The 112,087-nt window shown below is 41.1% G+C and overlaps 4 protein-coding genes and 1 pseudogene across 4 annotated transcripts; 3 read left to right on the top strand and 2 right to left on the bottom strand.

Annotated features, from left to right (window-relative positions):
* The first annotated feature begins 294 nt into the window (after positions 1-294).
* On the top strand, positions 295-12,873 carry LOC139445622 (uncharacterized). The gene is made up of 4 exons (XM_071226791.1): positions 295-321; positions 9,027-9,096; positions 9,641-11,983; positions 12,056-12,873. Exons 1-4 carry the CDS (start codon positions 295-297, stop codon positions 12,871-12,873), a joined length of 3,258 nt encoding a protein of 1,085 aa, XP_071082892.1.
* A 2,424-nt stretch (positions 12,874-15,297) lies between these two features.
* Positions 15,298-36,446, bottom strand: LOC139444789 (enolase-phosphatase E1-like). Its single transcript, XM_071225742.1, has 11 exons — positions 36,325-36,446; positions 33,992-34,153; positions 33,410-33,535; positions 31,799-31,936; positions 31,469-31,597; positions 30,381-30,509; positions 27,781-29,744; positions 26,587-26,760; positions 25,788-25,937; positions 25,553-25,656; positions 15,298-22,516 (listed from the first exon to the last, which is right to left on the bottom strand). Exons 1-11 carry the CDS (start codon positions 36,345-36,347, stop codon positions 22,439-22,441), a joined length of 3,177 nt encoding a protein of 1,058 aa, XP_071081843.1. The 5' UTR covers positions 36,348-36,446; the 3' UTR covers positions 15,298-22,438.
* Positions 36,447-36,708: 262 nt separating this feature from the next.
* LOC139445823 (protein NEDD1-like) lies at positions 36,709-59,550 on the top strand. Its single transcript, XM_071227050.1, has 15 exons — positions 36,709-36,784; positions 38,974-39,159; positions 41,519-41,613; positions 44,559-44,675; positions 44,924-45,064; positions 45,211-45,440; positions 47,075-47,276; positions 48,185-48,281; positions 48,622-48,708; positions 49,736-49,837; positions 51,146-51,273; positions 52,310-52,424; positions 53,839-54,161; positions 55,184-55,348; positions 56,600-59,550. Exons 2-15 carry the CDS (start codon positions 39,033-39,035, stop codon positions 56,702-56,704), a joined length of 2,034 nt encoding a protein of 677 aa, XP_071083151.1. The 5' UTR covers positions 36,709-36,784; positions 38,974-39,032; the 3' UTR covers positions 56,705-59,550.
* A 4,127-nt stretch (positions 59,551-63,677) lies between these two features.
* Positions 63,678-68,352, bottom strand: LOC139446351 (uncharacterized). The gene is made up of 2 exons (XM_071227690.1): positions 68,341-68,352; positions 63,678-67,574 (listed from the first exon to the last, which is right to left on the bottom strand). The coding sequence occupies exons 1-2, from the start codon at positions 68,350-68,352 to the stop codon at positions 64,353-64,355; spliced, it is 3,234 nt and encodes a 1,077-aa protein (XP_071083791.1). The 3' UTR covers positions 63,678-64,352.
* A 21,744-nt stretch (positions 68,353-90,096) lies between these two features.
* Positions 90,097-91,566, top strand: LOC139445255 (uncharacterized; annotated as a pseudogene).
* The last annotated feature ends 20,521 nt before the right edge of the window (positions 91,567-112,087 follow it).

Genomic DNA, 112,087 nt, shown 5'->3' with positions numbered 1-112,087 from the left:
CGGTTTTACCTCCACATACAAAGTTTTAATTACCCTCCCTGCCATTTCTCATCATGACACATTGCCTGATGACATCTTAATGGAGACGCCCGTTATGGTTCGCCAACACGACTGGTGACTCGAAATTAATAAATGCTGAAATATCAGACAAGTGATCCGAACTTCTTGCTGTATCAAGTCTTAAAACTGGGGAATCTATTGATGTTATGTTTTCCTGTGTGTTCTGGCTATTCTGCAGCGAACTGATAGGCTGATTGCGGATAACGGAAGTCACGTGATGCTATCTTTCCGCCCATGCGCCGTGGAAAGCGTCATCACAAAGTAAGTTTTCATGTCTGTGTTTGTCAGTGATATTAAACAGTATATTTGTTGAAAGTAACGTCAGAATACAAGGATAAAGGTATTGGGTAGATATTAAAAGTTGATAATTAAAAATTATGTTGAGAAAGTAGTCAAGACGTTTCTCTCGGATTAAAGAATACAGGCCTACTCACGTCTAAAACATGTATTGATACATTTTCAGCATATTCACGAATAGCGAAACGAGTAACCATAGAATGTGAAGTGCAAGTATTTTTCTCTTGAGCGCCAGGACCCTAACACCGTTGTGTTAGGTGGGTGTTGTCGCCTGCTTTCATCCATCTGTCATGACGAGTTTACTTGACAGTGGTAGACATCTCGTAACACCGTCTCGTGGCTGGCTACTCCGGTTTCGTCTCCACCTAATTTCTCATTGGTCAATTTCACAAATAACATTATTGGGGCCAAGATAAGACAATCGATCATGATCCTTGGTTTGTGAGACCCGTGGCCGTCGGTTTCACTTGTTCTGTAAATATCGATGGCCTGCGTCACATGCGGATGTTTCCCGACATTAAAACGTCGCTATATAAGTGCAATAATCTTGGACGCGACGTTAAACCCAATTTCACCTCACCTCACCCGACATTAAATAAGCTGACACGCCATTATATATGCGAAATGCTATTTAAAGCCTCGCTAAACCAATCTCAGTGATGCACTCACCCATACAGAAATATATCGAACGTCTATCATCCTCGACTATCCAGAGTATTATATCTACATTCCATCATGACAAATATCCTGCATCCATTCAACTAATCTAAGGATTCAACTCGCTAAAGAGTGTAATTTGATTGGTCCATGGCAGAAATCGGGCCATGGTATTTAATTGTAATTGAACGAAGCGGTCGCGGTTTACTTGCAATTGGATTTCTTGTGAAATTGGCAGATTATGTATACTCTACAAATAAAAGAATCGCATAGTTGGTAACAATATTTTCAAAAAATTGTGGATGGGAGCTGTGGCATAAAAATGTTCTTGTTTACTGATAAAGTGTCAGTGAGCGATTTTGTTTTATTTGATAGTCAATTTAGGATTGCCATCCTAATTCGCTTTCTCAGTGAAGTGAAAAACAGTTTTTACGTGCAAGGCATGGCATTTGTGACATTTTTATTTGGCAAGTTTATGACACATGTCGTTTTCACAAATCACTTAGTTAACGAGACGAATTTTCTAAAATCGAATTGCCAAGACACAATAATAATGCGAGAAATAACGGTTCTGGGAGACTTTTAGCTTTGGATTCACAGTGGCAAGGTCAGGGTCGCTACATGAGCGTCCTTCACCTTCGAAACAGGACATTCACTGCAACGTACACCAGATTTTCCCGGTGCAATTCCCATAGTTCACCGGCAGTCCATAACTGTTTACGTGCGATCATGGAGGCTCGTAAGCGTCATATTACCACAACGTAAGTCAGCAGCCGTCGATTAAATCTTCAGTGGTTTCCCCAACGTTGGCATAGTGTTGGTGTAGTTACCCCGTTTCCTTTTTAAGGGCGTGTATTGGCGACGGAATGATCGTTGTACCGGATCTACAAGAAGTCGACAAATTCAGTGAAGAAGTGTTATGATGCGGGGACCCCTTTCTTATGGATGAAAAACATTTTTCACATCCAGGGCAACTTACCAGGTGTGCGTTATCATGACGAGATCTTAAGTCCGTATGCTTCCCAGGTTGTGCAAGCACCAGGCGCAATTTTTCAGCATCCACAGAATCTGCAGGAATTACGCAAAGGAAGAATGGGCTTCAATTCCACAAGGTCTCGTCCTCAGGGCCCTTGTTCCATTGGCAGGATGTGTAGAGTAGTCATTCCAGCCCAGAGCAGACACACGCGGTACTTGGCTTTAAGACTGCCTTGTTTGAGATAATGACCGAACCGCCACATGCGATTACGTTTCCGTTAACGTTTGATGAAATCAAACTCACATCTGTCCCGCGTATAGCTTATATCTGTGTGTGTGTGTGTGTGTGTGTGTGTGTGTGTGTGTGTGTGTGTGTGTGTGTGTGTGTACAATCACTCATTTCCAATGGAGATGCATTACTTTATTGATCTTGTCACGTTTTCTTCTGAATCTAACTTTTCATTTATTCTTTTCTCAAATAGCGTTCAAGAAAAGTGGGGGAAGGGGTTTCGATTTGTGTTAGAGATAGGATACCCGTTAAGATCCGGCTTAGAATTTGTCTTCACCAAACCAGGCTCGCTGACTTGGTTAATGCATGTCATTGTATCCCAATTGCTCAAATTATGCTCAATATACCACCATTGATGCTGAGATCAGTCAGATCATTTCAAATTGATGTGCATCAGTTTAACCTTATTGTGAATTTTGTTCTCAGTGCCATACTGATGCATCATTGCAAATTGATGTGAATCAGTTTTAGACTTTCCTCCCACATTAGCTGACACAATGTGAGATAACAGAAATACTGTTACTGTTACCCATCTCATACACTTGAGGTTGCTTATTGTAACATGAACATCATTAAAACCAGGATGAAAACATCCCCTCCCATTAATTAAAGTGACTTTTTGACTACTTGCTAATTCATTCTGAGACAGTTTTCAACCCCTTGAAGATCCGGTTAGAATTTCTCTTCAGCAACCCATACTTGTCGTAAGAGGTAACTAACGGGATCGGGTTTTCAGACCCGCTCACTTGGTTGATGCATGCCATCATATTCTAATTGCATAGATCAATGCTCATTATGCCAATCACTGGATTGTCTGGTCCATACTCAAAAATTTACAGACCGCTGTGATATAGTTATCCGACTATACAACAAACAAACAAATGTTAGAGACAGGATATATATTTAGGCCGCTGCTTCAAAACGCGCAATTTGTCGAAAGGGTACAGATAATTCAAGCTCCGGACAACCGACATCAAGCGATCAGTTTATCCTTTCTGATGAAACCTAAAGAGAAAATAATTCTTTGCAATCTCTAACATTGAAATTAGGGGTGACTATTATTTGTCTGGAAATCACTATTACGATAATAATTGATACTGAAAGAAACTATTGCCATAACTATTGATATTGCAAGCAACTATTGCGATAAATATCGATAGTTTTCAGTGTATCATTTTAGATGGATTTTAGAGTTGAATTCAACCTTGGAACTGAAGTTTCCATTGAATGTGATAACCATAACAACGAATAAAAAGTAAAGTTTGAGATATGACTGATTTGTATTTTCTTTACCCTAATATTTTAAGAAAAAGAAACTTCCATATTTCCATGTGTAAATTACTACCACTCATGATCAAAAGAAAAACAAATTTGAACAGCATTGCATCTATTTCATTGAAACTGTAAAACTATGGTAAATACAATCGAAACTATCGATATTCCTAACTGAAATCGATACTATTGTTCGGAAACTGATTTAACAATTGATTTATTGACTTTTAGTGCTTACCAATAGCAATATATCGATATTTCGATTTATCGTGACACCCCTGATTGAAATATGGTTGACAAACTACACAAATGTTTCTGTTCCATTGTACGGGAAACCTTGCTATGCACCAGTGCACCAAACACACATGCACGCATGTATTCTGTTGTTTCGATACATACATGTACACGTTCTTTGGAAATTGCATTCTGCAAATTATTCTTTGTATAACTAAACTATGTTACATAAATGCATACAGGTGCAACAGAACAAACAAGATTCTGAAACATGATCATGAAATGGTTGGGTGAAAATCAAATTTGCTTTTTTGACCATTCTGTCTCGTATGTATGAATCTGAAACATACGCTTGTCTTGAATGTCATTGGTTGAAGAAATTAATCATCCAATAAAAACAGTTTTTCATTATAAGAAGATATGTGACACTTGAGTTACAGATGTAATAGATTAAGTAGAGGTAGTGTTGGAATGTGTCAGGGCCACTTAGAATATGACATGATATGTTTACAGTGCTTTTCACTACTGCTGTACTATGCTATGCTGTGCTGTGCTGTGCTGTGCTGTGCTGTGCTGTTCTGTTCTGTGCTGTGCTGTTCTGTGCTGTTGCTTGGCCTCAGCAGTAGTTAATAGGATTGGTTTTATATTTGAAGAATAGTTGGGCACTGTAATACTTTGGCCGCGCTAAATTGAAATTGGAACTGAATGCGCAGTGAAACTTCAAGTTCTCTTTTCCATAAATGTTGAAATATACTCTCTTAGTCAGTTTCAAAAACGCATTGCCAGTCTACTTTGAATGTTGTAGTAACAGCTACTATGTCTTGTAACATATAATTGTACATATGAGTATTTCAAAATGCCTAGCGACAAAGTACGTTTACATAAATATCAGCTTCGTGATGCGGTCGTTGGATCAGCTGTCAATCAGAGGTAGTTATAGTGATTTGAAACCTTTGATTGACCAATAAGAGTTAAATAATTTCCAAAATCATGTTACAATTAATATTAATTTATTACATTTCATGGGGAAAATGCATTGGGCGTACATGATAATAGTCATCATCCATTAAGACGTTTTGTGGATATTTAGGTAAAAGAATTTCATCACAATCGTCTTTCCCTTTAGAGGTCACGTTTCATCCAGTTCGCTGTGCAGAGTTGCGTCCCTTAGGCACGACAGACACTTATGATTGTGGTTCGAATCCCGGTTCGACCCGATAATGTTTCTAGGTTTGTCAGTACCATACCCATGCTCGTGTGTTTCACCAAGTGGTGAACGTCTGAGACCTGCACCGCTTCGGCCTTTCCCCCTACATTCAACTGACACATTGTGTTATAACTGGAATACTGTTCAATGCGACGTTAAACCCAACTCACTCTTTCCCTTTGCTGTTGTGCATCTCATTTAGGAAATGAAAGTAAAAAGAAAAACTACCATCACTCTGTCAAAAGAGTGAGCGAGTTGGATATTAACGCCGCTTTTAACAGTATTCCAGTTATATCACGGCGTGTCAGCTTAATGTGGGAGGAAAGCCCGAAGTGATGCAGGTCTTAGACGTTTACCACTTCAGTGAAACCCACGAGCCCGGGCATGGTACTGACAAACCTAGAAACATAATCGGGGCGAACCGGGATTCGAACCCGCAATCATAGGTTTCTGGCGTGGCCAAGGGACTCAACTCTGCACAGCGAATTGCGGCGCCTTAGACGACTGGGCCACCCGTGCCCCCCTCTGTCAAAAGAACACCAAATTGCTCGGCACAAGGTACGTTTGACAATTTGTATAAAGTTCAAAGGGGCGAAGACACGGGCTACCACACTGAGGATTCTCATACCTGTAAGAACGAGTGAAGAGTTAATTACATAGCCGAAGGCGTTTACTAATATATACAGACATTGTTGAGACAGTTTTGTTGACATGTATACAAATATCGTTTAAAATAGCGTTACATATCTACAAGCTCATCACCTGAAATGAACGCTCTCTGAAAAGATATACAAAATAGAATAATATATGGAAAACAAAGAGGCGATGACATATGTCACATCCCTGTTCTGAAACATTTTTGAAAATATAACTGATGATCTATTAAATAAGGATAAATTCAGCTTACATACTCCCGGAAACAAGTAACTGTGCTTCATGTAAAGTGGTGTAAATGTTACGTCATTGAAAATAACAACATAATTTTTGGTCATTCGTCTGAACAATATTTTATCGTAACAAATTCATTGACAAAACTCAATGTAACGTCTATAAGAGGAGAGGTGTAACAACTCTACTGACTATCTCAATATCGGATATGACCACAATTTGCGTTGAAACGGACGAGGCAGCGGCGGCGCATTGAGGACATCTTGGGGAATGTTGTCCCAAATGTCAACCAAAGAATGATCCAACTAAGCTATCGTTACCGGGTGGTTCTGGTCCTGTCGTAGGCGTCGTTTTATCTTATCCCAGACATTGTCTAGTGGTGATTTGTCTGGAGAAACAACCGATACTGACGACAATGATAAACGCTAGCGTCGCAAAAACGTTCTCCTTGATGCCTGTAGGCCAATGAACGACACATCTGCGTCAAGTACACTATCCCAGCCTTGTCTTCTAAACCTCAGATGCTGTCTACGCCAAGCTAGGCATGGCTGACAGTGATGTTGAAGCAAAATTTGGCGTATCACTGGATGCTGGGGTCGGATCTTGTGCTCCCTCAACAGGTTGCGTACGGTTCTACCATTAATTGGTCTCAACCCACGAATTATTGGACCTGTTAATATGGCATTTTGGTATCGATTCCGATGCACCAACCCAATATAGTTGTCTTGTCGTTACGTGTTGCCTTTGTCTCCAACGAGATGATGTTTATCGATGAACATTGAAATGCGTGATTTACGGTTAAACAGAAGTATTTTTATATGCACCTGATAACTAAACAATCATTGTGTGGAGTTCAAAATCCTCGTGTGTAATATCATGCTCCCAATCAACACGCAAACATCCCAATTGTGTGCCTTGCTTGAGCATACACGTGCAAATTGTGAATCACGACCTGAAAGTCATGGAGATGTCAACGTGAATATGTATTGAAAGATGCGGTATTTAATTTCAGACTAAATAATATTTTTTATTGAACTTTATATGAAGCACATTTACCTTTTACATTTATTTTTTATTCCACTCATTGACGTATATGCATGTACATTGTGTAGATCCTAAACGCAAACCTAATCGTGTTTGTTCAAGAACGATCGTTTAGCCAATTCCACTGATTTACACACCTAAACTGGAAATAAAGGAAACAAGTGACGCCGCCTCGTCTGTATATATATAGATATATGTAAAATAATCCAAAGTGACAAGAGTCTCACAACTGGATGACTTCAATTTTCAAATAGTCAACTTTCCGATCATGTCGAACGATATTCCAGCAGCTCCAGCCTTAGGTGTCTTTATTTCAATGCTTTTGAGGGTGCAATCGAGCATGCTCTTTCCACGAAGATTTCAAAGAGCGTCTTGCTCAGAAGTTATTTGATCAAGGCCTTTCAAAAGCCTACAAAACGTTTTATGGTAGACATGTAAAGGACATTTCCACATTTACACACCAGTGACGAAATGATGCCCAATGCTGTTCACTAAAGTGACGGGTACCATATGTTCCTGTGTCTTTTTTCAGGCAAACAAATGTTTTGCCTTTGCATGTGTTTGTGACGGGTCCCACCGGTGGGGCAGGATACGTTCACCTTTTCGCGAACACCAGGTACCATCACTATCTGATTGTGATTCATAAACACATACTCGTGATATAATCGGAATCGTATAATCGACTCTTTTGGCAGCGATTTCTTGTGAAAATGGAAAGGGGTTTGTCGCTTTTATCTATTGTCCCAATATTTTGACGTGTTATTGGGATTGTGCTTACTGAGATTGGGATTCGGGGGTTCCCTTAAATATTGTTCCTAGTATACTAGCGAAGGATGTAGACACAATTTCAAGCATGTCATTTATTTCATGTTTACACTGAGAGCCATACAGCTAGCAGCTGTATCGCGGAATAAAAGAGTTCTTCAAGAGGAGAGATAACATCTTTTGCAGTGTGGTTACAGCAAAAAGATTCAAATGATTTCGTCATTAGATGAGAAAGGTCTGTTAAGAACGGCCTCAGTAAGTTGGTCACAGTTGACAGCGCATAGTAATACATTTACGCAATGAAGTATAGAACGCCAAAATGATAAACGCATAATGGGAGAGATTTCCGATGTTTTAATGATTCTGTGGCGATTACAAATGTTGGTCATCATTGATCAATTGGCGGATTATTAAGATGTGTCAAACAGATACTGAGGGAGATTGCTTTCCACAGACATGGATCGAATCGATTATTGGAAGTGAATTTCATCGGTTTTGTTTACTACGATGGGTCGAAACAAGGCCATTCCTGTGCGGGCAAGAAGTCAAACTTATCTTATGAGTTTTCTCATAAATGCTAAAACACTGAATTCGAGATTGATCTAAATGATAGGAAACAATGCTTCTGTATTCCCAGGAGTTTCCTCAGGAATATGTCCGTCAGCGTTAAAAACCTTTCGTCATTTCAAGAATACAGTGTAGTGAAAAACGCATGAACGTTTAAATGTGTCGTTCATACACTTATGAACGTCAGTTCCGCCATCACGTGCCCATATCCATGCACTCCTTCGTCTAATGTGTTACGCTGACATGTGCTAATTTAGCTAGCAAGTAAGACTTGCCAATGTCATATGAACCTCGGATTACATGTTCATTTGCAATCATGAACACATTTTGGAAATACTGTTCCTTCGTGTGTGGGGCCTACTAAACACCACTAAAGAGTTTGTTGATTTGTTTTCTTTGTTGTTTTAACGCCGCACTCAGTTATATTCAAACTATGTGACAGCGGTCTGTAAATAATCGAGTCTGGATAAGACAAACCAGTGACTGTCATCATGAACATCGATCTACCTAATTGGGTTATGATGGAATGGATAAACCCTGTCAGCGACCCTTACCAAATGATCCCGTTAGTCGACCAATTCTACAACCCGAACTGATTTATTAACAAAATAAAAACTTGATAAGATAAATATACATGTACCTGTATGAATGATTATTTGCTTCTGCGGAATGGACACGGATATAGTTATACTTCAAGTTCTCTTGAAATAAAGCTTGCCTAACATATGCTTATATTGTTTTCCTGAAAAAAATATTCCGGCCATGTTTTAGATGAATCCTGGAAGTCACTCGTGGCCATCCTTGGTGCTGGTGTGCCTTGGTTTGTGCTGGTTAGTTGACGGTAAGATGTGAAGAATGGGTAAGTGGGTACATTTCTGCGCCGCGTTTAGAAAATAGGGCAGCCTACTGGCCGTGAACGGCTTCACATAGTGTAGGGAGTCGAACCCGGGTCGTCGAGACGAGCGAATGCTTTACTAGGCTACCCCACCAGCCCTAAGGGAGGAAGTGGTGAAGCTGTATGTCACAACATAGAAAGCTGTATTCCCCAACATGCCATTGTAATTCATATTTTACATTTCACCAAACGTGTTTCTTCAGCATGTCCAATTCTGTTTTTATATAGGATCATAATAAGGTCTCATCTCTATGTTTACTTTTGTTCAAAACTTCAGTTCAGAGTTACTTACCTTAGCCAAGCCAGAATCCTCTGGTCGCGGGACCTTTGGTCTGTCAGTACCATACCCATGTAACCAAACGTTACAGTGATATACAGTGATATGGCCGTTCAGAAAATGTTATCGATGTAACTCCATATCAGTGATAATCTGTATCTTCTGTTTCGTTAAAAGCAAGGCATTTATCAGATTCCGTTGTTTTGTCTCCAGAGACGAGGACACAAGACTGGTTTGGTACCTACCCAGGGTTTTTCAGTGACTTCGGCGCATACGCCACCCAGGCCCCAGCCCCGCCCTGGGGAAACCAGTATGACATCCCACAAAACATTGGTGCCCTAGATCTTCAAAATCAACCTGGGACTATGAATGCCCAGGTTCAGCAGGGACTCATGGATTATCAACAAGCCGAGCTTATGAATCCCCCCAGACGGTCCGGAGCTTTGAATGATCATCAAACCCAAACTGAGATGATGAATGTCCCGAGCCTGCCAGGAGCCTTTGATCGTCAAACACACGCTGGAATCGGGAATGGGCCTGATCATCCTGGAGTTATACTTCAAACCCAACCAGGGATCATGAGTACTCGAAGTGATGCTGGCATTGTAGACTCCCAGAATCAAGGCAGTGTGGCTCGTCAGCAAGGAAGCAGTGTCCAACAGTCGCAGACCGTTCAAGATCCCACAAGTAACCAAGTTTCGGATGTAAACAGCCAGGTAGAAACAGGACCGCAGGCTGGAAAACTAGAAGCACAACCTGTATATCCATCTCAGTGGCAAGGCGAGTTGCGGTCAAATCGAAGAGCAAATATTAATGGTTCATCAAGGCCAGAAGTTGGTTCTCCTGCACCCAGTGTACCTGATCAAGGTTCAATGATATTCTCTGGTAACCCTGCAAGTTCCATACCAATCCAAGAAGGAAGCTACACGCCAGACCAAACTCCCAGGACTGTTCCAGTTCAGGGGACAAGGGAACTACTACAAGGTGACCCACAACCATCCGTTACAGACCATAATGCATGGCACCAGAGAGGTGGGACAGCATCTGTGGGTAATGTTCAATCTGTGGCATTCCCCCAGCAGAGTTGGCAGCCCAACTTTCAAGACCAGCAAGCCATCAAGCGACAATACATGCATACCGACCAAAGCATGAACAGTAATCAACCAGATGTTATTCATCAGTCTGATCCAAGAACATTTCAGACCATGCTTGCAAGCCACCAAAATCAGCAGTCTCAACAAAATTCATCAATGTCTCAATTCGAGCCAATTCAACAACATCGTATGTTGCCAAGTCAGCATGTTATTCCATGGGGGATGATCCGTCCATCTGCTTATTCTCAACTACAGGCAATGGACCCAACAACACGAGCAAACTGGATCTATCAAATGCAGATGAAGACTAGGCAATACTACAGACATCAGCAGAAGTATCCGACACAGACGTGGAATGTCCCTGCTGAATATGCAACAATACCCCCAGGAGCTGCTGAGTTCAGCACAGGACCACACTGGTTGAGCAGCACAAGCTCCACCACCAAGCAGTATGTTCAACCTCAGATCCCACAACAAATACAAGAAAGGCAGTTGCAATCTGTCAATAGTACATCTACCTTTCCTCCTGAAGGGTCACATGTTAAGGTTTCTGGGCTAAACATGGCGCCAACACCTCCCACAAGCACTCAAGGGCAACAGACCACAACAAGTGTCAGCATTGCAACCCGGGCAGGCGTTACCTCAACTACTTCTATTAATGCCACATCCGAGGGTAATTACTCCGCTTTGTCTACCATTACGCCTCATACGAACATGACAGCGGCAGATCTAAATAAAATAATCCGAATTCTTCTCATTCCACAGCTGTCACGAGTTACGACACAGGCACCTACGATGACACTGTCTATACCTGTATCACGTGTAGCATCTGGGCAAGTACAACGCCCAATTTCAGAAATGTTTATAAGGATGATCAACTTTGCTCCACGACCCTTGTGGATTTCTGCGCCTATGAATAATAACAGAAGCCATAAACAGACCCGGCCTTTATCAGAAATCCATGTAAAGTTGGTTAACTATGATCAAAGGATAGTGGATTCATTCAACGGACATATTTCATCCCCCAACACACGACCTTCACGAAGAGAGCGGGCGTTTCAGTCGTCAAAACGGGGACATGAAATACCCAGAATAACATTAGTCAAAAGCAGTGCTGACATTCCTAACAGTTCAGTTCATATGCTCAAAACATCGAATACGTCCAATGATACAAGTGCGCCACACAGCAATGTACAAAACCATCAACATGCTGTGGTTCGACATACCCAGATGTTGCACCACGTCATGAACAATCTACAGAAGGAACTTAATCGTTTCCAGGGCACTGTCAGACACAACAGAGACTCCCCAGCCACAGACAGACCTCTGAAAGAAGTAAAACCTTCACGAGCTGATGATGGTGATGGTACTACAATGTCGGTGCCTCAAATACGAAGACAACTTGGACACAAACCACCAATGCCTCTGAAAAAAAATATAAAAACCGGATCCACCATAGTAGGTGTCTCACCTGGTGATAACATCCCTAATTCAGTGAATAAGACAAATAGAAGCTCCCCTCTTAGGCATGCAGGACATGATCTAAAAAGAGAAATGCCAGTGAAACAAAACGGAAGTGAATCGGCATCCGCGCACTCACCTTTGGTCACGTCAACACCATCCACCACAACGTCATCAGAAGCAGCGACGTCTCACATGACAACTGTCGTTCCACCATCACTTACAAAACCGGACACTGCCACAAGTAGTACAGCAAATTCATCGGACTTCAGACTCAAAGACATCCCAGCTGCTGTTATCACAGGCGATCCTGGGGTTAAAAGAAATAAACTGAGCGAACTTCTGGAAAAGCGTAAATCGTCCTTCGCTGTCCCTCTTCACGAGTTACCAAACGTAGAGCTGACAGCTATCTACTCTGTTCACAACAGGGGTGTTGATGCTATTGATGGTCAAATTATCAACAGACATGAAACTGGTCAAAAGACACTGTCTACGCGAGTAGAAACAACTAGCATTGCTCCCTCTTCTACCCCAACAACCACGTTGAATGATAACACGTCTCGTTCCACACCTGTCACCAAGTCTACACCAGAGACCGCAGAGATGAGAAAACAGCAAATCAACGATCAACTGAACGAACAGCTGAGTGTCCTCAACCGCCTTCACCAACGACAGCAAATTATTGATCATCAACACCAGCTGAGGGAACAGCAAACAAGACTACAAAAGCAAAGGGACATTCTACAGCAGCAACTACAAGCCCTGCAGAAACTCCGGGGCACACATATGGTCATTAGTAAAGACCCTCTTTCACTTCCTGATGCACCTGGAGGAATAGCTTCAGCCTGGCATGGAATCCAATTGGGATTGTTAGAAGCTGGTTTTAAATAGGCGTGAATGATCAGTTGATCAGTAAGAGACGACCATTTATACATTGGGAAATGCTGTTTTTGTGCGCGAAACAGCTGGTCAAAATAATGTGTTTTCGGGTTTTACAAAAGCTTGTTAACATTGATCACTGGGCATGTTAAATTTTCTGAATAACCTTCCCGACTTCCGGATAATCTTATCATTAACATCCTTATATATCCATGGGAACATATTCCGTGCACGATTCGTTAATCCGGAAATGTGTGTTAATCCGGTCGACTTCCTGAGAACGGTACCTTCCGTATTACCAAGGTATCACTGTAGCCCAGCGTTGTCACGGGGAACTCGTCTGAATGGAGCCGTGGATTAGGTGGCTATAACACTGTTTTCAGACTGACTCTCGCCATAATAAGTACTGAATCTAAATACTTGTACAAATGCTGCAGGAAAATGGTAATCCTGCAAATCTAAATCATTATGTTCAAGGTAGACAGAATTTTATGGTTATGCATAATGTTCATCAACCTTGTAAAGCAGAGAAGTTACCAGTAATTTTACGAAGAACCAGCTCTCTCCACGTGAACCCGCACAGTTGTGAAACAGACATTTCGACATTCCACGAATATTTATTAGGACATATATATGTTTCTGTTTGACATGGATGTTCCTATTATTCCAGGCGCTGACTGAAAGCGACTGATTGCTCATATACTATGTGTGAATAACATTACACACTGCCATTAAAATAAAGCATGTTCGTATATATTTCAATGATACAAAAATACACAATGATCCATCATTTAAAAACTATCTCAGTGCTTCTTTGTTTTCCCTAAACCACATCAGGAGATTGCAATAAAAAATCAAAGAAATAATAAAATCATATCATATATTTAAAATCGTTTGTCATCGATTGCGTTCTTTCATATTGTTTTCTGTATCGATAATGAACCAAGAGTCAATCACAACAAAATCATATGTTTACCTCTGATGCGATACCTCTCCACAAAGGTCCGTGGGGTGAACTTCCTAATGAGCCACTTAACGTCGCATTTGTCACCACTCGCCCCTTTCCGTAACCTGCAATTCAGCTTGTCCCTGAATAACACGAGTTGGTCACGAATGTTAACGTCGAGGCGAGTTCTAGTCTCCACTCCTTTTGCAGCGCCTGGACAGTTCGGTGAGTGAGCGAGTACGGTTTTACGCCGATTTGAGCAATATTCCAGCAATATCAAGGCGGGGGACACCAGAAATAGGCTTCACACATTGTACCCATGTCGGGAATCGAACCCGGGTCTTCGGCGTGACGAGCAAACGCTTTAACCACTAGGCTACCCGACCGCCCCTGACAGTTCAGCTTACTTAACGGGTGACGTCGGCTTACACGTGTCCCGATAATGTCCCCGGCGTCCTCAATGGGGGAAAACTGGAGGTAGTCGGTTACTTGATTTGGTTGGTTGGTTTGTTTATTTTTACACCGCACTCAGCAATATTCCAGCCATATGACGGAGGTATAAATAATCGAGTCTGGACCAGACAATCCAGTGATTGATGTCATGAACATCGATACACGCAATAGGAATCGATGACATGCTTCAACCAAGTCAGCGAGCATGACCACCCGATCCCTTTAGTCGCCTTTTACGACAAGCATAGTCGCCTTTTACGGCAAGATTGGGTTGCTGAAGACCTATTCTACCCTGATCTTCACGGGTCGTCGGTTGCTTGACGTGCACGGTGGACGTTATCGCCAAGAAAAACAAAACATGGACCATAATGGCGTGCAAACTTTGGGCGCCAGAATGTTGTCTCGGTAGAACTGTCTAGTGACCCTTCCATGGACAATGTGCAGTGATGCAGGTCTCAGACGTTTAACACTTCCGTGAAACCCACGAAAACGGGTATGGTGCTGACAAACCTAGAAACATAATCGGATCGAACCGGGATTCGAACCCACAATCATAGGTTTCGCGGCGCCTTAGACGACTGGGCCACCCTTGGCCCCCATTTCATTATAGACCAACACAAACATCTGTCATGTTGACATTCGCATGACGTACGTTAGGAAGCCTCGAGACACGCCAGTCTCAGAATAAATCTGGCCTCATCTGAAAACAGACCACCAGCATTCCCCAAGTGCCCATTTGGTTAGAATGTGTCGATTGGTTAATTTTTGAACAAGTTTTGTTTAACACCGCAATATTCCAGCTATATGACGGCAATCTGTAAATAATCTAGTCTGTACCAGACAATCCAGTGATTGACATCATGAGCATCGATCCACACAATTGGGATATGATGACATTTATCAAGCAGGTCAACGAGCTTGACCACCGGATCGACTCTTACGATAAGCATGGGTTGCTGAGGACCTATTCTACCCCGGATCTTCACAGGTATTATAAATATGAAACAAAAAAGACATGAAAATTGTACATATTTAATCATAGATTTCAATAAATGCTTATTTACATTACTCTCTAAAAGCGTGTATGTGAAAACAGGACACTGTACAAAACAGGCACACCACAACATCATCACAATAATGCATTAAGAGAAAAGGAACTAGATGAGTATATAAGTGAGTATGATTTTACCCCGCTTTTAGCAATATTCCAGCAATATCACTGGGGGGAAACCAGAAATGGGCTTCACACATTGTACCTATGTCGGGAATTGAACCCGGTTCTTCGGGGTGATGAGGGAACCCTTTAACCACTAGGCTACTGCCCCAGAAGTTGATGAAAAACTTAATAACTCCTAATCAAATTGAAAATGAAATCACTTCATACCTGATGAACATGCCTGATTTTCGTACATTCTGTCTTATAATAAATTACCGGTTCCTCAATAATGTTCACATTAATTCTATATATATTTGGAAAAAAATGGAACTCATTTTTTCATGCTTCCAACCCCCTATAGTTGTGATAAATTTGGGTGACCCCACTCTTTCGCTGTGCCATATGTTCATGACACCCTTAATCTCATAGCATCCCACACACCCCTCAGAATTTACCAGTTCCTAATCCTAAAACATTTCTTTAATAAGAATCAGTGGTACCTTAAAATATCTCAAAATAATTAAGCTGAGGTTGTTTCCTTTCAGTTTAACAGACACACCAGGCACTTAAAATCATAAACTGTGTCCCTGACTGTTTGTGTGACAATAAATAGATAAAACAATATTTCAAGGCATATTCACCACTGGCACATCCTCTCTTCAGATGTGACAACAGTACTAACCATCTACAAAACAGATATATACTGAGGAGCAAAAGAAATTATACCACTCACTTGATTTTATCATGCTTGATTTTCACTTGAAAGTATCTTAAGTCAAGTATTTCTATAAATTTCAAAGTCTAGTCTTTGAAAATCAATAAATTTGCTTTTTTCAGCACAAATGTACATCATTTCATGTGCTTGCAAATTCATTTCTTACCCCAGTCTTCATTAAACCAATCTATTTTTACACCAATGTTTACACAGCCACAGATGAGTTTCTACAAACTGTTGCAGAATTGAGTGTCAATCATATTTAACAACAGTTCTTTCAATATTAAAGTACATAAAAAACAATTTCAGAATAATTTCTGTTGCCCCTCAGTTTATAAAAGCTGCACTAAATGCATAAGAAAGTGCAGTATACTACTCAAAAGAAATTAAAGAACACCCAATTCTTTCCTATTACTATAGTTAATTTGTCATGATATGACATTACCTTTAGTAACATGCAAGAATTGAGTGTTCTCTGACTTCTTTTAAGTAGTATACATGTATTTCAACTTACCGATCAACTCAAACAGAATCAAACAAATATAATTAAGGGAACATGTTACAACCATAACCATTTTCAAAAGAGAGAGACACTTGTAACGTTGGTCCCAGTCCAGTAACAGCTTGATGATTGTTAGTGTTCTTTCATGACACATTTAGCAATATATTAGCTATATGACAACGACATGAAAATGATTGAGTCTGGACTAGACAATTCAGTGATTGGCATAATGAGCATCGATCTATGCAATTAGAATATGATGGCATGCATCAACCAAGTGAGCGGGTCTGAAAACCCGATCCCGTTAGTTACCTCTTACGACAAGTATGGGTTGCTGAAGAGAAATTCTAACCGGATCTTCAAGGGGTTGATAACTGTCTCAGAATGAATCAGCAAGTAGTAAAAAAGTCATTTTAATTAATGGGAGGGGATGTTTTCATCCTGATTTTAATGATGTTCATGTTACAATAAGCAACCTCAAGTGTATGAGATGGGTAACAGTAACAGTATTTCTGTTATCTCACATTGTGTCAGCTAATTTGGGAGGAAAGTCTAAAACTGATTCACATCAATTTGCAATGATGCATCAGTATGGCGCTGAGAACAAGATTCACAATAAGTTTAAACTGATGCACGTCAATTTGCAATGATGCATCAGTATGGCGCTGAGAACAAGATTCACAATAAGTTTAAACAGATGCACGTCAATTTGCAATGATACATCAGTATGGCGCTGAGAACAAGATTCACAATAAGTTTAAACTGATGCATGTCAATTTGCAATGATGCATCAGTATGGCACTGAAAACAAGATTCACAATAAGTTTAAACTGATTCACGTCAATTTGAAATAACGCATCAGTATTGCGTTGAGTACAAGATTTAATAGGTTTAAACTGATGCACATCAATTTGAAATGATCTGACTGATCTCAGCATTAATAGTGGTACTTGTGTGTCACTTCTGGTCAGGTAAGACAGAGATACCATGTAGAAAGTCTGTATTCGATTCCATACCGGTTCCTTGATCAAAATTATTTCTTAAGTCCACAATTGACTATGGTAGCAAGTGGTACACATTGTACCTACACTGTTCTGGTATATACATTTCCAAATTCTTGATGGAAGTATGTCCATGCATTGTAAAGAAACACAAGTGTATCAAACAATCTGGTGCCTTGATCAGGTAATTCACAGACAGAACAGAACTCTACAAATCTGCTCACCTTTCCTTGATGGACCAACTGAACTTTAACAAATAGTGAACACCTCATGATTGCCTTGTGAATATTGACACTAATCAAGCTCAATGAGTGAGTGAGTGAGTTGGGTTTAATGCTGCTTTGAACAGTATTCCAGTTACATCATGGCTCATCTGCTTAATGAGGGAGCAAAAGCCTGAAGTGATGCAGGTTTTACATGTTGACCACTTCGGTGAAACGAGCACGGGTATGGTGCTGACAAACCTAGAAACATAATCAGGGAACAGAATTCAAACCCACAATCATAGGTTTCTGGCGTGTCAAAGGAACGCAACTCTGCACAGCAAATCGCAGCACCTTAAATTGCGGCACCTTTGAACCAGATTAAGTCCACAAAGGCAAGGGGAGTTTCCAGTCAGGATGCAATGGTTGCTGTATGGGCATGTGGAACCAAGCTTCCACCCCATTTGCCTTTTTCACAACATCCGGACCATTGTAACTCCCACCGGTTTTCCCATTTTAGTGAGTGAGTGAGTGAGTTGGGATTAACGCCGCTTTTAACATTATTCCAGTTATATCGCGGCATGTCAGCTTAATGTGAGAGGAAAGCCCGAAGTAATGTAGGTCTCAGACGTTTACCACTTCGCTGAAACCCACGAGCACGGGTATGGTGCTGACAAACCAAGAAACATAATCGGGGTGAACCGTGATTTGAACCCACGATCATGGGTTTCTGGCTTGCCCAAGGGACGCAACTCTGCACAGAGAATCGCGGCGCCTTAGACGACTGGGCCACCAGTGCCCCCTTTAGATTTCGAATTTCAAAAACTCTTGCATGGTTGGAGATGCATGATCAGAACACCTGTACAGAAATGCAAGTGGATGATGCTGAAACATTACTAAAGCTGACAACAATGATCTTTAAAAAATTCAATTCAACGTTTGCTAGGCTGAAATGTTCATGAACCCCCCTCATATCCAAAAAAGATGTAACATGCAATGAAACCCTGTCTGTCCAGATTACCAAATCAGACAAACATGTAAGTATTAGTGTCCCTTGAATTATTCATAAACATTCCCCACATCAATCATCTGGAGTCATCGGGGAGTCATCCTACAGTTTTTAAGCATATTGGCAAGTGTTTATCAAGAAGATTTTTACACTACTAAATTGAACAGCTGTTGTCTTTCAAAACATAATGCAACAAACACATTTGAATATCCAAAATGCCTTGGCAAGTGAAACTGTTTGGCCAATCAGAAGATCAGACGATACAAGAAATCAGACATTCCTGCAGACACTGGAGTTAAGTTAAGTGGTACTCTGGATGCCGCAGTGCAGTAAGCTGGATGTCATGCCATGTGTATCTGGTAAGCAGATGCCAAGCCCTGTCAAGTGGTATTCTGGATGCCGCAGTGCAGTAAGCTGGATGTCATGCCATGTGTATCTGTTAAGCAGATGCCAAGCCCTGTCAAGTGGTATTCTGGATGCCGCAGTGCAGTAAGCTGGATGTCATGCCATGTGTATCTGTTAAGCAGATGCCAAGCCCTGTCAAGTGGTATTCTGGATGCCGCAGTGCAGTAAGCTGGATGTCATGACATGATTATCTGGTGCGCAGATGCCAATATTGCAATGCAGAAATTTTTTCTTCTTTTTTTTTTTTCTTGCAAAGAGTGATAAATCAATACAATATTAAGCCCTAAGTTTATAAGAATGCAAGGTCAGGCATTCTGTGTAAAATTGTCAGTTGTTCACACTGATATGATGCAAGAGTTCTTAAATTGGATACCAAGACAAACTAAAAGGGATGCCAGTAACCTTGAGATGGGGGATTGACACCTTGAGAACAGGCCAGGCCATACAAGATCTCCAGTGCGTCCATCACAATCATATTTAATTACACTGGCATTAACCAGAGAGCGTTAACATAAGGACTAGATTCAGTTGTCACCAATTTTGCCATGCTGGACAATACAATGCAGTAACAAAATGTAATTCATCATATCACATCAATAATAACAATACTATACAGAATATTCTTGGGAAGAAAATATCCTTTTTAATGCCAATCTTAACTACCATCTAAAATTTGTTAATTTCAAATCATAACATGGATAAATTATCGCATTAAACATGCCTAAAACAATAATCGCAATCACAATAGCACTCTTAAAAATGGATCTTTTCCTACAAACATGTTTCTGTTTCAACATACTGCACCTGACAAGGACATGTAATACTGATACGTCGTCATCTATCACAAATATTGATAATCTTTCTAGTCTACCATAATGGGACAAAAAATCTTACAAGAAAAAATTGTGAACAATCACCTTTTCAGTCTATGTACAAAAAAATGAAACTTACAATACATGAAAATGTTAAACCATTTCTACATGATGAGTGAGTGGGTGAGTGAGTGAGTTGGGTTTAACGCCGCTTTAAACAGTATTCCAGTGATATCACGGTGTGTCAGCTTAATGCGAGAGGAAAGCCCCAAGTGATGCAGGTCTTAGACGTTTACCACTTCGGTGAAACACACGAGCATGGGTATGGTGCTGACAAACCTAGGAACATAATCGGGGCTTGAATTGTAGACTCAAGAGACAATTACCATGATTAAACAATAGTAGTTTTGGTTGTCACTTCAACTAAAACGATTAATTTGTGTGGTGTGAGTGAAATGGGATTAACGCCGCTTTTAACAGTATTCCAGATATTTCACGGCGTGTCAGTTTTATGTGGGAGGAAAGCCCCAAGTGATGTAGGTCTTAGACGTTTACCCCTTCGTTGAAACCCATGAGCACGGGTATGGTGCTGACAAACCTAGAAACATAATCGGGGCGAACCAGGATTCGAACCCACAATCATAGGTTTCTGGCGTACCCAAGGGACGCAACTCTGCACAGCGAATCGCGGCACCTTAGACGACTGGGCCACCCGTGTCCCCTTTCTTGGAGTGACTTTAATTATGCTGTAATGGAGGTTATTTGACTGAAGTGGGCAGTGCTGGAGAAACAGGTACATTTTCTTACACTCAGCAATCAGGACCAATGCTGGTCACCCTATAGCATATCTAACCATCCTCTAGCTGGGTCATTGCCGCTGTACTGGGCTTGTAATACAAACAGTATGAAAAACAACCCCCTACATTAGGCAGGAAAACACCAGTTCAACATTAAATAGGACATCACCCCACACACCACAAAGGGACATAACTGTCTCTACACTGCCCACAACAGTTTGTCCTATCACGAAACTTATCTTTAAAACAGACTTTCCAACAGAAGCTGCATTATTCTACAGTTCTGTCACAACAACAGTGTACCACATATATTCAGACCATACTTGCCAGTCTGCCTGCAAGTATTTCTCTAAAGTCAATGCATGAGTACCAGATATTTCATGGGAAAATAAGCAATAATGATACACTTTGTTGCGATATGATAAGTATCTTACACTACAGAATCTGATTCAGGTGAGGTGAAATGGGGTTTACATCATGTTCCAAGGTTATTGTATGTATGTAGCAACGTGGCATCTGATTCAAAAATGCGCAGCACTCGGTGGGAATGACTAGTGACCAAAAACATATCAATAATATAAAATAATTAACATCTTAGGTAATCTAACTCAGGAAAAATATTTTACAATTCATTGTCAAAACCAAAAAGCATGCACTCTTTACATATTTATGTGCAGCCAGACACATCTTCACTGTACAGTATTCCTATCATCAGGGTTAGAAATTATTTTATATTTTCATGAGTCCGTAAAAATGATTTGCTGCTTGGATCTGATCTGCCAAATAGATATAGTTATAGTCCACAAGGAAATGTCACTAATCCTTCCTGAACCTCTCTAAACTCAGACTAGTAGACTTGTGATAATTTCGAACCCTGATCATGGCAGAATGGATCTCAATGCACTGAATACCAATGAATGATTACAGTCTTAGTTTGAAAACATCCACCACGGAAGCAGTGATCAAAGTGAGTGAGTTGGGCTTAGCATTCTCGTGTACACTGTTCCAGTTATACCACGGCATGTCAGTTTAATGTGGAAGGAATGAAAAAAGTGATACAGGTCTCAGACATTTACTATTTTGGTTAAACTACTATTTGGGGGAAAAGACAACTTACTTCAGCATATCATATACTCTAATTACAACCAGAAAAATAACTCCTGCCATGCTTTCATATGAATGAGCAGCCATTATAAACTGCATTCATAAACTATGTTTGAGAATTGTATCAAAGTAATAAACAAATAATCATCTCTCCATAATTCAAAGATTATTAACATCAGTATCAACCAACTTATTGATGAAAGTCAAAGCAGAGTTAAAAAAATAACCAGGAAAGTCGAGGGGTTCTCATTGTATCCCAAACGTTAAAGTTACCGATGAAGAGTGTCCTTCATTTCACATACAACCGCAGCAAGCTTCAAGGTCCTTAGGACAGTACTTGATATCCGAACTGCCACGTGTATTGACATCAGTAGTGCTTTTCTGCATTGTATGTAGAGGCTGACAAACTGACAGACATGTTATTGTTGACAGGGTCTGACTGGGTTCCATGATGTAGCACTTGTTGATGTAGTCTCAGTCAAGGCCGAGCTGGGCACTGTTGTCACACAGCCATTGGTGGTAGTCGTTCAGCTTGTGGTCACTCGGCTTCACCTGAAACAGAGCTCTTGTTTAGAGACATGCTGAAAAACCATGTGCCCCTTTAAAGACACATGAACACAACAGAGAAAACATTAGTGCGAACACTATGTTGCTCACCAAGTTCATTCACAGTGAACTGAGTGTTAAATGAGAGAGTCTTTAGCCACAATGTACAGAAAGGGTGGCTGTTCATGCTCATGTTCTCCTGAAACCTATGTATTTCAAGGTCTCCTACATTTATTTGACTTTCAAAAAGAAATTTTGTTGTTGTGTCATTCTTTCTTCGTCTTTGCATCAGGTGATAAATAAGGCAAAAAGTGAGCAAGGCTCACTAATATCCCAACCTGACTCCAACATATTTCTAAGTTCAAATTATGCAAAAATATATATTGTCTAAACAAATTCACATATCAAAATCACACTTTGCACTGCACCTCATCTATTAGTATGGAAACCGATCCCTAAATTTGAAAAGAATCCATGCAATAGTTTTCAAGTTATAGGCCGCACAAATGTTAATGTAAAAACAATTCTAAATAAAAGAATAAAAATAGCTGTAAAGAAAATCCAAATATTGAAATCAAACTTCGCACTACATCTATCCTAAGGGTATAGAAAGTGTTCACCCAGTTTGAAATTATGAATATCACCTGGGAGTCATCGTCAATACTTTATGGTTTTCTACACAAGGTGTTCCTCCCTCACCAGTTATACATACAGTGGGTATGTCATGTAATGGTCATGTGTTTCTATTTCTCTAGGAAGACATTTTTAACCCTACTCTGTGAAACAAACATTTGTGATCCGTACCATTCCCTGAGCTGGGATTGGCCAGTCCAGAATCTACTTTGTCAAAACATTTTTCAACTGTCAAAAAGATCTAGCACTTTATAGCTCACATCATTTCCACACATATTTATGTGAACTTGTTTTGGAACCTCTTGGCAAATTCCAATCAGCATCAGTTTTTTCTGTCCTTTCTTACTGGATTGTTCTGAAAACTTGTTAGTTTCCTTCTTGCCAGAACCAGGCCATGATTTGTTGGATAAACAAGGCGACTAATGTATGAGAAACTTCTAGGTTGAGGGTATAATAAAATCCTGCATTTGTGTCGCATTGCTATCTTATTTACATGTCAAGGCAGACAGAGACGGGGAGAGGGAGAGGGGGAGGGACAGGAAGCAGGGAGATAGGGAAGAGAGAGACAGGGAAGGAGGAAAAGGAACAGGGAAATACTGAAGGAGGGAGGAAGGGGAGACAGGGATGGAGTGGAACCGGGAGAGATGGAGGAGACAGCAAAGGAAGAAGGGAGGGGAGATAGGCAGCCAGAGGCAGGAGGAGGCAGGGGTTGAAAATTTATGGCAAATGTTACTTGACCAAGAGCAAGTATGACAAACATTCTTACATGACCTATTTTAAAATGTACTTGCGCAAAATTAAAGCTAATAAACTCTATAAAATGTTACATCTACAGAGTTGAGAATCAGAGATACAGTATTCCCTCGCTATTGTGACCCAAAAAACATTAACAGCTGATCACCGTGAGAACGTAACACTGTATCTAGTCAACAGATCTGATCTGAAGTACGGAATTTAACCCCATTTTAATACTATTTGGTTATAAAAGGTTTTCACTGTATATCTGGACTAATGTTTGTAATTTATTTTATCTATTTTAATCAAAATTTCATTAAATATTTGCTTACATTCATTTTCGCGTGTGTGAAGTGATCTTTATTTACAGCAGCCACTGTCAGAATACCGCTATTGACACCTTGAAATGAACTTAAGTTGCCAGAGAACGGATACATATATCATAAATGCAATATTTTTATTATAATTTTTAACATATTGTAAAATAACACAATATTGGAAAATATTGCTCCTGATAAAATAATAATTTTAGATACAATTTCTTTCAAACATTTCAGCAAAGGGAGAGATACGGAAAGAGGGAGGGGAAAGGAAGGGTGGAAAGACAGAAGGAGGGGGGAGAAAGACAGGGAAGGAGGGGTGACAGAGACAGAAGGGGGGAGGGAGACAGGGGAGGAGGGGAGAGGGAGACGGAAGGAGGGAGAGGGAGACAGGGAAGGAGGGGGAGAGAGAGACAGAAGGGGGAAAAAGGGAGATGGAAGGGGGGAATGGGAGACAAGGAAGGAGGGGGGGAAACAGGGAAGGAGGGGAGAGGGAGACAGGGAAGGAGGGGGAGAGGGAGACAGGGAAGGGGGGAGAGGGAGATGGAAGGGGAGGGAGACAGGGAAGGAGGGGAGAGGGAGACAGGGAAGAAGGGGGAGAGGGAGACAGGGAAGGGGAAAGTGGGAGATGGAAGGGGGGAGGGAGACAGGGAAGGAGGGGAGAGGGAGACAGGGAAGGAGGGGGAGAGGGAGATGGAAGGGGGAGGGAGACAGGGAAGGGGGGAGGGAGACAGGGAAGGAGGGGAGAGGGAGACGGGGAAGGAGGGGAGAGGGAGACAGGGAAGGGGGGAGAGGGAGATGGAAGGGGGGAGGGAGACAGGGAAGGAGGGGAGAGGGAGACGGAAGGAGGGGGAGGAGACAGGGAAGGAGAGGGAGAAAGACAAGGAAGGAAGGGAGACGGAAGGAGGGGGAGAAGGAGACAGGGAAGGAGAGGGAGAAAGACAAGGAAGGAAGGGAGACGGAAGGAGGGGGAGAAGGAGACAGGGAAGGAGAGGGAGAAAGACAAGGAAGGAAGGGAGACGGAAGGAGGGGGAGAAGGAGACAGGGAAGGAGAGGGAGAAAGACAAGGAAGGAAGGGAGACGGAAGGAGGGGGAGAGGGAGACAGTGAAGGAGAGGGAGAAAGACAAGGAAGGAAGGAGAGGGAGACAGGGATGGAAGGAGACAGGGAAGGAGGGGAGAGGGAGACAGGAGGGGAATGGGGAGCAAGACAAGAGCGGAGAATGACAGGGAAGGAGAGGGACAGGGGAGAGAGGGAGGAGACAGGGAGGGGGGAGAAATACAGTTGAAGGAGGGGCTCTTCTGTACTGGGTTTCTGGGCCCTGAATGTCAACCAACTCCTGTGATACTGCTCACCTGTTTCCACTCATTGACACAAAATATCCTGTAACTGTCGTTGCCGTACTTCCCAATTCCATGCAGTTCTATGGGGTAGGACCAGTTAAGAGTCAGGTACTCGTCTGAAAGCAATACATCCACAGTCAATAAATACCACACATCCTTTTTCACATAATATTGATTATAAGATTTTAATTCAAATACTGATGAAAAATTGGGCAATTATATTTTAAGATTTTTTATATGAACAAACCTGAGAACTTGATGATGGTCGCAGCTCTCTTCTCATGGAGGCCCAGGGGTTGCATCAGTCGGGCAATGACATCAGGGTCGGCATTCCGGGCTGCGTCAGCTGTTGGCCACTTGTTGAAGAATTTCCATAACAACGGAATGGCATTTTTACCTGAGGTAGACAACACTGACTTTATGACACACTTGGAGCAGCACATGAACAAACACTATTTACAAGTCACATGAAACAGCATTCTAAGCAGACTAATTTTCAAAAAGATCTAATAACTGGTTTAAAAATACCCAAATTAACCCAACAGACTGGGCCTAACCATGCTAACAGAGTAAATTTATATTGAATATTCAAAGGTAGATGTCAATATCTGGAGTGCTGAAAATTAATCCTTCATTCAAGCTTAACAACATTTCAAATTGTAGACTCAAGGGACAATTACCATGATTAAACAATAGTAGTTTTGGTTGTCGCTTCAACTAAAATGATTAATTTGTGTGGTGTGAGTGAGTTGGGATTATTTGGGGGGTATTCTATGCAAATACGCTGCTTACGTGTAGCTCTGGGTGCAACTTGGTTTTCATGTCAACATGCACCAGCAGCGATTGAAATTGGCACTAGTCCTACAGCCCTTGCCGAACTGCCCAATAGTTGAGGTATCATAAGGACTAGTAGAAAAATTTAAGGGTTTTGCTACATTTTGTCATTTTAAGGTCCAGTAGACTACGTATATTTGTTTCTATCGCTGACCTGGTGCAAGGTAAATCAAGTTCCTTAAATCCAGCCCTGACAGCTGGGACTGACTCACCATTGGTTTTGTTGAGGAAGATGGTGGCCACAAGTAGCTTCCATGGGTCATGAAACAGACTCTCCTGCACCAGGTGGAAGGGGGACTTTGGGGGTGTCCACGGCTGCTCTCGGGGGAGGGTGGGGCGCCGTAGGGGTGGGGCTTTACCATCACTTGGGAAATACTTGCTAGGCACTGGTAGAAGAAAATTTGCATGTAAATGTGTTTAGCTTTCCTTTCTTCATTCTCAACTATCCACAGTACAAATCTGGGTCTATTGAGATGTAAAGAGCACAGCAATAGTGAGACCCCTCTAGGCCTAACTGAACACAAGCATGCAGTTTACGATGTCAAAAAGCGTGTCTACCACTGCTGTGAAAACACAATGATTCCTGAATCAGTGCTACTTCAACTATGTACTATGCAAATATTGCCACGTTAAATCATGTACATTAAACGTAAGAAAATGAAAAACATTTTATGTTTACTTGTCCGACATGTCCGTTATATAAATACAAGAAGAATACATATCTTCGAGGAGTTACAGATCATCTATGTTTAAGTACCATTCTTCATATGTTCAACAGTGAAGTTGAAACTTGAAATGGGCATGGTGTTGGGGGCATATCTATATTTTAGCTTAATGTTAAGGAAAGGTTGGATAGAAAGACATCAGAAGCATTTGAGCACTAATTATTGGTCTCCTTATCGTATATACATACAAAATGTGGATGTTGGCACGGTTTTAATCTAATACATTATCATTGTGTTGTTCGTACCAGTACATAATAGAGGTGCTATGGACTGTGTGTATTGATATGTATGTTTGTTATCATTTATAGGGACACAGTTGGCACCAATATTTGGTTTTGCAATAACACAATGCCTTAAGTGAACTATGGGCTGGCTGAATAAAGGTTGATTGATTGATTGATTGATTGATTGATTGATTGATTGATTGATTGATTGACTGGCTGATTGATTGATTGATTGATTCTTTAAGTGAACTATGAACTGGATGGCCTACATTCTGATTGATTGATTGATTGATTGATTGATTGATTGATTGATTGATTGATTGATTGATTGACTGGCTGATTGATTGATTGATTCTTTAAGTGAACTATGAACTGGATGGCCTACATTCTGATTGATTGATTGATTGATTGATTGATTGATTGATTGATTGATTGATTGATTGATTGATTGCCTTACCAGGTGACCAGTTCTGTGTTGATAGTGCCTGTCGTTCCTGCTCTGGCTGTAGACTCTGCCGTCTCACTTTCTCTACGGTTTCCTCCTCCTCTGTCCCACCCCAGCTCACCTTCCGTTTCCGCATCCGTGACGTGCGGCGACTCACCTCGGACGGCCGTGAGCGCAACCTTACCCGACACAGAGCCATTGGATCAACAGACTCGTGTTTGTCCAATTCTGGAAGAGTCACATTCTCATTTTCGTCCACATGATCAGAATCTGCCTGCAGGACTCCTGAATCGACACACGGAACTCTTGCTTCCACAGAGTACTCTACACATGGAATTTCGGTATTCTCTGGACTCCTACAGGGAAGTCTTGTTTCATCACCTTTTGTTGCCTCAACTAACCTGTCCTCAGCACTCTTACTTCTACCACTCACCAAATTTCCCCCATTACACAAAATCTTGTTGATGTCATGATATATGTGTTTAGTCCTGTCACTATTTAATTTAATATGATCAACATTTACACTGTCTTTTACATCTTTGGATTTGTCTAATTCACTCGTTTCTAATGTGGTCACTGGGGATGTCTTCTTTGGTTTGGAAGGATGACGTTGTCGCTTCTTCGACAACTGATCTTCCTTCAATGGCAAAAAGTGAAGTGAAGCTAAACCATCAGAATCTGATTCCTCCTTGTCATACTTATTAAAAGATGACACACCATATGAATCCCTCTGAAAAAATTCCGAAGCAATTTTATCAAGAATAGGTTCACTTCTTGCTCCAGAAGATATCACCCTGTTTTTGATATTTATCTGAGGCAGAATTTCCCCATTCTCGCCCTCACTCACATGTGATTCCAGATGAGAGTCCGAGTGTTCATCTTCTCCACTGCCACTGATTGTGTCTTGAGCATTTGCCATGTCCAGCCCATGCTGCTCCTCCAGGTGGGGCTCATCATGTTCACTGATCAACCTCAACTCATCATACTCATTGTACTGCAGTGCCCGTTCCTCCTCATCCTCTGAGTCCTCATCCTTCGAGTACTCATCCTTCAAGTCCTCATCCTTCAGGTCCTCATCCTTCAAGTCCTCATCCTTCGAGTCCTCATCCTTCAAGTCCTCATCCTTCGAGGCCTTCTCAATGCCCCTAACCTCCAAATTCTCATTCTCATTCTCATTCTCACTTCCCACCTCCTCCTCGGAACTTTCATCTTCTGGTCGGGAATACAACTCCTCCTTCTCTTCCTCAGATTCATCACCCACTTCCATTTCCTCCGTAATTTCGTGACTCAGATCAGCACTGTCCGATGTTATCACAGCCTTCTGTGGTTCTTCAGCACTATCTTCATCATCAGAATCATCTCCATCTTCATCCTCACTGGATCCACTGTAGCCTGCTGCAGTGTCATCCTCCTTACCAGGATCCACATTCATACCTGTGCCCACCCGACTTTCCAAATCTTTGTCCCATGACCCCGAGTCTGTCACTTGCACATACCTGTAGTCCTCTGCTGACTCAGCAGGTTTCACTATCACAGATTGCTCCTCGTTGTCTGATATGTCAGATACATCATCTTCAACTTCCGGCTCCTCTACCACAAGCTTCTTCTTTACCAGAGCCATCTTCCTCTCCTCTCTCTCCCTCCTCCTTCGCTCCTTTAGATCATCCTGTCGACGTTTGGTGGGTGTGGAAAAATTCATCTTGACAACTAATTTTTGTGCCAAGGTCCTATTGTCTTTTTTCGGGGAAAATTTGACAGGGGATTTTTTCTTCGGGCTTTCTGATTTTTGTTTCAATATGTTCTTCTTTGTTCGTTTTGATTTTGTGCTCTTGATGATTTTGGAAGTTACGTCTCCTACAGCTTTGGCTTTGTTTTTAATCTTGGCAAAGTCAAAGTCGTCAACGCTTATCTCAAGACCCTGCTGGTGGATATACAAGGCTATGTCAGTCTTTGAACGGAACTTTTTACCATCAGGACTGAAAAAGAGGATTTAGCACCATATTATTTTCACTTGCATTTTCATAATTCTTTTATACGAATATGTAGGGAATTAGAGTCAGCTGGGTTAACGCCGCTTTGAACAGTATTCCAGTTATATCACGGCATGTCAGCTTTGACCTTTGACAAAAACCTTTCCAAAAGTGGGACCTGTCCTAGAGTTTAATGATTTATATACTAATATTTATTCAGAAAGTTTAACCAAATTGTTTAGGCGATATTTTTCAATCTCTTTTCATGCATGTGACCTTTTCATGCATGTGCCAAAAAGATTCCCTATAGAGCCATCTGGAAGACGTCCACGGAAGAAGAATATCTTATGTCAATAATCTTTGTGTAGAATGACAACATAACATTCTTGGTGGTGGTCAAATTTCAACAAAACTTAACACTGTCCCATTTCACACAGCTGCTAATTATAACAAACAAGTATGAAAATATCCCCAAATCCTCTTATGATAGAATGGTTCTGTGAAAGAAACACTCATACAAATATCCATATGATAAACAGAACCAATAGTGCGTACACCAATGATTCAAAAAGTGAATTACAGAAGACTGTGTTCATTGCTTGGTATCCTTTTTTGCCATACAAAAAACAAAGCCAGTTTTACCTGTAGATGTAACAGTCAAACTTGCCGGCGGACTTGCCACTGAGTCTCTGCACCACCCTCTTGGACCAGCCATTGGGAAGCAGCTGCTCCTCCTCACGTGTATTGCTGCCCTCGTACGTGTGGTCACCTCTGGAACAGACAGGCAGACTAGGGCTGGGACGGGTAACTCGGGTACTCGGGTTGGGTGGGTACTGAGCAGGATCCGGGTACGAACTGGACTACTCGGACCCGTGGTTAGTCACATGATATATTGTTTAACGGCAAAAAATATCTAGAACTCTATGGTTACACTACAAGTCACTAATGTTCGCATTTCTTTCTGCCTATGCACCATTCCTTTTGACCTTTATACGTTTGAATAAAGATAAAATTTCAGTCAGCTTCCGTGTATGCATGACCAGATCATTTCATATTTGTATCTAAATACAATTTACCAGGGGTCAAACTATTCCCAATCGGACATTTTGAACCCAACTCTTGAGACCTGTAGCGGGTACCCGGGTAGGGTCGGGTAATAGCGGGGTGGATACCCGGGTAGTACATTTGGACTAGTCCCAGGCCTAAGGCAGACTGTTTCTATATCTCAGTCAGTAGTGAGTGAGTGAGCAAGAGAGACAGTGATAGAGAGAGAGAGAGTGTTTGGTTTGATGCCGCTTTTAAAAGTATTCCAGTTATATCACAGCATCAGCTAATGTTGAAGTTAAGTCCAAAGGGATGCAGGTCTCAGATGTTTATCACTTCGGTGAAACATACAAGCATGGGTATTGTGCTGACAAACCTAGAAATATAATCGGTGTAGGCTGGGTTTCGAACCCACGATCAGGTTTCTGGAATAGACAGGCAGACTGTTAAGTCGCATATAGCAAAAACATATTCCAGTCATATCATGACAGTCTCGAATCCCAATGAGACAAGCATAGGTATTGGGAAAATATTCCCATAAGAAATTCTGCCTAGTCAAATCAATGTGTTTACATCGGGCCAAGAACACCTGCAATGCATCAATAGGTCATTCAAGCATTACCCTCCTAGCTCACACTGCAGTGTCCACTAGCACCAACTCTTCTCACTGCCATCCACTGACTAACCTGGCAGATAGCGGTGACGTCTCCTCTGAGTCCGAGTGCTGCTGTGGAGGTGGAGTTTGTACGGGTGTAATCACCACCTCCTTCCTAGATCGAGGCTGTCGTGCGACCTTCACCTTGGTGGCGGACCGTCTGGAAAGCATGGCCATCAACATTAACCAGATATAATCTACATCATAATTCAACAGATATTCAGATGTCCTGGATGAAAGGTTATCTTGGATTAAAAGTTGTTTCTTAACTGTAAGTAATAGTGTCACTTGCTGACTCAGATAGGCACAGAAGCCAAGGATAATTTTTCCAGCCAAAACCATTAGTTGTTTTCAAGAATACCTTGCTTCTCCTGATCTCTGTGATCTTTCAGCTGACAAATCTGATGAGAAGTTGAAGTCATCAGGTGAGACATCAAGTTGGTTGCTGCTAATGAACATAGCCAGCTCTGCTTTAGTGCGAAATTTTCGCCCCTCAGGACTGCAAGGAAATGTAAGCCAACAGGTTATCAGACGTTCTTTAAATGACATACAATTCTAAACATGATAAACCATGATAAACTGTTTCTGTCAAAATGTCACTATTTTTTTAAAAAGTACTTAATCAAAAAATCAATTTAACAAAATATCACTACATGATCAGGTTTAAAACAAATATATAGGTGGGCAGACAACAATATTATAAAATAAATATGAATGGAAACTGAAGCACATGGTATATCCAACAATCATATTATAGAATCGGGGAATAGATTGAACTGCATCATGATCAGTTTCTCAGTTGGACACCATGTGTCGTTGTAAGATTAACAAGAGTTTGCCACTAACGTGGCTATATCCCCAGCCCCTGTTGCAGAATTTATGACATAATTAAATCTAAACAAACCCTAACCTTTTTTAACCGAGGTGGAACTTGTCATGGAAATTGTAAAAATAGAAGAGTTTGGAACCTAAGTCCATCTTGCTGCCATGGAAACGTAAAACAATAAAAAATTCTAAAATTTCTAAATAGCAAAAGGCACTAGTTCAGCATGTACCTGACAGACCTGCAAAGTTTGATGAAACAATATTGAACGGTTTATGAGTTATGCTCCAGAAACGAACCCTACCCTCGCAGAACCTAAGTCCATCTTGTTGCCATGGAAACGTAAAAAATAAAAATTTCTAAAATTTCTAAATAGCAAAAGGCACCAGTTCAGCATGTACCTGACAGACCTGCAAAGTTTGATGAAACAATATTGAACGGTTTATGAGTTATGCTCCAGAAACGAACCCTACCCTCGCAGAACCTAAGTCCATCTTGTTGCCATGGAAACGTAAAAAATAAAAATTTCTAAAATTTCTAAATAGCAAAAGGCACCAGTTCAGCATGTACCTGACAGACCTGCAAAGTTTGATGAAACAATATTGAACGGTTTATGAGTTATGCTCCAGAAACGAACCCTACCCTCGCAGAACCTAAGTCCATCTTGTTGCCATGGAAACGTAAAGAAATTAAAATTTCTAAAATTTCTAAATAGCAAAAGGCACCAGTTCAGCATGTACCTGACAGACCTGCAAAGTTTGATGAAAAAATATTGAACGGTTTATGAGTTATGCTCCGGAAAACGAACCAAAAATTCTAAAATTTCTAAATAGCAAAAGGCACCAGTTCAGCATGTACCTGACAGACCTCCAAAGTTTCATGAAAAAATATTGAACGGTTTATGAGTTATACTCAGGAAACAAACCCTACCCTCACAGAACCTAAGTCCATCTTGTTGCCATGGAAATGTAAAAAATAAACATTTCTAAAATTTCTAAATAGCAAAAAGCACCAGTTCAGCATGTACCTGACAGACCTGCAAAGTTTGATAAAAAAATATTGAACGTTTTATGAGTTATGCTCCGGAAACGAAACATGAGACAGATGGACTTTGCTGGGCGGGGGATAATAACTCCAGATGTGACGCACCTGTAAATGTAGACGTCAGTTCTTCCAACTGTCTTCCCACCCTGCCGTCGGACAACTCTCTTCTTCCAGCCATTGTGAAGGGAGCGCTCCTCACAGGTGGCACTGGAGTTGTAGGTGTGGTCAGTACTGAAACAAGTAGCAGCCATTGTCATACTGACTAGTCAATCATGCTATAATCAATCATGATATATTTTCCTGATGACGGGTTACATCACAGTGGAGGGTGGGGCATGTTTACCTGACAAGGGGGTACATCACAGTAGAGGGTGGGGCATGTTTACCTGACAAGGGGGTACATCACAGTAGAGGGTGGGGCGTGTTTACCTGACAAGGGGGTACATCACAGTGGAGGGTGGGGCGTGTTTACCTGACAAGGCGGTACATCACAGTGGAGGGTGGGGCATGTTTACCTGACAAGGGGGTATATCACAGTGGAGGGTGGGACGTGTTTACCTGACAAGGGGGTACATCACAGTGGAGGGTGGGGAGTGTTTACCTGACAAGGGGGTACATCACAGTGGAGGGTGGGACGTGTTTACCGGACAAGGGGGTACATCACAGTGGAGGGTGGGGCGTGTTTACCTGACATGAGGGTACATCACAGCGGAGGAGCTTGGTATCGGTGGGGGTGGTGATGGGAGATGAGAGTTTTCCATCTCTGCAACCACTGGGCCATGATGTGAGGTGATGCTATCTTCCTCCTCTTCCTCAACAGTCACTTCCTCCACTTGGGACATCACGACACTGAAAGGAACACAAGGACATCATCACAATAACAACATCGAATGCAAGACAAAAGGACATCAAAATCTTGTGGAAATCAATTTGTGGACATAATACTGGCACGGTGAAGCAATATGAACACACAAAGACACACTGAAATGAATGTGAGGATATCTCCAGCTTTTGACAAGTTTAAAAGTTTTGTGGACCACATCAAGATGTCTTGAGCATGAATATATTCATTTTGCATGCTTAGTAATTCAGTAGGTAAAATAATACGATTTATCATATAATGGGTAGGTTTCTCAGCAGGATAAAGACAACGGATAGAAATGATATCCGTTGGGATCATATGCCGATAGAGATGTAACTATCAATGGTCAAATAGGGACTACTTTCAGTGTTTACAAACACACGTCGCTCTGTTATTCGGCAATTGAGTTAGAATTAACCATCTGGAATCCGGAGAAACTATGGGGATAATTGCTTTCATCATCAAAAGAACAGTCTGATATACTGAAAATCAGTGTCTAACTGTGATGTAGCTTAGGCATTTTATAAGTTTTGGCAACTTGGAGATATATATTTCAAAACAATTTTGCAAGGGCCAAGCGGAATCAGTACCCATATATCTGTGCTTGTAGACCTCTGCGGCTTGGAACCTTTTCCACAAATTAAAATAGTTGGATTTGGGCAAAATATATTAGAATTGTTACCTTGTTTCATTTTGTCGCTGTGTGTACATCTGACTGAACTTCTTAACATTATGACAGGACAGGCCGACTGTCAACAACGTCTGATCGTGACCGTGATGTCTCATAGACTAGGGTTAGAGTAGCTTCCCTTTGACAAAGGGCAGTTACTCTAGCCGACAGGCCAATCGACTGACGCGAATGGCAAGTAAAACCAATTGTTGTTTTGCGTATATGTTGTTTCGCCACTGTATAAGAAACAGATTTCAGTTGGAACTATATTGGCTACTGTCACTGCCGCACTGACACATCACTTACCCTGTGACATAATAAATATTGATGCGCACATTCCAGGAAAACTCACAATGTTTCGGTAATGTTTGTGAGAGATGGAAATCGATTTTCAAGCACAGAATTGAAGAATGACATTATATGATAAAGAGGTTATCAAGCTTGTGTATTTGGGGGTGGTAAGTATCCTGTATTAGGAATAAACACTTTTTATTCCTAATACAGGATATTTAGGATATTTAGGATATTTATCATCCCCAAACACACTCGCGTGATAACCTCTATATATATGTTCCTTATGCATCAATACATAAAAAATGATGGTTGGTTCTTTATTATTATACCACAGTTGAAGACTAAAATGTACAACTTGGATATCATTAATATTTGTAGAAAGCCCATTACGCTGATCCAAAATGTGTTTTATTCTCCCTTGTTTTCGATCAAGGGGTCATTGTTGGTAGGGTACAACAGATATGTACCCCAGGAACGTTTATACAGAAATGTACCCTAGCTAAAATCAGAGTACAGAACAGAACCGGTTAGGTGCACTGCATAATGGAGTCATCCTAGGGTACCATTCTGTATTCTGATATTGATTTGGGGACATTTCTGTATACAGAAACATACCTAGGGTACATATCTGTGCTGATGACCCCCTCAGACACATTTTGCATGGTTAACTGTGAGTGAGTGATAGGATGAGTTTATGTAATACACCTTTAAACATGATAAGGTTGAGTGGTACCATACTAGCAGTTACTGACAGCCAAGCTACAAACTCTATGGAATTGTACCATAACCATTTTAATGCAGTAGTTTCTACCACTGTAGGAGCCCTAACTGCAAGTAATGTAAACATGTCATTGCCGAGATAGCTTAACAGTACACATTCACTGAATCTCTCTGGTGTTTCTCTGTTAACCACAGATTGATGGACGGATATCACTAGAAATTTGCATGTTTAGATAAATCCTCATTCTCTCACTACACTCAGCGACTCTCCTGACTTCATGACTAAATTATAAAATACACTTAAGTTAATTTAAGCCTCGTAATCCCTCAATGGTGCTTGTATATCAATCTTGAAGGGCAAATTAGCAATGACAGGCTAAACCAGAGAAAAAATATATTGACTGATCACATTTCAGATTAGCCTTAGAATTACCCGCACTGCGACCCTGCCATTTGACAAAGGCATACACTCACTCTGTATCAGTATACGCGTCCATTGTCTTGTAACTACAGATGCATTGTAAAACCTTAGTGTTATCTATGTGGTTTAAAAACAGTAATCAAAGCAACAACATGACAGGTTTCTAGCCCGCTCATTCGCCATTGCTCAACAGCTAGCTGAATATACAGACTTGAGTACGGAAAGAACCATTTGTTATCAAGGTCTACAATAAGAGTAAAAGAATTCTCTTCTATATTGTGGCCTATATTCTTTAATGCAAGAGGCAAAAGTATACTTCGACAGGTTAAAGCGTTCTGTTAGTGATCATCTATTTATTTTGGTTTCTCTTTTCGTTTTTATTTCCATTTTTCACTTTTGTAAGACCGATATTTTCTCGCGAGAATGAGCCTCTGTCCGGATTATACCGGAAGTGCTGGAAGGCGGGAGAAAACTTTACAAAATAATAACAGACTGGGAAGTTAATAAATATATGTAAGTTGGATGTTGAAGCGTATTGATTCATTTCAAGTACCCGTATTCTTAATGTGTTCCTTAGCTTTTTTGTGTAAAGGGTAAATAATTATGGAATGCTGTTTGGATATATGTGAAACTTCACCTACGAAAAAAATGCCCTGTTGGCCTGTTCAGCTGGAGCCTTGATATTTTTCTTGCCAATTTTGAACATTTATCCTAATTTTCCTTATATATTGTGAGCGTAGCAGTGTCGGTACCCATGTGAGTACACAATTACTACTCTAGTCAACAGGTGACGTGCAAAGTGACATATAGCTTAATGTCAGAGTCGAGTATTTCGATCAACAGCTGATTTCGCTTTCAACATGTTCAGTGACATAATTTAGGAATGATGTGAAATAGGTAAAACCTAAGATCAAATGCAATATGAAATGGTTAGTGTGCACTCATTAGTAGGTCGTGTTGGTCTAGGACTGAGCAACTTTCAATTTATGATTATTCAAAATATTTGCAAATTGGCTGTAAGTAATTTGGGCATGGAAAGAAAAGATGTTTATTGGTTATTTGGGAGAAACCATCACAGTGTCACTATACCCAATGGTCACCCAACTATGAATAATTGTAGGCAGATGACAAAAACAACAAAAAACAGTAGCAAATGAATTAGACGTAAACAAATTATGTGGCTGGTGTTGTTATTTCTAATACACCAGGGAACAAGGGTGGCCAGTCATCTAAGGAGCCGCGATTCGCTGTGCAGGGTTGTGTCCCTTGGACACGCCAGAAACCTATGATTGTGCGTTTTGAATCCTGATTCGCCCCAATTATGTTTCTAGGTTTGTCAGCACCATACCCGTGATCGTCGGTTTCACTGAAGTGGTAAACGTCAGAGACCTGCATCACTTTAGGCTTTCCTCCAACATTAAGCTGACATGCTGTGATTTAACTGGAATACTGTTAAAAGCGGGGTGAAACCCAACTCACTCAATCACTACATCAATCACTACATGAAAATAATGTAAAACATTTTCCCGGATACAGGTGACCCAATTGTCTTAAGGCACCTAGTTTTATGTGCAGAGTCATGTCCCTAAATCATTTCTGAAACTGATGTTCATGGGTTCAGATCCTGGTTAACCCGGATTATGTTTCTTAGTATGTCAGCATCATATGCATGAACATCTGACTGCCATCACTTCAGGCTTACCTCCCTAATTAAACTGACACATGGTGATATAACTAAAATAGAAAATGGTGTTAAGCTCCACTCAAAATATCCTTTTGGGCTATTAGTTCCTCAGTACCTCAGACCCGTGAAGATTCCAGGGTGGAATAGGTCTTCAGCAACCCATGCTTGTCGTAAAAGGTGACCATGGTGACTATGCTTGTCGTAAAAGGTGACTAACGGGATCGGGTGGTCAGGCTTGCTGACTTGGTTGATGCATGTCATCGATCCCCTTTGCGTGGATCGATGCTCATGATATTTATCACTGGATTGTCTGGTCCAGACTTGATTGTTTACAGACCGCCGTCATATAGCTGGAATATTGCTGAGTGCGGCGTTAAACAACAAACCAACCAACTCAGTACCTCATGCATGTCAAAAGAGTTTGTCAGTACCATACCCAAGCTGATGGATTTCAGTGGTGAACGTCTGCTGGCTTTCCTCCTATAGTATGCTGACACTAGGGCTGGGACAATTCTAAATTTACTCTCCGGGTACCTGTTGTATGTCTCGAGCTGGGCGTAAAATGAATATATGATTGGGAATTGTGTTACTGAAACCCTGGCAAAAAGTATTTAGATACTTGTATATAACAATCTGGTCATGCATTCACTGAAGTAGATTGAAGCTAGATAAATGTATCTTTTTTCAAAAATAGTTAGGAGTGCGGACATTAGTGACTTGCAATGTTACCATGGAGTTAAAGTGAATTTTGTAATTAAGCAATATATCACGTGACTAACCATGGGTTCTGGTAGTATAACACCACCAGTCCCAAGTGCGCGAGTTACCTCTCCCAACCCTGTGACACACCATGATATTTGGTAAGGCTTAAAGGGTGTAAAACTCACAATGAAGCACTGTTTTGTCTGGACTGACCTAGATTGCTTACAGACAATCTGATACAGCTGTTCTGTTTGTACATTGAGATTCTTGTAGCCTATAACTAACTATCATAAATTAAACCTTTGGTTTGTTTTAGATCCACTGTGATGTTTACAGTGGTGTTTATGGAGATCAGCTGACAGCTGAGGCATCAGGATGGGAGATTTGATGTTGGCATCTGTCGGTGATGACATCCGGCTGTGGGATTCTTCCTCATGGAACTTAGTGCAGCAATATAACCCCCATGATTATAACGTGTCGGCCGTCAGCTGGAGCTGTGATGGTTAGTAGTCTTATCTTAAACAATGTACATGGCTCGATTAAGCTACATAAAAGATGCACCAGTGCAACCAGTTATGGAAGAAATGCAACCTACAAAGATACATAAAACAGGTGCATGTCAAAAGTTTTCAGATTTGTGCCTTGACTAACCATTGTTTGTAGTAGCCTTGTGGATGACCAAGACATGGACAACAAATTACAACATTGTACAAGGAAGCAAACATCAACTTGCAAATCTGAACACAGAGCTGAAGGGTCTGCTTGGAGCAGTGATGATGATATTCATAAGCATTCACACTAGGTGTGACAATTGGTCTGGACATCACTATTGGGATAACTATTGATATTGAAAGATACTATTGCGATAACTATTGATATTGCAAGCAACTATTGCGATAAATATCGATAGTTTTCAGTGTATCATTTTAGATGGATTTTCGAGTTGAATTAAACCTTGGAACTGAAGTTTCCTTTGAATGTGATAGCCATAACAACTAATAAAAAGTTAAGTTTGAGATATGACTGATTTGTTTTTTCTTTACCCTAATAATTTAAGAAAAAGAAACTTCCACATTACCATGTGTTAATTACTACCACTCATAATCCACAAGAAAAACAAATTTGAACAGCATTGCATGTATTTTATTGATATGGTTATTACAATCGAAACTATCGATATTCCTAACTGAAATCGATACTATTGATCGGAAACAGATTTAACAATCAATTTCTTGACTTTAAGTGCTTACCAATATCAATATTTCGATTTATTGTGACACCCCTATTTGACACTGAGTTGTGATTAAGTACTGAAGTTGACCACTGTATTACGTTAAGATATTTAGATTTCCAGGATACATCTGATGATAATTAGATTCGACAACGTAAAACATGTTTTATCTACAATAGCTTAACCTATTACAGTTGTATATATCAAAACAGACAAAAATGACGAGATTGATAAACATTCCAGGTGTAGGAATACATACTGTGGCATGACATGAATCAGGTGAGCGATTAATTTATGCACATAACTTGACACGCCTACAGTGTCAGTAGCCAATCAACGGAGAGTAGGATCAAAACAGTGTTTCTTGGACCTGTCAATTAAGGCAAGAGGCGAAAAGAACTGCAACAGATTCAAACATTACTACCCTGATTACGGTAAAACACAGTTGGAAAAATGCTAGTTAGAAATGAAACCCGAAGACATGAACGTTGAACCGAGGCAAGTGGAAAAAAGCAGGCGAGCGAGCCTGCACATTTGCTGTTTCATTCTTTCTCGGCCTTCTGTTTGCGTGAAAGTTGCTGAATGTTCTGTGCATGACGATACACATGAGCAGAAAGGGAATTCCCTGTCTGTAATATTTGGATTCCCCAACATTCCGCAGTAATAAAAGTAATGCGCTTCGTTGGGCGTGGCTTTTTGTTTTTACATTCATTGGGAAATGAACGCAATAACATGTGACCAATTCAGCTAATTAGAATACAGGAATTTCAATGAACACAACAAAAATTTAATTATTTTATGTTGGTTTCCACTGCCACATCAGTACTGTAACAGTAAGTACTAACTGTATTAAAAATCATGACATCATCATCAGATATCTGAGAATTTATTTATTTTGTTCTAGTTTATGAATCTGTTTCAACATGATAAATTCATTTGACCAGGGTGCAACCTAGTTTGGTGTGGTGCAACTAGTTTTTATGTCAACCATTACCTGGTCCAACTATAATCAAGTTTCTTAAGCCGTGATGGATCTGTGATCATAGTTTCATGTTGAACAATGTTTCAGATTGATCTGTGATAGTAGTGTCATGTTAAACGATGTATTTGGTGTATCTGTGAGAGTTGGTATGTTAAGCAAGTTTCCACTGTACATCCGTATGTCCGTCCGTACGTCCCACCTGTTTGTTGCCGCGATATCTCAAGAACTAAACGCTGGATTGTCTTCATATTTGGAACTATGGTGTATATACAGACTCCGCAGACACCAGTCGGTTTTGGTGACCTTGACCCCATTTTCAAGGTCACAGCAGGCAAATCTGCTTTTGGAGTTGGAAAACGGTGTTGCCGCGATATCTCAAGAACTAAACACTGGATTGTTTTCATATTTGGAACTATGGTGTATATACAGACTCCGCAGACACCAGTCGGTTTTGGTGACCTCGACCCCATTTTCAAGGTCACAGCAGGAAAATCTGCTTTTGGTGTTGGAAAACGGTGTTGCCGCAATATCTCAAGGACTAATCACTGGATTGTCTTCATATTTGGTACTATGTTATATATACAGGCGGGGGACATTTCGTCACTTTGTGACAAATACTTGTTTACTTATTTTTGTTGTCTGTTGCAGGTAGTATATTTGGCAGTGTTTCTGCAAAGGATGACAAAGTGTCCCTCAACTATGTGAAAAACAACACTATTACCACTACAGAGCTCAACTGCCAGGTAGGTCTACAGATGGTTGTTTGTTGTTTTGATTGTAAAATTCCAAACAGAATCCTTGTTTCCGCCATCTTTCCAAGGGAAGGGAGATAACTAACTGTAAAAGTCCATTTTTCACCCTTGCCGAACTAAGCTGGAATTATTGAGTTATATTTTGGCTCGACTGACGAGTGTATGTATAGTCCAATCAAAATTGTGTAACGAAATCGACATCCGATTTGTAAATAACATAGATTTCGACGTGCAGATTTCAGGTGACTGCAGGATTTGACAGATATATTCCAAATCTTTTCATGTTTTCCAATCAAGGTGCTCACATGATTTGATGCATTTTGCGAGGTATTACCCATTTTTTTAGAATATAGGTCTTGATCATAGACACCAGATCGTCTTGACTGGCGCCACCATTTTGTTTTAAGCAATGCAAGTAATATGAGAGGTCGAATCTGATTGGTCAATAGGAGGGGCATTGCTTGTAACAGCCACTGGTGGCACTACAATCGAGCCCAGAAATTTCAGCCTTGTTCGGCAAGGGTGGAAACTGGACTTTTAGCATGTTTAGAGTCAATTACCTCACTTGCCTGAGAAAGATGTGTTTTCACAAGAACACTGACAGTCAGTAAAGTGCGTCCTTCAAGGGGTCTGCGTCTGCGGCCTGTGCTGCTGTATGTAAGACCAAACTTGAAGAGGTTGTTTTGGTTTGGTTTGTTTGTTGTTTAACGCCACACTCAGCAATATTCCAGCTATATGACGGCGGTCTGTTAATAATCGAGTTTTGACCAGACAATCCAGTGACTGACATCATGAGCATCAATCCACGCAATTGGGATACGATGACATGCATCAACCAAGTCAGTGAGTCTGACCACCCAATCCCGCTAGTCGCCTTTTACGGCAAGCATGGGTTGCTGAATACCCATTCTACCCCGGAATCTTCACGGGTCTGAAGAGGTTGGTAATAGATCTCATCACAAAGCCATCATGAGCACTATGTCGATTGTAGTTTATCTTATCTTTTCATACAGTTACAGTTATGGAACTGTTGATTTCTAGTAAGTTGTGACTGTAACAATATGATCTGTGCCAGGATGCGATGATAATGGGTTCGAAATTCACCCTGATTACGAGTAGAACACATTCAGCTATTACATGTGATACCGCTGAAATACTCTTCTACTGTTCTAAGCAATCCCTTTATCAGTGTCAATTATCTGTTGGCTTCCCTTTTCATCTTTTGAAATCTTATTACTTTTGTTGTACTAACGTGTGCATATACTATGCCATCTGCCTCATATCATTCACCTGATGAAGGAGTAAGAATATACTCCGAAACGTTGTATTCCTCATAATAAAGAAGTTGACATCCATAAATTCTCTTCTTTATGTATATGACTTCTAAATGCCTTTCAAAGACTTGTTCTAAGCAATGTTGAACAAAATTCACATATGCAGTAAACTACGCTTATAACAAACTGACCGATGCAACAAACTGTTTTGGGGTCCTGTCCATTTGCTGTTTATGTGCTGTATATATATGCATATAACAAACTCAGTTATAAGGAATTAAGTCAGTGGGTACTTAGAGTTAGTTATAACCATAGTTTACTGTAATTATAACTGTGTATGCCATCATAAAGGTGGAATTTTGCTGAGTACTGTGGTGAACAACAATCAACAGTCAAGCTAATACTCCAAAGGTGGCCTAACATTAACTCAGTGTGATACTCCGTGTTGGCTTTGAGACCATGTCCAAATTTAGCTTTGGTCCGTTCATTAGCATTCACAATTATTTTTAACCCTTGGGGAATCTGGGTTAGAATTGTTCCCTATCAACCTATGCTGGTTGTAAGAGGCAACTTAATGGATCGGGTCATAGACAAGTCCAGTTTCCACCCTTGCCGAACTAGGCTGGAATTCCTGGGCTCGATCGTAGCACCACCAGTGGCTATTACGAGTTATGTCCTTCCTATGTCCCTCCTATTGATCCCATCAGATTCCACCTCTCACATCACTTGTTTTTGATTCAAACAAAATGGCAGCGCCCAGTCAAGACGATCTAATGATAATCAAGATAAAAAATTGTAACAAAACGGGTCTTACTTAGTGAAGTGCAAGCAAATCATGTGAGCACCTTGATTTAAAACATGAAAAGATTTGGAGTATATCTCTTGACACCGAGTTGGGAGTACACATGCCTTGCAAATCCTTTGACTTTTATAGTCATGAACACTAGGGCTGTTACGATTCACTAGCATATTCGGTGAATAGAACCGTAACCATTCATGAATTGAATTCGTTATTCACGGCCACTAGAATCAAATATTTATGAATATGTTATGTATATTTACATACACTGTACCTAAAAATATCCATAACAACATATTATATGCATATATTTCTTTCAATGACAACACTCTAATAATATTTAATTTGATAGTATTGTTTTCACTGGTCATTGTCGCATTTGAGCAGATACTAGTACCTGGATAGGTGCAGTATATAAATGTATAATTTATTAATAATTAACAAACCATGTCAAATAAATTATGATGTTTTTGTTTCACTGAATATAATAAATAATACATAAACTGCTGACTAGTTTTTGTAAATATGAATTAATATTTGTATTCGTTACCCTATATTCGTGATATGAATCGTATTTGCCTCACAGTGTATTCATTGCAGCCCTAATGAACACCCTTGCCTCGGGAAGATTGAATCAGGTGGTCAAGCTCAGTGACTCATTTGATGCCATGTCATCCTAGCCTGACGGCATCGATCGTTGCTCATATTGTCAATCACTGGATTGGAATTTATTTACAGCTTGAATATTGCTGAGTGCGGCGTTAAACAGATGCACACACAGGTGCACAAACTCACACTCTCGCACTCTATTTGGTTGAAGCAGCTCCCTCAGTTGATTTAGTATCTACCGTGTACTCTTTCAGCCAGGCCGACAATGTCTGGATATCGGCTACAACACTCGATTCCTGGTCACCGGAGGCTCCGACAGTATCGTCAGTGTCTGGGACCTCAAGGGGAAGAAACTCAAGACATCATTCAAGGTGAGGAATATAAATGATTGGAAGCACTTATAGAATGTGACAAGTAGCATGTTAAGTTTGCCAAAATATATAGGTGAAATCAAGAAAATATGGCAAGAAATTGACTTGTTAGAATGCTCATGAAGTAGCAGTGCTACTATTAAAAGCTGCGTTAACTCACTATGAGCAAGATGCCTTTTGTATCACAACAGAGTGTATGGTTAGGGCTGGAAGGACCTGATGCTCAGCTTAGCCTTTAACTGTTTCAGGAACACAAAGGTCCAGTGACTTGTACCCAGTTCAACTGGAATGACTCATACATTGCATCGGGATCTGAGTCAGGGGAGATAATCCTTCACAACTTTGTGACTGGGCAGAGTAGCAGCCCACTGCTAGCACCCAAGGCAGAGGTAAGAGCAAATGGAGGCCTTTTCAGCTCTCTGGTCAGTATGTTGTTCAGAACGTACCAAGAAGTCTCTATTTTGATTGTAACACAGGCCATCAGACAGCTCCAGTACAGCTATTACAACAAGTCTCTATTTTAATTGTAACACAGGCCATCAGACAGCTCCAGTACAACTATTACAAGAAGTCTCTGCTTGGCTCGGCCTCAGACGATGGCACCATCAACCTATGGGACACCAACACACGCCGACTCCTCCATTCCTTCACCAAAGCTCACGTGGCCCCAGCCACAGGTCTGGCTTTCTCCCCGCTCAATGAGATGCTGATGATGAGTGTGGGTCTGGACCAGAAGCTGGTCTGCTATGACCTGCAGGGAAAGAGGTAAATTTTTAAACTTATCCTATCTCACATGATGCATTTCTTCTTTCATCCGATCCTAGATGGAAGTGTACTTCTCATTGCCACACAGTGGAGACGTGATTCAGAGAATGGTTGGTTTTTGGGGTTTTTTATTTGCTGGACTCCCTATTAAGTCATATAGATTGACCTTACAATCTAGGGGCTGTCGAGCAGCCTCATGGTTAAAGCATTCGCTCGTCACGCCGAAGATCCGGGTTCGAATCCTGACATGGGTACAATGCATGAAGCCCATTTCTGGTGACCCCCGCCGTGAATATTGCTGGAATATGGCTAAAAGCGGCATAAAACAATCTCTCTCACTCAATCACTCACGTTACAATCTAATGGATGATGAGCAAGAAAAATTCCCTTCGCCCAGCCTGTCGGAAGTGTTAAGTTATGTTGTGACTGCTGTGGCTGGTGCAGTATCGACAAGCAGTGTTCAAAATGTGGACATCTGACTGAAGATTCTTTCAACATGTATTTACACACGTGCCATAGAAGAGATTGACCAGTGTTCAAAATCAAAGGGCTCGGACAAGCACAAGCTGTCTTCTGCCAAGAAACCTAAGAAGACAGCAAAGCCGGGTGTCCCATCCTCCGTTACAGTGAACTCACCTCCGGATTCAGACAGTGACGACCAATACTTCTAGTGGTTCTTGTAGAATGGGTTCACCCTCGACTTAGAATTGACAGAGTAAGGTTCCGTCTCACGCTTCTTCCAAGAGTGGCCATTTCAGGAAAAGTCGATCGCAGATCGACACTCTCATCTCTCATCAAAGGATCATTCACCCCGAGATCAACTCTCTCAGGATCATCATTCCTGTTTTGAATTTGGAAATTTTACAATAAAATCGTATGGTTATATTACTTGTTCTTCCTGACACACTATATGTCCTCCTGACCATCCTTGCTTCACAGCTCATCTAGCCTGTTAGCTGAATGATGTGACGTGATCAGGTCGTGTAGGTCGCTTTACACTAGATTACAGTACATGACCCATTTGTTTTGGAAATGACTAGGATGTGTTCGTGTGGTGTTTTTTAGAAGCTGGAAACACCTTTCAAGCCCCTTTCCATGTGGGATTGAATGAAGAATGCATAGTATGAGATAGGATAAGTATATAAACATACAAATTATTATAAAATTTCCAAGTCTGTTGCAGCCTTGCCACTGTCAAGGTTTCAAGACAGCGTAATTCTCAGGGATAAAAAATAGAATATGGACCAGTGTTACCAACCTGCCTGTCTCAATTATTTTGATCATTTACTGACTAAACATGTATATGATCTTGGAAAATCTATCAAACTTTGATTAAACTTATACACTGTGATGTAACCTGAATACATTTAAAGTAGAGTTAAACCCTAGTGGCTTGCTCACAACATTACACAACAGTGTTTTAGTTACTTTTCCTCATGTTATATGCCAAAAATGTTCTGCCATACTGTAATACACTCCTCAACATTTACCGTACAACAGGACCACACCTTCAACTGAAGATAACTACTTCTGTCCTCAGCAAATGTTAAGTAGTGTCTATGTAATCAAGATATTTGGGAAATGTACTTGACTCAACACTCAGAAAAAGTGGAGATCCTCTGTTTCTCTTTCAGGACTCTGAAGACGATAACAGCAGATTCACCACTGACGTCAGTGGACATCATGCACAATGGAGGCACGGTGGCCGTCGGGTCCACACGCGGCAAGATCTTCATCTACGATCTGCGTCAGGGAGTCACGCCTGTCAAAAGGTTCTCAGCACACAAGTCATCAGTACACTGTCTCAAATTCCAGCCCAACTTTGACTTTAAGAAGGTTTGTACAACTTTGTAGAGACATTGCTGTATAACACAGAGTAGTGGTAAACATCTTCAGTCTCACTTCGACTTCCCTCCCACAATAGCTTGGTCCACAATGTTTCTGAAATATTATTCAAAGCTGCATTACATGTTTGTTTGTTGTTTAACACCACACTCAGCTATATGATGACGGTCTGTAAATAATCGGGGCAGTTGGGTAGCTTAGTGGTTAAAGCGTTTGCTTGTCATTCCCGACATGGGTACAATGTGTGAAGGCCATTTCTGGTGTCCTCTGCCGTGATATTGCTGGTATATTGCTAAAAGTGGCATAAAACCATACACACTCGCTCGGTCTACACTATTGGGATACAATGACATGTATCAATTAAGTAAGCGAGTCTGACCATCCGGACTTGTTAGTTACGTAACTTACTCTACTCAAGACGCAGCCTGAACATGTTAGAGTATGTGGTCATCAATTTGTTAAATGATAGTTACTATTTTTCAAACAGTCAAGGGGTTGGTAGGTTGGTTAGACATGTAGTTTATGCCTTGGTTTGTGATGGCCAAATACTGGGTTTGATTCTCAACTGGGTACAATGCATGAAGCCCTTTCTTGATGTCTTCCCATCGTGATGTTGCTGGCTGGCTTGCTTGCTAGCTCGCTCGCTCGCTCACACTAATTTTGTAAGAGGCAAATGGCAACAACACATTTTCATGTTTTTATCCACTTTTGATAGGACTTTCTTCTGTTAAACCTCATTTGGAAACATTCTTTTGGACATTTTGGTTGACAATCAGCCAGTGTCTTAGAAAAAGAACCAATCTGAAACCCTCACTCACTCAAACACAACAGTGTCACGAATGGACATGGTTATTGCTGACCTGACAGTTTTGTGAAATTGTTGAGTATTCGTGTTTCAGACAGAGAACAGTAGTTCAGGTGCCCAGAGTCGGCGCCAACTTCCAACAGCACCACAGAGAGGTATGGAGGATGCCCCTTCTTCAGCATCAAATCATGGTAGGTAAACCTGCTGCCTTACATTGAACTCCGCCAGGATTGCCCCCTTCTCACTGTCCCCAAGTATATTCTACACAAGAGTGCTGATGGGTCAGTCTGCTGGTTCTGTTGGATCTCTTGTGGAGATGATGATAATCAGTATAAAGAAAACTATTCCGACAACCTGACCACATTTGATTCATTCCACTGTTACTTGAGTCAGGGGCCCACAGATCAGCAGTAGTGTCACAGGCTGCCATTATTTATCGCCCTTAATAATTATTGTTTAGGCTGTTGGTTTTGTTGTTATCATGGTTGTATTTGAATTCAAGATAATGATTATCAAAATGTTTTCTTCAAGTCCAAGTCTCAGTACCCACAGTGGATAGACAGCTTGCTGGAATAACGTCTGCAGCCATCATTGATGTTGTGTCCCCGTTGAAAGAAGGTATGTGTGATCAGGATGGGATTTTTGCACTTTATGGAGTTGTGTCCCTTAGTCTCACAAGGATCCACTGATCCCAGATTCGTACTAACGATGGTCCTTGGTTTGTTTTAACCATGCCCAGGTGCATAGGCTTCTTCCCACACTATATACCCCAGAAACCCCACGCAGAGCTCCAGATAAGCTGCGTTTTGCGTGAAATACGCATCAGAAATACGCAGTAAAATAAAATCCAAGCGTATCAAATAGGCAACAAACATTACAGATACGCTACAAAAATCAAACTTGTGCAAAATATTGTGATGTAACCCTGCGTATTCGATTAGCAAATCAGCAACTTATTTTGAAATTATAAACGGGCATCAGGTCAACCTTGCCAAACTCTACAATGACAGTTACATCATGATCATTTGCCATCACAATTTCGTGTGGAAGTATCATGGTATTTTTGAGTCCTATAAAGCTCTCGAACCCACACGACACCAATTTGCAGGGACTAGATTAATAGTGTTTTTAAATATTTAACTTAAATACCCACATGTGTAAAAACTAGTGGGTAACAGAAATTTGAATACCCAGATAGAATTACTGATACCCAATGATTTTAAAAAGCATGGGTAAAATACCCACAACACCAAAAGCTTATCTGGAGCTCTGCCCACACTGCACACACACCACATCCACCCCCTAAGTCTTAATTGTGAAAATATTGACATGCTGAAAGAGACCATCCGAAAGAGAAACCCAGAAACCACACTACCATTGTGTAAAGTTAATGACAACAGCACAACAGAAGTTTGTGGAGCAACACCAAGCAAGGTTTTAGAACCCAGCACCATCCTTTTTGTGTTTCGTCATTTTACCTGTGATAGTTTCACTGTACAATTATGCTTGGAAAACTAGCAGATATGTTAACACTGCTATTTATGATAGAATGTGTTCTGGTCAATCATCTGTTATTAGACATGCAGATATTGTATAATGTATATTCATAGACATGAGGTGAACAGAATAAATGTTTGTGTATCAGGTGACTCAACTTCAGAAAGCCGAGGAGACAATCGGAGTGATTTGGGAAATAGATCAGGGAATGTACTTGGTCACTCCAGTCATCAGAATGACTCTGGTCAAGGTAAGCGGGGCCCCATTTCACCAAGTTATCTTAGTGTTTAGGTGATCCTAACATCCACACTTCAACATTGTGTTTAGCATTGACTTAGATGACTTTGTGGAACAGGGCCCAGGAGGGCAGGTCCTCGGACATAAAGGTACATAAATCTTAAAAGTTTAAACACTCAGTGATGAACAAAATGATAAAACTGTCAGTATATGATAGATACAGCCTAAGTGGTATAGTGGATAGAGCACCTGCCTGGATAGTGGAAGGTCGGTCTCTCCATTCTCAGCTGCATCATACCTATAGACGTTAAAGATTGTTGTTACCCTGGCGCTCTCAATTAAGGGGATAAGACAAGCACTGGTCTGCTCAGAGTCAGTTTTCCTGTATTTTCCTGTGTTCAAGTTAAACTGCAGCACTATGAATTAGCACTATAAAACCAGCATTTGTCCAGACTAGTACAAGCAGCCACACATGCATACATAGAAAGACTAATAAACTATCTTCCCGAGGCAAGGGAGTTAACTGACTATAAAAGTCCAGTTTCCACCCTTACCGAACTAGGCTGGTATTATGGAGTTACATTTTGGCTGGACTAACAAGTCTATGCATAGTCCAATCAAAATCGATCACCGAAATCGAAATCCGATTCGTAAACTGTCATGCAGAGTTTAGTCAATAGCAGGATTTGCAAAACGTGCACCGCCAACTCGTTGTCAACAGATATTTTCCAAATCTTTTCAAGTTTTTGATCAAGGTGCTCCCATGATTTGATGCACTTCACGTTTTATCACAATATAGATCTAGATTGTCGATCAGATTGTCTTGTCTGGGTGCCGCCATTTTGTTTGATGCAAATGCAAGTGGTGCAAGGTGGAATCTGATTGGTCCATAGGAGAGGCATAGAAGGGACATCACTCGTAACAGCCACTGGTGGCGCGACGATCGAGCCCAGGAATTCCAGCTTAATTCAACAAGCGTGGAAACTAGACTTTTAGTCAGTTAACTCTCTTGCCTGGGGAAGATGCTAATAAACATGACACCCCATTTCACCTCACCTCCCTAGTATAGGGGGCGGTCAGGTAGCCTAGTGGTTAAAGCGTTCGCTCGTCACGCCGAAGACCCGGGTTCGAGTCCCGACATGGGTACAATGTGTGAAGCCCATTTCTGGTGACCCCCGCCGTGATATTGCTGGAATATTGCTAAAAACGGCGTAACACCATACTCACTCACTCCCTAGTATAGATTTTCTGATTGTATGCTTAAGATGTTCACATGTGCATTTACAGAAATGCAACAAGTTTATGATGGGGATGTTTTCAGGTGTGTTCTCACCCATATCTAATAACCTTGGACTCAGCAATGCCAGTGATACATCCCTGCCACGGAGACAAAACTTCAATGAACGAGGACTTAGTCCCCTTGTGCACAGTCCAATGTTTCATGGCCAGGTAAATTTACATTTGAATTTTGCCAGAGCATGAGCCAGTTTAGATTTCAGGGCAGAGTGGGTCCTCTGTACCTCAGTCTAGATGTGAGAGCTGACTTAACTCGGAATTATGCAGGTACAATGTGTGGTGAATTGTATGTCATTGTACATGTATTGGTGTGTTGCTCATGCTATCAACCTTTATTTTGTCTTGTTAAGACTTTGACATCGTGTCTGCATTTATTTGAGGGGAGAGAACGTATTACCTTTATATCCCCATCTGTCATTTTTCAACCCCAATCATCGGGCTATTTAATTATCCAGATCTTGTACCAAGGGCAGGCAACTCGAACTTGCATTCCCCCAAAAGAAAAGTACAAACTACACATGACACACGATATCGCTCCTTCTCCAGGTTATGTGTGATTTGGGTGTCCCATGATTGCTGTCCCCAGCATCTATTTTGATGGAATATTCCTAAGAGCAGCATAAAAACCAAAACACAGTCATTTAATTTCATTACTTGGGGAGATGTGGTAGCCAAGTACTTAAAGTGCCTGTTCATCACGCCAATGGCCTGTGTTCAATTCCCCACATGAGTGACATGTTTGAAGCCCATCATGGATGGTGTCCCTAGCAGTGCTAGTGCTGGAATACTGCTAAAAGCAGCCAAAAACCAAAACACTCACTGACACATTTTATAACTTGGGTGCAATGGGGTAGCCTAGTGGTTAAGGTGTATATCCTGGCAGAATCCCCACATGGGATCTGCCACCCAAGAAGACCCGGGATAGAATAGGTCTTCAGTAACCCATGCTTGCCATAAAAGGCGACTACCAGGATCAGGTAGTCAGACTCAACTGACTTGGTTAATGCATGTTATTGTATCCCAATAGCGTGGATCGATGCTCATGATGTCAATTACTGGAATGTCTTGTCCAGACGCCACCATATAGCTGGAATATTGCTGAGTACGGCGTTAAACAACAAACAAACAAACAAACAAACACTGTCAAGTCATGTGCTCTCTCATGGTTGTTCCACTGTATATCTTCCAGGGTCTGTCAATGTCGTCTGATGGCATGCCAATGATGAACATGAGGTATCAGACCCATCTGGCCCAGGATGAGGGTAACTATGGTAACCATAGAGCCATGCCCAATGGACACACAGGTAAATCTTGACTCATACAATCATCGCATGTAACCATCACTTGGCTTCTGCTATGAGTCTTGTTAATTAATTTCCTTGTTAGCTGTAAGAATGGTCTATCTGTAGGTCTTTTGAAAGACTTTCAGCGTGTACAGTTGCTGTGCTGATTTCAAACAAAAATCCTGGTTCAGCTCTCGAAGTTTTTCAGTTGGAATATAGCTGGGATATTACCTAAAGCTATGGCTTTTGGCTGTAGTTAAATACAATATTGTCTTTCCACTGCAATAGATACACCTGTGAGCATGAAGTTTTTTTTCGTTTGTTTGTTTCTTGTTTAACGTCACACTCAGCAATATTTCAGCTATATGACAGAGGACTGTAAATAATCAAGTCTGTACCAGACAATCCAGTGGTTGACATCATGATCATCATTTTACGTAATTGGAATATGATGACATGCATCAACCAAGTCACTGAACCAGACCACCTGATCCCATTGGTTGCCTCTTACAAAGAACATGGGTTGCTGATGATCAATTCCAACCCGGATCTTCTCGGATGTGGGGCATGAGGACAGTGTTGACAGAGGATGTTACTAGATTATATAGGTATATCATTGATTACCCAATGAGCATTGTCAACTAAAATAAAATACTAATTACATTATGTATTTGTGTTCATTGTCGACTTTAGGAGGAATTATTTGTGACTACAATTATTAGCAGACGTGTTTACCAAGATCAGCTGTTATTTATTTTTGGGTGTACATATGTGTAGCAATAGAATTTAGTCGCCACAAGATATTTTTCAAGGTAGTCATTTGGCTCCCTCTGAATTTTAGACAGTAGACAAATTGAAATTTAGGTCTCATTGCCGACCGTTTTAGCCGCAACTTTGAGGCCTGCATTCGCAATGGAAACAATATGAGAAAGAATTGATACGACAGCTTTCAAAATGCTACTTAAAGATATTGTACATATGTAGGGAATCCAGGGCAGAGCAACCAGTAGGGTTGTTGTTAAATGATTAACAAGAGGGTTACAGTGTGTGACATGGCTGTGACACTATGGTGTGCCCAGGATTGATTACTTACTGGCTGCACGCCGTGAAGATCCGGGGTAGAATAGGTCTTCATCAACCCATGCTTGCCGTAAAAGGCGACTATGCTTGTCATAAAACAGGATCGGGTGGTCAGGCTCTCTGACTTGGTTGATGCATGTCATCGATCCCAATTGCATGGATCGATGTCCATGATGTAAATCACTGGATTGTCTGGCCCAGACTCGATTATTTACAGACCGCCGACATATAGCTGGAATATTGCTGAGTGCGACGTAAAACAACAAACCAAACCAAAACTTTCTGGCTGCTTTAATAGGGCGTATCTTGCTGACACTTGCCCACTCAGCCCCGAATGTATGTGTTGTTATTCCAGAGTTTGACTCACCAACTCGGCGGAAGCTCTCCCCCAAAGGTATCTGTGCGTCTCCCAGCCTGCCATCTGTCCACCTGCCTATACAGTCCAGCGCTGACGGTGCTGAGGGGGACGTGACCGACGGCAGGGGGAGCTGCAACACCGGCAGTGACAGCCCCCGCAGCGGGCGGGCCAGTAGCCGAGCGGACACGCGTCTCACCTCCCCCTCCCATGGCAGTCCCACTAACACACAGCAGCTGCGCCACCTGGTGAAGGAAGCTGTCAAGGACTACTCGGAGCAGATGCAGGGGGAGTTGAAGGCCATGTTCAGGAAGGCGACTCAGGTGATTGCAGGCAGTCATAGGTCCCCAGAACTGCCTCCATAGTCTAGTCAGTGGTTTCATCCGTTGGGATCACACAAAAAGAGCCTCAAAGATTCTAACTGGGTCTCACCACACCACACCACACCACACCACACCACACCACACCACACCACACCACCTTACCCCACCTCACCCCACCTCACCACACCTCACCACACCTCACCACACCTCACCTCACCTCACCTCACCCATTGGACAGAATGTAAAGACCATGGGTCATAGCACCCTGGTTCAATATTGCATTGACAAATGTTCATGCACAGTAATAATTATCAAGGACAAGTTGATAAAGCTAGTTCAGTCCAAAAAAATATTTGAGAAAGTGTTTTCATTTTGCTCCATTCAGAAGGTCTGTTTCTATTTCAATTTGAAAATTTAATCATGTTCATATGTAGGATCCATGGGTGGCCCAGTGGGCCATGCACATAAATCACTGTGCAGAGTAATGTCCCTTAGGCCCTATATCATGTGTTCAAGTCCCAGATTCCCTGGTTATGTTTCTTTGTTTATCAACACCAAACACTGCATGTGGGTTTCAGCAAAATGGTAAAAAAAAGTTTTCTCCCACATGAAGCTGACATGCTGTGATATGACTGAAATACTGTTTAAAGCACCATTGAGCCAAAATCGTTCACTCACTCATGATAGGGTAAGAGTAGACAGGATACCGGCGGAATTGTGTGATTTGTGCTGGCAATGATATGGGTGATAGAGAACAACAACTTTTTAAAATTCTCATTATTGGACACACAAAAGTCCATTTGCACTTGCTATTGGTCAAGTAAACTTCTTAAAGAATAATACCTCGTACTAAAACTGTTGATGACCAAAATTCTTAATAAATGCATAGAATTTGACTCAAAGAAGGAATGGAGTGGCACATCTACTGTAATACAGACCTTACATGTCGATATGTTGCCATGGTTGCTGTTTTAGTAGTTGCTGCCAGGTTAGTTGTTAGCATCATCCATCATTTTACACAGAGCCCAAGGAGTGAGAGTGGTCCAGCAGCATCAGAAACCAGTGTATTCCAGACTGAGTTCATCCGGAACCTCATCCGTGAAGCTCTGGAGGAGTTCCGGGAGGACATCCACCGAGACCTCCAGCTTGTTCATCTGGAGATGCTCCGCCAGTTTCAGTTTCAGCAGGTGAGTTATCTCCCTTTGTTTGCTATCGTTGTCTAACTAGTTCCATCAAGACCTGCAGCTTGTTCCTCTCGAGTTGCTCCATCCGTTTCGGTTTCAGCAGGTCAGTTATCTCCCTTTGTTTGCTGTCAAGCAGCATTGTATAAACTAATGTTGACTGCTACAGTGTACGAAGATTGTCTTGAGAATTTATGAATATTCCCTTGACTATTTTTATAAGAAATGGAATTTCTTCTCATGTTCTTCTCCTTAGTTGTGATAATAGGCTAGGAGGAAACAATAACAATTTTTCTCAGGCAGTGCCTTCTGAAAATCAGGTCAGTTTTAAACAAATGTCATACGAAATTTTCTTATTTTGTTGAAGTCAGAAATAGCTTTGAAGATTGCCTTGAGAATTTGTGAATAATCCCTTCGCTATTTTTATAAGAAATGGATTTTGACGAAATTTTGATGAACTGAGAAATAGCTTTGTGTTGATAATTATCGCGGTAGTTAATTAATGATGGATAGTAATGGAGCATGCTTACAAACCTATAGATATGTTGTACCCATAACATTACTTGTTATTTGTTCAACCTTTATGACACATCATTTAGGATTGATCGATGCTGATTTTCTTATTAGAGTTGGGTCAACAAAAAACCTGTCACTATCGACTAAAGGGCGGGCAACTCTATTTTATCACAGTATCACTATTTTGTGGTGTGATAGGTGTGGAATATGTCCTCCCTGTTTTGGATTTTGCAAAATTAGTATCCATCGACCTAACTTGCGTCAAGGGACATCATCAGGGTGTGGATTACAAGATTTACCGATACCGCGATAATATGTCAGATGGGTCCAAGGTTCATACAGCCTTGAAAAGGCCTAGAATTTTAAGATCCTCTTCAAAAGTCTTGGTTTTTGTGTCAGTCTTGAAAAATCTTGAAAATCCGCAAACTACCTTGAAAAACCTTGAAAATCAGCAAACTACCTTGAAAAGCCTTGAATTTGTACAAAGTGACATATACTGATGTGCATACTGCTTTTTGGTCTTACAACTAATACACAGTATGCTGAATTTAATACAAATATTTACAGACTATGGCTAATAGCCCAACTGCAAAAGCCTTGACAATGACAGTTAAAAATCCTTGAGAGGGCCTTGAATTTTAGTGTTCAACAGCTGTATGAACCTTTTTTTTAATATATCTTTTTACACAGGTGAGACTCATTACACTACCTGATGGTAAAGTATTATTTGGCTTGTTTCAGACGGAGGTGCTTGCCATGTTGGAGCATCACTCGGTGAATCGGGACCTGGTAGCTGAAGTTGAAAGACTGAGAGAAGAGAACAGAAGATTAAAGAAAAACTTTTGAGAAGACCTGTGTCCTGTGTAAATTGCCAGACACCATTGTTAAGATTTACAGAACTGTTGATCTGAATGTAAGGTGCCAAACGGTTGTCCTCTGTATTCAGTGATCTACTTTACCTTCAGTCTTCATATATTGAACAAACAAAGGAGAAAGACTTTGAGATGGGATTGTCTGGTGTGAACACACATTGAAAATAACAGGAAAACAGCTTCCTACTTGTCATATGAAATGGTCCTCGAACCTAGCCTTCAGTCTTATCTAGGCTGGATCTTGGTCTGATGAAAACTAGACACTACCAAGGAACAGGTACTTCCCATGCACAACAGACCATGATATAGGTATAGGTGGAGATGCGCTCTTCACTCCTTCGCTATGTGCTAGGCTGGAAGTCTTGTCATAGTACCATTGTACATAAACATCATGTTGTATGGCTGAAGTAGCTCTCTTCACTCCAGACTCTTCTCGGCCATCAGCTTGCTTCTGGGACGACATATCGCCGAAGTATATCCTCGCCACCTTGATTATACCAAGTGAACAGAGATTCTGGAAATGGTGATTAATGCCAAGCTTTGGAGTATGTGACTAGCGACAGGCTACGGGATCCGCTCCATGTGTTTGGCCAGGAACCTGAGAGGCCCAAAAGAAGGCTATGTGGGTTCTATTGAGGGGTCAATGACCCGAGGTGCTAGGCAATATGATGCTCTGTTCATGTGATATATGTGTCTTCCGCTCTCAGCCTTAAATGTTAAATGTATTCAAATAGTGCCTGATCAGATAATGTTATTTTGCAACAGTTTGTCTTCTTCAATAGACTTCCACAGACTATTCTTAATGTTATGATGATGGACAGAGATTGACCTGCAGATTGTCATTGTCGATTGCTGAATTTGATCAAATTGTTGAAATTGACTCGAGCAAGACTGTTACCGAAGTGGAGCATGTTTAAGGGGTATTGACGGTTTACTTATGGACAAGATCAGCTACAGTTGCAGAAGTGGAGTACTGCAATGATTACCTCTGTGACAAACTAAGATGGTCTGCGAGAATCTCAACAAACACGACAGTAAGCAGAGAAGCCTTCTGGGCGATAATTTGAAAACTGAGTTGTCAGTGTGGTGCTTCATTGATGACAAGAAATACCTCTTATCAAAAGTGGAGTAGTATTGATCTGGAGATTGTAAGAAGATGACCAGAAATTCTCCCAGCATATCAAGTGCTTATCATCCTGTGCCTGTATGGATGAAGTCATGTCTGTGTATATTGTACATACTGGAAGCTAATGCCTTGTGCATGCCACAATGCTATGTGAAACACTTCGAAAACACATAATGGATTTTGACTCTTGATAAGTAACCAGTGACTGAAAGCTTACGTCAAGGTATGACAGCGTGAATTAGGGTTCAAACTCAGACATTATTGCAATGCTGCATGCCTTCAGGCCTTACTTCCACATACCAATTTCTGTTTTCTGTCAGTTCGCTGAAAATCATTTTCCAAATTCCTCTATATGTTTTCCTAGTGTGTCGGTATAATTTACATTCTGAACTATTTATTGTAGGCCCAGCTTATGAAGCTGTTAGTTTCATTGATGTAAAGTTCTTGGTGAAGGACGCCATGATAAATAGTATAATCCCAGCCATAGCCCTGATAATCTCGCTCTTTACTGGGCATTGTTATTGCCGAATGTATCGCCAAGTCAAGTCTTATTGGTCTGTATAAGATGTTGGATGTAAACATAACGAGAAGTACTATGGATAACAACTTCTTTTTCATACATACACAATTTCTTATGGCTACTTCTGACCGCCTCCATGGTCCAGTGGTAGAGCGTCTGCCCAGAGTGTGGAAGGTCAGGGTTGCGATCCCCTGCCGTGTCATACAAAAAAAACGTGCTCTGCATTAAAGGGCTAAAACAAGGACTAGTTGGCTCGGAGTCAGTTTTCTGTGTGTGATAGGGGTATTCATGTTAAACTGCTGCTTGCTATCTCAGTGGGCTAGCACTATAAAATCAGCATTTGTTCAGACGTGTACAAGTGCGCGCACAGCACTCATGTGCATGCACGATGCTATATAAGTGCTATAATCTTGAATGCGAAGTTAAACTCCATTTCAGCTCACCTCTGTGCCACTTCTTTCCCTGATGAGGGGCAAGAAGTAGCCCTGAAACAAGTATGTATAATAACGAAGTTGTTATCTATAATGTCACTCCTTGTCAAGTCTTATTAGATTTGGTACACATATTGGTTTGTTTGTAATGGCATAAAACAGTCAGTGTACACAAATATATTGGCCCAGTGGTTTAAGGTTATACTTGTCATGTAAAGACGATGGTTTGGATTCCCCACATGGGAAAAGGAATGAAGCCAATTTCCGGTGTCCTGCTATGGATTTTGCTGGAGAGACATATGGATTTAGGTCAGTTTTAGGATTTTATCAATATTTGATAGGATATTCTTCTATATCTCTACCGAAATTTGGAAAATATCTATCAAGACATTTTGGATGAGGAACAGTCAGTGTCCTAGAAAATGAACCACTTTGAAACCCTGCCTCCACAATTTCATTACTGGGAGACGCATGAAGATCCGGGTTAGAATAGGTCTTCAGCAACCCATTCTTGACGTAAAAGGCGACTATGCTTGTAAGATCGGGTGGTCAGGCTAACTGACTTGGTTGATGCATGTCATCTCATCCCAATTGCCCGGATCAATGCTCATGATGTCAATCACAGGATTGTCTGGTTCAGATAGGATCATTTACTGACCGTCGTCATATTACTGGAATATTGTTGAGTGCGGCGTTAAGCAACGAACAAACAAATCATTACTGGGATGTTGCTGAATGTTATGAAACCATGGGACCGCCTGCTTCTTTCATGTCACTGAAGTTAATCTGTCATGTAACTATAGTAATATAAAAAAAAATCTGGTGGTCCTTATCTTTTTTTTCAGTTGCATATTTGATATTGCCAGTGTTGGGAAGGTAGAAAAATGCATATGTCTTGAAGTTTATTATTTCTGTTTGGTTCTCTTCAATAACAGGGGCATGGGAGCCACGATTCGCTGTGCAGAGTTGCGTCTCTTTGACACGCTAGACACCTATGATTGTGGGTTCGAATCCCGGTTGGCCCCGATTATGTTTTTAGGTTTGTCAGCACCACACCCGTGCTAGTGGGTTTCACCAAAGTGGTAAACGTCGAAGACATGCATCAATTAGGGCTTTCCTCACACATTTTAAGCTGACACGCCCTGATATGACTGGAATACTGTTAAAAGCGGCATTTACCACAACTCACTCACTCTTCAATAACAGTTCATATGTTCGTAAACATTCCCTTGATTTCATCTGTTCTATTTTTATCATCAATGTCTTTTCCTGCCATTGCACTGCCAACTTTAACTTTTATGTTTGTTTACTTGTATTGAAATACAGAAAGTGGAATCAACTGTTGTGTTTTGTAACTGTTCAATGTCAATTTTTCATGACCCTTTAGTTGCATCTTCTGCATCTTTCGTACCTTCTTGTCAGCAGGGATAACTTACATTTAGCATGTTTAGAGACCTAACAAAATGAGATCAACTTCAGGTGTAGATATAGTTTAAAAGCTGCATGAAAGTTAGGGATACCGTATTCGACATAAGCGCCCAGGGCGCTCTCAAAATTAGAAATAAGGGGCTCTTATTAGAATATTATTTTGGTGAAATACAACAGAGTTGAAATTTCATAAATTTCGATTCGATTCCTTACATGGGCACAATGTGTGAAGCCCATATCTGGTGTCCCCCCACCATGATATTGCTGGAATATTGCTAAAATCGGCATCAAATCTTACTCACTCACTCACTGACTGACATTGGTATAAGGATGTATGCCATAACATCGCATCATATTAGAATAAAGTTGTCATCCATAAAATATCTTGTCTTTAATGAAGGGTGATGATGAACCTTTTTTTCAGGTGTATAATATGATAGAAAATGGATAGTCAAAAAGGTAGGACAAAAGACTACGTTTTCCAACACAAGTAATGTGTAGGTTTATTGTTTTACAATTATGAATAGCAGGTACTTGTTAATCACACTACACAGTATTTTGTGAGTGTTTCCAAAAGCCAAGCATAGGACATTTTACTCCACCAGTTTCAACAAGATAACAATATTGGGTAAGGCTGGTTCATGTTCATCAATAGAAGACAGGCATTACTGTTTGAGATCCAATAACCTTCAGTCAAATAATGTCCAGTGTTGTCCAAGTTGATGTTTTATCCACTAGCCCATAAAGTCTTTGGGCTAATTTGTAAATACTGCATCCACAAGTTGGTCTGATTGTTTTGTAGTTTCAAATATGAGATGTTTGTGTCAAGGTTCAGCATACTTGTACAGCAAGTCTATACTCAAGTCCACTTGCTATCAAGTCGGGGCGGTCGGGTAGCCTTGTGGTTAAAGCGGTCACTCGTCACGCCCAAAGACCCGGGTTCGATTCCTTACATGAGTACAATGTGTGAAGCCCATTTCTGGTGTCCCCTAGTGTGATATTGCTGAAAAAATTGCTAAAAGCGGCGTAAAGTCGTACTAACTTACTATTATCAAGTCAAGGAAAGACAGACAAAACGTGTAAGCACCAAAGTTTATTGTAAGAACTAGTATTACAGAATATGTTGCTAAAAGCTCTTTGAAGCCTGAATCTGGAGCAGATCTGATTATTCACAGGAAGTTTCATGAGAAACTTGTGGAGGATACATGAATATTATGTTAAAATGTTGATGAAACAATGCTTTTTACAGGACAAAATGTTTCAATTTTTTCATTTGACATGTTTGAAGAGAGACTGACCTTAAAGTTTGAAGTATGATATCTCAAAACACATTAGTGACACCTTGCATTACAAGGGTTGCTCTTATGATGTTCACTTCAGCAGAAGACCATGGTTATTTGCGTGAACTGATCATTTTCTCCTGTTAATCTCCTGATTCTGTCAGAAGAGACATGATATTTTCAATGATGTCCCTTTTGAGCCATAACTCTCTTTTCTCCTACTCTTTCTCTTTCTTTCTCTCTCCTCCTCCCCTACCCCCCCCCCCCCCCCCCCCCCCCCCCCCCCCCCTCTCTCTCTCTCTCTCCTCCGCTAACCAAATGACTCATCACCTTTACAAAGGCTACTAGTATCACAAAATAATAAACATATATAAGAAACTATTATACATATAAAATGATACTATACAAATCAATACATTTCATCCCAATCTTGGACATAAAATTCATAGCATCTGTAAATGAACATATTCAAAGAATATATGCACAAGCATTAAGATGTGAGACCCAATAACATAAAGGAGGCATGAATAATGCAACATGAATGGCACAACAATGAATCCAAACTTGAATAACATAGTGGGGTGGCCTAGCTGTTCAAGCAATCGCTCGTCATGCCTAAGACCCGGGTTTGATTCCATACATGGGCACAATGTGTGAAGCATATTACTGTTGCCCCCGTGGGTTCAAATCCCGGTTCACCCTGATTATGTTTCTAGGTTTGTCAGCACCATACCCGTTCTCATGGGGTTTCACTGAAGTGGTAAACGTCTGAGACTTGCATCACTTGGGGCTTTCCTCCCACATAAAGCTGACACGCTGTGATATAACTGGAATACTGTTAAAAGCGGCATTAAACCCAACTCACTCATTACTGTTGCCCTGTCTGTATTGCTGAAATATTGCTAAAACGGCATAAAACTATACTCACTCACTCACTCACTAGACTGAAAGTGCAGCTTCATATTTGAATATATAAATTTGAACATTTATTTCACAAATTTGCTTCAGGTTACATCCCTTCAGAGAGGATTTCATGGCTTCCTGCTGTACTTTTACAGTTCATGCAGGTAAAGATGACAATGGTCATTGTTAACATATTTATCCTTGCAACAACTTATTCTTAGAGACACATGCAATAAGTCGTTATCTATGTATATAAAAGTGATTCAATACCCTTTGTTTGTTAAGTTGGGTTTTTATAAGCCAAAAGAAGGGCATTGTTACACCTGTAACCTTGCATCGTCATTACTTCACAGGCTTGTATGGAAGACCATACACAAGCCTGGGAATTATTGGTCAGTCTTGAGTGTCAGAGTAAACTGTTAACAAGGTGTTCTCATTTCACCAGATGAATTGGCGAATGGAGTGCAATGTTTATTTCTTTATGCGTTTGATGCTATTTGAGTTAATACATTGCCAAATACCCTTTTATGTCCGTGCACACACAAAAAGTTGTCCATCTTTATCTTTAAAATTTTTGGGGAAATAACTCTTTACAACATTACAATCATCAGTGAAAAGGTGAGGTGAAATGAAGTTTAACGTCGCGTCCAAGATTATTGCACTTATATAGCGACGTGTGTGTGCGTGCATGCGCACGCTAGTCTGGACTGATGCCGTGCCGCAATTTAACATGTATACCCTACCATCTTCAACCCAATTAAACAGCAGTACACATTAATTCAGGAGGTTTTTTGTTTTTGTGCTAACAACATGATCCATATAAAAATTACCAGTTACCTTGTGTTTGTGTATATTTGCTTCATAAGCCTACTTTTTAATGTGGAAATGTCCCTTCACATCAATTATGAAAACAAATCAAGATCTTAAAAGATTAGAGTTGGATAATCCAACACTCTACATGTCAGGGTTGGAAATTGGCACTAGTCCTGTAGTCCTGGCCAAACTGCCCAATAGTAAAGGTATCATAAGGACCAGTAGAAATTCCCATTTTAAAGGTTTTGCTATATGTTATCATCATAAGGACTAGTGGACTGAAACTGTTAGTTTCTACCGCTGCATGTGATATTCGATTCCAAAACTTTTTGTAAATATTAAAATGCAGTGACAACATTAAAGGCATAAGATCTTGTCTAAACAAAGCATGTTCATAGTCAGAGTTGTCTGGTTATTTAGGGCCAACCATTTTGGCAGGGGGGGGGGGGTGTGTGAGCTGTCCCTCTGAAAATTATTGAAAGAATTAATTATACTTCATATTGTTGGGAAGAAAGAAATTGCTGCAAAAATTACATTGTTGAAATGTGTTTTTTCGAAAATGAATATATTTTGGCTCATAGTATTAATTTTTTTTAAATATCTGGTTTTACAGCTGCAGCTGAAAATATCTGGTCTCAGTACAATATCTCAACCCCCACAGCCACCACCCAGAATATCAAATGGTCGGTCCTTGAACATTAGAATGAATCCCATAAGTTCTCTTTTTATGAAAATAATTCTTAACAGCATATTAAAATTATCATATTGGGAAAAACTGATCTACCAACTCTTTAAGAAACAATTAAAAGAACATAATTGAACTCTGTGCAAAGTGGAAACTGTTGGCATCCGTCTGTCCATTCATGTGCTGTTATCAAGGAATGTTTCAGGAAGATTCTGTCACAGTAAGCCACTTCCAGGCTCTCATTTGAAACGCGTCACAGTTTCATTGCAGTGACTTATCTATGAAATGTACCATTGATTCTCAATTTACAATGCACACTGGGTCAGAATCAATAAATTTGGACATAATCAGAGACTTGAGGTCATTGGTCGATGATAGTCACACTGTATCATTGTTACATCATGTAACTTGAAATTTATTCTCAGCAAGTAGATTGTCATTTTTTTAACGATCCCGGTTCTAGAAATCCTTTGAGTTTTTCACCGAAAGTTTTGGTGGACTTAGGAACAAAGCAAACCTTGAGCTGGAACCTTTTTCTCCCAATCTGATATTTTCGAAAATGACTGAAGAGACTTAAGATGTCTAACTTAACAATGGAGGATCTGGTATGCGGAAGCTGATCTATGAGAATCTGATATACCTCCCCCAAGAGAACTTCATCAAGTCTTTGGCAGTCAAGTCCAACAGCTTTGTTGTATGATACTTGACCGTTGGCAGGCAATTTAATGTTCCCTGTTGGGTCTAATTCAATTACATCTGAGTGAGTATCCTCTTCAGAGGAACCTGCTTCCATTCCAATTTCTGTATTGGTTAGCCCCGAATCAGAGGAATCATCAGCACATGATTCCAAGACTGAGCTTCTATGACTAGCTTCCTCTGTCCCTGTAAGACTTCTTTCTGGACTTTCAGCAGATATTGAGGCATGACCCGTATCTTCAAGTTCAACTAAACCTGTGGTCAAATTACCACTTGCACTTCCAGTGCGTGAAGCAGTCCGGGAAACGATTCTATCGACATCATCTCTTTCCTCCTCGTTGGCCAGTCGGTTGTCTTCTTCATCAGGGGTATCGTCCATCATTTCTCTGACAAATTGGTCTTTACTTTTCACAAATCTAAACTTGTCTGTGACAACATAATGACTGTTTTCCTTCTGTATAAACATTTTTTCCTCAAGGAGATGTAAGATCCTCTTACACTTAATTGGATATTTTCTCTGTAGCACTGTCTCCAGTGCATCACCAATCTCAAATGTCCTGTCTTCACCTTTGTCACGTACTGCCAAAACATACACAATCTCCCTTTTTCGAAAGAGGTCGATGAATCCCCCTTTTGTCATCTCGTCTAGCTTTGATTTCATTGCTTGATAATTCTTCTTCATTCCCTCTTTCTCTACGAGCTTACCAATAGTGGGTTGTGATTTTGAACCTGATGGATTTTGCTTCTCTGTCGTGAAGCTTTCCCACATTTCTTCAAGAGCAGTTTTGGTCATGTGACTTGTCAGTGCCCTAAAGAGGATATCTGCAGAGTTTCGAATCTGTGATGCAACAACTCTTGTGTTATGGTCAAACCCTTCCTTGACGTGGATAATGTACGTGTGTGTCTGATTGTACATGATTATGTCAAACATTTCTATGTTTTTAATGCACATTCGGTCTCCAACAAGGAACCCAGTCTGTGATGTCTTTCCTGTCATGCTGATGATTTTGTCAAAAAGGATGTACGAGTCATTGTACATACCTTCTGTCAGACCGGTGTTCATTGTGAGAAATAACTGCACAAATGATTTCAATTGGTCTTTTGTTTCATATTCTCTTTGATTATATGTACACCATATGCCAGCTTCATTCTTTTCAACTTCAACTCCATCAACAGATTTCAAGAGCACCTCCATGTCCTCTGCCTTTTTTTTCTGGTCAGGCAGAAAGACTCTCAGAAACTGACAAAGGTTCTCCTGTGCAAATCTTTCTGTTTCCACTTTCTTGCTCTTTGATGTTTTCTTGGCGTGTGAATAAACCCATGGCAATGGCATTATGTGTGTGGAGTCTATTGTTTGCTCTTTCATGATAGACATGAAACTGTCATCCAGCATTTGGAAATATTCCAGTTTTATTTTCAGCCATTTCCCACACCAAAAGTAGTAAGGTTTTGAATGGGGGGATGCGAAATGCGATTGAATGAAGTTGGTTATAGGCTGTTTTTTCTTCATTGTCTTTCCAGCATCATCATGAAGGGACATCTTTACATCACTAGACAGCAATTTCCCAGAAATTTTCGGGATGTGTTCCTTTAAGGCCTTTAATACATCTCTGAAATTTGGTAGACATTCCTTCCATTTTTTTATGGGTTTCCACTTTGATTCTGTTTCAAGGAAAAGTCTACATTCGCTTGTCTTTAGCCAGAGATCAAGATCATCACAGGAGAGTTGGATATCATCTTCAGATTGGTTCTCGATATATCTGTCAATTCTTCTGTGCATGTTTTCCTGCAGCGTCTTGATTTTCTCCTTGTTGTGTTCTTCCTGCATCAAGTCAAACATTGCAAATGTTTTGTCATCTTCTTCTTTGTTTTGACTGGTACCAAACAAGTATGTAGGCTCATTTCTGTCAATAGTTGCAAAGTGAGAAATAATTTTCTGTATAACTAAAATGTCAGGGATTTTTGTGATTACCTCGACAGACACTTTTTTAATAGCAATTGATGGCTTTTTGTTTGGCCTTTTTTGGAAGAACTGCAGGATGGATGCCATGTCTTTCGGTTTAGCAATGTACTTGTGAACAACCACTTCTATGATGTCCCAAACGTTGATGGTTCCTCCTTTGTCAGGAATGTATTGTTTCCTGACTTGTGATGTGTCTCCTGTCACATTTCTTGTATCCAGCTGAATCGTTGTTGGTTCCAATAGTCTACGTGCTATCTTCCTTGGAAATTCTGGACAACTTCTCTGATCAACGTATATGTAAGCCATTCCCGATCCAGCAACAAATATTTCTGGACCACCCTTGTCTCTGTAAAAGAAAATCATATAACTTCTTGTTTGATTAACATCGCTTAGTTGTCTGGGTTCTATGATAGACTCAATGGCACGCGACATCTGACTCACTGTGGGTGTTATGATCTCAAACACCTTTACGTGAAAGCCAGATTCATGTCGATTTAACCTTTCACACACACTTTGTTTTAAAGAAAGCTCTGTCAATGTTGTCTTGGATAAATTCTGATTATCATCTGCGGGATCCATAACTGACTGCCGAGATGTACCAGGAAGTGGTCTGTTGGTGACTGTTCCAACTTCACTGTTGTCCCTTCCTGTGGACTGTGATTCAGAAATACCAGGATCACCTACATCAGATGTCAGAACTTGTGGATTTATTGTTCCATCCGTGTCTTTTCTCTTCTTTCTAGTTGTTTCTCCTCCATGTGTACTTTTTTCCCTTGACCGCGTAATGTTTGAAATAATCTCTTCTGCTTTCTTTCCTTTGTCTCCGATGTTAATTTGTATTTTTGAAATGCTGAGTTTGGGGAATGAATAACTTTGTCCATCATCATTGTTATCATCTGTCTTTGGGGAGGAGTCAGTTTTATCCAGATCCAAGCTTGATGTTGGTATTTCATTCTGTTGTGTTTCAGAAGCCTCCAAGCCGCTGTCATGTTGTCTACTCTGAAAAAAAGAAGTAACTTTCGCAATGGCCGGGTGAAATCTTAGATGTTTGAGCACAGTCAACAAGGCATTATTATGTATCAAGCAAATGTTTTTTATGTGAAAAGGCAATCAAGGAACAAGCTGAGTGAACAATAACCATCGCTTCAACTATGTGGAGTGTTGTCTTACACTGAGGAACGTTGCTCAAAATGTTTTCTACAAAATAGTGCCAGTGCGCTGTAGTTCACCTGGATATGTTATCAACAGTGAAAAATGTCAACAAAGACAAATGACACTTGACGCTGTCAGCGTTGATATTCATATATTGTCAGCATAAATACGGAAGAAAGACTTACAATAACGATAATGATTTTAATCAAACATGACCTAAATACGCTACTACTTATGTAAACAATTGGCTTAGTAACGGCCATAAGTTGTTTCAGCTTTCGGTATGGGTGCCAGTAGCGACTAACAGGATCGGGTTGTAAGACAGGCTGACTTGGTTGATGCATGTCATCGAAAACCAATTGCTTGGACCGATGCTATGAATATCAATCACTGTATTGTCTGGTCCAGACTCAATTATTTACAGACCACCGTCATATAGCTGGAACATTGTTGAGTGCGGCCTTCAACAACAAACTAACATTAAAACTCAAGTAATACCTGTTGGTTTTGTATTTTGATTTTAGGTTTGACACAAACACAACATACCCCTAACACACGGGTCTCAATTGGTCTTATTACAGCTGGATGAAGCATGCCCCGAGTTGCCACACACCTTGGTGCCCATTATTCCACAATTTACGTGCTTCAGGAACGTCATCAGTTGACCAACAAAACAGGTAATAGTCAAAGAAGCGGACGACCGCGTGCTATGTCAGATAGATAAGATCAGTGACGGCACATCTACGCGATATATTCCTACGTGCAACCACAACTGGCCGAATGACTATGGGTCTCACAACAGACCAATCAGCGGCTATACCCATTACTGAATGTGATTCAAAAAGACTTTTGAAAGTCAGTTTGACCTTGAATCATATTTACGAAATGCTGTCTGACGTGACATGAAGGATCTTGCTATAACCCTGTCAATTTTGCCTTGTTTCTGTAGAAAACTTTCTTAATTAAAGCATGTTACTTTCACCACTTCAAATTCGCGTTTCTTTTGGAGTTGTGTGTATTTAAATCTAAATGAAATGCTTGATGTATATGTTTATATTTCAAAAAGAGGTTTCAATTAACGCTCTATAGAGGATGTACTTTAACAAAAAATTAGTTTTGACCAATTATTACCTGGGGTTGTGCGGGTGTGTTTAATGCTTCTCCATGGCCTGAAAAAAAACAGACAAAATTAACTTCACTTCATTCTATTAATGGGGTAGCTCTTGTTCGTGCTATTTGAATTTGAATATTTCTTTCATGCATTACCTTTAAATTACTTTAAATTACTTCATTTACATTAATTTCAAACAGAATACAATTATTTGGAACAAAAATGTGTCTGTGTGCATAGATGGACATACGATACATACCAGACGATGGGCTTAAGTCTTTCTGCTTTGATGTTTGATTCATGTTTCTGCCTTGATCGTCCTCCCTGAAAGACAATGCAGTTAATGTAATATTGGGCATTCACACATTAATCTTACTAAAGATGCTAGGTTTGAAGAAGGCTGCCCGTTTATAGCTGACCGACATCTTAAAATTCAGCATATCGCCAACTGTGTGGGTTGGGTTTAGATTGGTACAGTCCATCTAACATCACAGCCATCACATGAGCTAGCTTCCCAGAATGGTGTCCCCATGGGAACATGCATGAATAGATCACTGAAAATCATTGATAACACCAGGTGTTCATGAAAAGGGTGAACATGTCCTTCCATACCATTAGACCCGCCACTCACACTATTTCTAGATTAAAGTAAGTCTTTGTGTGTTGCTCGTCGCCGCACAGCAGTATCCTGCCTGACCTGGCGGTCTGTCAATCAACGTATGGACCACATAATCCAGTCACACGATAGGTCATTTACTGATTTAGTAGTATAGGTAATGATGGTTCTGGACCACTTCCACTGGAGCCGGATTCATATACCTATACCACCACTAGAGGGGGAATTTTTTATGCCAAAATGATTATGCGATTCAACGATAGTCATGAGCTTCAGCTAAATTGACCCTAGCTCACCACCACCTGGAGTCTATGATATAAATTTTTATAGGTAATGGGGGTTCTGGACCACTTCCACTACAGATGGAATTTTTTATGTCAAAATGATGATGCGATTCAACGATAGTCATGAGATTGGCTCTAGCTCACCAATACCTGGGGCCAATCATTGCTTTAGATGAGTCTAAATGGTAATAAAAATATTCTTTATTATTTTTATCGATAAAGCGATATTCAACATTTTTATTAAGTTCTTCGTTCATTTTACTAGGAGACCAGACTATATAACTACACTCTTCTTGTAAATTGATAAGAAACAATTGATTACCGTATTTGGTTGGTTTGACATCACTGATATAATAAAAACCTTGTGGTAATTCTCTCCATTTAATAGTTTTTTCCATTATTATATATATTTATGTAAGCATTTGTCTAAATGTGATCAAACGATAGTAAGCAATCTATTTTTAATCTCCAACCAGTTCTTTGGTTTTGGCACGGAATAATTGACGCGCTTGTTGCCTCCCCTCTTCTATGAACTTTTTTTTCTCGTCTTCGCTAATACCATTGGTCTTACGAGATTTTGATCGAATCTCCTGCTTCATTTCATTGTATTTGGTGAGTTCCGACAGCACTAAACGAAACTCATCTTCGGATATCTTACAATCGACCATTGCTGTCGAAATATGATCCTCAATGCTGTTCAACTTTGCTTCGGCGAGTATTTGAATACTATCATGTTTTAATGCTTTCTCTTGCAACCTACGAGAAATGAATTTTATCACTATTCCTGCCAGTCCCGAGACTCCGGCGGTTATTTCCATGCCGAGCATGATAGTTGATAGTAAACCGACACCGGCTACACCGAGTCCCATGCCAGCTACTACAAGAGCAGTGTCAACTCCGTCCAGAGCATTCACGGCTCAGCGATACTTTTTATACAATCCAAGTCTCAACTCCCTATCCTTTTCTATTCGATGTTTTATGTCGCTTATTTGATGTAATCGAAATCCGTCAACAGTTTCCATCTTTTCATCAAGCGCCGGATATAAACTCATAGTGTATATTACGAATATATAATAGTCTTTAATTGGTCTTGCTTAAATGTTTTGAGAGTATACATCAACCTTATCAAATGTATATTATACGGCAAGAATATCTTAGAAAGAGAAATTCTGTCACTTTTAATAATTTGAACCCCCTCGAGGGTTGCAACGGGTGATGCTCCGACATGAATAATACTGCAACGTTGACGCTCGTGTTTCTTGAGCCATTTAATCGATACACCTGGTAATATTTCGAAGGCATCTACCGGTGCATCTCCGAACAAGACTTCATTAATAAGCGTAGAAATATTAGGTATTGCACTCAAGTTAACTTTAATATCATCGAATTCAGCAATCAAATTTAAACTAACATTTTGGATTGCCGGACGACTATATAACATATGACCTGGTTTTTCTGGCAGGGGAGTGACTAACACACTTTTTCGTTTTGACGGGATATAGGCCGCGAGTATGATACCACTATTTATTATCTTAGTTAAATTATGTCCCTTACCCATCATCACATAAGTTGGGGTAATGACGATATTCAGTAGCCGCTTGATGTTTGCTTCGACCATAGTCCATTTATTCTCACTGTTGTAATTAATATTGTACGGAGTGGTTTTAAGGAGTCTACTAACGTCGACATCGCTTAAATCTTCTAGATTTTCCGGGAATATAACTTCTTTAAAATTTCATCATTGAGTGAGCATACGCTGTAATACCCATCAGGTATAGTAATGAAACTATTTCCATCATTTAATATATCTACCCTATTATTATCTCTCGCAGCACTTATATTGGTCCACCTCGGGTAATACGTTACATCACAGATAGCTACTTCGAGTTGTCCATCCGAGTTATCGATAGTATGAAGCAGTTCAATAGACTGACCATTTGTTATTCCCGGGAGTGTAACATACATATTAAATATACAATGATACTATATCATAACTTAAATATGAAATCGAGATACATTACTAATCAATCGATTATAGTAACTGCCTCTGGTGCTGAATTTACAGTTAAATTCCCAGATATCTTTGAAAATTACAGGGTCACGGCAACTAGCCATAAAATGGTGCACGATTGGTTTCACAATCCGATGCAATTTTGGCAGAATCAGTTAAACTTTGCCATATGGTGTGCCACAACGGGATGTGGCGTATCTCTTTACGCTCCAGGATTTGAACTGAATAAGTCTGTTATGTCATTTTTTAACTTATCCTGCATTACTCAGTATTGCATTTACTGCTGTCTTTGACAGAGTGACGAACTGTGTGAGATCCAGCTGCTGAAGAAAGTTGTCCCAACCAGCTCAGGAGGCAGCGCCCTCTCACAGTCGGCACGTGACCCGGAAGTCATGACGTCACACAAAAACACATAACTGCTTTGTCACCTCCACAGACGGACGTACTTTGTATCCCTTGTGGAAATTAAAGCTTATTATTTGTTTTTTATATTTTGCGTGTTTCTACATTCATTATATGCTGCTACATTGTTACCTCTTATGGGCCGTGACCTTAGGGTCTTCCCATTCGTAAATTGTAACGTTTATCGCTCGTCTGTGGCTCACGTCACAGTAATTTACGGGCGCAAAGTTGTTCCCGCCATTTTGTTTTCTTTCCCGCCATTTTGGCCATTCACCACGTGGCCACGTAATGTCGTGTTCTGCGTTTTGAATACTCTCTTTGGCTTGGGTAATACATTACATTTATGTATGTTGTTTTGGTGTGCTTAAAGCCTTGCCTTTTCGCTACCTCTCAGCGTAATTGTTTCTTCTCATAAACTTCAATATAATACGAAGTTAATGAGTTACATTATGTCTCCCGTACTCTGTGGTTTTGCCACATGGTTACGTGTTTGCACATGGTTATGTGTTTGCTTAAAGCTATGCTTTTTCGCTACCTTTTAGCGTCATTGTTTGATCTCATAAACTTCATTGAAATACAAAGTTTCTGAATCACATTATGCTTCCCGCACTTTGTGGCTTTGCCACATAGTTATGTTTTGCTTAAATTCCAGATTTTTTGCCTCGCTGCACTTGTTGCCGCGGGAACAAATCTGGTCGGGGCCGCCCCTTTCTGCCGTGATTGTACGACGCCCTGTACTTTCACAAGGCAGTGCCGATGTTGCAGTCATTCGTCGCTGTGATCCTTCAGCTCATGCGAGTATCCAGGACACACCTCGCTCAACGTGCTCGTCGACCCCCACCTACGTTGACGGCAGCAGCGCTCAGCGGAGCTTCGCAGTGCTCCCAGCACCAACGGCGGCTCCCAACGAGTCTGCCTCCCATGGCACGACATACGACCGTTCACGGTCTCCTACTCCACCGGCGGCTCCAGCGCTCCCAACGTAGAGTCTGCCTCCCCTGGCACGACATACGACCGTTCACGGTCTCCAACACCACCACATCAACGCTGATGTCTCCGGCGCCCCCGGCGCCTCCGATGTCCCGGCGCTCCCGGCGCCTCCGATGTCCCGGCGCTCCCGGCGCCTCCGATCTCTCGGCGCCTCTTGCGCTCCCGGCGCCTCTGATGTCTCGGCGCCTCGTGCGCTCCCGGCGCCTCTGATGTCTCCGCGCTCCGGCGCCTCCGCATCCTCTGATGTCTTCGGCGCTCCCGGCGCCTCTGAGGTCTTTGATCTCATGATCTTCGACGCCTCTAATGTCTCTGGCGCCTCTGACTACTCCGGCGCCTCAAGAGTTACGGAAGAAGCGCCTGTGATATATCCGGCGCCCAGATCAACAAGCTTTATCAAGCTCAGATCAACGAGCCGACTATCCGATCTTCTACTGCGGCTTAAGGGGCACCATCGGCAATCGCCTCCCCGGCGCCACTGCCCTCTTCTCTTGCTGCCGTCTCATAACTCGTCACACGGAGAAGCATGGTGAAACAACTGTTGCCGCTCCTGTCGCTACTCTCCCGTCGGTCTTCGGGATCGTGACTATCGTTCTACTTCCTGGGTGGAATCTTTTCAACCAATAGACAGTTGGTCTGCTTCAACTTGCCCACTGAGACGTTATCCATAATCCCGTCGTTTAAAGCGCTATGATTCCGGAGAGATGACCTGCGGGTTTCCATCGAAACAGAGCGTCATGTGAACAGCGTCTGTATCAGATTCGACGACGACATCCACTTACAAAGAGTTTACTTCGTCGACATCGCCGACACCAACGCTGTTCTACCCTACCTTAGCGCCAGCGTTCCTGAAAGAGACTCTTCCTCGGCGCTCCCCGGGTTTTCCACGACGCCCATGGGGTTCCGTGTTTTATCGCAAAACTCGGGTACACCACTTGATCGTCTCTCACACAGTTCATTGAGGATTGTCTGTGTGTGGAGTTTGCACCTCAGTTCCGACTCCAAGGCGGTTTTCTCGGCTACTGCGCAGAGTGTTTTACATGTCACGTGTCAAGTACTCGGACTGTCAACAACTCCGACCGGAATTAGGTCAACTTACCATGGCAAGGGGTGCCATGTATTTCTACAGATTGGTTTCCATGTCTACCTGTACACTTGGTGCTACCACTCAACCAGGCGCCTGTCGCAGTCCATCCATGCACGGGTGTTGGAAACAATAGACCTCCTCTACCAACACGGCTGTCACGAGGAACCTTGTTTCATCAACCCTTCGCTATAAGAACGATAGCGCCTATAGGCGTTCAAGGGATGGAAAAGATCGCCTTCCTTCGTCCGGTTTGATCTTTTCGACTACGACACCTTCCTATCTTCCGCCTTGACTACCGGACACAGTGTCGATTTGATACTTAAAGTCCCTCGGCCGTCCCACTGACCCCTGTTGCATACCTGCCTCGTATCGTGTTGTCATCCTCCATCGTCACCTCGATATAAGAACAGGAGTACTTATACGCCGCTTCAGGGATGAAAACGATCTCATTACTTCGTGCAATGGCCATATTGCCTCGACTTCCTACTACCCGGTTACGTCGATGCCCCGGCGGTCGATTGTGAAGCTGGTTTACTTCGTCTACTTGAGGTTGGCTCGCAGGCGATCACACCTTTTTCCGAATCGTACCGACGGTACGCAATCGCAGACCCCTGTTGCTGACTACCTCCCCTGCCACCTTGTCAGTGGCTAGTGGCCCACACCAGCCCACATTGTGACCACCTGTGATCCAGAGATCAACACCATTGGCACAGCAACAGCCTCGAGATAAAGGCTTATCCAGGACGTCGCTTGCTGACAGTGCTTTCTCGGTCACGCCCTGTTGATCTTTTCAACTGACGACGTCACTGTACTGTGGTGTTTGCGGACCCAGAGTACTCGCCCCTCTCCCGGCGCTACAAACTCGACCGGCGCCCCCGAGAATCACCATCTTCGGCGTTCCAGGCGCCTCAAGCTCTCCGACGCCTCACGCTCTCCGGCGCCTCGGGCCAGACTATGTCAAACGGTCGACACCCCAACCCTAGATCTGTTTGCCTCATATCTGAATGTGGCCAGCTGTCGTCTTCCATTCCACCTGTGCCGGATACGACCGCTGTGGCAGTCGAAGCCTTCCATCGTTCCTGAGAAGGATTACGCGTGTACGCTTTTCCGACTCCGGTTCTCCCAACCCCTGCCATTGACTTTGGTCTCGCCTTATTGGTCAGCCAGAAGTTGGGTTATCGACCTCCGAAAAATACCCAGAGACAACCCCTGGAACTTCCGGTGTGGTCCAACCTTCTGCTCCATCCACACGGTCTGTTGCCACACCCTCATACTCGCATGTTATCGTCTGCACGCCTGACACACCGGCAGAAAGCCAAGGGCTATTCGTCTAGAGCGACCAAGGCTATTGCTTCAGCCCACCGTCCATCTACAGGGGGACTGTATGCTGATAAATGATGCTTGTTCCAGGCATTTTGTTCTGACAAACACCAGGATCCGATGACAGCGTCACCGCAGATCCTGGATCAGTTCCTTCTGTACTTGCGTAGCACCCGTCGGTTGAAGGGCTTACCACCCCCACACACCTGGTCGCCATCTACTCCGTTCTGGCCATCCCGGACGATCGGAGAAAGACGAAAACTCCCGACCTACGGGCCTGGCTGCGCTCAGTCAGTCTTGAAGACCTGAAGGCCAAGTTCGGACCGCCTGCGTTGGATCTGAATGTGGTCTTCAACGCCCTTCGAACCACTCCCCTCGTCTTCCTTCTACGACCTTAAGTAGAAGACGGGTGTTTCTACTGGTTTTGACTACTGCCGCTCGAGTCCATGTACAGCACGCCCTCGACGTCTCCCGTGCCCGGTTCGAATGCGGTACCCAGGGCGCCGTTCATCATGGACCGTACTGGGACGTCAGCGTAAAGACTCAACTCCAGGACAGCCTGATAGATCATTCCTTGTCCCCTCCCCCCTCGTCCAGTGTGGGTGCCGAGGATGAGGATGAGCGTCATTATGCCCAGTAAGGGCACTGAAGGTTATTCTACGATCTAAAGACTGCCGCAAGTCTAGGAAACACCTTTTTCTGCCGGTCTCCCCTTCGTCGCAGTCGTTGGTCAGCCGGAACACTTTTCCCTGTGGCTCCGGACGGTCATCCTTAAAGCTTATGAGCCGCCGGATCGTACCCTCCCCCCAAAGGCTATCACCTGAAATAAAATGAGGTCAGGGCGATCGTATTTACACTGGTTCTTCATGGTATACTGTTCCATCCAGTCGTTCAGGGAAGCCTGTTCGTGGCGATCGGACACCGCCTTCACCGACCACTACTTCCGTGATGTAGCCTTGAAAGTTGTCGCCGGCGTTCACAGTTTTGGTCCCTGGTTGTAGCCCAACAGGTCATCTATCTCCGACGCCACTGATTCTCCGATACCCTGAGCGGGGCCCGTCGACCTCTCTGGTGTTTATCACCCCAGACGAGACGGATCTCTTGCGTTCCGCATTCGCTCTTAGGTCAGTTTTAGTTTTGGGTTACCCGACTCATTCTATTGCTGTCACCTATCCGGGTTTTACTTTTTGCATCAACTCTCGTTTCCTGACGACAGGAATGGTAGTAGATGTGGACACCGGCGCCAACGCCAACGCCGCTGCTTCTCTGATACCTGAGCGGTGCCCGTCGACCTCACCGGTGTTCCTTGCCTCCAGCCTAGAGGGCTCTCCTGCGTTTCGCATTCGCTCTTGGGATTGGTCGTAGATTTTGCCGCCGACGCCGCTGATTCTTCGATTCCCCAAGCGGGGCCCGTCGAACTCTCTGGTGTTTATCGCCTCAGATTAGAGGGCTCTACTGCGTTTCGCTCTTCGGTAAGTTATATATTTTGGCTACACGCCTCATTGTATTTCGGTTACCTATTCGGGCGTTTCGTTTTTGCATCGACTCTTGTTTCCTGAAGACAGGAATGGTCGTAGATGTTCCGGTCATCACTTGTATGCGGTGCGGATTCATCGGACCTTGACGAGGGTTTAATATGGTTCACATCTGCAGGTATGCCCACCGGCCATGCCGTCTGATAAAGATGCAATACGGAATAATGCAGGATAAGTTAAAAAATTTAGTAAAATCTAAATATTTTTTACATTTGTATACTTATCCTGCATTACGAAGTCTAAGTGCCCTCCCTTTCGCTACGCTACCTCCCCACGAAGTTTCAGATGTTATGTTTAAAGCAGTTATGTGTTTTTGTGTGACGTCATGACTTCCGGGTCACGTGCCGACTGTGAGAGGGCGCTGCCTCCTGAGCTGGTTGGGACAACTTTCTTCAGCAGCTGGATCTCACACAGTTCGTCACTCTGTCAAAGACAGCAGTAAATGCAATACGGAGTAATGCAGGATAAGTATACAAATGTAAAAAATATTTAGATTTTACTAAATTTCACGTGTACTATCAGATTAGACGTATACTTAAAGAAATTAGTGCTCCATTACCGCAGGATCGAGCGTGGAATTCCACAAATAATAATTAAGATAGGTCCGCGTATGAGCGTATTTGTCAGGAATTTAATGTTTCTACGAGTAAAGATTGGCGTATTAAAGGAACAAACCATGGTCTAGGAGTTCCTTACACAGAGGAAAATAAATCCGTCAAAGAAGAAAGCGATTATGTATATAAAACACTTAATAAACTTCCAGTTAATTTTGGTAAGTTGTATAGCACCAGCAAACTTTACGCAAGAATATATGATCATTGGCATAAAACCGGTCATTGGTATAAAGGCTGGGAACTTTATAGTAACGATTGGAGAGGGGATATTATGAGTTTTAAGAGTGGTTTAATTTATGTTGTTAAAAAATTTGTACAAATGAATGATACCGCAAACGCTTGGAATGAATTTCTTAATGATAAAACGGAAAATAATTTTACTAACCCAGGATTTGTAAGAGTTAATGAATCGATAAGAACTTATGTATGGGCAATTCTCAGAGCGCAATCGCAAACACGAACGTCCATTATCGGTTCTGGGACGGCGCTCGATGCGCAAAAACAGTTTGTAGCAAACATGGAGGACGCCATTAATTCACCAGTTGACATACCATCGTCTATAAAGCGTTTTCAAGATGCATTACAGTACGCTCAATCCAAAGTGGACTTCGTTTATGCGCCGGGACTATACATGTCTCCGAGTAATATGGAACTTAAGATCGGTCAAGTGATAGGTTATAATAATAAAATTGTTATCGCTACCGATCAACAAAAACCAGGTATAAATTCAGATATGAACGTCGAATTAATAACGCAAACGATCACGGGCGAAAAGGGAATAGTCAAGCCACAAACACCAACTATCACTCAACCATCTACTGACGCACAAGTGTCACCGCATATTGCGGCTAAAAATCAACAACATATTGATGAAAAAACAGCGCTTGTAGTGGGTGGAGTCTCGGTTGGTTTACTCACGATTTGGTTAAATAGTTCTTAGCGAATACGTACAACAACCCTGCAATTGCTACGATCAGCCCTCACAAGTTTTGACTAAGCCAAGTGGTGGTCTTAGCTAATAAATTCAATAGCCAGGAAACAACACTCCCTATTATACCGGGCAGTGCGGCCGCGGCTTTCTCAGCGAGCTTTCCCAGTGCTGAACCTAATGCTTTTAAATGCTTTTTTATCCACTCTCTTATACCATTTTTATCGTTAGGTGGTGATCCGCTGCTACCACCTGTGCCACCTGTTAACGTGAGAGTCAAAGTCGATATAATAAATCCCAACGCGGTTAAAATACTGGTAATTGTTATTCCCTGTTCTCTGAACAATGTTTTAATTTTATCGGCCAGTGTAGTATCATCGTTGAGGACTCGATCGATAGTTTCTCGAATTCTACTGATTTGCGAACGAAGTGCCTTTTCATTACTGGAAGCCGCTTCGAGGCGGGCCGATCTTTCGTCTTCTAAGTCACGTATTCTTTTCGCTATGCGGCGTCTACTGAACTCATCGCCCGCCTGTTCGAGTTAATTTTTATCTTCTTTTAAGGCATCGTAATAATCATCGACGGTTGATTTTAATATTTCATCGTTAAGACTACTTAACCTGGTTTCATTAGTATCTTCGATTGGATTCTGGTTATCAAAGTCATCAAAGGTATCTAGTTCAAAATCACCCATTTTTTTATTAAACATATGGTTATATAATTTCAATATAACAATGTCTTCGCAATATGGACGCAAGTTAAACCCACAACGTAGACTTCGAGATCCATTAGGGGTCAAAGCAATTCCTCAGTCTGTAACTATAACTAATAACCCTAGTACCATCGATCAGAATCAAACGCTTCTGGTTCGCTTTCCTAATCTCGGCGCACACGATGTGTTAGTTCCGGGAACTGTCCGACTAGCATTTACGATTAGTTTGACTTCTGACGACGTTAACAGGGAGCCCGTTCAGAACATTGGTCGTGCTATCGTTAAGAAAATTGCCATTAAAATTAGCGGTAATGAGGTTTTGAGTATCGACGATAGCGATGTATACTATTGTTACATGGATCTCTGGAGAACGGATAAAGAGCGTGAAAACTTACAGTACCAAGGTATTTGTAATAAGAACACATTGAGACTGCGCGTGGGCGCTGAAAATGGTGATAATACTGTCGTAAAAGATCAGGCCGTTGCCTACGCATTAGGTAACAGATTCTATATTCCGCTAGACTTTGAATTACTAGATTCCCACATGCCCTTTTATCAAGCATCCCTAGGCGATAGGTTAGAATACGAACTCACTTTTAATGACTACGGTAGAGTAATCAGAGCTGCTGAAGATGCTAGCTATTCCATTGACAATATCTCGCTGGAGTATGATATGATAACGGATCCCGAATTGGCCAGACAAATTCGTAACCATTATTCGGGAAGTTTAGCCATTTTGTACGATCGCGTGCTGCGACACCGAAAGATCACGAGGGACACAAAAGATACGATGTGGAATATCAATCTAAACGTCCCCACGAGCTCGTTGAAGGGTATTTTAATGTTGTTCGAGGACCCCTCCGATGCGTTTAAAAGAATTACCGAGAAGTTCTACAATCCCATGATTACAAAAGTAGAATTGACTATCGAGGGCGTTCCTAATCAACTATATAGCCAAGGAATGTTAGCGTATCACCAGTGGGATGAGATTAAAAAACTTCCTTCTATAAAACGTTCTCCGGAAGTTAACACGGTCGTGAAAGATCTGTCTCTCGGAAGTGTATCGATGGGTGAATACCTCACCACGAAGTACGCGCTATGGCTCAACATGCGAACAACGGACGATGACCAACTACACGGAAGTGGGCGGAGAATAGAAAATGCTAGCGAGGGTGTCACCATACAGATAACGAAGCATCAGGAAGCGTCTGGTAAATTAAACATATATTTGTATGTGATTATGGATGCGCAACTTAATATACAAAATGGGAGATTCGTGCAAGCAATCTATTGATAATCTTTTACCTAAAGATCCGCACTGCGCTATCATATGCGGGCAAATGGGCTGCGGAAAAACAGCTTTTATTCTTGATATTTTACAAAGTCATTATCGGGACGTTTTCGATCATATTATTATTCTGTGCCCGACTATAAGCGTTAATAAAACATACTTATTGAGAGATTGGGTAATGAATGACGACGGGGTACACAGAGTCGATCCGGGCGATCGTTGACAAGACTGTCTCCGAGTATGTCATGAAAAATACAAAGGAGAATCAACCCTTTTCGTAATAGATGACTGCAGCGCGAGTAAAGAACTAACAAAAAAGAAAGATATGCTTTCGTATTTAGCATTCTCCGGACGGCATACTCAACATAGCGTTTGGGTACTTACTCAAAAATACAACTCTGTCCTGAAAGATCTCAGAGAGCAGACCAAATGGGTAGCGCTGTTTCATTGCAAAGACCGAGATTCATTTGAGGAATGTTTACGCGAAAATGATGTCATTTATACCAAGGGTGAACGAGATAAAGTCAGAAAAGTGTTAGCGGCAACGAAGCACTGTAAACTCGTATTAAAAACCGATCAACCAGCTGCTTATGCAATTGCTTAGCGAAATTATAGCAAAATGTAGCAAAATTATAGCAAATTGTAGCAAAACTATAGCAAAATGTAGCAAAATGTAGCAAATTGAACATTAGCGGTTAATATGACATAAAATGTGGTTCGAAATCATCATTCTTTCGCAACAGTTCATTATTACGGGATGTATTGGATACGTCATATTATATTATGTTAGACTTAAATATCTCCTTAGGTATTACATTATGGAATGCGACGAACTCATCGAACAAATGCTCAAAGAATCTGATGTAGATAAATCTTTAGATAAACATAGAGAAAGACTCGCGGCTTTGGTAGCCGGTGGAAAATGTTCCCAATATTTGGGAGAAAATTATACCATCGAAAAAATTGATAACATGACCGACGAAGAGATTAAAAAACTGTACGCGCATTACGAGTCTAGACTGGGAGCTACCATGACTAAAACGATAGGGTCGTCTATATTACAACTATACACAGTCGTAGCTAGTACGTTTCTCCCCATCCCGGCAGAACATCGCATGTATTTATGCGAATCTTTAGAGAAAGACCCATTCATCGAACACGCTATAAGGTCAGTGAGCTGTGAGTTTTATCATAGATTCGGAATGTTCTTAGCTCCGTTCACCACAGCTTTAATAACGGCTAGGTATTGTCAATTTAAACATACGTGCCCACTTAATAATATAAATGGAGACTCAACAGATTGCGGAAACACAATCACAACAGGTGACACCACAACAGATTGCGGAAACGCAACAGATTGCGGAAACGGAACAACGAGTGAATGAGGAACCACAAAAACAAGCTAGAGTTACTAAGAACCCCCCAAAAATAGCTGCAGGAAGAAAGGGAGGGCTGGCGCGCAAAGCAAAATTAATAAATAATTCAAATCCGATTAAAACATGGGCACTAGTAGGAGTTGCTGGTATAGCGGCTGTATGGTTCTTTTATAAGACCGGAGAAGAGAAAACGTCACCCCCTATGCAACAAGAAGTTCAATTAGAGGTTAGTCCTCATATAATGCTATAAGAAGCATGACTACTCCAGTTACAGACGGTAAAATGTTGGTAAACGCGACGTATCATTCAGCGGTGGTCACCGGCTTGGCCATTGGCTATGCCCGTATGGCTAAAATGATTACTAAAGCCACACCTCCCAAGCTAGATTTTAATGGATTTGATATAGGTATGATGGTTCTGGATATTGGATTAGCAATGGCAACGAAGGATATGCTCATCAAACAAGGACTTATCCCGGAAGACATAATGAAGTAATTAAACATTTGAATATTTATATTCATATAAAGATTTGAATATATTATATTCATATAAACATGGCAATATAAACAATTGCGATGATGGTCGGTGGAGCTGTTGTTAATGCTCTAGCTTTTTCGGGGAGTAATTATTTATTTTCCAGTATGAGGGAATCAAACGCTAAAGAAGTTGAAGAGGAGCGTAAACAACATAACGAAGCTTTAGAACAATTCCAAGCAGCTCAGTTACAATATACGCAGCAGAGAATGAAGAGATTAGACTTTATTCATGAAAAACTGATTAAGGAAGGACATTCAGTTCAAACGTTTAAGGATGTCGAATCTGCCATGCACGAATACTTCCTCGTTTATGGGAAAAAACTCGACCCAATACCTAGACCAACAATGAGTCAGTTTTATACACCGTCAGAGGCTCAGAAAGACCAAGAGGTCGCATTTGTGATGATGGGATTGACTGCTCTATTGATTTTCAGCTATACAATAGCTACTCATAAATAACCACAGCTGTGGCTATGCATAAACCATGACATGGTTATAGAGATCTATAAATAGCCTAATCAATAGTGTAGATGTGGTTTACCTTTTAGACAAATGATATGATATGTGTATAACCATGAATCTATGCAAATATACACTCATGGGGAAATCGATTCAATGTCAGAAGCCATCGGTGGGTATTTACTGTGGTACTCACGCTTATAACATCAGAAAGGGTTTTAAAAATTACGTTTGTTCTGTATGTGGGATTGGAGTCAAATGTAGTTACTGTTTATGTAAGAGTCACAGTGCTGATAAGGTCAGGAAGCAGATTATTTATGCTAGGAAGAGAGATTACATCAATGAGAGGAATAGGTTGGGGAGAATACGTATTTATATATGAAAAACAACCATTTAGACAAATGAATCATTTTGTATATACCATTCAACCACAATGGTTTTTGTCAGAGAGTTGAAGGCTATGGCAAAGCAAAGTGGCCTACGTGGATATTCTCGTATGAGAAAAGCTGAATTGATTACCTTACTCGGTTTGGAATACAACAAACCCCAGACTGTTAGAGAACTCAAAGTTCGAGCGAGAAACATTGGGCTGAGAGGTTATTCTCGAATGAGAAGAGCTGAATTGATCGCTTTACTAGATAATAATAATGATGATGTTGAGAATAAACAACAAGAATTAATATTTGTACCCACATCCGCCGGCGTTGGTAAATATCTAAGAGGTTGGAAGATGGATATTAATTCCAACATGGATGTTAACGATATTAAGCCCATCATATAGAGTAAAATTAACGAGGAATTAGATGATTTACATAGTATAAAATACCAGCTGACGATTAAAATGTCATTGAGTAAAAGTAATGCAGACGATAGCGTCAAATATACCGAACCATATTTCCGAAGCAATCAAGAAGTTATAACCGAATCCGATACTATAAACGCATCATTAGATACATCAATTCAGAGGATACAGGAAACTTTAGAACGCTGGACTAATAGAGGTTCGGGTTGGGGTGTGTATAAAATCGATAGTCTATATTTAGATATAGCGAATTATATGCCCTTCAAAGGTGGATCTTATATAGATTTACCCCCGTATTATAAGAAGAAAAAAGCCATAATTAACGTAAAAAATAAATCCGATGACTGTTTAAGAATGATGATAAGATCTGCATTGTTCCCCGTAGACAAGCATCCGGATAGACCTTCTAGCTATCCCCAACGATGGACTCAGCTTCGATGGTATAGATGAACCTACACCAATATCACAAATTGATAAGGTGGAAAAGCAAAATAATTTAGCTATAAATGTTTTCAGACATTCTAAAGGAATTGTTGTACATAGGATAAGCTCCGCTCCGGAACATATTCCCAGAATCAAATCATTTCTGATCGAAAAAGATGGTAAATATCATTATAAGTGGATAAAGAGTTTAAACAGGCTATTATACGATCAAACAAAACATGCTAGAAAGAAATATTTCTGCGAAAGATGCCTGCATGGGTACAGCAGACAAGATCTATTAGAAGCGCATAAAGAAGACTGTAGAGGTGTTGGACAGACCGCTATCAGGATCGATATGCCTAAAGAGGGAAAAAATATATTAAAATTTGAACATTACTGTAATCAAATGCCAGTACCATACGTAATTTACGCCGACTTCGAAGCGCTTATCAAACCCATAGAAAATACCGAACGCAATAATGATAGTAGTTTTACGTACAAAACTCAAGAACATATTCCTTGTGGGTTTGGATATATAGTTGTAAGGTATGATGGGAAAACAAACACTCCTGTGATTTACAGAGGTCCCGATGCAGCGGGAAAGTTCCTAGAATATTTACAAAATGAAGAGAGAATAATCAGGGAAAAATTATCGTGTAAGAAACCCATGTGTATGACGATAGATGATTGGAGGGCCCACAAGAAGTCAACGAGTTGTCACGTTTGTAATAAACCCCTGGATGGGGATTCCGTAAGAGATCATTGTCATGTCACGGGTAATTATCGGGGAACCGCTCATAACGAGTGTAACTTGAAACTAAAAATGAATGCTCAAACAATACCCATCCCCGTTGTGTTTCATAACCTTAGAGGATACGATTCACATCTCATTATGCAAGCTATCTCAAAGACCGACGGCGGTTTAACGTGCATTCCTAATAATATGGAAAAATACATATCGTTCTCGTTGACTAAACCTATACATTATGGGGACAAGGTTGGGAAATCTAGAATAAAACAAAGTAATGGGCTTAGATTCATAGACTCCGTACAGTTTCTGTTATCTTCCCTGGACAATTTAGCTAATGCGAACAATCCCGATGACTTCGCGATAACAAATCAATATACCGATAAGATAACTCGTCATTTGTTGCTGAGAAAAGGTGTATATCCTTACGAATATATGGATGATTGGTCTAGATTCGAAGAAACTGAATTACCACCCCTCGAATCATTCTATAGTAACTTAACAGAATCTAGAATAACAGATGCCGATTATGAACACGCTCTGACGGTCTGGGATAAATTAGGTTGTAAGAATTTAGGTGATTATCATGATCTGTACTTAAAAACCGATGTACTGTTACTCGCCGATATATTGGAGATATTTAGAAAGACGTGTTTAAAACAATACGGCGTGGACCCGGCATGGTACTATTCCAGTCCCGGACTATCGTGGGATGCATTGTTGAAGAAGACCGGCGTAGAACTAAAACTACTCACAGATTACGATATGCACTTGTTTATTGAGAAAGGATTAAGAAGTGGTATATCGATGGCGGCGAAAAGGTATTCCAAGGCTAATAATAAATTAGTGGAAGGATACGATCCGAGTAAACCCGACACGCATATATTATATCTCGATGCTAACAATTTGTACGGATGGGCTATGAGTCAACCTTTACCCACGGGTGGTTTTGAATGGGTCCATAATATCAATGTGAATGATATCCATAATATCCATAATAATGATGAGAATAAAAGGTACATACTAGAAGTTGACTTGGAATATCCGAGTTCCTTACATAAAGACCATAACAGTTATCCGCTAGCTCCCGAAAGATTAATGGTTAATAAAGACTGGATGTCGGAATATCAACACGCCTTGATGGGTAATAGTAGGTTAGCTTACGTAGAAAAACTCGTACCAAATTTGATGGATAAGACAAAATATATAGTTCACTACAGAAATCTCCAGTTGTATCTATCGTTAGGTATGAAACTTAAGATAATACACAGAGTTCTAAAGTTTGATCAAAGCCCTTGGATGGAGCCCTATATAAGGCTGAACACAGATTTAAGAAAGATAGCCACCAGCGATTTCGAAAAGAATCTATATAAGCTCATGAATAACTCGGTATTCAGTAAAACTATGGAGAATCTAAGGAAGCGTGTTGATGTTAAATTAGTCAGATCTAATGAGGAAGAAAGACTCAGGAAACTCATAGCCAGTCCGGCTTTTAACAGAAGCAAGATATTCGATAACGACTTAGCCGCATTGCATATGCAGAAAAGTAATATAAAATTCAACAGACCGGTGTACGTCGGTATGAGTATTCTCGACTTGTCAAAACACTTAATGTATGACTTTACCATGAACTTAAGAAGCAATACGGCGATAGATGCGAGGTGCTATATACCGATACAGATTCTTTGTTGATGGAAATACAAACCGAGGATGTGTATAAAGATATGGCAGAAAAAATAGATATGTACGACACGAGCGATTACCCAAAAGATAATCCACTGCACAGCATAGTAAATAAAAAGGTGTTCGGTAAGATGAAGGATGAATGTGCTGGGACTCCTGGTAGCGGAGTATGTAGGATTAAGATGTATTCTATAAAAAAGTCCGATAATGGAGAGATAAGAAAAGCCAAGGGCGTTAAGAAGTATGTGGTAAAAAAGCATATCAAACACGAACAGTATAAAGAATCATTATTCAATGGTAGAACGTTCAAACACGAGATGAACTCTTTAAGAAGTTACGATCATAGGATATATGGATTAAGAATGAACAAGACATCATTATCCCCCTTAGATACAAAGAGATGGATTGATAATGATGGTGTAACTACCTATGCTTATGGTTATGGTGGTAATACCGTACCGTCGGGAACTATGAACAACTCTTCTCGTACAAATGCCCTACCCGGTCCATCTTGAAGATAATAAAGAATAGGCTCTCCTTCTTTCGTAACCAATCGACTAATGTTATACGTCTTAAGGGACCATATGGGATCGGTTGCGCGACGTAGGCCTCCCTCGAGTTCACTGGGCTGGTATAAATATCTTACCCTTACTCTATCCGGAAGTTTTCGATCTTTGCCTCTCCTCGGTGCTGAAGATTCGGAAGTCACGGATTTCATTTTAATCGCATCGGATGGTTTCTTCCCTATTAATCTCGTTAATTCATTATTCAGCGCTGATACAACGGCTGATAATCGTGTCACCCATTCGGTTGATCTCAATCGTTCGGATTTCATTTCGATCCCATACTGATAGCCAAACAAACGTTCCGCTAGAGTCCGGTTAAATCTTTCAACAATGGCTTGACTACGGTGGGCCTCTCTTTCACCAAGGACGATTTTGACGTTGTGCTTTGTTAACAGTTTAGTTACGGATCCCATAAACTCACGACCGGGATCTACTTGAAATAGCTTAGGCCATTTTAGTGGTCCGCGTTTATATATGCGACTCAGTGCATTAGCTACTTCTGTTGAATCTTTCGAGGTTAATGGCTCAGCCTCTTTGTATCGACTAGCCACATCCACTACTGTTAAAGCGTATTTATACATTTTGCGTTTTACCTTATCGTGGGGAAGAAACAAGAGGTCAGCCTGATGAACTTCATTCGTTGTAAAAATATCAAACTTCTTCCTCGGTATATAACGCGGTGCCGGTAAATATATTTGCCACAACGCTTGTTTCTTTAACCAATCCTTGGCCACATCTTTAGATACCTTAGCCGCGGTGGCTAATTTTTTTATTGCTCCTATACCTTTCCAATATCCTTGTGGGCTATAGTAAATTTTATTCATTATTAATTAATATTGATGTTTCGTTTAATACAAATCCGGCTCCAGTGGAAGTGGTCCAGAACCATCATTACCTATAAAAATTTATATCATTGGCTCCAGGGTGGTGGTGAGCTGGAGTCAATTTAGCTGAATCTCATGACTATCGTTGAATCGCATAATCATTTTGGCATAAAAAATTCCCCCTGTAGTGGTGGTATAGGTATATGAATCCGGCTCCAGTGGAAGTGGTTCAGAACCATCATTACCTATACTACTGATTTTGTTTAACTTAAACTGCACATTAAACTACGGCTATAACGAACTCAAAAGGACCAATAATTTTAGGTCCTTATGACACGCAGGTCGTTATTAACATACAGTCAAGTCTCGTTAATCCGACAATCGGCTTTATTCGATACTAATGACGGGAACCGATTAAATCTGTGCCCTTTAGACCCGTTAATCCGACTCTCTCGCACTCCGACACTACTAATTTGCAACGAATTACCGAAATGACTCAATCAGCCTATTAATCCGACACAGTGATCAGCATACTCCGTGGTCATCTGCCCGCGAGTACACAGCCCGTGTTTTGATGCAAGACGAGTCGGCTGGTAGCTGCACATTACAACGGCTGCAGAGATAAACTTGCTCAACAATAAACAATTAATGCTTTTAATAAAGAAAACAGGATTAATCACATGCTTAGATTACCTCAATCTCATTAAAATCAGATACAAGCTCTCGCTCTCGACGAGGACATCCCATTACAGGTGACGTCAGAACAACCTTTCGCGAACTATAACCGACCAATGAAATGACTAACAGGAAGTCAACGTAAGCCACTTAGGAAATAGCTTTCTAAGCTTTGCGGTACAAATTTCAAACTTGCGACTTCCATTCCAGAATATGCTTTCGAAGTAAGTCATACAGTCACTCTACTACCCAGAGTTCCTTGCGGCCGGCAGCCAGCCAGCATAGTACCTCTGCCACATACCGGCGCCATGTGACGATTCGTCACATCTTACACAGTCCTTAGATATTGCATATGCTTTTCATCCGTTTCATGTTTGACAAGTCTACACATTTTCATAAACAAATGTCAAAGAATGGTTACGGTTCATTAAGAAAGTATCCTAATACGTGAAAATCTACTTGTTTTTGTGTAGTTATCCTTTGTTTACATTGGTTGTACGGCTCCACGGGCTGTCATCGAAGCCCAACGGAGAGCTAGCGATACGGTCACTTTGATGTATAAATATATATTGTCATGCAACTCACTGTCGCAGTTGTAGTAGCATATCTATATAATTATGCAAAACAATATGTAAAGCGCCCCCAACTACTTGCATTAGTCCGATTTATACTGATTTCTGAAAAAAAGCGTTTGTTTACAAACGAGAAAAGTCCGGTCACGTGATATGCAAATTAGCCTGTGGCAGTGGTGTTATGCTGAGTCACCACTGCGCCGGAGTGTGTCATACAGTCCGTACAGAACCGTTACCTAAATTCGTGGATAACCTTCATTCGTGGATCGCGGTAATTATAGTGATATCTCGTAAATTAAGTCTCGTATGACGTCACACAGCGAATAGATGCATTACACGTAAGTACAGAAAAACCAAATGTCCAACACTGAGATAAATAGCCCTAGATCACTAATACCAAATTTCATATTTACAAAACATCAAATAAAATATATACCGTAAGCACCACCCTTCTCATCTCTCGTCGTCTGCTTGCCTAGATGTCAATAAACATAAGTCACATGACTTGAGGTGCTGCCGTATGTTAAAATTATAAATGTATGGAAACATTGTCGGGCCATCTCGTATAGCTTTTCATAAGGTTCACCGACGCCTTCACGACAGGGATACAAAAGTTATTCGCCTACAGCTTTGACTAATGCTTACTAAGAAGTCAAAAACAATAAAGTTGCAGTTCATAAAGTGGCATTAAACTTCTCTGTACCCGAGCAAACACTGAGAGACAGGATAAAAGGCAAGATCGATGTTGACACAGTCAAATTTTATGATGCAGAGCAAGAAACTAGACTTTTTGACCATGTAACATACATGGCATCCATCAGATACGGATATACCAAGAAAGAGGTTATCCAATTAGGGTCTAACTTTGCTTGTCAGTTTGGAAAACGTGACCTGTCCCATCCAGTATCTGTCAAGTGGCTATATGGTCTGTTGGAACGATGGCCAGAGTTGAAAGTTAGAAGTGCTAAGTCTCCCACGGAACTTCGTGCCAAAGCTAGTTCAGAGGAATGCATCAACAGATATTTTGATGAACTTGCCATGATTATGGACAAATACCGTTTCCAATCAAGACCAGAAGCAATTTATAACGTAGATGAGAAAGGAATCAACCAGTCCCATGTCGCACCGAAAATTGTTGGCTCAAGAAAGTCAGTGGCCTACGAGATTTCTTCAGAGAGATCGTCTGTCGTCACACTTTTGGGAAGTGGAAATGCTCTGGGCACATTTATTTCACCTTTCTTTGTATTTGCGGGTGCTAGAATGCGCAGTGAATTACTTGAAGGCTGTACATCAGGAAGTGACGGAACCGTTTCTGAATCAGGATGGTCAAATGGTGTTATATTCCAAGATTACTTGGACAGGTATTTCCTTCGATATGCATCTCCAGCAACGCCGAATAGACCTTTGCTTCTCCTGTACGATGGCCACAAGTCGCACATTTCTCCGTCTCTGATAGACTGGGCAAAAGATCACAATATTGTGTTGTTTGTCCTCCCGGCTCACACAAGTAATATTTTGCAGCCAATGGACGTGGGATGTTTAGGCCCGTTTACAAAGATTTACAATGCCGAATGTCACAAACTGTTGAAGTCTGATGGTACCACAATCAACGGATATAACATCACCTCCGTAGCCTGCAGGGCATATTCTGCTGCTTTAACGCCTGGTCACTTGCAGTCGGCAGTCAGAAATCTATCGCTTTTCGCCAGTTATGATTGATAAATCTGCATTCCAACCAGCTGCTTTTATCACCGCATCACACGATGAAGACAAGTCGCAGCTACTGACGACGTACACAGCCCGCGTCCCAACACAAACGTTGAGAAGGAAATTTTCGTCACTAACTTTGACCAAACCCAATTCTTTGGTGACCAGCTTCCCGTCATTCAGAAGAAGCAAAGAAAACCACGCAGATCTATGCACAAGATCGTTAGCGGCAAAGCCATAACTGAACCAGAGATAGAAATTCAAGTAAAAAAATATGTTAAAAGTTCAACTTCTAAACAGCCAGTACCAACCAAGAAACGACCAGCAAAGTCACATACATCAGCTAAACAATCTCAAAAGAAACATAAAAGTACCACCGAGCCAGCAGCGGGACCATCCGGTGCGATTAATCTACTATACAGCAGTGACAGTGAGGATTCGCCAATATCCGATGACGAAACATGTTGCGTTTGTCATCACTTTCAGCTCGCTGAACTGGCCCAATGCACATCACTGTTTTTCGTACAATGGGGGCAGTGCATGTATCAGTTGTTTCGTGTTGAGCTTTAGAAGTTACATGATTAGAAAACATATTCCGCTAACAATGTAACGTAACAATATGAATATTTCTTTTATATTTTTTATTACGTGTTTGTATCGTTATTTATCGTGTAGTTGTCCGATTTTCGATCACGAACTGCATACTCGTTTATCCGACATAATCATATGCAACCAACCATGTCGGATTAACGGGACTTGACTGTATACTGCATATATACAGGGAATGACCTGTACCAAAAAATAAGTTCGTTATATCCGCCAATTCGTTACAAGCGTGTTATAAACGGAGTTTACTGTATGTTAATTTTGAATTACCCCTGCTATGTACAAGTACAGAGATTCTGCTGCTTAACAGATATAAAGAAACGTTAAAGAAAATGTTCGTTAAGGGACCAATTAGATATTGTTACGAAAACATGGCATTCTCTAGGAGAGTGTAATAAAAAAAAAACATGTTTCGGGGAGGGTCATGAAAAAATGAACATGAAAAATAAAGTTCTTGTGTATTTTGTCTTTTCAGGGAGGGTCATGAAAAAATTAACAAAGACATGGGGAGGGTCATGCTTTGTTGTTTAACGCTGCACTCAGCAATATTCCAGATATATGACGGCAGTCTGTAAATAATCGAGCCTGGACCAGAAAATCAAGTGATTAACATCATCGATCAACGCAATTGGGATACGTTGACATGTATCAACCAAGTCACCGAGCCTGACCATCCGGCCTCGTTAATCGCCTTTTATGACAAGCATATTCGCAGGCATGGGTAGCTGAAGATATATTCTAACCCGGATCTTCACGGGTAGGAGGTTCATGCAAACATAAGATGGCCTTCAGAGGAGGGTCATTATTGTGAACATCAAAAACCTCTGACACCCCCCTTTAAATAACTGACCGGTCCCTTGCTCATAGTTTAGATTTTCTGGAAAGGTTCGAAAAACTTACCCTTTTTACTCATTACTGAATTTGGCCTGTCCGAAGTCCAAACCTGCTTGCGACTATGCAAGCCTATTAAAGAAGGGAAAGCAGACTACAAGCCTATTAAAGAAGGGAAAGCAGACTGCAAGCCTATAAAACAAGGAAAGCAGGCTGCAAGCCTATTAAGGAAGGAAAAGCAGGCTACAAGCCTTTAAAGAAGAAAAGCAGGCTACAAGCCTTTAAAGACGAAAAGCAGGCTGCAAGCTTCTTAAAGAAGGGAAAGCAGACTACAAGCCTATTGAAGAAGGGAAAGCAGTCTGCATGCCTATTAAACAAGGAAAGCAGGCTGCAAGCCCATTAAGGAAGGGAAAGCAGGCTGCAAGCCTATTAAACAAGGAAAGCAGTCTGCAAGCCTATTAAAGAGGGAAAGCAGGCTGCAAGCTTATTAATGAAGGGAAAGCAGGCTGTATGCCTATTAATGAAGGGAAAGCAGGCTGCTAGCCTATTAAAGAAGGAAAGCAGGATTTAAACCTATTAAAGAAGGGAAAGCAGGCTGCAAGCCTATTGAAGAAGGAAAGCAGGCTGCAAGCCTATTAATGAAGGGAGCGCAAGCTACAAGCCACTTGAAGAAGGAAAGCAGGCTGCAAGCCTATTGAAGGAGGAAAGCAGGCTGCAAGCCTATTAATGAAGGGAAAGCAGGCTGCAAGCCTATTAAAGAAGGAAAGCAGGCTGCAAACCTATTAATGAAGGGAAAGCAGGCTGCAAGCCTATTGAAGAAGGAAAGCAGGCTGGTTGTCAGCCATTTAAACATGGCTGATACTTTTCATGTAGTGCTACCAAATATTAATCATTGCTATCACAAATTCAATTTTTCGATAAAACTGAACCATTTTTAGAAATCACAAATTCGAAACGTACCGTATTCGACGTGATAAAGGGCCCCGCTCTAATAAGCGCCCACGGCGATAATTGCTGATATGTTGGCTAATGAACAAGCCCAATTATCATCCCTTCCGATTGATCAATGTACACAAGACTTATTTATTCGGTATAATACGCACACGTGTGTTATATGCACCCTTATTTATGGGCAATTAAATTCTGGAAAAATATATTTGTCGTACATAAACATTTCAGGCTGTCAGCATAAACCACGAAATTTATCTTTCAACTATGTTTTTTTTCTCACCAAAATAATATTCTAATAAGAGACCCCTATTTCTCATTTTGAGAGCGCCCTGGGCGCTTATTATGTCGAATACGGCATTTCCAAATTTGACGCATCAGTGACAAAAATTATTTCCGTTTCAGTTCCCTATTTTGACCTGTACAATATATTTTCGTGCGTTTATTTAGGCGAACAGTTAACTTGCCTTGCATGTGTTTGTGACGTATACCGCCTGTGGGGCAGGATACGCTCACCTTTTCGCGAACTATTTGTGTCATCACTATTTGTCGCATGCTCACGATGTAGTGGGAATCGCAGTCGAGATTTCTGATGAACATGGGAAGGGATTTGTCGCCTTTATTTATTAGAATGTAAAGGTCGACTTTGTGATATCAAGAACTCACTTCTTGGTATATACCAAAGTAAATAAGCTACTGGTGAACATTATTGTTGTCTGACAAATCTATCACGCATTTCAATTGCCGGAGACCCGTGAAGATCCGGGGTAGAATAGGTCTTCAGCAACCCATGCTTCTTGTAAAATGCGACTATGCTTGTCGCAAGAGGCGACTTACGGGATCGGGTGGTCAGGCTTGCTGACTTGGTTGATGCATGTCATCGTATCCTAATTCCATGGATAGATGCTCATGATATCAAACACTGGATTGTCTGGTCCAGACTCGAATATTTACAGACCGCCGTCATACACCTTGAATACTGCTGAATACGGCGTTAAATAACAAACCAACAAAAACAAACACTTGGCGGACATATTACTTTGTGCATAAAGTAATTAATAAAACAGTTTGTAAAGATTTTGCTATGTATTAAGCTAAACATTGACTGCTAATATCACCCTCCGTCACTGCACAGTCAAGGTGTCAGTTAATGTAAAAAACTTACTTATTGATATCACAAATTAGATTTATTAATATCTAAAATGTACCACGATTAAATGTATCAAGAACTGAATGATTGACATAACTAGATCGAATTTGTGATATAAAACATACTTTGAATTTAAAATGTAACAAATTATATCTATGGACTTCATTCATATTATAAAAATGCATTCTATATCAATAAATTTGTGATATCGATACATATTTTATAGTATCATAAAAACGGATTTGTGATATCAATAATACATTTCGTGGTTGTAAGAAATGAATGATTGACATTATAAAATAGGGAATAAGTAGCAATGCGGCGCCTCATACAGGCCCCTCTCCCACACAGATCGTAACTCCCCTATACTAACATTGAGTTAGATGGGCTACTATCACTTTCCTGAGCGGGACCTAAGACACGCGATGGTATCCCACAAAAAATTATCTTTATCTGTTTCTTTAAAAAATGTTTCTTTAACTCTCAACTGTCGCTATATCCTCTAATTTACAATGACATACATCAGTCAGACATAATAAGCTTTTGTTTGCATATTTGGTAAGACTTTCAAACTGCTAGTTATAGGTCAACCAAAGACGTATATACGTCTTTGGGTCAACTATAAGCTACTTAACAACATCATGAAGGTATAGATACAACTGTTTTCGTGGAGTCGTATTCAAAGGAAATTCTATTTACCTCTACTCTGTACAGCTTTCAGCGTCGTAGTTTTCAAATAATTTCATATTTTGTTCGGAAAACCCCAGTTGCAACATAATTCTGGGAATTTTACAGGGGAAGTAACTCTAGTTGATTATTATGACACTATATTTTCTACGGTGGCCCATAAGGAACATGGACACGTTTTCAAGATGTTTCACGTTTTGGAGTATGGTATCACACATTTTTCATCCGAGGTGGAAATACATTAATATTTGAATCGGTGAAAACTAAACTGGAAAAAGTGCCACGGGACTGTAGCTCACCTGGATAACAGTCAACACAAACAAGCGCTTAACAATTTGCCGTCAGCATTAATATTCAAATATGTTCTGCTAATATTGAGAATAAATGTACTGACAAATATGTTACAATAATCAATTTCAACAATATTTTTAATCTAGTAAAGGTAATATTGTATGCCATTGCAATACAGAACAGTATAGATTTACGCTTCATAATATTTCAACTTAAATGCTGTATATGCCTTTATTTCTTTTGCCATACATTTTTTTATTAAAATACACTTACAATTGTGATGCCTTTCATTAAACATAACGAACCCCATGGTGGTGATACTGAATTATCTGTCGTATCTTAGACAACAATACAGAGAGTAGAACATCATAAGCAGTTATGGAACCAGCCTTTTCTCTAATTCTGTTTGTTTGTTTGTTTAACGCCACACTCAGCAATATTCCAGCTATATGACGGCGGTCTGTAAAAACTTAGTCAACAACTTAACGATTGAGATTACTTGGATCAATAATGGGTCATGCCCTCACGATTGGTCAAATTACGTTTATGTGTGTGGCATGGCATGATCTGAATCAATCTCCCAATGACAATTTAAGGGATTCTTGTCCACTCCTTTTGTAGCGTCTGGCCCAGTTCAACTAACGTTGTGGGTTGCCTTTGACATCGGCGTACACTGACCACCTGACCATGTCCCAGGCGTGATGTGGGAAAGGTCAGGACTGATGGCAGCCCATTGCTTAATGGTGATTTTCTGCTGCAGGAAGTCAGTTACGATATGTTCACGATTAGTACGAGCGATATCGTCTTGGAAAATAAAATTTTGTCGGCGTTTCAGTGTAAGCTTTCATGTGTTTGTTTTCAGAGGTTTTAGGCAATGTTCAAGGTTCTCCTCCTATTTCTTAGATTTCCTCTTCAGTTTCCTTTTCTTAAAAAATGTGCAGCAGAAAACCGGTGATAGTCGAAATATCCGATCATATCGTTCTTGGCCCTTTTGGGCCATTGTAGTTTTATACATATGCTCGAAACGAACGTTAAATGTAACAACTCTGTGGATCTCATGAATATCCACGTTAGCCAGTTCATCTGATGTATTTGTATGATCTTTTGTTTGTTGTTTAACGCCGCACTCCACAACATTCCAGCTATATGACGACGGTCTGTAAATAATCGAGTCTGGACCAGACAATCCAGTGATTGACTTTAAGAGCATCGATCGAAGCAATTGGGATACGATGACATGCATCAACCAAATCAGCGATCCTGTCTGTCCGACCTCGTTAGTCGCCTTTTATGACAAGCATAGTCGCAGGCATGGGTTGCTGAAGATATATTCTAACCCGGATCTTCACAGGTAGGAGGGTCATGCAAAAAAAAAAGATGACCTTCAGAGGGGGGTCATTATTTTCTGTACATTTGTGAACATCAAAAACTCTGACACACCCCTTAAATAACTGACCGGACGGACCCTTGCTCATAGTTTGTATTTCTCGAAAGGTTCGAAAAACTTACCCTTTTTACTCATTTTGGCCATACTTATGAATTTGGCCTGTCAGAAGTCCAAACCTGTTTGCGACTATGCAAGCCTATTAAAGAAGGAAGGCAGGCTGTCAGCCTTTTAAAGAAGGAAAGTAGGTTGCAAGCCTAATAAAGAAGGGAAAACATGCTGCCAGCCTATTAAAGAAGGGAATGCAGGCTGCAAGCCTATTGAAGAAGGAAAGCAGGCTACAAGCCTATTAATGAAGGGAAAGCAGACTGCAAGCCTATTAATGAAGGGAAAGCAGACTGCAAGCCTATTGAAGATGGAAAACAGGCTGCAAGCCTACTAATGAAGGGAAAGCAGGCTGCAAGCCTACTAATGAAGGGAAAGCAGACTGCAAGCCTATTGAAGATGGAAAACAGGCTGCAAGCCTACTAATGAAGGGAAAGCAGGCTGCAAGCCTACTAATGAAGGGAAAGCAGACTGCAAGCCTACTAATGAAGGAAAAGCAGGCTGCAAGCCTATTGAAGAAGTAAAGCAGGCTGGTTGTCAGCCATTTAAACATGGCTGATACTTTTCATGTAGTGCTACCAAATATTAATCATTGCTATCACAAATTCGAACCATTTTTAGAAATCACAAATTCGAAACGTACCGTATTCGACGTGATAAAGCGCCCACGGCGATGTTTGCTGATACGTTGGCTAATGAACAAGCCCAATTATCATCCCTTCCGATTGATCAATGTACACAAGACAAATAAGTCTTGTGTACATTGATCAATCGGAAGGGATAAATACATATATTGGGTATAATACGCACACGTGTGTTATATTCACCCTTATTTATGGGCAATTAAATTCTGGACAAATATATCTGTCGTACATAAACATTTCAGGCTGTCAGCATAAACCACGAAATTTATCTTTCAACTATGTGTTTTTTTCACCAAAATAATAATCTAATAAGAGACCCCTATTTCAAATTTTGAGAGCGCCCTGGGCGCTTATTATGTCGAAAACGGCATTTCCAAATTTGACGCATCAGTGACAAAAAGTATTTCCGTTTCAGTTCCCTATTTTGACCTGTACAATATATTTTCGTGCGTTTATTTAGGTGAACAGTTAACTTGCCTTGCATGTGTTTGTGACGTAAACCGCCTGTGGGGCAGGATACGCTCACCTTTTCGCGAACTTCTTGTGTCATCACTATTTGTCGCATGCTCACGATGTAGTGGGAATCGCAGTCGAGATTTCTGATGAACATGGGAAGGGATTTGTCGCCTTTATTTATTAGAATGTAAAGGTCGACTTTGTGATATTAAGAACTCACTTCTTGGAACATACCAAAGTAAATAAGCTACTGGTGAACATTATTGTTGTCTGACAAATCTATCACGCATTTCAATTTGCGGAGACCCGTGGAGATCCGGGGTAGAATAGGTCTTCAGCAACCCATGCTTGTTGTAAAATGCGACTATGCTTGTCGCAAGAGGCGACTTACGGCATCGGGTGGTCAGGCTTGCTGACTTGGTTGATGCATGTCATCGTATCCTAATTCCATGGATAGATGCTCATGATATCAAACACTGGATTGTCTGGTCCAGACTCGAATATTTACAGACCGCCTTCATACAGCTTGAATACTGCTGAATACGGCGTTAAATAACAAACCAACAAAAACAAACACTTGGCGGACATATTACTTTGTGCATAAAGTAATTAATAAAACAGTTTGTAAAGATTTTGCCATCTATTAAGCTAAACATAGACTGATAATATCACACTCCGTCACTGAACAGTCAAGGGGTCAGTTAGTGTAAAAAACTTACTTATTGATATCACAAATTAGATTTATAAATATCTAAAATGTACCACGATTAAATGTATCAAGAACTGAATGATTGACATAACTAGATCGAATTTGTGATATAAAAAATACTTTGAATTTAAAATGTAACAAATTATATCTATGGACTTCATTCATATTATAAAAATGCATTCTATATCAATAAATTTGTGATATCGATACATATTTTATAGTATCATAAAAACGGATTTGTGATATCAATAATACATTTCGTGGTAGTAAGAAATGAATGATTGACATTATAAAATAGGGAATAAGTAGCAATGCGGCGCCTCATACAGGCCCCTCTCCCACACAGATCGTAACTCCCCTATACTAACATTGAGTTAGATGGGCTACTATCACTTTCCTGAGCGGGACCTAGGACACGCGATGGTATCCCACAAAAAAATATCTTTATCTGTTTCTTTAAAAAATGTTTCTTTAACTCTCAACTGTCGCTATATCCTCTAATTTACAATGACATACATCAGTCAGACATAATAAGCTTTTGTTTGCATATTTGGTAAGACTTTCAAACTGCTAGTTATAGGTCAACCAAAGACGTATATACGTCTTTGGGTCAACTATAAGCTACTTAACAACATCATGAAGGTATAGATACAACAGTTTTCGTGGAGTCGTATTCAAAGGAAATTCTATTTACCTCTACTCTGTACAGCTTTCAGCGTCGTAGTTTTCAAATAATTTCATATTTCGTTGGGAAAAACCCAGTTTTAACATAATTCTGGGAATTTTACAGGGGAAGTAACTCTAGATTATTATGACACTATATTTTCTACGGTGGCCCATAAGAGACATGGACACGTTTTCAAGATGTTTCACGTTTTGGAGTATGGTATCACACATTTTTCATCCGAGGTGGAAATACATTAATATTTGAATGGGCGAAAACCAAACTGGAAAAAGTGCCACGGAACTGTAGCTCACATGGATAATAGTCAACACAAACAAGTGCTTAACATTTCCTGTCAGCATTAATATTCAAATATGTTCTGCTAATATTGAGAATAAATGTACTGACAAATATGTGACAATAATCCAATGTCAACAATATTTTTAATCTAGTAAAGGTAATACTGTATGCCATTGCAATACAGCACAGTATAGATTTAGGCTTCATAATATTTCAACTTTAATGCTGTATATGCCTTTATTTCTTTTGCCATACATTTTTTATTAAAATAAACTTACATTTGTGATGCCTTTCATTAAACATAACCCCATGGTGGTGATATTGAATTATCTGCCGTATCTTAGACAACAATACAAAGAGTAGAACATCATAAGCAGTTATGGAACCAGCCTTTTCTCTAATTCTGTTTGTTTGTTTGTTTGTTTAACGCCACACTCAGCAATATTCCAGCTATATGACGGCGGTCTGTAAAAACTTAGTCAACAACTTAACGATTGAGATTACTTGGATCAATAAAGGGTCATGCCCTCACGATTGGTCAAATTACGTTTATGTGTGTGGCATGGTACGAATCAATTTCCCAATGACAATTTAAGGGATTCTTGTCCACTCCTTTTGTAGCGTCTGGCCCAGTTCAACTAACGTAGTGGGTTGCCTTTGACATCGGCGTACACTGACCACCTGATCATGTCCCAGGCGTGATGTGGGAAAGGTCAGGACTGATGGCAGCCCATTGCTTAATGGTGATTTTCTGATGCAGGAAGTCAGTTACGATATGTTCACGATAAGTACGAGCGATATCATCTTGGAAAACAAAATTTTGTCGGTGTTTCAGTGTAAGCTTTTCTATGTTTGTTTTCAGAGGTTTTAGGCAATGTTCAAGGTTCTCCTCCTATTTCTTAGATTTCCTCTTCAGTTTCCTTTTCTTAAAAAAATGTGCAGCAGAAAACCGGTGATAGTCGAAATATCCGATCATATCAGAAACGTTTTCTTGGCCCTTTTGGGCCACTGTAGTTTTACACATATGCTCGAAACGGACGTTAAATCAACAACTCTGTGGATCTCATGAATATCGACGTTAGCCAGTTCATCTGATGTATTTGTATGATCTTTTGTTTGTTTGTTTGCTGTTTAACGCTGCACTCTGCAACATTCCAGCTATATGACGACGGTCTGTAATTAATCGAGTCTGGACCAGACAATCCAGTGATTGACATTAAGAGCATCGATCGACGCAATTGAGAACGATGACATGCATCAACCAAATCAGCGATCCTGTCCGTCCGACCTCGTTAGTCGCCTTTTATGACAACCATAGACGCCTTGGGTTGCTGAAGACCTGGGCCCACTTGGACAAAGCGATCTTAGCGCTACGCGACTATTGTAAGCCTATGTTAAAGTATGGGAGTTACGATCATCTTAGCGCTAAGATCGCTTTGTGCAAGTGGGCCCTGTTCAGCAACCCAAGGACCTGTTCTTCAGACCAGGAAGTATAGAAAATGCGCATAGTGATGAAATTACACTTAGAAAAACATATTTGTTTTTAACTTTTCCTATCTCACACTATGCATTCTTCTTTATTCTTTCGAAACGTGTCTGAAATGAAGGTTTCCATCTTCTAAAGTTCATGCCTCATATCGCCACGGTCACCTCCCAGATCTGGGTCATGCGCGCTATGCATGCTGGTTGACCTACTTGCCCTGATCACGTGTCTATCCCAGTCAACGCATTCTCTTTCAAATCGCCACACAGAGGTGACGTATTGTTATTAAAGGAATCCCTTTTGTGTTTTTTTGCCTTGCGAGTGATCTTCATATCTTTGTTGTCTTCTTGACTGCATCTTCACTCATATCCCTGTTTTGGGATAGTTATTCTTTATAATGGACGAACAGTCCACACGGCGACCAGTCGGCACTTTGTGCCGACGTGTTTTCGTTCTGTCTGACCTTGTCAGATCGTCTCTCTAAGACTGCAGAAAATCAAATCCACGAAAACCAAGAAAACACCGGTCAAGAATACCAGATCGGCCCGATCGCCCACACCGGCGGGCCAGGATACTAGGGATACCTCTGGTCCCTAGATTTTATAAGACGGTGAGGGAGTATCTGACTCTGACTAAGTTTTGTTCGAGATGGTATAGACTTTTTAAGTCACCTATCGGAACCAATGAATGCTGTTCTAGTGACCTTTGACGTGAAACGTTTATATTACTAATATACACCATGATCAAGGCCTTGAAGCGATGAAATATTGGTGAAATTATCATCCAGATGATTTTGACTGCAATTTCACACATACCGTCATCACGGAATCTTTGAAATGTATACTGGAGAACAATACGTGCTATTTCAACAATTAAGTATTATCAGTAAATAAACGGAACAGCCATGGGAACAAAATTAGCACCCACATACGCTTCTCTGGTAATGGGATACATAGAAGAAATGTTATATGCCAAAGTAGAACAATTGATGGATGTAAATACAACTAAACATATTCGTGAAACATGGAGAAGATATCTGGACGACTATTATATTATTTGGTTCTCAACAGTGGAAGAGATAGACAACAGACAACCGAAGATTGGAAGAATTAAAGACATATCTCCAACTACAAGGATATCCATGTGGAGTGGTTGAAGACGCTGTAAATAAAACAATAAAAATCCACGAGAAACATTGATGAAAACAAGAGAAACAGATAAAGACACGGACATTCTTCAATTTGTGTGTTCCTACAATCCTAGTAACTGTAACATTATGCCCCTTATAAAAGCCAATCTTCCAATTTTACAGCAAAGTAAAGCTGTGAAAAAAAGTTTATCTAAGCGTAAACTTATACGCAGCACTAGAAAGCCTACAAATCTCAAACAAATTCTTTATCCATCCAAATACTCAAAAAACACAACTTCTGCCAGTGTAACAAAATGTCACAGGCCTCATGTGGAACTTGCCCAATAATAATTGAAAACTGCAAATTTCAATTTTGCGAAGATTACTGTATATGTACTAGCTAAACAACATGAACTGTCGCAGTAAAGATGTTATATATGTTTTAACATGTGCGGGATGTGGTGAGCATTATGTTGGAGAAACTGGTATGCAACTAAAAAACCGAATCACTGTACACAGACAGCAAATTAGAGATCCAAATGTACCTTGTATCAATGTAAGCAAACACATCGATGAATGCGGGAGTGGCCATTTGTTTAACAATGACAACCATTTACGAATGGAAAAAGAACAGATGCTCATTGGGCTTTTGAAACTTTAACTTTATTCAAAAGTATTTTTTTCAAAACTTCCCCATGTAGCTCAATGTGTATTTGTGCACTCACACAATAATGTATTTACGCCTCCCACTGATACCACTATGATGTCATAGGCCTTATGAGGTCAAAACATAACGATGGCTGGCGCCTATGACTACGGGCGCGTTGCAAGCCACGAATCTCTAAGAGAAAGCAAATTAATCGCTCATCCCGGGGTCTGCAACAGTTGGAAGCGCTTGCGCACTCTTCCAAAATGGCGGCGCAACTACCGCTTGATTACCTTGACGTTATGAAGATCATAATAGAAGAGGCTCGATGACGACCTGATGAAATTTATGACTACTTTGAATATGTGGAGCAGACTGATGATGGGGTGTCAGCTGCCTTTGCTCATTTCTTCGTTGATCCAGTCAAGAATTTCTTCTTCCGCTGTCAAAGTCAGCCTCCATTTTGGTTTGACAACGAAGCGACCTTAGCCAGCGATTGTTTCGCTTGCAAGCGGCTGAAAGTTAGCGCACTGTTGTGAGGCGAATCGCTGTACATCGCTTACAAGCGATTGGCGCTTTGCAACGCACCCTAAGTTTTACGTCTCCCTCTATTGTTACTGTATTACTTCTTAGGTATTATGACGCCATAAATACTATTGTTGTGCTCCCCCTATGACTACAATGAAGAGCCGTTGAGCAGTGAAAGATCTTGTGTGCATAAAGGAGTTTTGACAAGCTCGAATACGTTGTGCAGTTAAGGTATAGTATAGTTAATGCTTATACACTTGAAGAAATCACTTGTTTTATGTATATACCAACAGCATTTTATGTTCATTTTAATATTCAAATCCCGTGGAGAATCCAAAATAACATTTGTATAAATGTATATCATGTCACGAATTTGTATTGTTGCATTTTAGGATTGACTGTGTATTTTTTTTCGGTTCATTGAGGTATGAATCGAAAAACTGATGTGCAAACTCTATGAATTCTTACAAAAGTTTGCAAATCGGATTTTCGATTCATACCCCAATGCACCGAAAAAAATACAGTCAATGCTTATTCTTAAATTCGACAACGAAAACATGTTTTATCTACAATAGTTTAACCAAAAACAGTTGTATATATGGAAGAAGACAAAAATGACGAGATTGATAAACATTCCAGAGATGTAGGAATATAACTGTGGCGTGACATGAATCGGGGGATTGTTTAATTTATGCACATACACGCCTTCAAAGTCAGTAGCCAAACAACGGAGAGTAAGATCAAAACAATGTTCATAGGACCTGTCAATGAAGACAAGAGGCGAGAAGCAATGTAACAGTCAGACTGTCACAAGCCGGAACAAATAAAATGTCCGGGAGAAGGCGGTTGTTTCAAATGACATGGTCAGTTAGCGCCAGATTCAAACATTAGTTCCCTGAGAACGGGAAGACACAGTTGGAAACATGCTAGTTAGAAATGAAATCCGAAGCAGAGACCATATAGACATGAAAGTTGTGGAACCCAGGCGAGCTGGGAAAAAAACTGGCGAGCGAGCCTGCACGAATTTAATATTGGGATTCCCCGACATGGGTTGTAATAAAAGTAGTCGTCTTCGGTGGGCGTGGCTCAATGTTTGCAATAAATGCAATAACACGTGACCAATTCAGCTAATCGATATGCAGGAATTTAAATGGACACAAGGAAAATTTAACTATATATGTAAACTGACGTCCAAAAGAAACTTGACCAACTGAAAATATAAATTTCAGACAAAGTATCATTTTTTTTTCGATGAAGTCTATCTAAAACACATAACCTAAATACAACATTAGTGTATGTAGAAAATGTTAATCGTCTGTTACATGTTTGCGAGATAACACGCGAAAAAGTGAAAAACACGTGCACCAGGGACAACTGCAAATGAAAGTGCGGGTTAGGGTATAAAACGATTGCAACGACAAGTCAGACATCCACAGTGATAAAAACAAAACAAAAGAAATGCCACGACTCATAGTCGAACAACGTGAACGAGCCTTGGGTATGGTACAGATGGGAGCCACCCACGCCCATATTGCACGAACCTTCGGTTGCTCCCGTGTTGCCGTTACCAACTTGATGCAATGTTACAGACAGACAGGGCGGACCGCTGACAGGCCAAGAACAGGCAGACCAAGGGTGACCACGCCCCATGATGATCGGTACTTGCGTACCTTGCACCTCCGAAATCGCTTCCTGACAGTGACGTCATCGGCGACAAATGCCTTAGGTCACAGGGTTAGTCGACAGACAGTGGCCAGGAGACTCAGGGCTCATGGAATCAGGGCTTTTAGACCATACAGAGGACAGCTATTGACAGCGCCACATCGTCGTCTGCGATTGAGATGGGCCCGGACTGTACGACGTTGGCAGCGACGTGACTGGCAGAGGGTTGTCTTCACTGACGAAAGTCGATTCTGTATGTTTAGGGCTGATGGAAGACAACGTGTTTACCGCCGAAGGGGTGCACGGACGGCAGCGTGTTGCGTGCAGGAGGTCGTACCATATGGTGGAGGGAGTGTCATGGTGTGGGGAGGGATCTGTGGGCAGGAGAGGACACCGCTTGTCATCGTTGACGGAAACTTGACAGCTCAGCGTTACATGGATAACATTCTTCGTCCCGTTGTCCTACCATTTCTCCAACAGCAGCCACGTGGTGTCATTTATCAGCATGACAACGCTAGAGCCCATACAGCCAGAATTGTCACTAACTTCCTCGCAGCCAACAACGTCAACGTCCTACCGTGGCCTGCACGCTCACTCGACATGTTCCCCACAGAACACCTCTGGGACTTGATGGATCGCCGTGTTCAACAACGACCATGCACACTCTCCTGCCAACCGGCTGATCTTGGCCCTCCAAGAAGAATGGCGTCAAATCCCACGTGACCTCATCAGACGACTGACTTTTTCTGTGCGTCGAAGAGTTTTTGAGTGAATTGAGGCATTTGGTGGTCACACACGCTACTAATGACTTGTTATTGAACGTGAGCGATTGTTTATGTACTCTGCCTATTGTCCATGATTCTGAAAGCTCGAGTTTTGTACCACACCCAACTTTGGGGGGATCTGACGTCATTCTCGGTCGCGGTATGATTGTCATTTTCAGTGTTGATTATGTTAGTATATTGATCTTCTCAATACACTTTACTTCATGCATGTATGTTTTGTTGTTTTTGAGCAAGAGTGATTTCAAACTCTGGTAAAGTTTCTTTTGGACGTCAGTTTATATTCTTACGATCAAATAAATCTGTAGTTTCATACGACACACACACCAATGAACTCGCGCTTGTTCGCTCGATCGCACAAAACTCGCATGTTTTTCCCCTTGCCATATGATTGTTAAGTGTCTCAGCACATGTTCAGGCAAACTATCTGTCATTTCTCACGTTCGTATTTATTACACTGATAAAAATCCCAATACTGATCAGCAAATTGTGGTAACGTGTGGTTATTTCTTTGCCCGACATAAATGTACAACAATGTTCAATGGGAAAATATGGTCTGACCTTATTTACCCCAACATGCACTCAAACTATTATCGTGGTGTTTCAACAAATGGTCTGTATCAAGAAGGTCTAGATTAACAAGTGGACCTTTACACTACATTACATTACATTTTAAAGTGTAAGATTTGTTAGTGACCTTGATTTAGAATGACCTCCCTTGGTTGTGTATGGTCCCAAGCTCCTCACAGCGATATCCCGTTCACGGAGGTCTCTTCACTATCGCTGCCGCCAGTGAAAGCTCCCCACTGTGATAGGTGGCTACAACCATTCTTGGTGTTGAACTCGCAACCGACTGACCGTTATGTGTACAAACACGTGATGGCTGCCGAGACGCCGAATACTCTTACCACGGCTAAATTATTTTCTTTGTTTGTCAATTTGAATTTCTATTTCATTACAACTATCGTGTAATTGATATAGTAAGAATGTAAGAGGGGAGTTGGTTGATTTTCCATTCGTCTGAAAAAAAGGTAAATTCATCTATAAAATAGGGTTAGTCGCTAACCTTTTCAAAAGTCACTTTGACTGCATTCTCAAAGACATAAGGAAAAGTATAAACATTACTACATTTGGGTTTAGAGGGTAAATTTCAATATTCTTGTAACGGCCGCGCCCACACTGGTGGCAGCGATGTTACCGAGAGTGCAACGAAGGTGTCACGCGCGGGGAAGGAGCTTTTGTATGGTCCAGACTCGGCAATGGCTGCCTTCGTTACATTGCCGGTGAAGAGCGTTCCAATGTGAGGAACAAGTCTGTTTGCAGTTGTCGTCACTTCTGGAAATGCCTTCCTGGTTCTCCATGTAGAAATACCAAGAAGGTGTGGCTGTACCTATATAACTGCGTGACGAGGGTGATTCGAGGCCTTTCATCTACGACATGCCCAGTACAGACCATTAAGATCAGATCTTGCTGCTCACAACCGCTTCACAAAGATCCGAGGGCCTCCCATAACAGGCCACGTCAGAACGGTCTTTTGCGAACTATGACCAGACAATGAAACGACATTAGCCAGTTAGAGATTAAGAACGGACATGATACCTATCGGAAAACACAGACACTACTTACTGTTCCCAACACCGATTCCTGTATTCAAGAACGTGAATCATGCAAGACATTTTAACTGTCCGAAAAAAGCACAAATATGACCACCCCCTGCTACAAGACACCCAAAGACTCTCCAGCGAACAGAAAAACATTGTCTTCTCATAACCTCACGTGGGACACGTCGCTTTTTTTTTGGAGGGCATCATTTCTTTTCTCTTGACAGGAGGATGCGGTCGCTGTCGAACACGACGATCTATGTTTGTTTGTTGTTTAACGCCGCATTCACCTATATGACGGCTGTCTGTAAAAAATCGAGTCTGGCCCAGACATACCAGACAGACTGACATCATGAGCATTGAGCTGTCAAATTTCCGATAATAATGACATGTAGTGTTCTCTCCTGCCCACAAATTATTCCACACACCAACACTCACCTCCACTATACGGCACGACCTCCTGAACTCTACATGCCGCCGTTCGTTTCACCCCTTCGGAGGTAAACACGCTGTCTTTCGTCAGCTCTGAACAGACAGAACCGGCTTTCATCAGTGAAGATGACCCTCTGCCAGTCACGTTGCTGCCAACGACATACAGTCAGGACTCATCTCAATCTCTGACGACGATGTTGCACCCCGACGGACTCCGAGATTTCACTGTAATATTTCAACAAAGTGAATATCAAACTTAACACATGAGCATACTGTACATCTTCTGTACATAAACTGTAAACATCCAAAGACCTTGGGTGAAACACCGTATTAAGAACCATCCAGTCGAGCGCTTTTGACAAATCAGCAAATATAGAAAACGCTTTCGTCTTTTTTATGGGTGTCTCTGGACGATAGACTGTTAAGCAAATATATCGTCAACGCATGGGTATCTACAACGAAGCTCCAGAGCTGTAATATTTTGTTCATCATATAAATTTGTGACTTACTGATTATTTTTATACCTCTGTAAATAGCTGGCAAGCTGGTTTCCCCCTTCTGATGCAATGGGACAATCTGACCAACTGTCCTTATAATGGCAACTTAGCTGATTCAGACATACTGTAAAATAATATAAGGAATTACAATGTCAGACGAGTGAGTAAACGTTTCTGCAATAAGCTTAACATCATCATCTATTTCCTAGTTTGAAGGAGTCAACAGATTCTATGACATTCTCTCGTTCAATGGGAGAGTCTAAGATGGATTGTGTTTCCCCATCAAAATTTATATTATCAATACAAAGTTCTTGTTCTTCAATTTCCTCGGATCAAAAATGAAGTAAATTCTTAATATACGCATACCATTGCTTCATACTAATATTAGGTTTGACAATACCTGGTGATAAGTGTTTCAGTGATGACCAAAACATGTTACTTTCATACCAATTTTTCAATATCGAACATTGAATGTCCATTGTACATGGGTAGAGCTTCTTCTCGCCGGGAATATGTCTGTACATATTTCTAGCTGTATTATAACCAGCTAATGATTGTTTGACTTCATATGATCTAAATGCTGTCAATAATATAAATCTCTCGCAACGGTTATAGCATCATTCCTTAACAAACCAAGGTTACTTAAAGCAACACTAACGCTACTTCTTTTCATACAATCTGCAGCAGAACACATTACATCTGTTAATAAGTTGACTGCTTCATTTCAAATTCGAATGGATTAATTCAGTACACTAATCAAACCTGGATACAGAGTCCACTGAGAGTAAGGAGTCACTGACAATAGATACCTTGTCCTCTCTCCACACATAACGGTAAATGTCACCAGGTTCAAGTGCATCACGGTCACAGGATGTCAGCGAGATATCGTCTCGCGAGTGTAACACTATCCAGTATGGCCAGAGGCTGTGTAGACAGGTGGGCTTATTGTGACCATCGAAGGAAAACAGTTACTGATCCATGGTAATATTAATGAAGACACCCTCTGTGCGTTCTGGTATTTAATGACCCACCTAAAGATTTGAGGGTCACTAATGGCTCATTTGCGACTAGCAGTAATAACGGTTGATTAGGCTGGAGGCTTGTTGTGACACTCTGAGAACTTGATGGCCCATTATGCTGCGACAGGGTCTCAGCTAATCAGCTGAGAAAACCCTTATATATACAGCATCGTCAGTACAGACGGCAGAGGGGCAGAGAAGGGCGCTGTACACTGACCAGGACCAGACCGACAGAGCAGTCCAGAAGAACGGCATAACAACACGAGCCAACGGCCAGCAGCTAACAGCTATGTCAACGCTCAGAAGGCCAGCACACTGGGACAAGCTCTAGTCAAACTTGGTCACGCCCGAAACAGCCCATAGCCTCTCTCACAGTCTCTGCCACGCCCCTGTGAAGTGTTCGTAGTACTAGCGTATGCAATTAGTCCATGTTATTATTAAAACCTGTTGAAACTGAAGACCGAGTTTGTCTGTGTGCTACACGAGTGAACGGTACATGTGAGTGGCATGTGTGCAGACTTTGGCCTAGAAACATTTTCCAACCCTGTATATCTGCTGAAGTATCTTTCGAAGTTCCTGGAGTGTCTGTGGAACACTGTGCCGATCCATCTAATCCCACATTTGCTCGCTTGGTGAGAGATCAGGGGGGGCGAGGCGGCCAGGGGATGACATTCACGTTGTTTTGTTGAAGAGAATCCTGAACAGCTCGAGCAATATGAGGCCGGGCGTTGTCATGTTGAAAGGTAATGCCTGGGCCATGACGACGCAAAAACGGTAGAACAACAGAGCCGATGATCTTGTCGCTGGAGCGCTGTCCATTGAGATTTCCCTCTCTCATACTCAAACGGGTCCTCTGTCTTGCTGTAATCCCACCCCATACCATAACGCTGCCGCCTCCGAACCGATCTTCTTCCCTGACACAATAATTGACGTAACGTTCACCTCGACGTCGCTACACTCGAATCCGTCCATCGCTGTGGCTGAGGTGAAAACGAGACTCGTCAGTGAATAGAACTTTCCCAACTGCATGGCCGTCCAGCGTAGACGCTGTCTGCACCACTGTAGACGTGCTTGACGGTGGTTTCCTGTCAAAATAGGACGTCTGGCGGGTCTTCTGGCGACAATCCCTGCACATCTGAGGCGACGACGTACGGTTTGTGAAGATATTCGTCGATGGCCAGGGATGCTTCTTGCAGTCACTGTTGCTGGATGGAATCGATTTCGTAGGTGTGTTGTTCGAATCCAGTTGTCTTGTCGATTACTGGTTACGCGTGGCCTGCCAGTCAGAGGATGGTCTCTGACTGCATTCGTCTGTTGCCAACGTTGCCATAAACACCAAATGGTGTTTAGACTGTGGACGTTAAATTGTCTGGCAACATCACCTTGACTCGATCCTGCTTCAAGCATACCAATTGCTCGCAGACGATCATTTTCGGACAGGTGTGGCATTTCGTAATGTTGAAAAATTGCGTAATTTTGTTGTTTTTCTGAGTGGTTGTTGTCGGCACGATGCTAAACAATGCATATGGAATCCCCTTAACGCACATGATTTTACACCCATTCTTGGGTAGTAAAATGCATGGGGTTTGCATGAAAGTCAACCTTTCCATGGAAATGCATGCTTTTCTGTAGTAGCTGCGTTTTTGTGACTTGATTCCATACATGTACTACGATATTGAAAACCAAACTTTACTTGTTTGAAAAATACACTAAAATATTGGTGTCACAGGAACTTTTGTTGTTGAGTATATATATATGCTACTCACTGAAAACACTGATCATAAAGGTCAGTATGATCTGTAATCCATGTTTCTGTAAGGACGAGAAATCAAACTGAGTGACAAACGTCAAGAAATAATTATCTTGAGGTTTAGTTTCAAGTCCAGAGAAATTTCAGAAGACAAAATCCAGTGGATGTATGTGTGTTTGTTCTTGCTGAGGTCCGTGGCCACACCCTTATGCACTGTAATTCACGTCCGGGTGAGCGGACAGGTTGGCGATGTCTCTGTGTCGCGGGGAGGCTGAAGATGGTTCTGTTCCTGGGCTTAGGCAGACTTTATAGGTTTGTTTCCTTTCACTAAATGTCCATTTGAATAAGAACCAATCATATTGTTGAGTCGCAGGTTCTATAAAACCTATCTCTGTGTTTAAGTGGGGTCATCAACTAACTCACGGCCATTGTCCTTAGGTTGTGGACGTAGACCAATCGCTTTAATCGTCTTGTCTATGGAGTTAAAACGAATAATGAAAGGCCGTGGACCTTTACAATAAGCGTTGAGTGTTGATACTGTCACTGTCTGTAAATAAATGTGGTCATCAACACAGAGATGGGTGCTCAAGGTTTCACAAACAAGTTTTTTTCTATCGGTTGAGCTTTCATCTGCCTTCTCAGAAAATCCATAGCACGATATTCAGCCTTCGACTGTATTGTTCCACGTTGTCAACACTGTCTTCAACGTCTTGCACTTTTCCTGTCAGCTCTCTGAACACTGTTTGGTCACTTGGGGCAGAGCTTTTTTCAATACCATCTATTTGTT

Source organism: Haliotis cracherodii, unplaced genomic scaffold (genome assembly GCF_022045235.1).
Source record: "Haliotis cracherodii isolate W230 unplaced genomic scaffold, xgHalCrac1.p SCAF_6, whole genome shotgun sequence".
Taxonomy (NCBI): Eukaryota; Metazoa; Mollusca; class Gastropoda; order Lepetellida; family Haliotidae; genus Haliotis; species Haliotis cracherodii.
This window is presented reverse-complemented; position numbering and strand designations above follow the sequence as displayed.

Coding starts and splice junctions, on each gene's coding strand:
- LOC139445622 (XM_071226791.1), top strand. CDS start 295: ATGCGCCGTGGAAAGCGTCATCACAAA. Junction 322..9,026: donor GTGGAAAGCGTCATCACAAA/GTAAGTTTTCAT, acceptor GCCATGTTTTAG/ATGAATCCTGGAAGTCACTC. Junction 9,097..9,640: donor TTTGTGCTGGTTAGTTGACG/GTAAGATGTGAA, acceptor TTTTGTCTCCAG/AGACGAGGACACAAGACTGG.
- LOC139444789 (XM_071225742.1), bottom strand. CDS start 36,347: ATGGACGCGTATACTGATACAGA. Junction 33,536..33,991: donor GTGATGTACCCTCATGTCAG/GTAAACACGCCC, acceptor TACTTGTTTCAG/TACTGACCACACCTACAACT. Junction 29,745..30,380: donor TTTGACTGTTACATCTACAG/GTAAAACTGGCT, acceptor CCTCTTTTTCAG/TCCTGATGGTAAAAAGTTCC.
- LOC139445823 (XM_071227050.1), top strand. CDS start 39,033: ATGGGAGATTTGATGTTGGCATCTGTCGGTGATGACATCCGGCTGTGG. Junction 41,614..44,558: donor CTACAGAGCTCAACTGCCAG/GTAGGTCTACAG, acceptor GTACTCTTTCAG/CCAGGCCGACAATGTCTGGA. Junction 48,282..48,621: donor TTCTTCAGCATCAAATCATG/GTAGGTAAACCT, acceptor GTTTTCTTCAAG/TCCAAGTCTCAGTACCCACA.